General features: G+C 42.7%; 1 protein-coding gene across 1 annotated transcript; it reads right to left on the bottom strand.

The window, feature by feature from the left end:
- Positions 1-2,548: 2,548 nt before the first annotated feature.
- On the bottom strand, positions 2,549-52,404 carry NUBP1 (NUBP iron-sulfur cluster assembly factor 1, cytosolic). The gene is made up of 11 exons (XM_063430280.1): positions 52,306-52,404; positions 52,118-52,222; positions 50,136-50,269; positions 47,214-47,282; positions 41,178-41,210; positions 21,915-22,005; positions 14,498-14,652; positions 7,389-7,499; positions 6,937-7,039; positions 3,470-3,553; positions 2,549-2,756 (listed from the first exon to the last, which is right to left on the bottom strand). Exons 1-11 carry the CDS (start codon positions 52,334-52,336, stop codon positions 2,722-2,724), a joined length of 951 nt encoding a protein of 316 aa, XP_063286350.1. The 5' UTR covers positions 52,337-52,404; the 3' UTR covers positions 2,549-2,721.
- Between the last annotated feature and the right edge of the window lie 69,492 nt (positions 52,405-121,896).

Here is a 121,896-nt window from a genome sequence, read left to right as displayed (position 1 = left end):
TAATTTTTTTAGGATCTAATTTTATTTAGAAATTTACCAGTAGCTGCTGCATTTCCCACCCTAGTCTTATACTCGAGTCAATAAGTTTTCCCAGTTTTTGGGGGTAAAATTAGGGGCCTCGGCTTATATTCGGGTCGGCTTATACTCGAGTATATACGGTATATTAAGAAATAATAAACATTTGTTTGTGTTATTAAACTGCACATTTTATACACATAACATATATAGAATTGTCCTTGAAAATTTCAAATAAAAATAGACATATACTTATATTTCAAAGCTATATATCGACATTTTGTATATTCATATATATTTTTGTAAGAAACAATAATTAAATAGAAGGAAAAAGGTCTGAAAAAAAAGGGGGGAGAGACCATTAATAAGATACAATCATCTCCACAAAAAGCTTCATAATAAATATAATTTAATAAAAGAATTTTTAAAACCAACCAAATAAAACCAATCCTTAAATTAGCACATTCATCTCAAACTCCATATTAAGACCCTTGGGGGATAGTGTGTCCAAATTGAAACTCCACCCCATTTCACATCTGCTTAGAGTTGAATTAAGATCACCTCTTTAATTTATTTTGTATATTATTAAATTTTCCCAAATATCCCCACTCTCCTGGAGTTATTTGTATCTGCTGTTTTTCCTGGTACCAGTGGAGTGATGTGGAGGAGTGTAGACAATAAGAAAGGGATTTTCTCTGAGAACCAAAATAGTCAGAGCCTACTATACGTGGCTCTGCAAAGTGTGAGTGGAAAATTATACCTCTTCATTTTATATAGTTTGGTCAAACAGTATTATGCTATGTTTTTACTTTCTTATGTAGGTGAATTCAAAGGATGACCGAATGTGAATAAGTATATTAGTCTTTTATATTTGCACTCCTCTATCTCTGTTCAAACTCATAAGTGTGGTGGTGATGGCAGTATGGGGGTTGAGGGGAGGGGGGGGGGCAGTTTGTATGTGGGTGACTGTGTATGGATGGGGGTGCCACTGTGTGAAGAGTGTGAGTGAAATAGTGAGAGAGTAGGTGACAGTGTGTGAGAGGGGTGACATTAAAGTAAGAGGGCGGGTGACAGCTTGAGAGGGGGTTGTAATGTGCTTTTTTTTTCCCCTAAGACTATTCTTTGGTGCACCGGCTATCTGGTCTGCAGTTCTGCCCGGTGCAGAGCTGTAGACCACGTGGTGTCTCACGATCTCCAGATCGTTGCTGTGGTAACCCGTTGCAACGCTCTGGTTGGCTGGAGATCGCGATACACTTCAGTCTGCAGCTTTGCACCCTATGGAGCTGCAGACTGACTGTAATGCTGGTTCTCTATCAGGGCAGACCAAGTGGAGGGCCTCACACCTGGCGGCATTCAGGGCAAGCCGCCGGGCCCCCTCCTGTATCGCGTCCCCGGTCATAGACCAAGGAGCCAACAAGTCAGTCTGCCCTATGGGGATTTAGGCGGCCGCCTATATTACCCAATTAGAGAGACGCCACATAATGGTGAAAGCAGGTGTGCATTGGTTATAGTGCTAGAGAGAGAAGCGTACTGGAAATTTAAATTAGTAGTTAGTACTTACAACTACCTTAGTCACCATCAGTGAGCTGTAGATCAGCAAACAATTTAAGCACACTGTCACCTCCATATTAAAAATTAGTATTTCATAAACATATAACCTTTATGAAAAACGAAATTCACTGAAATTCCAACTCAGTCTAAAGAAATAAAGACGAAGTAGGGAGGGAGTATTACAGAGGAGATTTCTATACCTGCCTTAAAGTCTGAGTCCACTGTGAAGTGACTCAATCGTATGTGAGTGTAAATACTTACCTTTTATGTGTTTGTTGTACTCTGGCATACTACGCTCCAATTTGCTATTTTATGCAACTATTTCATGTTCCAAAGTGGCTAATATTGTTTTTACCCTTTGAGTGTTCACATACACCTGCACTGGTTTTCTGTTTGCTTGATTGTGTGTTGTGGGGAGTGACACAGCAGGTGTTAATATTACACTCTTTTGCTTTTTATTGTACTTTGTCTCTATATTTCTCCTTAACCTGACATTTCCTAACAGATGGCTGAGCCTGTGTGTCAAAACCTGCAGCTGTCATCATTGGCTGTGTCTATGGAGGATCCCCGCGAGCTTGCAGGATTCCCCATATGCCTCAAGCAGGGAGGTCGGCACCTGGCACTTCTGAAGAGGAGCAGCGTGACAAAGATGGCGGTGCCTGCGAGGGATAGATTCCACTAAGTAATTTCACCCTAACCTGCCCTCCATGGCCACTGGACCAATCATTGGCGATGTTATTGTCTGGGAACTTTGTGAATTCTGAAAAATCCCCCAATAGCGACAGTGCCGCTTTAAAGAAACTGTACACTACCAACTGAAGTTGAGTTTTAGGAATTGTGCTTCAACCCCTGTTTTAGCATCTGTTGACCACCCTAATAATACAAGACACTCAATACACAGTTAAAATAATTTACAAGACAAGGTATTGTTCTGCTTTTACTTACAAATGTTTTATTTTTCTATTTAAAATAGAAAGTTTATTTTATTCTTTGTATTCCATGAAAAACTAAGTTCAAGGACAATTTATTAATTAAAAATTGAATTGCATGTTTTAAATATCAATTCTTGCTTCATATGCCTACAGGTTATGGCCATATAAAATATATGACCAGTGATCAATTCATTTGGTTGCAGATTACACAAAGTTCATTTTCTCATCTGTTCTTCTGGTCACAAAATTCTTGTATTCCTACATAAAAAAAAAAAAAAAAAGAAAAGCTGGTGGATCTAATTTGTTTGAGAATTTGTTCTACAAACCATTTAGAAGAAAAAAAGAAAAAGAAAAAAAGGTTTACGAAAACATTTTTTTTTTTATCTTTGGGAAACAATAATGAAATGGTATAAACAAGGGTATCTACTGTAACAAGTAGTTATTAACCACATATGCTAAATTGTATTTCTCATGAAAGTCTGGTCGTTTGCTCTTAAAGGCACACTCTAATGCCCACCACCAAAATTAATTTAAATTTTATTCCCTAATAAATGTTTTGCTTAGGGTTAGATCTAAAAACAGCTTGAAAAATCTGCTTATTTTGTATCTGAAGTCATTGCAATCCCCCCTTCTAAGCCAGCATTTGAAGTCAACAGATGTAATATTAACAGGACTTTGTTCATTTATGGAAAACAAAAACAGAACACTGTAATAGACCTCCAGAAAGATGGCACACATTTCCCTGCCATGCATGTAAGCATCGCCTACACTGATTTAGATATGGTCACCACAGTACAATTCTTACCATGGCCAAATTAGGTTAAAAACCCATTTTAGGAAAAAACTTATATGAATACAAAGTATTTAAAAATAATTTAACTACCTTGGCTTATAAAAGGGACATAGGCTATTATTATTAATTTATATTTTTTTAAGTTTAGCAGTTCTTCCACAAATACTACAATACATACGTTGTATAATTTTTCTGTATGAAATGACTGCTGGTGAATCCGAAACATTGGTCAAAAAAGACTTTCCCGAATCACAGGTCCTTCCTTCAAATAAAAAAAAAAAAAAAAAAAAAAAAACACAAACGCTATAGATATATTGATAAATCTTAAAATCAACAAGCACAAATTGTTTTTCAGTAGCCATTATAGCCCATTGTCTACACCTTTTTATGGCAGATCCATTGTTAATACTTCTATTTGTGGTCCAAAAAGCTAACCAGGTTCCAGATGTCCATTTATTTCAACTGCATGTTTATGCACCAATATATTTAAGGCAACAGTTGGAGCGGTAAGACATGCTCTGATAAAGTCAGAAGAATTTTCCAAAATGTCAGAGGTGTTTTTGCCGTGACTTCATCCTTCTAGTGTTAATTTATTTTACAGTTAATTTTTTTCATTCACATTATTTTAAGTTTATTTTTGTTTACCAGTAATTTTGTGGGCATCACTAAAGATTTATCACCCACTTTTAGGGGTTAATCTATAATACTTTAAAACTTCTGATGGCTGGCATTTGTCCCTCAAGCAGCACTAAAATATAATCCAGAGGGTTGGAATCATTCCACTAGATTTTAGCGGTGGCCACATAGTTTTTAATGTCACCAGAAGTCACTATAGATTCCTGCGGGGCAGTGAGATCTCCCCTAGCTTATGTTAAATGCATTAGGTCACCGCTTCTGAGATTTTACATCATATCCTGAAGCATTATTTAATTTAGTAGACAGTGTTTACAACAAAAAGCCTGCTAAGACTGATTCTACTCCCCAAAACAACTACAATTATTACGATTATGTTATTCTTTATATAGCGCCAACAAATTCCATAGCGCTTTACAGTGGGTGGACAAACAGACAAGTTGGACACACAAGAACAGAGGGGTTCAGGGGCCTGCTCAATGAGCTTACATGCTAGAGGGAGTGGGGTAAAGTGACACAAAAGGTAAGGGTAGTATTAGACTAATGACAGTTGTAGGAGAAGAATTAGTCAGGAGCTATTAACAATTTAATTAATATGCTTTTATGAAGAAGTGGGTTTTTAATGATTTTTTTTTGAAGGGGTGGAGACTGGGTGAGCATCTAACGGAGGAGGGAAGTGAGTTCCACAGGAACGGTGCAGCCCTACAATGAGCTGTAGTTGCTCTAGTCACTATAGCGTTCCTTTAATGAAGCAGTTTTGATGTGTAGATCATGCCTCTGCGGACCTACTGTTCAAAACATTGCTATTTAAGAGCTAAAATCACTTATGCAGCTCTAGCCCCATTGTGAAGGCTATGTGAGTCCAGGGCCGGCGCTACCATAAGGCGGCCCAGGTGGCCGCCTTAGGTCGCACCGGCCGTGGGGGCGCAATGTCAGGCTGTCCAGCTGGAGGGGAGCGCTCCCCTCCAGCCGGTTACTTTATAAAGCCGAGCGCAAGCGCCTCCCCTCAGCGCAGCCGCTTACCACCCGCCCAGCTTACTCCCGCCCGAGGAGCCTCCAGAACTGGTGTCTGCTCTGCCGTAAGCTGTGTGTAGGGGGCGGGGATATGAATGACATCATATCCCTGCTCCCTGTGAACCATACAGCGCGGCTGGCGCCCAGTGATGGAGCAGGGCTGCAGACAGGACTCCGCGATGCCGGTCACCTGTCAGCATGCACCTCAATGACCTGTATGTATAGTAGGTATGTCATTGTGACTGTCTGTGTGTGTCTCTGTGCATGTATTTATGTATGCCTCTCTGTGCATGTATTGTGTGCATGCCTCTGTACGCCTGTGTGCATGCCTCTGTACGCAAGTATGCGTGCATGTCTCTGTACGCAAGTATGCGTGCATGCCTCTGTACGCATGTATGCGTGCATGCCTCTGTACGCATGTATGCGTGCATGCCTCTGTACGCATGTATGCGTGCATGCCTCTGTACGCATGTATGCGTGCATGCCTCTGTACGCATGTATGCGTGCATGCCTCTGTACGCATGTATGCGTGCATGCCTCTGTACGCATGTATGCGTGCATGCCTCTGTACGCATGTATGCGTGCATGCCTCTGTACGCATGTATGCGTGCATGCCTCTGTACGCATGTATGCGTGCATGCCTCTGTACGCATGTATGCGTGCATGCCTCTGTACGCATGTATGCGTGCATGCCTCTGTACGCATGTATGCGTGCATGCCTCTGTACGCATGTATGCGTGCATGCCTCTGTACGCATGTATGCGTGCATGCCTCTGTACGCATGTATGCGTGCATGCCTCTGTACGCATGTATGCGTGCATGCCTCTGTACGCATGTATGCGTGCATGCCTCTGTACGCATGTATGCGTGCATGCCTCTGTACGCATGTATGCGTGCATGCCTCTGTACGCATGTATGCGTGCATGCCTCTGTACGCATGCCTCTGTACGCATGTATGCATGCCTCTGTACGCATGTATGCATGCCTCTGTACGCATGTCTCTGTACGCATGTATGTATGCCTCTGTACGCATGTCTCTGTACGCATGTATGTATGCCTCTGTACGCATGTATGCCTCTGCATGACTTTACGTCTTTGTATGCATGTCTCTGTACCTCTGTATGTGTGTATGTCTCTGCCTGTATGTCTCCGTGTGACTGTATCTCTCTGTCTGTATGTCTCTGTATGATTATGTCTGTGTTTGTATGACATTGTTTGATTGAGTGCCTGAAAAACAATGTCTGTGTGCCTCTATGATCATGTAAGTATGTATGTATGTATTTTTGCCTGCATATCTGTCTACATGGCTTGGAAGATAAGACACACAAAGGGATCTGGAGGGGAGGGACACACAAAACGGACTCAAGGGAGAAATAGCCACATAGAGGGACTGTGGTGGAGAAAAAAAAACTAAGAAAGGGGCTGGGGGTAAGAGACACAAAAAGGGGATGGGTGTAAGTAAGAGACAAACAGATGAGGCACTAAAGAGGGGATATGAAACAGTAAAGAGGGTAAGAAAGTAAGAAATTCAAAAGGGGGGGCGATTACAAGACACACAGGTGAAGACGCACTTTTTTCGGGAGGGGGGGAGGGGGGTGGCAAAATGCATCTTTGCCTGTGTAGCTAAAAATCCTTGCACCGGCTCTGTGTGAGTCTCATCCAATGGGCTAGGGCCTTGGAGTTATTTAAGTTCTAAATGGCAAACAATTGAGTTGCACTCCAGGGGCATGGTCTATAAACCAAAACCATTTTCCTAAGTTACAGTTGTTTTAGAGTGTCACTAAGTAAGGGCTTTACTTAATGAGAATGTTGTCTGACTTCAGTGTTTGGTCTTGGCTTCTATTTTTTAAGTGATATCTGCCATGTCAAAGTTTATCTTCATAAGTTGTGTAAAAACAGTGGAGAGAAATGTAATAATAAATGTATGGGATTCATTATAATTTGAGAATCAGAAGTATTTCAGATATTTACTATGCAACATTTTGCAAAAAAGCATACCTATTGCTTCATCCAAAGGAATACTACCTAGCAGAGGAATACCAAGATCATTACACATCTTCTCTGATCCTCCAGTTGTTGGTGGGAAAATCAGTGATTTGTTCTAAGACATAGAAAACAAAAATATATTTTTGTACAACAAAGTAAAAACACAAACATGAACTTTTCAGTTAAATCACTAATAAAAAGCAGTTTATCACATCTATAATAAGCTAACAATTCTATTGCACAACATAAGCAATGCAAAATTCACAGTATTGTCTAATGCAAAAAAAAAAAAAAACGAAAAATAAAAAAAACATATGGAGTTGCCAAATCTAATTTAATTGATAAATTAAAGTTATAATCCTGTGTTAACGCTTGCACCAGCACATAAGACTTCAAAAGAATACTTTGCAAATACCTCACACTTAAAACGGTAGCTTCAGAGTTCTTTAATACAAAAAGCTCACCTTGCATTTTGGGCAAATGAATCCACTCATGTTTTCCACAATGCCAATAATTGGCACATTCACTTTACGGCAGAAATTGATTTCTTTGCGAACATCCTGAAGGGACACTTCCTTGTAAACCAAACAAAAAAGACAGTAGTTGCATAACTAGTTCTTATAGAGCATACAATGTGTGTACTAATATGGAAGCACACTTTACATCAATATTCTTATAAAGTGAAGTATATTCAGGAACATATGCAAAGAACAGCAAAATCACAATAACACCCTCAAAAAGTCAAAAGTCACGAGAGTCGTGATCGCACTCCACTCCCCTTCAAATTTCAAGATATGTACCCATTTTTTGTGTGTGTGTGTATTTATATATATTTTACATCACTGGCTGACACACAGGATCAGTGATCACAGTGACTGCCTGTCACTGTGATCACCTCCTGCAGATTGGGTAATTGACCACAGGGGGAGTGCCTGGGTGGTACAAGCACTCCCCCTACCGATCTGCAGGGGGATCATGGCCCCTGTTACATGTATCAGCCATTAGGCTGACACATGTAACACTGATCGCAGTGACAGGCTGCACTGCGATCAGAGCGCTCTGAGATCGCAGTGACAGCCTGTCACTGCAATCTCAGACAGTGCAGATCGCGGTCACTGACCCCAGGGGGACTGCCTGGGGGGCCAGGTATGTCCCCCGACCGCGATTTGCACAGGGGAAAGCCGCCGGCCACGTGTCAGCCGATTTGAAATCGTCTTGACACACGGTATATACTGATCGCAATGACAGCCTGTCACTGCGATCAGAAACTGCAGATCGCGGTCACCAGCCACAACGGGGGATGCCCCGGGGGCCCGGCATCCCCCCCCCCCCCCCCCTGCGATCTGCAGCGGGCGATTAGCGAGGGCATACTATTACGCCCGCTGGCGTTTAGAGCCGGCTCCTGCTTGGCGTAATAGTACGCCCTCCGTCTTTAAGGGGTTAAATGAGCTTTCAATGGAGTGTGGGGGAAATCAAAACTAACTAGGGAAGAGGGATATACAGTTGCAAGAAAAAGTATGTGAACCCTTTGGACTGATATGGATTTCTGCACAAATTGGTCATAAAATGTGATCTGATCATCTAAGTCACAACAATAGACAATCACAGTCTGATTAAACTAATAACACACAAAGAATGAAATGTTGCCATGTTTTTATTGAACACACCATGTAAACATTCACAGTGCTGGTGGAAAAAGTATGTGAACCCTTGGATTTAATAACTGGTTGAACCTCCTTTGGCAGCAATAACTTCAACCAAACATTTCCTTTAGTTGCAGATCAGACGTGCACAACGGTCAGGAGTAATTCTTCTTTACAGAACTGTTTCAGTTCAGCAATATTCTTGAGATGTCTGGTGTGAAATCGCTTTCTTGAGGTCATGCCACAGCATCTCAATCGGGTTGAGGTCAGGACTCTGACTGGGCCACTTCAGAAGGCGTATTTTCTTCTGTTTAAGCCATTCTGTTGTTGATTTACTTCTATGCTTTGGGTCATTGTCATGTTGCAACACCCATCTTCTGTTGAGCTTCAGCTGGTAGACAGATGGCCTTAAGTTCTCCTGCAAAATGTCTTGATAAACTTAGAAATTATTTTTTCCTTCAATGATAGCAATCCGTCCAGGCCCTGACGCAGCCCCAAACCATGATGCCCCCACCACCATACTTCACAGTTGGGATGAGGTTTTGATGTTGGTGTGCTGTGCCTCTTTTTCACCACACATGGTGTGGTGTGTTTCTTCCAAACAACTCAACTTTGGTTTCATCTGTCCACAGAATATTTTGCCAGTACTGCTGTGGAACATCCAGGTGCTCTTGTGCAAACTGTAAACGTGCAGCAATGTTTTGTTTGGACAGCAGTGGCTTCCTCTGTGGTATCCTCCCATGAAATCCATTCTTGTTTAGTGTTTTACGTATTGTAGATTCGCTAACAGGGATGTTAGCATTTGCCAGTGACTTTTGTAAGTCTTTAGCTGACACGCTATGATTCTTCTTCACCTCACTGAGCAGTCTGCGCTGTGCTCTTGCAGTCATCTTTACAGGACGGCCACTCCTAGGGAGAGTAGCAGCAGTGCTGAACTTTCTCCATTTATAGACAATTTGTCTTACCGTGGACTGATGAACAGCAAGGCTTTTGGAGATACTTTTATAACCCTTTCCAGCTTTATGCAAGTCAACAATTCTTAATCGTAGGTCTAATGAGAGCTCTTTTGTGCGAGGCATCATTCACATCAGGCAATGCTTCTTGTGAAAAGCAAACCCAGAACTGGTGTGTGTTTTTTATAGGTTCAGGGCAGCCGTAACCAACACCTCCAATCTCATCTCATTGATTGGACTCCAGTTGGCTGACATCTCACTCCAATTAGCTCTTGGAGAGGTCATTAGTCTAGGGGTTCACATACTTTTTCCACCTGCACTGTGAATGTTTACATGGTGTGTTCAATAAAAACATGGCAACATTTCATTCTTTGTGTGTTATTAGTTTAACCCCTTCAGGACGGAGTCAATAGTGCATGTTCTGATCAAAACAAAACGTAAACAAAAACTGGAATTTGCGCTATATGTCTGTTCAACCGTAATTCACAGCTGTCACATTAAGTGCACCCACACTTATTATATATCATTTTGTTCAGGAGAAACAGGGCTTTAATTTATCATTAACTATTCATATATGGAACACAATTTATTATGAATAAAATAAAAATAAAAAAATGTGAGAAAATAAGATTTTTTTTTTTTTTTTTTTTTTTTAAATTCTTTATTTTATTTGTGCATAATAAGAGTAACATATGTTTGCACCGCCACGACAGCTGATGCATACAGGTTCGTAAACATTTATAACATTGGTATGGCATCAATATCATAGCACTTTTTATATTTTTAAAAGTCAAGTTATGTAATAAGTTGAATGGTAATCATGCATATACAATTCGAGCTACTGCACGTGTTTAAATCAAGAGATAATCTAGTAATGATTTTTAGTAGTATGTGAAATGTAGCTTAACAAAACATTGTGGAAACATGCGTATAAATCAAGCATTAAAACCTGTATAAAATATTCGGTATGACTGGTTGCTGATATTCAGTTATGTAAAGGTTTGACACTCTGATTAAACAATTTAGTTAGTTAAGTGGGCACCGACAGTGCAAGAACATTATAAAAGTTAGTAACATTAGTTTAGCAACCGGGGGTAAAATATACAGTTTAAATGATCTCAAAAACAATTGAAGATTAAGCGCCCACGTGATGAGTGAACCCTCTAGGGCTGAGTAGGTGTATGAGGATTTTGAATGTGCTTTTAGAGCGTAATAAGTGTAATTAAATGCAGTTTTGCAAAGGGCAGATAATGTGGTGTGGTGGAGTGTAACTGTGGTATTCGTTTTTAAGAAAAGGGTAGGTCAATTACCCCATCCTCCTCGCTGCCATAAACGACATTGGGCAGGAGGATAGGATCAAAGTACACCTCGCTGTATGTTGCAACACCGATTATTGTAACAATTAAGAGCATTGCGGGGCGGCAGAGGAGAGCGGGGAGAATCAGGCCCCACTAAAGATGCTGCAGAGAGTTCCACATTTCTTAAACTAAAAAGAAAGAAAATAATAAAGGAAAAGGAAAAAAAAAAAACAAAAAAAAAAACAAAAAAAAAAAATGAAAGTATAATGTAAGTACGTATATATCGCCAGAGAGCAGCTGTCTAAACAGGATTCAGCATCATAGAGTAGTGTCCCGGTAAGTCCAGTTATATACCTGATATTTTCAGGTGGTTGCTGCAGCTTTAGGTGCACTGGTGTATTTTCTGGGGATGAATTCTGCGGCGCTGGCCATGTTCCAATTCGGTGGGTTCGCTTGCTTGGCGGTTGGTGTCGGTAGGGCCAGTGAGTCTGTTGGGAGGTTCAGCTGTCCCAGTGTCGCCGGTGCCTCCTGCATGCTACGCACTGTGAGTGTGTCGTCGCCCCTGGTGACCAGTAGAGTGTGAGCTGGCCCCCAGCGGTACCTGATGTGTTGTGCTCGCAGGAGGGTTGTTAGTTGTTGCAGAGACTTCCTCCAGGTCAATGTTGCTCCCGAGAGATCAGGGAAGAACGTGAGAGACATGTCCTCGAAAAGGTAAGGTGATTGATCTCTGGTAGCTGACAGGACTGCAGTTCTATCTTGGTAAGTCTGGAACTGCAGGATAACATCTCTTGTAGCTGTGGCTGGGGCCCTGGCAGGCTTTGGGACTCGAAATATTCCGTCCATTGTCACCGCTTTGGCAACCCTCGGGGTCAGTAGAGCTGTGAGGAGCCGCCTAGTAAAATGGGGTAGTTCAGCATCCGGAACGTCATCGCTAATGCCCCTGACCTTAAGGTGCTTTAGGCGGCGTTTGTCCTCAAGTGCGGCAAATCGTAGAGCATTCTGCCCAGCTAACTGTTTAAGCTCTTGGACCTCTTGTTGTAGTGTTTGTATTTGGCTGCTTTGGGTGTTCGTGGTAATTTCCACTGTCCCGATTCGACCAGTTAGGCCCTGCAGTGTGTCCCTGATGGAGGCGACATCCGCCGATATTTTTTTATGATGTTCCGCCATTAGCTCCCTGATGGCTTCCATGCTCACAGGCGTGGGGGCCAAGGCGGGTGGCGGGGGTTGTGTTCGGGCAGGTGATGACTGAGGCCGGCCTGGGGTAAATTCCTCCTCGCCTTCCTCCGACGACTCCTCATAGAAGTCGGAGCACCCGCCATGCATAGACGCCATATTGGGGCCTGGGGCGCCGCGGGTCTGCCGCCACATCTCACCGATATCCATGCCCTTCGTGTGCTTTTCAGGTTTAAGTTTTTTATTTTTGCGCCCCATTAAGCTTGTTCGTGCGCTGGGGTCACCCTGGAGTGGGTTTCGCCCGTATAAGGGTGTGAAAAGCGGTGGTTTCCCCGTGTCTTGGCCTGGAGCTCGGCAAGCATGCGACCTTTCTCTTCAAGCGTTAAGCACCGCCCCCGAAAATAAGATTTTTTTAAAAAAATTTGTATTTCCGGCTGACATTTTAGCTGTGAATGTCATGATACTGTTAACAAAAAAATGCACATATTTCTAATCAGCGATGTCTCACGAGTACAACAGTGCCCCCCATTAACAGGTTTTATGGTGTTTTGCAAAGTTACAGGGTTAAATATAGAATGTTCCATTTTCAAATTGAAATTTGCCAGATTAGTAATGTTACCTTTGAGACGGTGTGGTAGCCCAGGAATGAGAATTACTCCCATAATGGCATACCATTTGAAAAAGTAGACAAGCTAAGGTATTGCAAGTGGGGTATGTTTAGTCTTTTTTAGTAGCCACTTAGTCACAAACACTGGCCAAAGTTAGCGTTCATATTTGTTTTTGTGTGTAAAAAGCAAAAAACTAATATTTGGCCAGTGTTTGTGACTAAGTGGCTACTAAGAAAGACTGGACATACCCCACTTGCAATACCTCGGGTTGTCTACTTTTGCAAATGGTATGCCATCATGGGGATAATTCTCATTCCTGGGCTACCATACGCTCTCAAAGGCAACATAACCAATCTGGCAAATTTCAATGTGAAAAAAATGAAATGCAAGCCTTATGTGACTCTCTAACTTTCCAAAACGCCATAAAACCTGTACATGGGGGGTACTGTTATTCTCGGGAGACTTCACTAAACACAAATATTAGTGTTTTAAAACAGTAAAACATATTACAACAATAATAGTCACTTTTCAACTTCACTTTTACTTAAAATATCATCGTTGTAATACAATTTACCAGTTTGAAACATTAATATTTGAGTTCAGCGAAGTCTCCCGAGTGAAACAGTACCCCCTATGTACAGGTTTTGTGGTGTCTTGGAGAGTTATAGGGTCAAATATAGTGCTTGCGAATTAAATTCTCTGCACTTTCTTCCTGTGTTGTAAGGCATGTCAATCAAATTTTAATTAATCAAATCACATAATTATGTTAAAAGATTACTTAAATATACATGTAGAATTGTAATATATACATATATATGTATTTAAATTCTACGTGTATACTAATGTAATCTTTTATGTAATTATATGTATTTATCTATATATATATATATATATATAGATATATATATATGCGGTTATTTGTATTTTATATATAGATAGATATATATAGAATGTCATTATAAGTGTATTTTGTTACCTATATATATATATATTAATAACAAAATACAGTTAGAATGAAATTACATATGAATATATAATTTATATTAAATTTTGTTTCAATATTTTATTTATTATTTTAATTATACGTGTATATACATATATATATGTAACGTCATTCTAAGTATTTTAATACTAATATATGTACTTATATTAATATTAAAATACACTTTGTATGACGTTACATATATATATATACATACATACATACATACATACATACATACATACATATATATATATATATATATATACATACATACACACACACATACATACTTTTAATTTAATTTTAAACTTGTCTAATATTTTTTTTTTATACTTCCCACCAGCAGGGGGACTGCCTGATATTTCAGACAGTCCCCCTGCTGGCAGATCCACAGCCAGCTATAGTGGGCCATGTGATCGCTCTTTGAGAGCGATCACATGGCCCCCGGGGGCCTCATTTGCCGGGGGAGGGCTGCCTGGGCTGTCAGGCAGCCCCCCAGAAGAGGATCGCGGCGGAGGTGAGTAAATTTCTCCTCCTGGGGGCTGAAGCCGTTACGGCGTTCCATGCCGCTGCAACAGCTTTAAAGCCCATTTAAAGCGTGACGGCATGGAACGCCATAACGGTGTTAAGGGGTTAAGCAGACTGTGATTGTCTATTGTTGTGACTTAGATGATGATCAGATCACATTTTATGACCAATTTGTGCAGAAATCCATATCATTCCAAATGGTTTACATACTTTTTCTTGCAACTGTATAGGAATGGTCGAGTCCTAGTTTTACATCAATAAATCAGAGAGAAAAACTGTATAAAAATCCTATTATTTTTTTATTTTTTTTGAGTAAGCGATGCCTTATGTGAAGCAGTGTCAAACTATATATCAGAATGTTGTTAACATGCAAGTCTTAGTGTACCTGAGGAGTTGTAATAATAACAGCCCCATCTATGCATGCTGTGCTCAGATACTGCACCACAGAGAGATGTTCGTCAGATGTACCAGGTGGTGTATCCACTATCAAATAATCCACTTCACCCCAGTCCACATCTCGTAAGAACTGCTTGATCATTCCTGAAAAAGAAACTCCAATGTAATGTAATGATCTCGAAAATCCTAAAGTATTTAATCCATAGAGTCCACAAAAGCAAGAAACATACTGTACATGTTAAAGAGAATTCAGTACTTTGTACTGGAAAATATTATGTAATTATTAGGGATGGTTCTCATGTCCCCACGCTAGACATATATCTGAAGTAGACTTGTCCACCTGCCATTCACATGTTTGGCCACACTGAACACGACGAAGGTATAAAGAAAAAAACAATGGCATAAACCAGCAAGCAATATGTCCAAAAAATTTATTTTCATCATTTATTTAGAAAAGTGCCAAGTGTGTCAAATAACACAGAGGTAGAGCAGTAAAAATTGAATGCTGCTAATGACATTACATGTTTGCGGCCATGCCCCTCCTGTTATTTGATACATCAATGGCTACCCGGTCTGTGTTGAGATAGAGAGATATATATACATACACACACACAAATTCAAACAGGAGCACTCACTTGGATTTTCCAATAGTGTATTAAAAAATATTATCAATCTACATCAACATTTCGACCCTTCAAGGTCTTTATCAAGATAATGACAGTGCACAATATATATATATATATATATATATATATATATATCAAATATTAACTATCAAACTTACCCTCATCTGTGTAAAGTGATTCCAATTCATCATCAAGTGAGAACCGCTGAAATGCGTGTGTGGTGACGTGGGCGCATGCTTGATGACGTACATACGTGTGCGCGTAATGACATGCGCAGGAACTTGGTGACGTGACGTGACCACGTGTAAACAACCAGTGACCATAGTAACCCAACGTGTCCCAGTGCTCATCGTGCTTAATGGAGGGGAAAAAATAAAATACAATGTAGCATAACAAAAGGAGCAATAATTCAGTGGAGAGTTATCATCCCAAGGCTACAGGGTCACATACAGTTGCAAGAAAAAGTATGTGAACCCTTTGGAATGATATGGATTTCTGCACAAATTGGTCATAAAATGTGATCTGATCATCATCTAAGTCACAACAATAGACAATCACAGTCTGCTTAAACTAATAACACACAAAGAATGAAATGTTGCCGTGTTTTTATTGAACACACCATGTAAACATTCACAGTGCTGGTGGAAAAAGTATGTGAACCCTTGGATTTAATAACTGGTTGAACCTCCTTTGGCAGCAATAACTTCAACCAAACGTTTCCTGTAGTTGCAGATCAGACGTGCACAATGGTCAGAAGTAATTCTTGACCATTCCTCTTTACAGAACTGTTTCAGTTCAGCAATATTCTTGGGATGTCTGGTGTGAATCCCTTTCTGGAGGTCATGCCACAGCATCTCAATCGGGTTGAGGTCAGGACTCTGACTGGGCCACTTCAGAAGGCGTATTTTCTTCTGTTTAAGCCATTCTGTTGTTGATTTACTTCTATGCTTTGGGTCATTGTCCTGTTGCAACACCCATCTTCTGTTGAGCTTCAGCTGGTAGACAGATGGCCTTAAGTTCTCCTGCAAAATGTCTTGATAAACTTGGGAATTCATTTTTCCTTCGATGATAGCAATCCGTCCAGGCCCTGACACAGCAAAGCAGCCCCAGACCATGATGCCCCCACCACTATACTTCACAGTTGGGATGAGGTTTTGATGTTGTGTGCTGTGCCTCTTTTTCGCCACACATAGTGTTGTGTGTTTCTTCCAAACAACTCAACTTTGGTTTCATCTGTCCACAGAATATTTTGCCAGTACTGCTGTGGAACATCCAGGTGCTCTTGTGCAAACTGTAAACGTGCAGCAGTGTTTTGTTTGGACAGCAGTGGCTTCCTCTGTGGTATCCTCCCATGAAATCCATTCTTGTTTAGTGTTTTATGTATTGTAGATTTGCTAACAGGGATGTTAGCATTTGCCAGTGACTTTTGTAAGTCTTTAGCTGACACTCTAGGATTCTTCTTCACCTCATTGGGCAGTCAGCGCTGTGCTCTTGCAGTCATCTTTACAGGACGGCCACTCCTAGGGAGAGTAGCAGCAGTGCTGAACTTTCTCCATTTATAGACAATTTGTCTTACCGTGGACTGATGAACAGCAGGGCTTTTGGAGGTACTTTTATGACCCTTTCCAGCTTTATGCAAGTCAATAATTCTTAATCGTAGGTCTTCTGAGAGCTCTTTTGTGTGAGCCATCATTCACATCAGGCAATGCTTCTTGTGAAAAGCAAACCCAGAACTGGTGTGTTTTTATTTATAGGGCAGGGCAGCTGTAACCAACACCTCCAATCTCATCTCATTGATTGGACTCCAATTAGCTCTTGGAGATGTCATGAGTCTAGGGGTTCACATACTTTTTCCACCTGCACTGTGAATGTTTACATGGTGTGTTCAATAAAAACATGGCAACATTTCATTCTTTGTGTGTTATTAGTTAAAAGGGACACTCCAGGCACCCAGACCACTTCTGCCCATTGGAGTGGTCTGGGTGCCAACTCCCACTACCCTTAACCCTGCAAGTGTAATCATTGCAGTTTTTTATAAACTGCAATAATTACCTTGCAGGGTTAAGTCCTCCCCTAGTGGCTGTCCACTAGACAGCCACTAGAGGGAACTTCCTGGTCCCTAGCACAGATTATCTATGCTAGAGCGTCGCTGGACGTCCTCACGCTGTGTGAGGACCTCCAGCGTCGCTCTATTCCCTATAGGGAAGCATTGAAATGAATTTTCAATGCTTTCCTATGGGGTGCGCTAATGCGCATGCGCGGCATTGCCGCGCATTAGGTCTCCTCGGCCGGTGGGCGGGATCAGTCTCGCCCACCAGCCGACGGAGGAAGAAGGTGGAGCGGCGGGGGAGGAGCAGGCAGCAACGTGGGACATGTCGCTGCCTGAGGTAAGTGACTGAAGGGGTTTTTACCCCTTCAGCAACTGGGGAGTGGGAGGTGGTGGGAGAGGGAACCTCCAGTGCCAGGAAAACGGATTGTTTTCCTGGCACTGGAGATTCCCTTTAACCCCTTAAGGACACATGACGTGTGTGACATGTCATGGTTCCATTTTATTCCAGAAGTTTGGTCCTTAAGGGGTTAAGCAGACTGTAATTGTCTATTGTTGTGACTTAGATGATGATCAGATCACATTTTATGACCAATTTGTGCAGAAATCCATATCATTCTAAAGGGTTCACATACTTTTTCTTGCAACTGTAATTCACAGTAGAGGTGTACTAGTGTATGAACTATGTGAAAAAAGTGTAAGTGGACAGTGTGAATATGAGATATGTGAAATAAAATAAACAATAGATGTAATGGAAAAAATAAACATAAATGTGAATGAATTTATTCACATGTATATTTTTTCCATTACATCTATTGTTTATTTTATTTCACATCTCATATTCACACTGTCCACTTACACTTTTTTCACATAGTTCATACACTAGTACACCTCTACTGTGAATTATGTGACCCTGTAGCCTTGGGATGATAACTCTCCACTGAATTATTGCTCCTTTGTTATGCTACATTGTATTTTATTTTTTCTCCTCCATGAAGCACGATGAGCACTGGGACACGTTGGGTTACTATGGTCACTGGTTGTTTACACGCGGTCACGTCACCACGTTCCCGCGCACGTCATTACGCACACACGTATGTACGTCATCACGCATGCGCCCACGTCACCACACACGCATTTCGGCGGTTCTCACTTGATGGTGAATTGGAATCACTTTACACAGATGGGGGTAAGTTTGATAGTTAATATTTGATATATATGTATATTTTGTGCACTGTCATTATCTTGATAAAGACCCTGAAGGGTCGAAACTTTGATGTAGATTGATAATATTTTTTAATACAGCATTGGAAAATCCAAGTGAGTGCTCCTGTTTGAATTTGTGTACCTATTGGCCTGGAGGCACCCGGGTAATATTTTTTCTATTTTTTCATTTTTGGGGTTGAGTGTTAGAGTCTGGACTATATATATATATATATATATATATATATATATATATATATATATATATATATATATAATACATTGCTAAACACAAATACACACACCAGTCAAGCAAGTCTTATGGCTTTTCTCACAGAAATCCCACTTTAACAGTGCTCTCACTACTGCAAGGGATTCTGGGTAGGCGTATGTGTGGCAGAACCCGCCTCACCACTGGGCATTGGAGGGGCCTGGCTGCCTGCCTCCTACCTGCTGACTATGGCCCCTGGAAAATTGGTACGTTTAAAGAACTATATTTGAGCATGTTGTTTTTTATATTGCTGCTGCTGGCCCTTTTAAAAAACAGTGTACGGACACATGGAAACTTTTTGGACACTTTTTCTTCCCCTTTGAATCCCTGGGAAGGTGAGGCTCTTCCCCTCCCCCAGCTCCATTGTTCTCCAGCAGGGCGTTGTCCCAGGGACACTGCCAGACCAGGTAAAGCCATGCTGGCATGGGATAATAAAGGGACCTCACCTAACTTTTTAACCCCTGGACGGATTCATGTGATTTTTACACATGTTGCTCCCCAAGTTATGCTGATCACAGAAATATAAGTTTTATCCATATGTGATGTAAGATCAGGGAGTTATTAAAATGTATAAAAACGTGTAACTTTTCAGCTTGGAGATAATTGAGTAGATACAGTAATTGACTCAATTATCTCCTAAGCAGAGGGGAGGAACATGCTGGGTGTGTTTCTATTGTCCCATTATGTCTGATTGGCCGCTGTACTTGCATTGTATGAGTTGTAATGTGTTTATTGGTTGTTCTGCAAAACCCTGCGGGCTGTAATGTGATTGGGGATTGGGAATAAAAGAGGCTGTATGGGCCAGTACAGGGAGTTCCTGCTTAACCCTCAAAGTGAAGTGTCGTCTCATTATTGCGGGAGGATTTATTGTATGCTGTTCCAGTTTAAATGCTAGGAGTGTAAACCTATTCGTATGGTTTCCTATTCAACTGTCTACAGCATTCATATGCTTGAGAGGATTTATACGCTTCTCTGCTTCGGTGGTTGTGGTGTCTGCTGCAGTGCTTGGAGTCCTCAGGAAACGCTAGGAGCATCCATTAACGGAGGTACCCAGTCGGGGTGCCAGGCGATCCGTTACAGTATGCAAATGAGACCAACAAAGAACCTGATTTTTGCCTCATAATTCCACTTTATACATGGATTCCTTAGAGTATGTGTCTGCTGGATAGGACAGCTTTGAAACAACTCAGGAAGAGGAGCAAAGCCAGTGAACCACTCATGGACAGCTGTTTCTTTGTTAATGCAACTTATAAGCATGAGGTTTGTTACTGGCTTGCTATGGAGGCTTTGCGTTACATTACATATATACACACACACACACACACACACATAACTATAGGGGAGAGGCAGAATCTAGGGCAAGGGAGCACCTGTGTGAAGACAAGAAGACATCAGGTGTTCATTCTAAGCAGTTCCATAAAATCTTTGATGCCGATCACTTATTTTGTTTAATATATTATATTTTTTTTCTACATTAAACAGTAACATATATATTTATCTGGATAAAGTTAGAAAGCAATAAATTACATCCACATAAAAAAAAGTTTGAATAAGGCATGCTTAAATTCAGTTCCACACAATAGATTAGTGTTCAAACTTAACCCCTTAAGGACCAAACTTCTGGAATAAAGGGGAATCATGACATGTCACACATGTCATGTGTCCTTAAAGGGAAACTCCAGTGCCAGGAAAACGATCCGTTTTCCTGGCACTGGAGGGTCCCTCTCCCTCCCACCCCCCAATCCCCAGTTGCTGAAGGGGTGAAAACCCCTTCAGTGACTTACCAGAGGCAGCGACATGTCCCACGTCGCTGCCTGCTGCTCCTCCTTCTGCTTACGTCGGCCGGTGGGCGAGACTGATCCCGCCCACCGGCCGAGGAGACCTAATGCGCATGCGCGGCAATGCCGCGCATGCGCATTTACGCACCCCATAGGAAAGCATTGAAAATGAATTTCAATGCTTCCCTATGGGGAATAGAGCGACGCTGGAGGTCCTCACACAGCGTGAGGACGTCCAGCGACGCTCTAGCACAGAAAACCTGTGCTATAGAGCAGGAAGTTCTCTCTAGTGGCTGTCTAATAGACAGCCACTAGGGGAGGACTTAACCCTGCAAGGTAATTATTGCAGTTTATAAAAAACTGCAATAATTACACTTGCAGGGTTAAGGGTAGTGGGAGTTGGCACCCAGACCACTCCAATGGGCAGAAGTGGTCTGGGTGCCTGGAGTGTCCCTTTAAGGGGTTAAAGAAATTGGTCTAGATGAAAATCCTTGTCCTTGGGTAGAACATTGGCTTAAAAATAGAGAACAGAGTTGTCATTAATGGAAAATGTTCAAGCTGGACAGAGGTGGCAAGTAGTGCGTCCCTCAGGGTTCTGTTTTGGGACCCCTTTTATTTAACATGTTTATAAATGATCTTGAAAAAAGCATTGAAAGTCATATTTCAGTGTTTGCAGATGACACAAAAACTCTGTAAAGTAATACAATGTGAGCAAGATATTACTTTGCTGCAGAGGGATTTAGATAGACTGGGGGACTGGGCAATCAAATGGCAGATGAGATTTAAAGTAGAAAAATATAAGCAAGGCTGAACTTGATGGACATGTCTCTTTTCAGCCTATGTAACTAATTGAACTCTGTTTTAAATTCGTGCTTCTTGCTAATCAGATTATACAGTCTACTATAATTTTGAAAGCGAATACTTCATTATTTTAATACAAAGTCACATTCAACCAGTATAAATGTTGGCGGCAAATTTAGTTTTATTTTTGCTTTAGTTGACTAAATCTCGAGTAGATTTTAGTCAACACGACTAAATCTATTGGGTTTAGTTAAAACCTCGATCTGTCTCTTCCGCTCCTTCCCCAGCCCCTCTGTGTCTCTTTGTGTCCACCCAGCCCCTTCTAGGCATCTCTCTACCAAGTCCTGGACTGTCTCTTTTGCCCCTTCCACAGCCCCTCTGTGCAGAGTTAATTTTGGCGGCAAATTTTAATTTAATTTAGTTTTAGTCATAGTCTTTTGACTAAAAAGCCATTTTGGTTTTAGTCGTATTTCAGTCATCTGAATTGTTTTAGTTTTATAATCTAGTTTTAAAAATGTTTGTTTTGTTTTAGTTTAAAATAGTCGACAAAATTACCACTGCATTCAAAAAATGTGTGTATATATATATATATATATATATATATATATATATATATATATATATATTTTTTTTTTTTACATATTATGAATCATTTAAACAGGTAACATACAAATACAAACCATTCTTTTTGGGGCCTCGCCATATGATTGCATCATCGGGGCTGTTAATCAAAAAGCCAATTGACATCACAGCCAGATTATCTTCTACATACTGAAAGACAAAACACATTTGAAATCAATTTAAGACCGAGGAATATTATATATTTTCTCTACTAATAGTAAAAAATAAATATCCAGTGCAACTAATTAATTTGTATTATTATAGACTAAGTTGGCAAAAAAACATTAACACCTAAAAGTATTATTTTTGGAATGATGTTAAACAAGCCCTTAGCTATAGCTGCATATAGCTAAACTACTGTAATCAATGAAGCATGTGAAAATCTTCTAAAACAAATTCAGTGATGTTTAAGTCTAATTATTAGGAAAGCCATTGAAAGTACCCAACTATTTATTAGCTAAATCCACGTTTGAATTTATTTACCTGTGGACATTAGCACACAAGGATATGGGAAATGTCCTGTAAGACACATGACCACACCACAGGTACACCAGGTCCTGTAAATGCCTTCATTCATATTCTCTGTAACGGATCGCCTGGCACCCCGACTGGGTACCTCCGTTGACGGATGCTCCTAGTGCTTCCCCCCGAGGGCTCCAAGCACTCCACTAGACACCATAACCACAGCAGACCCCACAAACCACCACAGCTTGGTTGGGGTCTGGCCGTCTTCCACCCACTCTGGACCCAAGACCAGGATCCAGCTTCCAGTAGCTAGACCTCTCTTAGTACAGAGAACAGGAACAGCTCTTACAACAGTTAGTGATTATACTCTGGGGAGTAAAGTGATTATAGCAATCCCCAGAGTGTAGGTAGTTATCCAATCCCCCAAACATGAGCCAAGACTTCATGAAGAGTAGAAGTCTGAGGCTTTATTGGTACAGGTTTGCTTATATACAATTCCTCAGGCCAGAGACACACCCCCTGGACCTGAGGGAACACAGGCACACAAAGGACACAAACCAATCAGAACAATACAACAATGTCCGACACTCCCACTTACAGCACACAATCCCTCCCCTCTCCATGTGATACAATTATCAAAGACAATGGGCTAACTCAATTAACTAAAAAAAAAAAAAAAAAAAACCATTTTTACAAACCCCAAAAAGTACCCCAAAATACAACATATCCCCACAAAGCCCCGATCTGGGTGAACAACATATCCAAAAATCACCCAGATCGGTTCAGGAATTTCCTGGTCTTATTTTTTCCCCACCGGGCACATGGTCCCATGCCCATAACAGTTCCATACACTCGACGACAAAACACTGCTGGACAATTTAAGATGGCTGCCGCCACATGTTTTAATCTGGTCCAGTTAAAAGTCCAAGGGGCAGAAACAGTACTGTTGAACATGGGTTATCACAGGGACCATAGTCCCAGGGTAGGAGGCTGGCACACAGGCCCTTCCAAAAACAAGTGGCGAAGTGGATTTCGTCACATTCTCCAACTCATTTTTTGGACTGTCCATCATGCTTCATTATTGACAATGGACAATTAACTTTCTCTATAAGTACATTCATCTAGATATAGAAAATATAATGAAAGATGACACCAATACTTTTTTTTTTCTCCTTTCTAATGCTCAGTGGTTTAGGTTTCTTTTTTGCTACTGGCAATACATCATGTATATTTTTTCTAATGAATATCACTCAAATTGCCTTCATAACCTTTTGTGGATACTAGGTAAAGGACATTTTGCTTCAATTCTGTGTTGTTTTGGGGCTGTATTTCAGTGTTGTCACGTATTCATCCGCGTTTAAAAATGTGATTAATGGAATTTACTGTTCTGACAGGAAAAGTTGTGCCGAGCAGCAATCAAATCCACAGGAGGGTTTGTGCTGAGCAGCAATTATGGAAATGGGAACCTGGTAACTGCCTTTGGGGTCAAAGGCCGATTACAGACGATCAGATCCAGAGGAGGGGTATTTCGGCCCAGTTCTAATCCTGCTCATTGCCCTGTCGTGGTTTCCCTTGTAGCTGTCCGAGAGCGTGTTATTGATTCTGGTTATTTGACTCTGGCATTGTTTTTGACTTCCCTGTTTTCTGGAATCCCTGACCTTTGGCTTTTCCTTATCGTTGTGTCTCTTTCTGTTTCCCTTGATCTCGACTATTCCCGACTATTCTTTGGTACGTTAGTCCGGCCATTCTAAGGTCCATTATACGTTACCTATCAGTCCTCTGTGTTACGCAATTCTACATGCTGGATCATACTGGAATCCTGACAGGTGTATTTTAGTTTTTAAAACTACCCTGTCAAGTGTACATTCGTCATGGTATGTGAGTTGACATACTGCGATCATTCCACTGTTCCGCTTTGATGAAGCTGCTTTTAAGGCATTTGTTACATAATTACATTGTAGTCTATGTTGAAAAAAAAAAGACTCAAGCCATCAAGTTCAACCTTTAAAATCCATTCCTTTATGTTGTTGATCCAGAAGAGTAACCCCCCACCCTTAAAAAAAACAAAAAAACACCATAACCACGACAACATGTTAAATGCAAATAAAGTTCAATGAAGCAAACTGGTGGCCAACTTCTAAAAAGTGATGCATCAGCAGTTTGTAAGACTTTCCATAATTTAAGGCAAATGTATTAAAGATCAATGGCCTCAAATCCTTTCGCTAAATTCATTCATACTGTTTCCAATATAAATCGTACAAAGTCTTACAAAATAAGTCTCACTGGCAGAATATTTTGTAAATCACATGTATAGTTGTATATGTAATTGATTGCAAAAATCGTGCACAACCGGTCAGTTTTACTTGGGTGCTCACAAGCGACACACCTTAGGCAACTCCCGGAGCTTACATTCACCGTCTGTACAGAATGGATATAGCAATGTGTGGGTTGTTTGTAAGTAAGGATACTTCTTAAATTAGCATTTTTCCTGTAGGCAAAAATATGTTATTTATGCACAACATCCGGGAGCGAAGGATCCTTTAAAGACCAATTTTCACGTAAAGCAGATTTAATCTTAAATCAGGCTTGAAGCAAAATATTCTTTTAATTCACCTGAATGACAAGAAGAGATGGGAACCTTTCCTTGCATGTGTAAATAATAAACTTCTGACAAGTAGTGCACTTCTGTTTGTGTGCATTCCACCCCCAAGAACCAGAAACCCAGAGCTACTCTGCCCTGCAAGAAGTGCTCAATGGTACAATCCTACCACAGAGTGAAATATTAACACCCCAACAAACAGGACAGAGGGCAAAAGTATCTTCTACTATAAAAAACAGATTCCTGGGTCGGTGTGTGATGACGTAGGACGCGTACGGGCGTGTCCACGTGAGCGCAGGTGTGGCGATAAATGAGAACGGAGCTAGCAGGTGAAGCGACCATGAAGCGAAGTATGGTAGTATGATCGAGAGAGCTAAGCTTGAAAATGCGAGCAGATTACTTGCCTTTGTCGGAATATAACCTGAGGGTTCTGAGACCCTATATAAGTATATTGCCGAGTCAATTCCATGCTCAAGCAAACAGAATATATTGCTCATGATCAAGCAGATCAACCAAATGAAATGTCCATCCTTTCATTGAATGAAGCAGAGCAACAAAACTGAGAAGTAATCCTCAAGAGAAATACTAAGGACTGCTCCAAAATATTGTTCCAGCTCCTTATCCACTGAGGCAGATAAGTAAATGGACATCAATCAACTAGTATAAAGAGACTGTGGAATGTTAAACTGTTACATTGCTACTTACATATATTACAATGTTGCAAAAAGCAAACTCTAGCTGAGTATCTAGCTTAAAATAACACATAGTGAGTGATTTGGTTACTAAATAACGGTTAGCAGATGAATCATAGCAGTTTAGGGTTTGTTGGCAAAGGATCAAATGCTTCTTTGAACTGATCTCTGATTATAATTTACGATCTATGTTGATCTATGGGAGGAAAGTTGCTTAGGAAGGAATATTGATTTAGACTGATTACAATTGCTAATCCAATTTTGTAGTTAGTCTAACAACTGATTTGCTTTTCATAGCAAGTTCTTGTGCGTTACCCAGTGGGAAGAAGCTAAAAAAAAACAAAAAAAAACTGAATTTCACGGTACACTGTTAGGATAGTAATCAGGGAAAAACAAACCAATCAATGTTTTTCATTCACCTAAGATGGATAATAAGAAATCAGGGCCTCCAAGAAGATCTTTCACCTATGCCAAAGGAGACCTCTAATCTGGGAGACACTGATGTAAGCCCAACAATACCAGAAAGCGAAGCAATTACTAAACAAATGCCAACAGAGGTAATGGACGAATTATATGAAAAAACTAGAAAAGCTACAATTTCTGGGGAAATTGTGTGAAGTGTTCTTGCCTCCACCAGTAGTCTAGAACTGGAGTGGGCGGAGTAACTGGGTGGAGTGGCTGGAGTAACTGTGGAAAGGTTGGAGTGTGGTTCACTCACTCTACAGCAAGGGCAGAGAAGAACTTCCAAATCTCTCGAACATTCCACCAACTGCCAACAGGAACCAATAGATTTCAAATAGGGCAGAGAAGAGCGGTTAAAAACAAACTGCTCCGAATTGCTCAATTAGAATAGTTTCAATGAATGTCAGTGGACGGCGTGAGTTGCAAACAAATGGTCATATTGTGAAAATATCAGGACTATGGCTTAGCCGTGGACATGTTTAGTGGCAGCAGGGATAGCTGAACGTTTTGATATAAGATTTGTGTAGGTGGGCTTCAAAATGAGGGAGTGATGGCAGTTTAGAAATATATTGATATATTTATTGGTAAAAAAAAAAAAGGCACTGAACCAGTGCCTTTTTTACCAATAAATATATAAAATTTTCACCATACTGATTGTTCCTGCTCTCCTTTTGGTTTCCAGATCTTTGAATTTTATGCACCCAGTGGTTCCAGCTTTAACCCCCCCTACAGGAGTAGGCGGTGGTATTTTGAATGCGCATTCTTTATCTACATCTTGTGAGTATCTGATAGCGTGTCTTATAGTACATGTCTGTTATGGTCTTCACTATGTATTGCTAATCTTTTATAGGTATAGACAGCGTTTTCCCCTTATCTTTGTACCCACTTTTTAAAATAAACCTACTTTTCTATGAAAATTAAAGGTATTTCTTTTTTGCAGCCCACATAAACGTAAACCTTGTTTATGTGGCCTGTGCCAGACTGAGTTTGACATGCTTGATGTAGGGGTTTCCTACCCATTCCCTTTGGTTTTGTTTGATTTTAAAATTTACCAAAGTTCGCCAAAACTTATCGGGGATTTGTTGCTGGATGAACATGTTGGGCACACATATTCTAAAGTTTTTATGTCTTATGTAAGGAACGGAAATCATTATTGTTGCATTCTCCGTGCCCTTACACAGGTATGTATATTGAGATAAGCAGAATATCTGTTCAATATAAGCGTATCTGCTAGATGCTAAATTTGTGGTTTTATTTTAGCTGCCACAGTTTGACCTGTAAACAATTTTTTGCAACAAACTTTCTCTAATTGAGTTAGATAGAAATATGCGTATTTAAATAGTTTATATGACTTCTGCCATTACAAACATAACTAAGCTTATACCTCACATTGAAACCCCATGAATGTGTATTTCTATATTAAAGCAGAATTCTGTATGAAATTTGTAAAATTAGTTTTAATTAGTGTGGAGCATTAGTTTCCCCCCCCCCCCCCTGGCCCCCCCTTTTTCCATTAATAGAAAATATTCTATCCATCCATCCATAGGTCTTCCGTGCAATATTATTTTGCTATAATAAAAACATTGATGATTTGTCCCTGCTGGTTATTTTTTCAACTTGAAAAAGATCTGGTGTGGTTGAAACATTTTTTTTTTGTTTGTTTTCTTGTCACATATTTTACTATAATAAATACAACTTTAATGTTCTACATGTGCAAAATAAATATTTTCGTACTAATTTACTTACACCCTTTTGTGACATTTCATGCATTATAAAATCAAAGATCCTGTCATTTTAGGCCCTTTGGGTTTAGATCTAGTAGACAGAAGTATGCGGTTACATTGGCTCTGTTTTGACAACCTGCTATGGCCTAAATTACTTTTCTAAAAATAGCTGTAATTTTTTTTTTTTTTTTTTTTAAACTGCAGACTTGAAAATCAGTTTTAAATTCAAACCATAGATTACCTGGGGAAAAAGATTAATAGGAATGCAGTAACAGTTGAATAAATAGCATGGTACAAGAGCTAATGAATTGTTAAAAGAAATAGCCTGATAAGCGATTTATTAAAAAAAAAAAATTAAGGTTTTAAAACTTGACTTAGAATTGCAATGGAATATGAATATGAATCTGTTTTATTAGTTTGGGTTATAATTATCACAAAGCTTGAAAGAGGTCTGTCTGTCTGTCTGTCTGTCTGTCTGTCTGTCTGTCTGTCTGTCTGTCTGTCTGTCTGTCTGTCTGTCTGTCTGTCTGTCTGTCTGTCTGTCTGTCTGTCTGTCTGTCTGTCTGTCTGTCTGTCTGTCTGTCTGTCTGTCTGTCTGTCTGTCTGTCTGTCTGTCTGTCTGTCTGTCTGTCTGTCTGTCTGTCTGTCTGTCTGTCTGTCTGTCTGTCTGTCTGTCTGTCTGTCTGTCTGTCTGTCTGTCTGTCTGTCTGTCTGTCTGTCTGTCTGTCTGTCTGTCTGTCTGTCTGTCTGTCTGTCTGTCTGTCTGTCTGTCTGTCTGTCTGTCTGTCTGTCTGTCTGTCTGTCTGTCTGTCTGTCTGTCTGTAATACATGTGTATAACGCACTTTTACCCAAGGAAGAAGCCTTCTGGAGTTTCACCTTGGGGACTCACAGAAAATCCTTAAATTGCTTTATTTCTAAGCAACACATTTTGAGCCTTTCCTTTAACCTTGAATGATATAGAATATGGCACATAACATTTATGCATCATGTGCTTAAGACCAGGGCCGCCATCAGAAATTGTGGGGCCCCTAACAAAGCTCAAGGTCTGGGCCCCGGTGCCTGCCTCCAAGCCCCGCCTCCAAATCCCGCCCACAGGAATACACACAGACACAAAAGGACACAGACACACACACAGAAAGATACACAAATACTGAAACAGACATACACACGTTTAGACACATACACAGATACACACACATACTGACATAGACATACATACATACATACTGAAAAACAGATATACATACAAACTGACATACAAACATACATATATACATACAAAAACTTACATATATATTGACATACATACATATTGACATACATACATACTGATATACATACTGATATACATACATACACACACAGATAGATATATACATATACAGACATACTGACATACACACACACAGACATGCATGCGTACTGACATTCATGCTGATAGATATATACATAGATACTGACATACACACACACATACATACATACATACAGACATATATACATAGATACTGACATACACACACACATACATACAGACATATATACATACTGACATACACACACACATACAGACATACTGACATACACACACACACACACACACAGACATACTGACATACACACACACACACACACAGACATATATACATACTTACATACACGCACACATACAGACATACACACAGACATACATACACATACATCACACAGACATACATACAGACATGCATCACACAGACACACATACAGACATACATCACACACATATATACATACTGACATACACACACAGACATACATGCATACTGACATACACACACAGACATACATGCATACTGACATACACACACAGACAAACATACATACTGACAAACAGACATACATTTAGACATATATATATACATACTGGATATATAATCCTGATATTTACAGAGTGAGTGTAGCAGGAAGTGGAAAAGAGGGAATAAGACAGAGGGACAGTATTTAAGCTCTAAAACTGGAAGAATAAGAGTTCACCAAATCCTATAAAAACTTGCAAACAGTACACAGTAAATGTGGGTATCCGGGAGCTTAAAAAGTTAAATAACAATGAATAAAAATAAATATAAATATAAAGTGCCGATATGAATTATACTTTTCCTATACCCAAGTATGCAAATCGTTAAAGACATATAGGGAACAGCAGATACATTGCTTCTCAGTCTCTCAAACCATATAAATATAAAAGTCCATAAGATAATCACTTGAGTAAATATTTCAGTCCCAACAGTGTTAAGAGTCTCTTATTATGTATCATGAACAACCTATGTCCTGCTTGCATAAACAATACAGGATTAGTTAGGTCCTTATATACAGACTGACATATACACACACAGACATACATACTGGCATACATACATACATACATACATGCAGACACATACATATACATATACACACACAGACATACATACATACTGACATACATACATACATGCAGACACATACATATACATACACACATACATACATGCAGACACATACATATACATACATACATACATGCAGACACATAAATATACATACACACAGACATACATACATGCAGACATACATATACATATACACACACACATACATACATACTGACATACATACATATACATACACACATACATACATGCAGACACATACATATACATACACACTGACATACATACATACATACATGCAGACACATACATATACATACACACAGACATGCATACATGCAGACACATACATATACATATACACACACAGACATACATACTGACATACATACATACATGCAGACACATACATATACACACACACAGACATACATACTGACATACATACATGCAGACACATACACATACACACAGACATACATACTGACATACATACATACATGCAGACACATACATATACACAGACATACATACATATACATACACACAGACATACATACATGCAGACACATACATGCAGACACATACATATACATATACACACACCTCATTTACCAGCCACCCTCATCTTACCTTTAAGTTGCAGGAGGGTGGCTGGGGATGATGGGAGTGGATGCCTCTGGTGTCCTCTCATCTCAACTCATCTCAACTCCTCTCCTCTCCTCTCCTCTCCTCTCCTCTCCTCTCCTCTCCTCTCCTCTCCTCTCCTCTCCTCTCCTCTCCTCTCCTCTCCTCTCCTCTCCTCTCCTCTCCCCCCGCGCGGAGTTAGCTGGGAGGAAGTGACCGGCCGTCACTTCCTCCCAGCAGCACTTGCGGTGTAGCCGCAATTTTTTTTAAAGGGGCCCGGTCGCGCAATTACCCGGCCGCAGCGCTGACCGGGCCCCTGAAGATATAGGGCCCAACGGGTGGCCCTAAATGCTTGGGCCACCTGATGGGCCCCAGTGCAAATGCACCTGCGGCAGTTTCGCCGCTCCACGTGGGGCCCGGGCGACCGGGCCCCCCAGGGCCGCCGGGCCCGTGACAACTGTCACGGTTGTCACCCCCTGATGGCGGCCCTGCTTAAGACATACCGTACTTTGTTTATAGTTGTTACCATGACACTTCCTCTAATCTCATTTACACAATCTTGCTTTAGGTACCTGCTAATAGTGGATGCGTTTTACTTTGTATTTCCTCACTGTATTGAACATATGTGAAAATTACAGAAATCCCAATATGTCCTTGCTGGTAAAATGAAATACAATCGATGTATATGCAAGTAATGCAAAACACTCATCATCCCCACAGGTAAATAGGGGTACTTCATGGTCCCTTGTTGCCTTTTATTTTAATGTTTATAATTTTTTTTATGTATTTTTAATTTGCTGCACAATAGCCAGCAGAAAAAAAAAAAACAGTAATTTTACTTACCGTAAATTCCTTTTTTCTTAGTATAGTGGCAGTACTTACAAGTGGGATGTTCCTTAGGATTCTGGACAAGAAGCTCCCCCTTCTTTAGAATTTAAATGCTGTGCTCCGCCTGCTGCCTCCATATAAGCTGTAACTCAGAGACACTCACCAGTAATACAAAAGAACCAAAACGGAGACCGAATGATGCATAGAATTTAATCTATTTGAAAGCGGAGGGAAAGCCAGTACTGCCACTATACTAAGAAAAAAGGAATTTACGGTAAGTAAAATTACTGTTTTTCCCTTCGTATAGTGGCAGTACTTACAAGTGGGATATAGCAAGACCCCTGCAAACAACAAAGGGTGGGAACTCAGCAGGCCACAGCTTGTAGCACCTTACGCCCAAAGCAGCTTCAGATGATGAGAATACGTCCAGCCTACAATGCTTGATAAAAGTATGTAAGGAAGACCAAGCAGCAGCTTTGCAGAAGTCTTCAGGTGAGGCGGCTGCTCTTTCAGCCCAGGAGGTGTCATAGCTCTAGAGGCACGAGCCTTTAAAGGGAAACTAAGGGGAATCCCTTTGGATTGATAAGCCAACCTGATTGTACACGTTAGCCATCAGGCCAAAGAGGGCCCTGAGACAGCACAACCCCTGTTAGCGCCATGAAAGAATACACATAGATCTAAGGATCTAATCCCTGAGTCATCTGAAGACAGATTTTCAGGGATATTCTAACATCTAGGAGATGTCACATTCTTTCCAGATCCGACGTAGGAAAATGATAAAACCCCGGTAGGACAATAGGTTGGTAATTGCAGCACCAGAAAAAACCTTAGGCAAAAAAGAAGGCTTGGTGTGCAGGACCACCCAGTCGCGATGAAAAAGGTGAATTCCGGAGAGAAAAAGAGAGCTCGGATCACACCTACTCAACTAGCAGAGGCGATAGGCACCCGGAAAACCATCTTGAAAGTAAGAAACTTGATAGGAACCTCCAGTAAATGTTCAAATGGTGGTTCACAAAGGGCTCGAAGCACCAGACAGATCCCAAGTAGGGAAAGGTACTACTTAGGAGGCCTCTTAAGCCTTATGGACTTAAGAAATCTTAGAAAAAGCAGGTTTGAGGCAAAGCCACGAACCAGGAAGTGATTTAGAGCTGAAATCTGGCCTCTGAGCGTAAAACTCCCAGGCCGGCTGCAAACCCATCTTGCAAAAAAGAAAGACTTTCCGGGATAGAGGCTTTGGCCGGATCCAACCTCGAAGTGAACACCAGGTTCTGAACTTCATCCAAACTCTGAAATAGATTTACGAAGTGGACCAGCGGACAGAAGACAGCAACCCATCACATAAAGGTCAGAGAGACCATGGCCTTGAAGGATCACCCTTGCAGCAACCATGCAGTCAGGTGAAAAATATCCAGAGTTTCCACGGGGAGAGTCACATTCTCCAATATTTGAGAAGAGACTGGAGATGCCAACGTGAGATTGTCAAGTTTTCCACTTCCGAAAACCAACTCCTGTTCGGCCAGAAGGGCAGGACTGCCAATTACTTGCCTTCTCCATCTTACTTATGAACAATCCGTGGTATAAGAGCGACAGGAGGGAAAACATAAGCCATGTCGAAGGTCCAAGGTATCGATAGACCGTCTAGGACAACTGGGTACTCTCCTGAATGGAGAGAAGCAAAACATTGAACTTTCCTGTATCTCCTTGTGGCAAACAGGTCTATCTCCGGCCTGCCGAAGCGTGAACCCAGCGCCAAAAAATTTAGCTTGACAGTGCCCAGTCTGCCTGAGACCAAAGGCTACGGCTGAGGTCATCTGAACTAATTTTAGAGACCCTCTGACCTGGGTAGCTGATATAGCGAGAAGATTCGCTTGAGCCCAAGACATATGAGGTAGCAGAGCTCTTGAAGAGCTTTTACCTTCGTGCCACCCTGGCGAAAAAAACCACTGTAGTGGCGTCGTCCGACTGAATCCTCATTGCCTGATTTGTGAAGGCTGAACGGAAGGAAACCAGTGCCTTCCAAACCGCATTAATCCCTGAAACTTCAGGAAGCGCCTGACTCCACTCTGTTCCAAGACCCTGACGGAACTGAGAAGCTAGATGGGCGCCCCAACCCATCTGGGAGGCATATGTGGATATCATAAACCATTGTTTCTGAGCAAACGATAGGCCCTTTGGGATTTTGCTTCTGTTTTTCCACCAGTTCAGGAGTCCTTTCACCCTTTTGGATAGGTGGAAGGGAGAGTCTAGATCTCCCTGTTTTCGTGTCCATTGGGAAAGGATGTCCCATTGCAATGGTATTGCTTCTGCCTTTGCCCAAGCCACTGCTGGGATTGCAGAAGCGAGGAGGCCTAGAACCTCATAGCATCTCTGATTGAACTTAGGTTTTTATGCAGCTTTGATACGGCTTTTAAAATCCTCAATTGTTTCACTAATGGTAGAAAAAGAGAGAGGGCCTGTGAATTTCCTCTAAGACCCAAGAACTCTAGACTTCGTGACGCCGTCAGCTTGGATTTTTCCAGGTTCAGGATCCAACCCTGATCTCTTAAAACCTTCATTGTAATCGTGAGATGAAGATTTAGCAGTTGTCTTTATTGGGCCTTCAGGAACCAAACGTCCAGGTATGGAACAATCTAGATACCTTTCAGACGTAAAACCACTGCTATGGATGCCAGGATTTCCGTAAAAGCTCGAAGAGCTGAGGACAGGCCAAAGGGAAGAGTTTAAATGTAAATGGAGAATCCTTCGCTTTCTTGAAACAAGAATGCTTGGGCACTTCCGGATTTGAACCCGGGACCTCTCGCACCAGAAGCGAGAATCATACCACTAGACCAACAAGCCAGTGTTGCTAGAACCGCAAACCTGAGAAACTTCCGGGAAGATTCTGAAACCGGTACATGGAGATAAGCAAATTTAAACCAACTCTGCCATGTAATCTCCCTTTGTAAAATGTGTGTCAAAAGCCAAAATACGTTCCATACGGAACTTCTGTCATGGTAAGCAGGTGTTTACCAGTGTCCATCTGGTTTTTGAACCAGAAAAAAAGGCGTGAGTAAACTCCCTGAAATACCCAACGTTTGGGTACCTCTCTTCCACATTTCTTAAAGAAAAAGAGAATTTGTTTACTCTTGATGGATAGCTTGACAGTAGGAAGGATGGACGTGGTTTCGATGAAACTTTATTCTGTAACCTTCTGAAATGGTTCTTGTAATCCACCTATGAAGCACTCTTTCCTAGTCTTGGGTGAAGAACCGAAGGCGTCCTCCCATTCTTATGGCGTCAAAACTTCCTCTTTTGTCATGCCTGTTGGATTCCTGTCAAGACCACTGGCTGTTTATTTGAGGTACATAGTTGGTCTCCCATACAAGTACTAACCAGGCCCGAGTCTGGATGGCTTCTGAGATCTGACGAGATCAGGGATTTTCAGGCTGGTATGGCCATAGGCCATCATGCTTTAGAAACCTGCAAAACCACCCTGGTAACGAAAGGACCTCTGACCCTTGTACTGAAAACTTTAATATCCCTGGGTTCTTGAATCCAGAGGCAGGGCTTTCTTCGCATCAGACATCTGTCTAACAATGTCTTCCAAAGGAGTGCCAAAAAAAAAAAAAAAAAAAAATTTTTGTTCCTTTCAAAGGGTAATTTCACATAAGGATGCCTTAGACGCAGAGTCAGCTGTCCATGTTCGTAGCCAAAGAGCTCTTCTGGCTACCGACGGCAAACCCATAATCCTCGCTGATAAACAAAGAAAACTCATCTTTCAGTAGGAACAAGAGATGGGAAGGATCTGTATCAGATTTCCCATAATGGAATCTTCCAGGGCTAGTAGCCAAACGCTCTGAGCTCTGAGAACCGCTGAACCTGCAAATTCAGCTCTGCACTGATATCCTGCGGCCTGGAATATTCTACTACACGAAGATTCGGCCTGTTCGTCCATTGGGTCTTTAAGCCCTGAGACTTCGCCAATGGGTATAGTGGTTTTCTTTGATAGCTGGTCAATCTGAACATCCACTTAGGAAGATCTTCCCATTTTTCTCCAGACTGTAGCTTGACTTGAACGTACGTCTTTCAATGATGGAGATCCAAGATTTAAGGAGACATTGGGAAACCTTTAACCTTACCCTTGGTAGGTTCAGTTTCTTGTACCGCCGTCGTCACTTCTTTAATACATTTCTTCAGCTCTTCTGGTGGAAAACCCCTCCTCCACACTTGAAGCCAGGCTGGAAATATCCGAAGGCGAAGAGACGTCAGACACAGAAGGAGATCTATTCCTCCTACGCTGTGTGGGCAGTTTCTCCCGAATAGCTTCAAATGTCTGGGACAAATTTTCCTGAAACCCGCCCAGGAAGGATGCCATATCAGTCTGCTCGGCTTTTACTAGCCGATCCGTTGCGCACTGATTGCATGTATTTTTGCGACATCCGTCAGGTAGAGGTAACGCACATTCCAGACAACATAAGTGCTTAGATTTACTTGTGGTGTTTGGAACAGAAGTTGACATCTTGTCTATATCTGTCTTATCTGGAGACATAGGACTTATTCTAGAAGCATGCATAAAAACAAAAGATGAAAAAAAGGAGAGTTCAATAGTTAAACCTCACCTTAAATCACCTAAGATCCGTGTAGGAGGGCAGGTGACACGGAGAACCAGAACTGTACACCCACCCTTGGGGTCAGGAAGGTCCTGCACAGCCATGTATCCAAATTTTAAATTTGGCGCCAAACACCGTTTCGCGCATGCTCAGTAGCGTGATTCTGTGTTTGGTGGAACGCAAAGCCTCCTGGGCGTGCGTTCCACCGCTGTGCGCATGCGTAATGAGCAATGAAGGAGAACCGCCTGGGAACTCCGTCAGAAAAAACCACAAAAGACAGTACCCGGTCACGTTCCGTAACGCGAACCCGGAAGTACTGTTGCCGCTCAGTTCCCGCCCGGGAAACTATCGGGCACTCACCTCCCGGTCAGCAACCTGTGCTGAACGCACCAAATCTCCACCTGCACTGTGGGGGAACCTGTCCGTCCCGTTGCCGGGACAAGAAGAACTGGTGAGTGTCTCTGAGTTACAGCTTATATGGAGGCAGCAGGCGGAGCACAGCATTTAAATTCTAAAGAAGGGGGAGCTTCTTGTCCAGAATCCTAAGGAACATCCCACTTGTAAGTACTGCCACTATACGAAGGGAAAAAAGTTTTTGGGCATTTGCAAGTAATACAGCATGCACATTCACATGTCTGAACTAATATTTTAGCCCTTAGTAACTGGCTAAATCCCTATTCTTCACTAAAACATAGATACAAAATATCCATATTCTACGTAGACACTGAATTACTGTAAAGTTTTTATGGCACCGTTGCAACTAATCCCTGAATGTGAACACTTTGCCATCTTACATGCTTGAATGTTTGTGCGGTTTCTGCAAACCTTTGCAAATGGTAGCATATATGGACCTTCGCACAGGGTTGCATAAAAAGGTCCTGATGTTTTAGAACCAAAACTTCAATTTTAAAGGCTAGCAAAGTATCATTAATTATGGTTTTTAATCATCCGGGGATTTACATATGTGGGACCCCTTTTTTTTGTGAAAACTTGACTATTGTATATAGGCTATATGCTTTTTATAGACTGCATTAAAATAAGTAATCGTGTAGGTTTGATAACAAATCCACATCATGTTCAAACTCGGCATATCTTACTCTCTTATATCAGAAAAGAGAATACAATCTGGAAAGACTTAATCAACTTCATAAAAAAAATAAAAAATTAAATGAAGATTATAATAGTCTGCAATTTGTGTACAATAAATTAACTCCAGTTGAACTCCATTTTTTTTTTTTAAAAAGTGTGGCTTGAGTTACTGTTGTGTGGTTGGAGTGGCTGGAGTAACTGTGGAAATTTTGGAGTGTGGTTCACTCACTCTACAGCAAGGGCAGAGAAGAACTTCCAAATCTCTCGAACATTCCACCAACTGCCAACAGGAACGAATAGATTTCAAATAGGGCAGAGAAGAGCAATTAAAAACAAACTGCTCCGAATTGCTCAATAAGAATAATAATAATATATATGTGAGATTATAGTAAGTGGTCTTGCCATGTAGGGATATAAATGTACCAATTTATATCAAAACGCTCAGCTATCCCTGCTGCCACTGTGATGTTTTGTACAAAATCAGCCAATAATTCCTGTATAACGAAGTACTCACGTTATTAATACATATATAACAGCATCTTCATATTGCAGCCTTGTTACACAGGGTTTCTGCAGCCGCCATTTCAAATCCCTCGAACATTCCACCAACTGCCAACAGGAACTGTGTGCCTGCCTGCATGCATGCATTCCAGCCCGCATGCATGCATGCCCGTCTGTTATAGTGGGCTATAGTAAGTAATAGTAAGTGGGATACCTAGCTCAGCCCTTTCTACTGGGCATTGCTATAAGGAAGGTTTAAAAAAATAAAGAAAAAAAAAGTGGGGAGAGGAGGGGAGCTGACGCACAGATGAGAAATCATATTATGCGCAAACAGAGAAGTCGTCTGAATATCACCGAAAGAGGAGACCTTCGTTTGTTCCTTACGAAAATCGATCCAGATATCAAATATTTAGTCTTGCAGCATCAACCTCAAGGATCTAATTAATAACTAGTAAAGGTAATTTCAATTTACTTTGTTTTCTCATTAAACTTTATAAAGTTAAAAACATTATAAACATGAATTAAGTAGAAATAAAAAGATAAATGTACGTACATTTTTTTTAATTTAAAACACCCTCCTTTCTAAAAAATATTCTGCACTTGCGCGAAAACTGGTGAGCGGTAGGTAGAAAAGGGTTGACTACCACTGCTCTAGACCAAGAGATGTAATATTAGGTACACCAATGGAAAAATTATAGATCTCTTAAAAAAACAAATGTGAGTAAAATTAGACTTTAAAAATTCTAAATATGAAGGCATTATGGTCTTTCCAGATCTCTCTTTGGCTACAAGATAAAAACTAGAAAGCTTCTAAGAGATCACCAAACAATTAAGATTAAAAAATATTAATTATAGATGGGGTTTTCCAACTAAGCTGATTGTGTCTTTTGAAGATATATTATATTATCATAAACGAAGCTATTAAAGATCCAGCTAAAATTAAAGGGACACTATAGTCACCTGAACAACTTTAGCTTAACAAAGCAGTTTTGGTGTATAGAACATGCCCCTGCCATTTAGGAGTTAAATCCTTTTGTTTATGAACCCTAGTCACACCTCCCTGCATGTGACTTGCACAGCCTTCCATAAACACTTCCTGTAAAGAGAGCCCTATTTAGCTTTCTTTATTGCAAGTTCTGTTTAATTAAGATTTTCTTATCCCCTGCTATGTTAATAGCTTGCTAGACCCTGCAAAAGCCTCCTGTATGTGATTAAATTTCAATTTAGAGATTGAGATACAATTATTTAAGGTAAATTACATCTGTTTGAAAGTGAAACCAGTTTTTTTGGACACATTATTTAACAAGGCATGACCATTTTTGACCAGCCACGAAAAGTTTTCTTTGCTAGTATTATGGATACATGCAAAAAAAGTGTGTTTTGATCCTATTAACCTACATGTCTGTAGTACACAGCAAATTTATAGGAAGTGCCTTGGTAAACAATAGAGGCATAGGGGTACTGCAGGATTTGAACAAGCTTGCTGAGATTACAAGTCGGTTTTAATGTAAATGTGGTATTACAGATAATCCAATGTTATGAGGTTTGATGCAAATGTTGATATTATGCTTCCACCATAACTGTGAAAAGTGCATTTACGCAATACCTGCCCTGAGTACGCTACAGTATAAAGTTGTATGTTACAGGATATATGTGCGGGCTTGGTTGGAATGTGATATTGCAATGCACAACTAAAAATAAAGAATTTAAAAAAAAAAAATTAAAAACGTGAAAAAAAAATAAAAAGAGCCAAAGTAAAAAACTGTTTGGCTGACATGGATTTAGATTTAAAACTTTAATGTAAATTATATTTACTTACTGAAACCTCTTGTGCTCACTGAAAACTCTTATGGAAGTCACTCAATAATTTTTCACAACCTGCACTCTCATAAATCTGGGTGCAGCCATTGATGGCTCTCTTTTTCTGCCACATCCAGGTTGTGTAACCACTTTGCTTCAAATGGTGTCTCTAGGAACATTCAGTGCCTTTGCAATCCGGTTTCTTGTTTGTGAGGGGCAACGATCTCTTCTCTTAACTTTATGGACCATTCTTTTTACTTAGCCATATTTCTAACATGCAGTCAAATGTGTCCCTCAACAAACCCCTAGCCAGTTCAGGTATTTCAAGTGTTCCTCAATGGATTCTCTTCATTAATTTGGGGACACCACTTAAAGCATTCCTTGTGTTGAGCTATTTTAATTGCTTTTGTTTGAACTGTTCATTGCAAACAGCTGAAAGTCTGTAAACTGACAAACCTAATTTTCAATGGGGGTTGAATAATATTGATAACAACTGTATATTTATTTTTGAAGGTTGTCCTTGCTTGCACCAATTTTAGTAGGTACTAACCACTGTGTACCAGGAACACCGCACAAGTCTTGCCGTTTTGGAGATGCTCTGACACAGACATCTAGTCAGCACTACTTGGCCCTTGTCAAAGTCACTCAGATATTTTTGCCTGCCCATTCTTCCTGCTTCCAACACATGAAATTCAAGATCTGACTGGTTACTTACTGCCTAACATATCCAACTAAACAGGTGCCATTGTAACAATAAAATAAATGTTATTCACTTCACCTGTCAGTGGTTTTAATGTTGTGACTGATCAGTGCATTTGGGCCCAATACAAACCACTGTGTGAAAATCTATTCATGAACATGACCATACAAGAGACAGGAGGTCACCCATTTAGACTGGAAGAAAGGAGATTTAGACTAAGGCAAAGTTAAGGATTATTTACAGTAAGAACAAATACTGATGCGAGAAAGGCTGAACTTGTTGAACACAAGTCTTACATGACAGTGTTATATAACTATAACAAGTTGTGCAATAGTTCAACAACAAAACAAATGCACATTTATGCTATTGGAGAAAATCTTAAAATGTCATTGGCTCACGGAAGCCATCTTGATTTCTTACAGTATTGCTTTGAACAGTCGTGGTACAGGACCATGCCAGAGATATATGTGTGCCACATTTTGCATTATTCTACCGCTTAGTTTCACATACAAGGTTATTTAAAGAATGTTGCTCAATCCAATCTGGAAGCTGTACCATGTGAGCAATTAGACTCATGGAGTTATCTAGGTCACAACATGACCATGCACATAATTCTGTACATCTATAGCATAAATTAATCTAGAGAATGTTTGAATATTTTGTTAAGTTAGTTGCCAAAATCAACATGGCTGCTCTGCTAGGCCATGGACTTTTTTTTTTTATCCTCAGCAACAAAAAAGACTTTCCAATTATATTGCTTTGCTCGCTTAACACATGTCTGTACAAGTCTAGAATACAAGTTTACCTAAGCGAAATTTGTATTTTAATACTTACAACAGGAGACCAACCAGAGCCACTATGATGTACCTATGTAAAAGGAATAAAGCAAATAAATAAATTAGAGACATAAAAGCACAGGTATACTACTTTTTAAAAAATATCACTCCGTTCTAAAATACTTCAAATTTGTTAACACGCTACAAATGATAGTGAAAGCTTACAGAGTACAATTACAATATTTAAAGCAGTAGCACAAATGTTTTTTTTATGGATTATAGCTGCACAGTAGAGCAGCTCTAGTTTAAGTTCATCAGGGTTTCTATTAGAATATCGATTTTTCAGTTGGCCAAAACTTTGGTGTGGAATTACTATCTTGCCTAGAGGTGTCGATTGTATTAAGATTGACAACCAGTAAAAAAAATTAAAAAAGAAAATATTAAAAAAATTGTAAAATTGATTTGATTACCGTATATACTCGAGTATAAGTTGAGGCCCCTAATTTTACCAAAAAAAACTGGGAAAACATATTGACTCGAGTATAAGACTAGGGTGGGAAATGCAGCAGCTACTGGTAAATTTCTAAATAAAATTAGATCCCAATAAAATTATATTAATTGAATATTTATTCACAGTGTGTGTATATAATGAATGCAGAGTGTTTGTGTAATGTGTGTGTATATAATGCAGTGTGTATGTGTGTGTATGTGATGCAGTGTGTTTGTGTATGTGATGCAAAGTGTGTAACCTTGGTGGGGGTGGGCATTTTTATTTTTTTATTATTTTAATATTATTTTTTTTAATATTAACATTTTTATATTATAATTTTTTTTTATATTAATATTATTAAATTATATTATTTACATTTGTATTTATTTATTTTCGCCCCCCTCCCTGCTTGTTAGCTGGCCAGGGAGGGGGGCTCTCATTCCCTGGTGGTCCAGTGGCATGGGCTGTGTAGGAGGGGGCTGGCAGAGAGCTGTAACTTACCTTTCCTGCAGCTCGTCAGCTCCCTTCTCTCTCCTCCGGTCAGCACCACTGCAAGTCTTGCGGTGTAAGTGCCGCGCGAATCTCTCAGAAGATGTATAATTAGTATGTACATAAAATAACTAACAAAATGTATACTAACTAATTAATAAGTGGGGACATTGGACTTTATATTACCATGTTTACCATAACAGCTGGCTAGCACCCCAATACTGGAACTGTTGTTGCAGAATACTAAATGTGCCAAGTGTTGAGCCTACTTTAAAAAGGCACCATTATATGCAAGTGATCCAAATGGGAAACTGTATTGAAGGTTATTTCATATACATACCACACGACCTTACCTTCTGCAATTAAATACTGTGGATTGTATTTATACATTTCTGTGTACGCTTTCACTTTCTTGCTACTTTTCTTCCATTCAGGCATTTTTATTGATAGTTTTCAATAACAGGAGATGATATAATGCAGTACTTATTACATGACATAAACCGTGTCATAAGTAGTGATGTACCGAACGGTTCGCCGGCGAATAGTTCCTGGCGAACATAGCGTGTTCGCCACGGCGGGCGAACATATGCGCGGTTCGATCCGCCCCCTATTCGTCATCATTGAGTAAACTTTGACCCTGTGCCTCACAGTCAGCAGACACATTCCAGCCAATCAGCAGCAGACCCTCCCTTCCAGACCCTCCCACCTCCTGGACAGCATACATTTTAGATTCATTCTGAAGCTGCATTCTTAGTGAGAGGAGGGAAAGTGTAGCTGCTGCTAATTTGATAGGGAAATGAATAGCTAGGCTAGTGTATTCAGTGTCCACTACAGTCCTGAAGGACTCATCTGATCTCTGCTGTAAGGACAGCACCCCAAAAAGCCCTTTTTAGGGCTAGAACATCAGTCTGCTCTACTCTGCCAACTTCTGCCAGTGCACAGTGCCACTCATATCTGGTGTCACAATAGTGTGCATTTAAAAACAAAAAAGGTTTTGACTGTAATCCAATAGCAGTCAGTGTCCTTCAAGCGGGTGTCAGGCCTACAGCGTCTACTCTGCCAACCTCTGCCAGTGCACATTGCCACTCATATCTGGTGTCACAGTAGCTTGCATGCATAGTACCATTAATCCCCCAAAAAATGACAGGCAGAGGCAGGCCATCCCGCAGTGGCCGTCGTGGTCGTGGTGCTATGATTCCCTTTTGCCCTAGAATAATGCCCAGTTTTCAGAGGCCACGTACCCTGAACTTGAAAAGGTCTGAGGACATAGTTGACTGGTTAACACAGGACACCCAATCTTCTACAGCTTCCGCTCGGAATCTTGACGCACCATCCTCCTCCAGCTTAGCTTCAGGCACCTCTCAAGATTCCACTCACCCGCCACCACCAAAACTAGCACCACAGACGCTTTACTTGGTATGTCAGAGGAGTTATTCACACACCAGTTTGAAGAAATGAGTGATGCGCAACCATTATTGCCAGAGGATGTAGATAACAGGGATATGTCTCAGTCAGGCAGCATTACACACATGGACGTACAGTGTGATGGTGATGTTGTACCCGCTGCTGCTTCCTTTGCTGAGTTGTCAGATACAAGTGAAGCGGTTGATGATGACGATGCATCCCTGGATGTCACGTGGGTGCCCGCTCGGCAAGAAGAAGAACAGGGCGAAAGTTCAGATGGGGAGACAGAGAGGAGGAGGAGGCGGCGAGTTGGAAGCAGGGGGAGGTCGTCTCAAGGAGCTAGTGGCACAGTCAGACAGCATGCGTTGATTGGCTAGTCAGTCGCACCGAAGGCGCTATAGGAGAATGAGTATAGTATCCCTTTATTGTATCATTTCTAAATAACAAAGACTTTTTTGTCCATTACTCAATTTACTTTAACAAAGGGTACTAACCACGGTATTAGGAAGCATTACTCTGCTTTCCCTTTCTCCCTCTATTATACACCTATGCTCACTAGGATTTGTAGGTATCACTTTATTATAGTTGTCTAACCTTTTCCTATGCCAGTTTTAGATCTCCTTCTTGGGAGATTTTTTCTTTTTTTCAGTTTATTAGCATACCTGGGTACAAGCCCTCGGTGGGGCTGGCACCACCACCTGACCACATTTCCTCGTTTCTTCCACTCATACCACTTTTTCCATCTTTGAAGGGGTTTGGCGAAACAAGGAAATAGTCCTCTACTCGTAACAGGGATTAAACTGATAAGAATAGTACTACTTAACACACCTTATAATAACGCAGAGAGAGGCAACGCAGAGAGAGGAGTCTGAAGAAGAGGAGTCAGAGGAGGAAGGTGGAAGATCAAACACAGTAGGCGTCCCAGGGGGCTTGTTGTCACCTTTCAGGGACCCTTGGTGTTGTACGTGGCTGGGTGGAGGAAGAGACCTTCAATGACATCAGTGAGGACAAGGAACGGGACATGGCTAGCTTGGTATCCAACCTTGTGCAAATGGGGAGTTTGCGGTTGTGGAAATGGACGGTTTGCGGTTGTTTGCAGTGCGTTAAACGGGGAGTTTGGTCTGTCACTGTGAAGCGGGCGTAACCCTTACACTACCTGATCGATACAACATCATACAGTAGGTCCCCCCCCCTCATTGTTTTTAAGGCCCCCACCCACCTCTCTCGGGTGGGGGCTGGGGGGGGAGGACAGTAGGTCCCCCCCCCATTGTGATTTATGGCCCCCACCCACCGTGCAGGGGTGGGGGTGAGGACAGTAGGTCCCCCCCCTTATCCTTATTTACTGAATATTCCCCTGTATAACAATGTTTGGCATTTAGTGAATATTCCCTATTCTGCTCTGTGTCAGTGTGTATCAGGGTCCCTGAGGACAGGTGTCATTCCATATCTGCCAAGTGACCCTATGTAGGGGGAACCGTCCCTATTCTGCTCTGTGTCAGTGTGTATCAGGGTCTCTGAGGACAAGTGTCAATCCATATCCATTGTGATTTAGGAATGTTAGGTGATTTATGCCCTTTATGGATTAAAACCAGACTCTGCATCAACTGTGTAATTTTCCATGGGAGTTTTGCCATGGATCCCCCTCCGGCATGCCACAGTCCAGGTTTTAGTCCCCTTGAAACAACTTTTCCATCACTATTGTGGCCAGAAAGAGTCCCTGTGGGTTTTAAAATTCGCCTGCCCATTGAAGTCTATGCCGGTTCGCCCACGTTTGCGGAAGTTTGCGTTCGCCGTTCGCGAACCGAAAATGTTATGTTCGCGACATCACTAGTCATAAGGCACAACGGGAATGGTGGTGTCGGCTTGCAGTACATTGTGAGATTTTCGTTGATACAGACATTTGTTATGATGTGAGGTTGGAGTATTTTGTGCGGTACTCCTTTGTAAAGTATGGATTGGTTGACAGAGGTAAGGGTATAACAATACGTCTAGGTCAGTTTTCGTGTAGCAATATCCGTAGTAATAAACACTGTCGTAGTAGCAGTAGCATCATTTTACATATCCTAAGCTGGAGTTATAGTGGGGTCAGGTGGTTCACCTACGCACTGTTGTGCAGGTGTAGGAACAGTAGGTATATTCGTATAGTGGTTCTGACAGCGCTTGTGGTTGGCAGTTTGGGGATTAACAACATATGGTCACCATGGGTTAGCGGTCGCGTAGAGCACATCGCCTTGGGTAATGGCAGCATCCTTTTATCTGGTGTAGTGCTCTGATCTTTATGTCTGGACTTGTTCTCCCTGTTTCCAGGGCCCTCCCTCCTCGTATCCTCTGTCAGGGTACAACAGTGTCTCAGGGCGGACTCGAGTCTCGTTTCAGATATCAGTGTGTGCGCAGGGGTATTGGGGTATTCGTGTAGGAAAGGTAGGAGTGTCAGGGTGTCTTCCCCCTTCAGCGTGGTGTTGTCGTTAGTGTCCTGTGGAGGTGGGTTCGGTGGAGGTAAAGCAAATGGCCTGTCCGGGTACTGTTGGGCCCAGTATAGGCTTGGTCAGGTCTTTACAGTTGTTTCGTGCCTGGATCAGGGTAGGGGGTGCGTCAGTGAGGTAGCATGGTGATGGGTCCATGTGAAATTGTGTGTGGTGGGATACGGCTTTTGGAAATGGTGTGCGGTCTTAGCATTAGGTAAGTGTGGTTGGTCAGGTATGTGGTGGGATGGCTGTCTTGCGTTGTGTGATGGCCGGGTCTGGTCACCAGGCTTGGTCGTGTTGGGAAGTCTGTGTCCCACATTGGTGTCTGCATGTCTTGGTTGTCTACGTGTAGGTGGTCAGTTCTTGCTACTGTTTTATATATTGACAGACTTGCTTTTTTGTGCAACCAAGTGATTAACATAGAAGATTAATACTTTGTAAGTACATACATGTACTGGTTGCTGCCACAAAGGGATCAATTATAATAAAACTATATTCACAAAGCTGCATGTTCCTTGTTTGCAAATAGAAATCACCTTTGTTACCCTATGTTTAAGATACTTCAACTATGATTTATCTCAATAGGGCATATGGAATGATGGCCACAAAATATTCCTTTACCATGCGTGAATTTATGGAATTTTGAAACGAACTGGGAATGTAAAGAGACAATATAGCTAAACAGTAAATATATATCTAACCAGTGGGAAATCGCCACCCACGAAGTTCTGTAGATGGCAGTGCTGTAACAGAGGTGAGTATATCACAATATTTTACAATGAAAACATCATGTTTCTTTGTGATATATTCAAAGTATTTGGGGGCGATTTAAGGCAAGTTTATTGTTCCATATCAGGTTCACTTGAAATATCATGTAATTATATCTTAAACCAAGTTGTACAGTTATGATTTTTTTTGATATTTTTTAAACTTGGGACTCCATTTTGATGTCTCTTCCCCCCCCCCCCCTACCCATTTATATTGATGTTAGCTATATACATATGAGTATATTGTAACTGATCCTATACAGTATACGAAATGCACTACAAAAGACTTGTCAATGTGTAGAAAAAAAAAACAAAACAACTTTTTTGGAGAATATTAAAAAAAATTTAAAAAAAAGGTAAACTGGTATGTTTCTAGAGTATGTTGAGTAACATTATTGCCATGTGTTGCAACTTCAATCCCATTTTTTCTTAAATTAATACTGCATTCAAAAATCCAATGATAATGGTCTTAATTATACCTGTTCATTTTCTAGGCCCATCATTTTTGGAATGGAAGGTCCGCATAAATCCACATCAAGTAAAGCAATCTAAAATAATAAATAAAGCTGTTAAGTGATAATATTCAAGAATTCATTTTGATCAAAAATATAATTACCAGGAATCAACACGGTTTTATGAAAAGATGGGCCAAACAAACTTTACTGCATTTTATGAAGAAATTAGTAAAATATAGATCAGGGTGTTCCAGTAGATGTTGTCTACTTTGATTTTTCTAAAGCACTTGATACAGTTCAACACAACAAGCAATTAATAAAACTTAAGTTAGTTGGTTTAGATGAAAAATGGTGTTCTTGGATGGACCACTGGCTTAAAGATAGAGCGAGGATAGTGGGTGTAAATGAAAATTTCAAAATTGGACAAAAGTGGAGTGCCGCATGGTTCTGCCCTGGGTCCACTAAGAACAATAGACATGTGGAATTCTCTGCCTAAAGAGGTTGTGTTATCAGATTCTATAAATACAATTTATAAAAGACTTGGATGCTTTTTTGCATAAAACAGAATACTACATTTATTTAAATCTGAGCAAATTCACAGTCGAGGTGTGGACACTTCCCCCACAGCCTCCAATCTCACTTGGGCATGTAGCTTGACATTCCAATATCCACCTTCCACAAACATTCACACCTGTACCTACACCTGTGGATCCAGAGAATGCCCCTTTCTCTGCTAGATTTGAACTTGTAACTTAAATCTAGTCAAAAAAAAATGTCTGTGTCACAGAAAGGAAACTAAATGGAAAAAAAAAAAAAGAAACAAGAAAAAAATACAAATGGAGAAAATGTATGGTTTTAAGTGAAAGGTTTTTCAAAATACCATTGTAACTTTGTTCTTATTTTATTTAATTGTATTATTCGAACACATCAACCTGCAACCAAATCCCATGCCTTAAACACACATGATGAACACCCAGAAGATCCTTCAAATGCCTGCATACACTTAAAATTACAGTAAAATTACCCCCATTTATCAAGTCAGGTATATTTTAAATGTCAAAAGCCACATCTGAGCAACTACTTAGGTGGGCCCAATCCATCAAGGGCATTGTCTTCTGGACAGAGTGTTATGTCAAACATTGCAGGGTTAAATTGATAGAAACACTGCACCAGACCACTTCAATGAGATGAAGTGGTCTGGGTGCATATAGAATCCCTTCTAGGTTACTAGCAATACTTTGGACCCTCAAATCAATTTACTTCATTTTCTCAAAGTATGGTTTTTAAAACTAATTATGCAGTTTTTTCCCCTAGGAGGAAAAAAAAAAGTTCTGTTTGTTTAACCCCTTAAGGACCAAACTTCTGGAATAAAAGGGAATCATGACATGTCACACATGTCATGTGTCCTTAAGGGGTTAAGTGTAGCAACAAAAAGGACTGCTTTAGTCATTGTTAGACTGGTTGTGCATGCTGAATTAGTAGATAAGGTTCAGTAATGTGGTGCTTTGTATGTCACAAGAGTAAAATGGCTTTATTTAATTGAAGGCAGCCAATTGTAATTAAAGTTCTCTCTTTTCTTGCATTAACCCCTTCTCTACTAAGCTTTGTTTAATGGAATGCTTTTCAGACAAATTTAAAAACCAGCTGTAGTGGGTACATGATACCAGGAGTAATTTTACGCAATTTCTATTTTTCCATTTATTTCTTCATACACAGGTTCATTCTGAAATGGTAGTATAAAAGCAAACACACACACACACACACACACACACTTTCCTCACATACAGCAGCAATGACAAAAAAGGCATGAATAAAATCAAACAATTTAAACTTGCCTGTTTGAGGTATTGGGAAGAACCTTGATGGCACTACAAGTAGTAATGACAACAGAATGTAAAAAAAAAAAAAAAAAAAAATTGCCTGCAATTTTTCTCATCAATTTGGGTCATACAAATAGATTAGTCTGGGGAGGGCCTGGATTCCTATAGTTCTTGAATAGAGGTTTATTTTTTTTTTTTTTTTCACTAGGTAGGATACAACCCCACTAGGATTACCTAAAGTATAAATTATTCAAGGCAACGGCTAACAAAAACTAACTAAATTACCAATTAGCTCACTATATAGGACTCAGTATTTTTATACCAGGATTCTAGTGTGCCTATCCCTCCCTTTATTTCCCCACACGTTCTATTGTTTCTATTATATAGGGATTTGTAAGTTTCCATGTATACTTGTAAATAAAGTTATTTTTTGTTAGCCATTACATTGAATGATTTATACCTGAGGTAATCTTATCGGGGTTGTATCCTACCTATTCTAGTTAGGTTACTTCCCCTTCCAGACTATTTATTTATCTCACCTTGGTTAAGCCCATTATTACCTCAGGGACCCACTCAGTTTTTCGTTTCAAAATCTCTCTTTTTACTACTCCCCCCTTGATCTGTTAAAGCAACCACATTCAGTTTGAGTCTCCTAACCATCAATTGTCTTTTTTCCCCCACATTAGCATTTTTTTGGCACAACAGAAGGAACACACATGAAAAACTAAATGGTTAATCGATTATCTATTTAATTTGTTTTGTAATTCATTCATATAGGATTATGGAGTTTAAGATTTCAGACAGATTGCTGATCGTCCAAAATTTGTACAAATTTGTTGACGCAAGTCAACTGTGCACTTATGTTGGGTCAGAATCTACAGTTATTTGACCAACTGCTGCTGCAATTACTCTGTGTACTCTGCGTGAACAAGATTAAGCAACCAGTTGCAGTGTAAAGAGGTGTGTGTTTTTAATGTTAATTTTCTGTTACAACTTGGAAAAAAATATTTGCCAAATACAGATGATAAAAATTAAAAAAATATGAAGTGTAGGTTCGCCTTTAATATCCAATTTTAAATATTTGTAGCTTTAATGTAAACAATATACAACTATTGTACACACTCACCTGTTTGTCTTCGTCCTCAGCCAAACCATATGCCAGTTGAGCACTAAAAGTGCTTTTTCCAACACCACCTTTTCCGGATAGAACCAATAACTTATGTTTCACAGTAGATAATTTTTCTTTCACTTCTTCTATCGCTGTAACCATTAAAAAACAGAACGGTTAGGCAAGGCAAACAGATATGGGATTCACTTAGGTGAAGGGAGGAAAGATACGGATGGGAGTCAAAACCATTATCTACAGACAGCATTACTATGGAATTTGAAAATAAAGGCAGTGTATGATTTAGTATTAAAGCCCTTATGTATTATGTCAGTGAGATTGTGAGACAAATTAACGTGCATACTGCATATTGCATGTCATCTGGTGATCCTACTGGGGAATCTTAGAAGTTGATTAAGTGTATATTAGATTTCCTATTCCTACTATTTGCCCACATTGCAATTATCTACCATCCCCATAGCTCTAATACTCCCTTGATATTATTTTTCTGCTTGGCTTCCTTACTTTCTCTCCTCTAACCTTCCAATGTCTCAAAAGCTACCATAATATTAATGTAGTTGTAAAGCTGACCAATAACCACCATAACATTTTTTTTACAAATTGTACACTACTCGGACACAACTCGTGTCACATGATGGCCTGCTGCTGCACAGGGGAAATTTGCCAGTCACCAATGAGCCATCAGAGACAAGAAAACAAGCTACGGACTAGGGCAGTGTTCCCCAACCCAGTCCTCATGGACCACCAACAGTCCAGGATTTATGCATTTCCCTCTTTATTCCAATGGAGATACTGACAAAAACTGGACTGTTGGTGGTCCATGAGGACTGGGTTGGGGAACACTGGGCTAGGCGCATTCCATATCTCAATGGCGACATGCACACTGTCTTAAACAGCAACTCCCTTAAAAGTGATACACACAGACAATAGAGAGGATATTGCGGTCCTACTAAATATTGTTCAGGGAGGCAGGTGGCTATTGAGAGCTTGAGACTGTATCAGTTGTTCCAATGGCTCGCCTTCTCCTATGGCAAAATAAGCTGGCCTACTAATCTTGTGCACTTACATGTACAGCACCAAACCCTTCAAGGGTCGGCTGATGGCATTATCTTTTTTTCCTCCTCACCCTTGTCACAAGCAAAGGATGCTGCTGAACCTTCCCTCTCCTTCCGCAATAGAACAGCCTTGTGATGTGTGCAGAGAGGATTGGTCATCCCTGAGTTATCAAATGTCCTCAGTATTCGCCTGCTAACCTTTTCGGCAAAATGACAGCTGTGTGACAAACAACCATCTCCCACATAAGGTTCCCATAAAATTCCTGATCTGCTTGTAATGACATGGGCGATCTAATGCTGTTCTGCTGCACTGAAGTGCCACTTCTTATTTTATTGTTTATTATCCAAGTCAATCACCTGCCCGTCGCCATTCTGGGACTTCCTGTAACTGATTTTCTAAAAGTGGATGTGGACAGGCACAGCAAGGAACAGCACCATAGAGCCAACTTAACTTGTGGTTAAAGCATTCGTGAACTATTTAACTTATAAAAAGGTAAGCAAACACCAGGGACCTCCTGGCACCATAACAACTTAATTTCAATCAATCATTTCATCATGTTTTGAAATGAAACTGCTTTGTTTTTCTTAATAATGATACAAATATATTGACGATTATAGAAAATTTATATTCTTTCAAAATGTAACGAAAGTATTTTTAATGTAACAATTAACTTTGAGGTGACAGTTGCCATTGATATCACAATTGTCATTATTATTGCTAAACACCTGAAAATATGTAAACAAAGCAATTGTGGCTAAAATTGGACTCAAAACTTTACTTGTAATCAAGAAAGAAACCCTCTTATCCTCCACTGTTTAACCCATTCATGATCAATGGTTAGAATAATCCCATTCAAATAAACATGGCATTCTCTTGGTCATTAATTAGGGGAACGTGTATGACTATTTTTCCAGTACAGAATATACCTGGATCCGGTGCAGAATTTGCCCCCGATGCACATAGTGACTGATTGGGACACCCCTGGCATGCCGTGCCTTTCCCAGCTTCGCTGCTACTAGTCCCCGGGCAGTCTGCAATAAAATATACAGAATCAATAAACATGCCAGCCTTGATAAAGATTTTATAGCGTGTGCACCCGGTTAATTTATCTTACTTTGGGGCACGTCTGCTAGAACATCAGCCATGACACCACGTGGAACGCAAACACGTTTCCTTATCTTGGATTTCCGGGTTTAAACTCGCAGGGCCGTTCCAAGCCTCGTTTTGATGTGTACGCGCGAATTATCTGTATATTGGGCAATAGCCGCGATAACCGACGTAATGAGTGCGGAAGGTTTCCTGAGCTGTGTGAACCACACGATTTCAGACAAATTCTGTTTCCTCCGCCTGTGATGTTGTCCTGCCACCTTGTGTCCCGGTGTGCCCATGCAGTTCCCCTATTAATTATGCTGATACAGGGACATGCATCACTTTGAGATGCATGTTCCACACCTTTACAGATCTAGTTAGAAGGACACTATAGTCACCGGAACCACTACTGCTTAACCCCTTAAATCCGGAGGGCGTACTATTACGCCTTGCAGGAGCTGGCTCTAAACGCCGGCGGGCGTAATAGTAAGCCCTCGCTATAATGGCTGCCCACGTGGCCGGCGCTAATCGCCCGCTGCAGATCGCGGTCAGGGGGTTTACTTGGCCCCCCCTCTGGCCGGTGACCGCAAACTGCAGTCTCTGATCGCAGTGACAGGCTGTCACTGCGATCAGTATTTACCGTGTGGCTGACACACGTGGCCGGCGGTTTTCCCCTGTGCAGATCGCGGTCGGGGGGACATACCTGGTCCCCCTGGGGACCGTGACCGCGATCTGCACTGTCTGATCGCAGTGACAGGCTGTCACTGCGATCTCAGAGCGCTCTGATTGCAGTGACAGCCTGTCACTGCGATCAGTGTTACATGTGTCTGCCTAATGGCTGATACATGTAACAGGCAGTGGTGTATCCTGGTTTTGTGCTGCCCTAGGCAGGACAAAACTCAGGCGCCACCCCCACCCAACCTTTCCCCCCACCCCGCATTCTAAATACACACACACACATTCACTGACAGATACGCATACACTAGCTAACAGAAACACACACTCGCTAACAGAAACACACACACACTAACAGACACACTCAGTAACAGACAAACACACTAACAGACACACACTAACAGACACACACTCACTCACTAGCAGACACAAACTAGCAGACACACACACTCACTAACATACACACACACTCACAGGCAGACACGCACACTCACTAACAGACACACACACTCACAGGCAAACACACTAACAGACACACACTAACACACATGATGTAGAATTATTAAAAAACCTTATTGTACTTGTATTCAATTATTGCACTAACTCCATTTTAACCTTATACTGTGACAATCCTCCATTTTGTCCTCCTAACCTGACTTGTTCATTTTAAAACTACATTACATGACAGTATTTCTCAGCACATCTAATACAATAGACAAAGACTGTATTCTCCATAAGGATATGACTAACCCAGGAACAGTTGAATTTCCCCTAACTCGCAACATAATATAATTTAAAGGCCATGAGAACACAGTAGTAATGAAATGTTCTATTCATAAGAGACCTTGCACCTAACCACGAGATTTGACATCACCGACCGAGTAAAATGACGCTCAAGACCCCTTGTCCCCCACCCGTGTCCGAAAAAGTACCACCTCTTGGTGGGTGGACACGGAACTAACCACTTAGCTTTTGATCCAATTAATTATATTGATAGGTGGACACTAACACAGACACTTAACAATTAATCCAATTAATGATGTTTATTCACTGATATCTTGATAATCAATGATGACGAAAATGTCTCTTAAAAGGGCCTGCGCGCCCTCTGATTCTGCACTTGCCAATAAATTTCCTCGAAGTTATTTTAACCTGAACTCCGTGTGTCAGACTGAATTACTTCAGCGTATATACGCAATTCAATTCTCTTTAATTTGGACAGGAACAGATAGACACTTAAACATTTTGGTTTACTGAAAAAGTACCATAACAACTTTGGCGCCCGAACAGGGACTCCGGGCTATGTCTGGCCGGTGAGCCGTCCTAAGGAAGACAAGGGTGGACGGAGGAATCCAGGGGGAAGGAAGGGAGATTGATCACCTCCAAGTACACGGTAGAGACTTCTGCAGAGCCACCGGTATGTTCCGGCCCCTTTGATTGACCCGTCCACGTGTCTGTGACTGCTTCCCGGGAGGACATCAAAGACAGGTAATATCTTGCCCGGAGTCTTATTACCCATTTGTTACCTGCATTTAGTCTATCTGTTGCCTGGGTGTGTCTAGTTTGGTTGCCCGGGCTGAATGTTTATTTGTTTCCCCTTTTTGGGATAAAGGGGGGGTGGACCCGTGGTAGTTTGCTTGAGGGTCCTGTGTTTGTCTGTTTTCCCCTTTTTGGGATAAAGGGGGGGTGGACCCGGGGGATTTGCCTGGGGTCCTGTTGCCTGTTTTACTCCTTTTAGGAGCCACGTGTTTGTGGCTGTAGGGAAAAAGGGGGGTTGACCTGTGGATGTGTTCCTGGGGGTCTTCTTTGCCTGTTTACTTCTTTTAGGAGCCTCGTGGCTGTGGCTGTAAGGAAAAAGAAGTTTGTGGAATTGTGGGATCTGTGTAGAATCATAGTTTCCTGTGATCCAATTTTGTGTCACTTTGATAGCCTAGCTAGCTTCACTGTGCGCTTTCGGACCATCCAGCTCTAGTTGAGTTGGGGACGTCCTGACCCGGACCATCCAGCTCTAGTTGAGTTGGGGACGTCCTGACCCGGACCCTTCGGCTCTAGTTGAGTTGAAGGTCCACTGATTATTTTAACTGTGGTAGGAGACTTAGCCTTGTGGCAGGGGACTCAGTTTCCTGGGGGGATTCAGGCAGGCATTGCTTGTTTTCCGCATCACGTGGTAGTGAGACTTATAGAGTGGGTTTTATAAGGGCACTACGGGAGTGAGGGTGGCGTGGCCACTTTAAGTGGACTGCTGTAACGAGGGAGGCTAGAAAGGATTTCGGACCGGTGTTAGCTGTTATCCTTGGCCGCTGGTAGTGAGACTTGAGGAAGTCATTCTCCGAGCGGGGACACTACGAGGTTGAGAAAGGTGACTTTGGAGTAAGCACATGTAGAAGGAAAGGGATTACTGTTGATTTCATTTGAACTGTGATGCATCCACTGTATTTCAACTGTACTGTTGTCTTGTTTGTTTAATGTGGAGTCATTTAAACTCCTGTATCTGTCTCTAAGGATTTTCCTTCCCTTACTCTTTACCTTTTCTACACTTCCTGTACTATTGTACTATCCACTCCCATTCCTCTTAATAGAGAAGTGATTGGTCACACACTTCTCACCTCGCTCCAATCCGTGTCTACCACCCCGGGTAGGCGGATTCAGTGACTAGTCTACGTTTTGGGAAGACGCACTTGAGAAAGACCCACGATTCTCAGGTGGCAGTCGAGCATTGTAGACGTTCTGGTTCAATTTTCCTTATCTTTCCCTATATCTGGGACGCTGGTGTAGGGGAAAAGGGATCATGGGGCAGGATTTAGGTAAGCCCAGTAAGGGCTGGTTAGCATGTGATTTAGTTGATGACAGAGAGGGTGAGGAGATGGTTAAAGGTGTTGAAAAAATTGCAAAAGTTTGTAAAATTGCTGTGCCGACATGTGGTAGATTACAACCAGAAAGTTGGCGTAGATTGTTGATGGAAAAGAAAGGCAAGCTTGCAAATTATAATTTATTAAAAACAGCTGAAGCATGGTACAGAGTAGCAAAGGCTATTCAGCAAGAAGGTTGGGTTGAAGAAGAAATAATTCACAAGGGTGTGAAAATGTTTGTGTATCATAATAATTGTGTTGCTGGGGCTCTTCCTCAGCCAGCGCCCCAAAATGGCGCCCGGGGGATGTCTATCCCAAAGATTCAGTCAGTAATGGGAGATTGCCAGCTGATTAATCCTCCCAATCCCCATCCCGTCACCTCTCCCGTTTGCCCGGTCCTAAATTCTGATGGATCCTACTTTTCCCCTTCTCCCTCCCTAACATTCCCATCATCCTCATCCATCCCCAAGCCACCTTCTGAGTCTAATGCTAACATCTCATCTGCCATTCCTTCCTCACACTTTGTCTCCGTAGATAATCCTACCCTCCCATCTGCATCTGCCCAGTTCACTAACCCCTCCTCTCCTGCCACTGTCAATCTTGCTGATCCCACTCCGGCTCCTCCTTCTTCACCCGCCTCTACTGACTCTTCTCCACCCTCTCCCTCGCCCGCCCCGACCACAGCCCAGGTTCCCACCCCCTCTGCTAATCCCTCCCCAACCTCACTGCCCACTCCAGGTTCCGCCCCAACTCCCACCCAAATGGCCTGGCCATACCCCTTCCCATACCCCTATCCTCACTGGCCATACCCCTTTCCCCAAGTCACTCCCCAGGTTCCGGTCATGCCCAGTCCGGTTCAGTCTGCCCCGGATGTGCCCACATCCAACATGGCCGCCACGTCTTCCCTTAACCCCAATGCAACTTCCTTCCCCGCCTCCAATATGGCGGCCCCCAGCCATTCAGCACCCCTGATGCCGGTGCTTCCCGGTGATTACCGGTCCCAAGATTATGACCCAATGGCAACTCCCGCCTCCGGAGCTCCCTCCTATCCCCCGGCCCTGTCTCCTCAGGTGATCCCCTCACGCAGAAGGTCCCAGATAATAGAGCTAGATGAGGGAGAGGATGACAGGCTGTCCCAGGTTTCAATGGAGGCTGCGAGAGCCCACCGTTCTATTGAAGATCCCTTCGGCCATCAGGGTCGGGGAGAACAGGCCCCTCCTAAATATGTCGCTTTTAACCCCACACAAGCTAGTGCTTTAATGAAATCTCTCCCTGACCCAGAGAAACAGCCTATGCCTTTTTACCGAGGGATAGTTCAGATACAAAAGACTTATTCCGCCGCCTGGCGTGACCTACTGAGCATTTGTGCTATTAAAGCAGGGGATGCATATTGGCCCAGCATGGCCCGCCACCTCAGTACAGACCTGCTTACAAGTGATGTTGATTATCCCTCCGGAGTAACCTTTTGCAATCAATTGAGAGATTGGGCTAAGGATAAACTTGCAGATCAAGCTGCTGGCCTTACTGATGTTGTGCAAGACAAAGGAGAATCAGTGGAAAGGTTTCATGCAAGATTATATCAAATGTTTACAGATTTGGGATTTGATCTCACTGACAAAATTCATTCACAAATGCTATCAGGTGCGTTTGTCCAAGGTGTTAAAGATTCCATACGCAAGGGAATCATTGCTGCACGCCCTGAATACAAGGTTGTTCCCCTAGATACGTTACTCCTAGTTGCTAGAGGTTTGGAATCTGCCCAAACCCCCAGAAGACCCAATTCAGCTCCTCTCATGGTGGCCCGTGCCACCCCCATCACCCCTGGCACCAAGGGAGTCAAGTTAGAGGACGTATCATGTTTTAATTGTGGGGCTAAGGGACACTACAGAAGTGACTGTCCAGAACCCAAAAGGGAACCGGGGGAGCCCAAAAAGTTTCCTACAGGGGAGCCCAAAAAGTTTCCCAAGCCTGCCCCGGCCCCTAAGACCATGAAAACGGTTCCAATTGTTGAGGAACCAGATGATGATTAGGAAATTGGCAAACCTGTGTCATTAACCCCTGTCATGGCAGTGTTTACAGGGGATAAGGGAGGGGGGCCACTTGCCACAGTAACTTTACCCATTGAAGGCCAACCTACCACATTTCTTATTGACACAGGCGCAGCCCGAAGTGTTCTCAGAGAACAAGACCTGCCAGACCCATCTTTCTTGTCAAGTATTGATGTCTCCTGTGTTGGAGTGGATGGCCAACCGAGACACAGTCCTCTAACAACCCCTCTGCGGGTTGGCACAAGCTTACTTGCTCGTTTTGTAGTTTCCTCCACATGCCCAATTAACCTGTTAGGCGCTGATGTCCTTTCACGCCTACAGGCGTCTATAACCTTCACTCCAGATGGACAGGTAGAAATGTCTACACCTCTATCTGTTTCTGACACTTCAGCCCTGTGCTCCATACCTTTGATGCTGCAATTAGATATATCCAATGAGCAAGCAGCAGAACCTAGGTCCAATTTCCCAGATGAGTTAAAAACTCAGGTGCCTGCTAAGTTATGGTCCTCAGGCCCAGAGGATATAGGTCATCTAAATGTCCCACCTGTGGTGGTTAAGCTTATCCCAGGAGCTAAGTTACCAAGGAAACCACAATATCCTCTAAAACCAGCACAGGCTGCAGCCATTTCTATTCACATCAAAGCGCTCCTGGAAAAGGGTGCTTTAGTGGAGTGTAAATCAGAATGTAATACTCCATTATTTCCTGTGAAGAAAAAGACTCTAAAAGGTGAGCCAGTAAAGTACAGGATGGTTCAGGATCTCCGTGCAGTCAATGAAGCCACTGTCCTGGACACTCCTCTTGTACCAAACCCCCATACCCTGCTCTCTGGCGTCCCACCTTCTGCAAAATACTTCACAGTCATTGATCTAGCTAATGCCTTTTTCAGTGTTCCTCTAGATCCATCCTGTCAATACCTGTTCGCTTTCACCCATGAAATGCAACAATATACATGGACTGTCATGCCCCAAGGGGCACAAAATTCTCCAAGTCAATTTGCCAAAGCCATGTGTACTATTCTTGACCCATGGCAAGCTGAACATCCAGAAGTTGTTTTACTCCAGTATGTGGATGATTTGTTGCTCTGTGGAGATGATATACCCACTACTGAAAAATGTTCAATCAGTCTGCTTTGCTATTTGGCAGAACAAGGATGCAAAGCTTCACTTCTCAAGCTGCAATTCTGTCAACCTTCTGTGATTTTCCTTGGACATTGCCTATCTCAAGGTACCAGACATCTCACTCGGGACCGAGTCAGAACAATTCTGGACATTCAACCCCCAAGGACTCCAAAATCTCTTCATGCCTTCTTAGGCCTCATTTCCTACTGCAGAGCATGGATCCCAGAGGCCTCTCTGCTTATGCAACCTCTCTACGATGCACTCAAGTCAGATCCATTCAGCCTGACCAACGAAGCTCTGGACAATTTCAAATCTCTTAAACGTGCCATTGTCTCTGCTCCTGCCTTGGGCCTACCTGATTACTCCAAACCTTTCAAATTATTTGTCTCTGAAAGACAAGGCCACGCAACAGGAGTTCTCACCCAAACCAATGACTTAAGAGGCCGCCAGAGGCCTATTGGATATTTCTCATGTCAACTGGACATTGTGGCCAGAGGGACCCCTTCCTGTCTCAGGGCTGTTTTTGCTGCAAGAGAGCTCATAGAAAGAACCTCAGACCTGGTCCTTGGCCACCCCCTGGTTGTTTTGGCCCCTCATGACATTTCTGCCATCATCAACCAAGTCCAGCTCAAGCACGTGTCTCCAGCCAGACACCTACGCCTGCAGTGCCATCTTCTTCTACCTGACAACATTTCCATCCAAAGATGTCAAGTTCTTAACCCATCCACTCTTCTTCCACTCCCTGAGGGGGGTATCTATTATGGATTTATCACAGATGAAACCTACATTTACCTGCTTTGTGGATGTATCAAGAAAGTCATGCATCCACATTTGACATTTTATGAAGATGAAAAGCCTCTCTGTGAAGGCCCAGATTACGCCTTCTGTACCATGTGGTACAAACCAGACATTACTCCCGAGCCTTGCTATGAAGATGAGCTCTACCATTGGACTGATGTTAAGCTCACTGCTCAAGATTTCTATTGTGACTCTGAAGGCAATAGCATGGTCTTGGTCCAATTACCTCAACAACTTAACTACCTTTACCGCCATTGGGATACTGCTATCCCACATATTCCTGTTACCAAATTGAAGACAAAGTCATGGAATGATCTTGGGCCCATGGCAAAGTTATGGGCCACCATGGATGAAGAACAGCTACAGGAAAATGGTATTGTCAAATACCCAACAACTGACCTTCTGGAAGCAGGGCCACGCCACTTCCTAGAAAAAGAATTTAAAGACCTAGTTATAACAAATGACTATGACCCAGAAACTCCTCATGACTGTTTCGAACAGATGAGAATGGAAACAGTACACTTACCAACTGTGCATGAGAATCCATTACCGGATCCGGATTTTACTCTGTTTGTGGACGGTTCAAGGTATGCTGATGAAGAAGGAAAATACCATACAGGATATGCCGTAACCACAACAGAGGAAGTTCTCAAGTCATCACCTCTACCGCCAGCAATGTCTGCGCAAGAAGCTGAATTGCAAGCCCTGACTTCAGCATGCAAGATTTCCAAGGGAAAGCGTGCCAACATCTATACAGATTCAAGATATGCTCTGGGTGTGGCACATGACTTCGGCCTCATTTGGAAGACAAGAGGATTTCATACCACTGCCGGTACACCAGTCAAACACAGCTCTGCAATCAAGGAACTAATGGATGCCCTCCTACTCCCTGAAGAAGTGGCCGTTTTGAAAGTAAAGGCACATGGGAAATTGGATTCAGATGAAGCAAAGGGCAACCATTTAGCTGACCAGGCTGCTAAGCAAGCGGCCAGAGATTTGCAGGAAGTGGATGAAGAAGTGTCCGGTCAAGAAGAAGAAGTTCCTATCTTTACCTTGCAAACTCTTCCTACTGACCTAAGAATTTTGCGAGAACAACAAGCTGCAATTACCCCTGAAGAAATCCAGAAATGGAAGAAGAAAGGAGCTGTCCTAAAGGACGGAATTTACTACAACAATTCTAAATTTTGCCTTCCAAGAAACTTATACCCAGCAGTTGTCCAATGGGCCCATGGGCCTGCACATCTGTCAAAAGACCTAATGGCCGCCCTCATTCAAAAATATTATGAAGCACCTGGAATCACAACCCTGATCAACAGCTTCTGCAGGGCCTGTGTCATTTGTGCAAAATGTAATCCAGGAAGACCAATCAAGGTGCCTGCAAAGCACCTAGCAAAACCCATGTACCCATTCCAGAGAATTCAAATTGATCATATCCAAATGCCCAAGAGTGGGTCTCATGAATATGCACTAGTAATGGTGGATATGTTCTCAGGCTGGCCAGAAGCCTACCCTGTAGCCAATATCACTGCAAAAACAACCGCAAGACGCCTACTTACAGACATTGTATGTAGATTTGGACTTCCAGAAGTCATTGAAAGTGATCAAGGCCCAGCCTTTACAGCAACAGTGACTAAAGAAATTTGGACTGCTCTGGGAGTGACCCTAGCCTTCCACACCCCTTACCACCCACAAAGTAGTGGTAAAGTAGAGCGCATGAATGGCACTCTAAAAGCCAGAATGTTAAAAATGTCACAAGAAACAAAAATGCCCTGGCCAGAAAGTCTGTCAATAGCTTTGTTCAGCGTTAGGCACACACCTAGAGGGAAACACTCGTTATCCCCATATGAAATTCTATTTGGGACAGCACCCAGGCTAGGTTGTTATTATCCACAGCAGTTACAGCTTCAATCAGATATTTTAGTAGACTATGTAACTGAACTTGCAAGTGCCTTGAACAAAATACATGCCCAAGTTTTCTCTTCAATTCCAGATCCTGATCTGAACACAGGTACCCATAACCTGCTTCCCGGAGATTGGGTTCTGGTTAAGAAGTTCGTGCGGAAAAGCACCCTGGAACCAAGATTTGACGGGCCATTCCAAGTTCTCCTGATCACCGCAACTTCCGTCAAATTGACCGGCAGGCCACATTGGATCCACGCTTCCCACTGCAAGAAGTCTCCTGCCCCAGAGGAAGCAGATACCGCACAACCATGTACCTCTGGTACATTGTCTCCTTAATTAGCTTAATTAAGGCCCAACAAGTAGCCATCACTAAAGATGCTAGTGGGTACACCTTCTGGTATAATTCATCATGTACCCGTGTGGCTACCTATACCTTTGATTATTGTGACATCGTAGAATGCCCATTCACTACAACACAAATCCAGAATATCTATAGAGATATCCCTCATGTAAAAGATCCATATGTTTGTGTAGTTGACAAACAATGGGGGCATAATTGTGGCCATTGGGGGGCGGCGGGATGGAATGCCGGGCCTTCCTGGGGCTACAAGCCAAAAAGTGCCTTATCTAAAGTAGATGATCATGGTAGGTCCCTCCTTCAAAGAATGACTCTGAGAAAGCCTGGAGGAGGCACACCAATGAAATTAATTCTTAATGTTGAGCATCCAAGCCCAACAGATGCAGACCAGTATGTATTGGGAATGTACTGGAAAAAGGGTTCCTATACTAAATTAGGGCATTTCTACCTTAAAGATATGTGTAATTCCCCTGAGTGGCGAGGAGCTACTCATATGGTCACAAACCCATTAAAACCACACATCCAGTCCTTTAACCTCCCTGGCGGTATTCCCGAGCGTGACTCGGGGTTAATTTTCACTGCCAGAAGCGGTAACCCCGAGTCACGCTCGGGGTAGATAAGATTTACTTACCTCCGCCGCGATCCGCTTCGGGAGGACTGCCTCACAGCCCAGGCAGCCCTCCCACGGCAAATCAGGCCCCCGGGGGCCATGTGATCGCTCTCAAAGAGCGATCACATGGCCCTCTATAGCTGGCTGTGGATCTGCCAGCAGGGGGACTGTTTGAAATATCAGACAGTCCCCCTGCTGGTGGGAAGTATAAAAAAAATAAAAAAAGACAAGTGTAAAAATAAATTCAATATATTTTTATATATATATATATATATACATATATATATAATATGTATATATATTATATATATAATAGATGTACATATATATATATTATATATAAATACGTATAATTAAAATAATAAATAAATAAAATAAATAAATAAAATATTGAAACAAAATTTAATATAAATTATATATGCATATGTAATTTCATTCTAACTGTATTTTGTTATTAATATATATATATCGGTAACAAAATACACTTAGAATGACATTCTATATATATCTATATATATATAAAATACAAATAAGCGCAAATATATATATATAGATAAATACATATAATTACATAAAAGATTACATTAGTATACACGTAGAATTTAAATACTTATAAATGCATATATATTAAAATTCTACATGTATATTTAAATAATCTTTTAACGTAATTATGTGATTTGATTAATTAAAATTTGATTGACATGCCTGACATGGGGGCGGAACTGGGCGGGTAATTCAAATGCAAAAAAATGGTACCGCTTTTGGTACAAAATTCCTGACATAATCATACCGCCAGGGAGGTTAAGGACATGATGGCCATTGCTAACCCCACCTTTGAAGATACTATGGCCGCTGAAACAGGTTTTAATGATGTTAACCTATGGTTAGAATGGATGAAATATAATGCCAACAAACATAACCGAACCGCATGCTATGTGTGTGGTGGTGCCCGGCCTCATCTGGGCACTGTACCTTTAATCCTGCCAGTAAATGAAGAAAATTGCATTTTAAGTCTTTTTGCCTACCAATATAATTTCAACAGGTCTCAATGTCAAGCATGGACAACGGAGTATCCTCTTATAGCCAAAAATGTAAGACCTCCTCATGGTGTTACTATATATAAAGGTAATTACACTTGCTATGCCAAACATGATGGGATTGGTAAATTTGTGGGTAACTTTCCTGCAGGTTATTGTAGTACATATAGAACTGTTCCTGTACGTTTGCTGCAGCAGCACACTAGGTCACTGGGAGATATTTACTGGTTGTGTGGGGATTTACAGTTAAGATCCAGAATGGACACAGAGTGGTGGGGGGAGTGTACATTGGCCAAGGCCATTATGCCTATACACATTATTTCTGACACACACACCAACACCCATGAGTCCAGCCACACTAAGACCAAGACCAAGCGTGAAGCCCCAGTAAAAGGAAGTTTTGACCCTCACATTTACATTGATGCCATTGGGGTGCCTAGGGGGGTACCCAATGAATTTAAAGCAAGAGATGAAGTTGCTGCAGGATTTGAATCAATTTTTACCATAGTTACTGCAAACAAGAACTTAAATTGGATAAACTACATTTATTACAATCAACAGCGTTTTGTTAATTACACCAGAGATGCCCTCCAGGGATTAGCCGAACAATTGCAGGCAACATCCCAAATGGCCTTCCAAAATAGAATAGCCCTGGATATGATCCTAGCCGAAAAAGGAGGGGTATGTAAAATTTTGCCCGACACCATGACATGTTGTACCTACATCCCAGAAAACACAGGTCCTAATGGTAAAGTTACATTAGCCATAGCAAAATTAAATGACCTCTCAGAAGAATTAAAAAGGAATTCCGGGATAAAAGATCCCTGGGACAGATGGTTTAGTTGGATGACGGGTTGGAAAAAGGCTTTAATGTATATTGGTATGGCAATACTAATTTCTTTTTTTATCTTTGCTCTTCTCTTTTGTTGTGTCTTCCCCTGCCTAAGGAAAGCTCTCACGAAGACTATTGACCAAGCGGCACCCACTTTCACACTACTTGATGTTTATGACCAAGATTTCCAGGATCTCAACTCACCCTGTTTGCCGCTGCAATCCATCCCTTTTGATGATAAAGTGCAGGAATTCTAGGAAGGGACTAACTTAGGGACAGCATCTGTCAGTGAATGGTAAAGACCCCGTGTTGGAGAAGTGGTGGATTAGCTGCCATGGGATACCCATGGGTGTGAAGTGTTCGAGAGCCATACTGACGGATGAGTTAGCCTATCAGGGTCAGAACTAGGGACAGCCTTGCACTTTGCATTAACACCTAGCTAGCGGCCACAGGGTTTCTGTGCCTTTGGGTTAACACGTCTTCCTGGTACTAACTTAATAAAGTTTTATCTCTTAGAATCTAACATTTCATAGGGGGGACTGATGTAGAATTATTAAAAAACCTTATTGTACTTGTATTCAATTATTGCACTAACTCCATTTTAACCTTATACTGTGACAATCCTCCATTTTGTCCTCCTAACCTGACTTGTTCATTTTAAAACTACATTACATGACAGTATTTCTCAGCACATCTAATACAATAGACAAAGACTGTATTCTCCATAAGGATATGACTAACCCAGGAACAGTTGAATTTCCCCTAACTCGCAACATAATATAATTTAAAGGCCATGAGAACACAGTAGTAATGAAATGTTCTATTCATAAGAGACCTTGCACCTAACCACGAGATTTGACATCACCGACCGAGTAAAATGACGCTCAAGACCCCTTGTCCCCCACCCGTGTCCGAAAAAGTACCACCTCTTGGTGGGTGGACACGGAACTAACCACTTAGCTTTTGATCCAATTAATTATATTGATAGGTGGACACTAACACAGACACTTAACAATTAATCCAATTAATGATGTTTATTCACTGATATCTTGATAATCAATGATGACGAAAATGTCTCTTAAAAGGGCCTGCGCGCCCTCTGATTCTGCACTTGCCAATAAATTTCCTCGAAGTTATTTTAACCTGAACTCCGTGTGTCAGACTGAATTACTTCAGCGTATATACGCAATTCAATTCTCTTTAATTTGGACAGGAACAGATAGACACTTAAACATTTTGGTTTACTGAAAAAGTACCATAACACACACACACACACACACCCACATTAACACATTTTTAAAAATGTATTTCCCCCCCCCCCCCCCGCCTCCTTACCTTTGGGAATGCTGGGGGGGTCTCTTCCTCCCTGGTGGTCCAGTGGCTGCTGGACGAGCGGCACTGGCTGCCTTGGGCGGCATTTTCCAGGGGGCGGCAAAAAAAGCCGCCCCAAATGCCCAAGGCAAATGTCTTGTTAGCCTTGCGGCTAACAGACATGCTGGGCTGCTGGGCGGTCGGGCGGCGCTGGTGAGCGGCTGGCGAGGGAGCACTTCCTCTGAGCTGTCTGCTCAGCTCCCTCGCGCGCCTCAGAGTGAAGTTGGGAACCGGAATATGACGTCATTGGGCATTTGGGGTGGCTTTTTTTGCCGCCCCCTGGAAAATGCCGCCCAAGGCAAATGCCTTGTTTGCCTCGCGGCTAATACGCCCCTGGTAACAGGCGCCATGATCCCCCTACAGATTGGTAGGGGGAGTGCTTGTACCACCCAGGCACTCCCCCCTGTGGTCAATTACCCAATCTGCAGCAACTATGTGTCAACCAATGACCTCAGATCACTGGCTGACACATTGTCTCTGCCCCTCACCTCACTTCAATCTGAGAGAGAGAGGCAGAGACATTGTTGGTTTTACAGCTCCTGTGAAAAGAAAAAGTTTTATTACTTTATAAAAGTTTAAAAAATATATTTTATTTAACCCTTTCAGTGCTGATCACAGCTTATTACTGTCATCAGCCTGACTACGGCATCTAGTACTTTTGTACTTTATTGAAATTTTTGGGGGGGTCAAAAAAATAATTTCTCATTTTTTTTGACCCTTTGTGTCAGTTGCAGCAACCCAAATCTCCATTACCCTTTCCCCACTGCCGTGATCACTGTACTGTACAGTATATCTGCTGTACGGTACTATATCAGTGATCACTGTGATCAGAGGGCTCTCTGATCAGGCTGACCTTTTTTTTTTAGGGTTATTTTTTTCATAACTTAAAAATAACCCTTTCAGTACTGATCGCAGCTGCCTATACTGTGATCAGTATATTTAATTTATTTTTGAGGGTGGGTAGTGCGCGTTAAGCAGGTAGTTAATTAATTAGCCCCTTAGTTAGCCCCTTTCACTTAATTAATTTTTCCCCCTAGAATGGCACGTCGCTACTCAGCAGAGGAGACGTATGCCATTCTGGCAGGCAGTGATAGTGACACTCTGCAAGACAGTGACACTATGACTGCCTCTGACATTGAGCCTCTGAGTGAGACCTTAAGTGATGGTGCCCCACCACCACTCACAAGAGGACGCTCAGAATGCCCAATGCCAGAGGGAGACTGGGTGCCTTCAAACATGATGGCACCAGAAATACCGCCGTTCACTGTTACACCTGGCATCACTGTAACATTATACGACTGCGAGCCAATTCATTTTTTTTTTAGCTCTTTATGTCTGATGATGTATTTGAGCTCATAGCTCACCAAATGGATGTCGCAGAGATGAAGCGGTTTTGGGCTTTAACCCTATTAATGGGTATAGTTAAAAAACCCAGTATCAAGTCTTACTGGAGCAAGCAATGCATCCTGGCTACCCCTCTTTTCCCTGAGGTTATGTAGAGGGATCGCAATCTGTGACTGCTGCAACAAATAGAAATGCTGGGGGAGAAGTTCACAAGACGGACCGCTGCTGTTACAGAGATAAAACAATGAATGGCCACTTGCACATGAACGCGTTTCTCCCGTCTTCGCTGGCTTTCTAAAGATAGTGCGGCGGCCATTCACGACACTCTTTTATGTTGTTCCATTAGTCATCCATAAAAAAGCCAAATCAACAAGTAGTGATACTAAGATATTGTCAAAATATAAATCTGCAACAATACTGCTATTGGAGAAAGAGGGGATCATTTTTCATGTTCAAAGAAAAGAATGACTACTGGGTCAGAGTACACTGACCCGAGAGTCAGAAAAAGGACTAGATGGGCAACAATTAAAGGGCATAACCCAAAAGCGATAATAGATAGAGAAATCCCAAAGGTCAGAGTTTCTGAAAGTGGACCAGAAAAGTCCCACTTACAAAACACGCTGCCAAAAGGGTGTGCCCATATACACGGGTATATAGTATGAATCCCTTGGTATATAAATTGTAAAAAAATAAATCTTTAATAGATGAACATATTAATACATATAAAACTGAATAACTACACCCTAAATAGAAACACAATAATAAGTAAAGAAAAAGAACCGTGAAAAAGAAAGTGCTTATATACACTGGGTCTAAGTCTAGAATAAGGTCTAGCTAATGAGATGAAATCATCTTACTGATAAATGTCATAAAGTAGGTAAATATCCAGCAAGGAAATTGTAGGATAAAGTTAGACCGGAGGACAGGGGTATCTGCATATATGATTGACAGATACTAGTATTGGAAGAATTGTCAAAAGTAGAAAAGATAAACTTCCTATTTACTAAATCCGGATAGTATATATCCCCACTGATCTAAGGCACAAAAGTTATCCTGTATACTTGTAAAGTTATATAGGAGGGTAGGTTTTCTCTATAATCTCGGTCAGAGCACTGTCCTGTATGCTTGTATAATACAGGGTTCTGAAGTACTATAGCAAATGGCTAAATGGGCACACACAGTTGGAGATGTAGTGGATGGAAAGAAAAACAATCCCTTAGAGTGGGTTTACTATTAGTGTTCTCCCACATCTAAAAAATTCCCCAATGCCTCAGTCTTCAAAAGCAGATTAGTTTAGCTGCTTCAAAAGCAGATTAAAATCCCATAGACTACCTAGTGTAAAGTACAAGGTATCATTCCCCTTGTACACATTGATGTAAAGTATCCTCAAGTCTAATTGCCTGGGTCCGGATACAGTGTTGCCAGAGTGCTAAGAGAGATACATACAGCCGGTAGTTGCTACAAATGCCTGCATCTACTGAATAGATCCGTGAAATCTAAAGAGAATCCTTATCCTGAATGTCCATCTCATAGAAATTAAATAGTAAACCTAGACTAGAAAACCCATAGTGATTAAAAAAGAACCCTACACCTAGCGTCCTACTCGACGCGCGTTTTGGCGCTATGTGGCGCCTTTGTCAAGAGCGGTAAGATGCACGAGAAACCGCCACGGTTTAAAAGGGTACAAGACCCGCCCCCTTTCCTGACGTGTAGCCAATTGAGTAGCGCCGCGTCACGAGCCAATTGTGGCCAATTGTGTAGCGCCACGTCACGGGAGGGGGGGGGGAATGGAGGGAGAAGCCGAAAGTTACGTGATCGGGCTGAATTGCTAACGAGGAGAGACATATGCAAAATTATGAGTGTAAAGAGAAAAGCTCCCTGCGCTGCTTCCCAAACGTATATGGCTATTTAAACAGATAAATGTATCCCTGTGTTGAAGACGTAGTCATCAGGGTATTGCAAAATGTAAATGTATATAGAATCATTAGAATTTAGGAGATTACAATACAATGTTGCTACTAAGGGTGAATATATAAAATATAAAATATAAATGATATGTAGGTATACCCATAAGGGTTAAAGTAGAATAAGACTTTACCAGATGTTAACAAAGTGATATCAAAATCAGTTGGCTACATATATACACAGAACGTAAAGAGGAGGAGTATTTTGGTTTGTGATAGTGTCTGTGTGTATACATATATACAACACAAGGACCTATAGGAAGGGGAAGAAGGAAAAGCCTTCATTGAGACCTTTTGGACTCAAGGTTTTAAGTTGATAAATCCAAAAGCATTCTCTTTGTCTAAGAAATTTATCATAGTCCCCTCGGTCTAGGTTTCCTTTTGACCAATTCCAGACCACAAAACCGTAACCCCTTGGGGTCGCTACTGTGGCATTCTCAAAGGTGTCTTGAGATTGGGTTTTCGGTCGCGTATTTGCATGATCGGATATGTTCCTGTATCCGTTTCTTAAAGGGGCGAAACGTTTTGCCCACATATTTTTTTATTACATTCACAGGTCAGTAAATATACAACCCCCGATGTGTTACAATTAAAAAAGGAGGTTACAGCAAAAACCTCCTTTTCTAAACTGTCCTTAACAGTTTTCAAATCTCTTTTAATAAACTTGCATGAGATACATCTCCCGCAACCGTAAGACCCAACCAATGGGGTCTGAAGCCATGTTGGGGGGGGGAGTCCAGTCCTCAAATGGCTGGGAGCCAGAAGATCTTTTTCCTCTCTGAGCCGTGATAGAGACATTTGGGGCCAGTACTTCTTGAAGGTGTGGATCACCCGTTAGTAGTGGCCAAAAGCGTCTCAGGGAGCTTTTTATATTCTCCCAGCCTGTATCATAGGTGGCTATTAGACGTATGTTCCTCTTGGGGTCCTCAGCTTATTTTTTGGTATCCCCGCTTATCAACATACTACGGTCAGAGTCGAGTGCTCTTTTATAAGCCTGCTTAAGGCACCTGTTGGGGTACCCTTTGGCCTTGAATTGATTCTTAAGTTCCCTGGCCTTGATCTTAAATTCATCAATAGTACTGCAGTTACGTCTAATTCTGAGGTATTGCCCTGTAGGAATACCTCGTTTAAGAGGTACAGGGTGAAAGCTGTCCCATCTCAGAAGACTATTAGTCGCTGATGGTTTACGATACAGAGTAGTATGTATTTTATTCTCAGCTGTGATAGAGATTGTTAGATCCAGGAAGTTGAGGCTTGAACCCCCAAATTCATTGGTGAATCTCAGATTCTCCTCATTAATGTTTAGAATTCGGACAAACTCATTGAAGTCCTCAAGGCTACCCAGCCAAACTATAAGGACGTCATCAATGTAACGCCGCCACAGATATATAAAGGAGAGGTATTGTGAGATCCCTGTATATTGGGAAAGACTCTCCTCCCACCATCCTAGATGGAGATTAGCATACGATGGGGCACAAGCTGTCCCCATCGCTGTCCCCCTGATCTGGTGGTAATATCTGTTTTTTAATGTAAAATAGTTGTGGGTAAGTATGTATTCGAGGAGTTCCAAACAGAAAGTAGTATGTGTCCTAGCAGATTCCCCTCGTTGTTCCAAAAAATGGCGTGTATGACTTATGCCATTTGAATGGGGAATTGATGAGTATAAGGCTTCGATGTCTAGGTGTCAGGCCTTAGGCCTCCCGATGTCTCCTCATGCTTCCGGGTTTGACGGAGCTTAGCCACACCCCCATTGACGCGGTCGGCTATTTAATGCGACCGCACCAGCTGATAGACGCTGGATTAATGAAGCGCGTACCGCACCTAACTCACCGGCTCACAGACCTCGCGGAGACGACCACATGCTACTGGACCGGACTGGAGGATTATTCAAGTCCCCAACATCTCTCCTCATCACAGACAAGTGCCTGCACTCTCTGCAACCATACACTGAAGCAACCGCCTCAGAGGAGAGCTGGGACACAATCCCTCTACTTCTGGAAGCTAAGTATCTTACAGTCTCTGAGATAAGAGCTAACAATGCTAAAGCTTTAATTCAACTTACTAAAGTCTGCTATCAAATTGTCCAGCAAGCCTGATACAGCTTTCCACAAATCAAGTATTATTCAAGATCAGCTGTACCTGTCTTGCTACTGGGAATACCAAACTATACGATCTCTATAATTTGAACTGTTAACAAGAATAACGGACTCTAATTAATTCTGAACCTTGTCATTGCAAACTGAAGCAAACCGTTTATTATTTAAAGAAACAGTACCTGTAATTCTGGAACTGAAGTCTCAGTTCCATCTAAGTGTCTTAATAAAATATCAAAGTCCTCAGAAATCTGCAGTTGTGTTCCACATCATTTACTGTGAACATGACAGATTAATCCAGCCTTTGTAATGGAACCAGCAGATTTCGATTCTAAAGTATTATTGCTGAATCAACGAGTCGATTCACTTAACCAAGGTGTGCAAGACCTGCAGGTTACAAATGAAAGAATTCTCACTTATGTCAGAGACTTACAAACACATAACTCGCTGAGACGTCCTCATACTGTTCTGCACTCAACTAGCGATCCTGCTGTATGTAATCCTTAAAAGTTCTATGGTGATTGTTCCAAATATAGGGAGTTTTTTAATTCCTGTAAATTATTGATTGCTTTAAAACCTAGATCATATCCCACAGAACGATCTAAAGTTTTTTCAGTTATTTCCTTTCTGAGAGGTGAACCTATGTCCTGTGCCCATTCATTTTTGGACAATGATGACCCCATCTTAGATTCACTAGAGGAATTCTTTAAAGCCATGTCTCTTCTCTATGAAGATCCATAAAAACAAAATACTGCTGAATTAACAATTACAACTTTGCTGCAAAAACATAGACCCGTAGAAGATTATATCGCTGAATTTAAAAGATGGGCAGTAGAAACGCAATGGAATGACATCGCATTGCGCAACCAGTTTCGAATCGGCTTATCTGAAGCTGTAAAGGATGAACTATCCAGAATAGAACTCCCTCCTACTTTGAACGATCTGATTCATCTATCGATCAGCATTGACAGAAGGCTTAGAGAAAGAAAGGCCGAAAAGGCTCTCTCAACTTCAATTGGGAAAAAATCATTTTATCCTCCAAAGCCTTCTGACAACTCATCCTTACCAACCGAACCTATGAAAATAGGGGTAATAAGAAGTCCCCTCACTCCTGAAGAGAAAAATCGACGACGTATATTAAACCTTTGTATGTATTGTGCCTCTCAAGTTAATTTTGTCTCTGATTGCCCCTTGTTGAAACGGATAAAGGGCAATAGGCATACTCATGCCTCATCCATCCTCAATGCACTCCCCTCTATAACAACTACTCAGTTCTCCCCTATAATTCTCATACTACAGTGGGACAAAGAAAGAATTGTGACTGAGGCCATCATTGATTCTGGAGCTAATGGGGTGTTCATCGATTCAACCTTTGTAACAAAGAATAAAATTCCATGTGTTCGTAAAAGCACTTCTGTTCCTGTTAGAGTGATCGACGGCTCCCTCATCTCCTCGGGGCCGATACTTCATGAAACCATCCATCTAAAAGTAACCACCAATCATATTCATACTGAAAATCTTATATTTGATGTTATCCCATCACCTTTTTTTCCTATTATACGAGGGATCAACTGGTTAAGGAACCACAACCCTCAAATCTCTTGGTCCCCCTTTTCTCTTACTTTTAACTCCGATTATTGTAAGGAAACATGCTTGCAACATATTCCAATCCTTCAGACTACTAAAGAACCAGCTATACCCTCTTGTTATTCGGATTTCTCGGATGTCTTCAGTAAAAAGGAAGCTGAAACGCTCCCCCCTCATCGTTCCTACGACTGTCCTATAGACCTCATACCTGGTGCGCCCATACCGTTTGGGCACATCTACCCTCTCTCTGATTCTGAATTACAAATTCTCAAAGAATACCTGAATGAAAACCTCCGGAAGGGGTTCATTAGACCCTCCAGCTCACCTGCTGCCTCAAGTATATTTTTTGTGAGAAATAAGGACCAGACTATACGTCCCATCATAGATTACAGAGCTTTAAACAAAATTACAGTTAAAAATCGTTACCCTCTTCCCCTGATCAATGAACTGATTGAACAATTAAAAACTGCTACCATTTACACTAAGCTTGACCTTCGCGGGGCATATAACCTCATCAGAATAAAAGCTAACGATGAATGGAAAACTGCTTTCCGAACAAGATACGGCCTCTACGAGTATCTAGTGATGCCTTTTGGCCTCTGCAATGCCCCTGCAACCTTTCAACATTTTATAAATGATATCTTTAGAGATCTTTTGGACATTTGTGTTATCATTTATTTAGATGACATTCTCATATACTCCAACAATCAAGAGGAACACAGAAAACATGTAAGATGGGTATTATCCAGACTCAGAACTCACAAATTATTCGCTAAACCAGAAAAATGTCTCTTTAACGTCAATGAAATAACCTTTCTAGGTTATGTTATTTCCCCTCATTCAATAAGCATGGATAATTCAAAAATCGATTGTATTCTCAATTGGCCCGTTCCCTCTACAGTAAAAGAACTACAACGGTTTCTGGGATTCGCCAACTTCTATAGAAAATTTATTAAAAACTACTCAGAGGTAGCTCATCCACTCAATCAACTTAACAGAAAAAAACATCCTTTTAATTGGAACAAGAAAGCTCAAGATGCCTTCGAAGAATTAAAAAGAAGGTTTACAACAGCTCCTGTTCTTCAACTTCCAAACTCTACATATCTGTATGTCCTTGAAACGGATGCTTCGGAAACTGCAATTGGAGCTGTCCTCTCTCAACATAAAACTCCTCAAGAACCTCTTCATCCAGTCGCTTTCTTCTCACGTTCATTATCTCCTGCCGAAAAAAATTATCCTATAGGAGAAAAAGAATTACTAAGTATCAAAGCAGCCCTAGAAACTTGGAGACACCTTCTTAAGGGTGCACAGAACTCTCTAATCGTTTACACTGACCATAAAAATCTTGAATATCTTCACTCTAACAAGACTCTTTCTTCCAGACAAGTACGATGGAATCTTTTTTTTTCCCGTTTTAATTATCAAATTGTTTTCAGACCTGGGTCTAGGAATAAAAAGGCAGATGCCCTTTCCAGAATCCATACAGACACTGAATTGGAACCTCCTCCTCTTACAGTCGTTGGGATCTTATCTTCCCTTCTAGACGACATAAAAGACCTCAGTGAAGATGCACTTGAACTTCCTACATCAGTTGAACTATTAAAGAAAGACGGTCTCTACTATTTCAAGGACCGAATTTACGTACCTCCCGCTTTCAGAAATAAAATACTCAAATTTATTCATGATTCCCCTCTGGCAGGTCATCCAGGTATAAAAAAGACCCTTGAATTATCCAAGAGGTATTATTGGTGGCCTCGCCAAGACAAAACCATTGAATCATATGTTAAAACTTGTTCAACCTGCCAAAGATCCAAATATGAACATCATCAACCATTTGGTCAGTTATTGAACCTACCGATTCCTGAAAGGCCTTGGCAATCCATTTCTATGGATTTTTTGGTGGAACTTCCCCCTTCTCAACATCATACCACCATTTTGGTGGTAGTGGACCGTTTCACGAAAATGTCCCATTATATCCCTTTAAAGAAATTACCCTCATCCTCTGAACTTTCAAAATTATTTCTTAACAATATTGTAAAACTTCATGGACTGCCTGACGAAATCATTTCGGACCGAGGGACTCAGTTTACCTCCAAATTCTGGAACGCATTATGCGCTTCTCTTCATATCCAACGTAAACTGTCATCCGCATATCATCCCCAAACTGATGGACAGACTGAAAGAGTCAATCAATGCATAGAGCAATATCTACGATGTTATTGTTCTCATTTACAAGATGATTGGATAACATGGTTACCCATGGCAGAATTTGCATATAACAACTCCTATCATACTAGTAGCAAAATGACTCAATTTTCTCCAACTATGGATTTCATCCCTCCTCGTTTCCTGCTCAGACGATTCCTTCGTCTAACCCCTCCGTTTCGAATCAAATCTCTCACATGTCCTCTTTATTTAAAAAATTACATGAAAATCTAGAATTGGCCTCATCTAATCAAAATAAGTTTTTTGATGCTAAAAGACAACCTCCTCCCACCTATAAGATTGGTGATCTTGTCTGGCTTTCCTCAAAAAACATTTCTACAAACCGACCATCTAAGAAGTTGAGTTCCCTTTTTCTTGGTCCTTTTCCAATATTATCAGTTATCAACCGTAATGTTGTTAAATTGAAGCTTCCACCTACTTTGAAACTCCATCCTGTTTTTCATGTATCCTTGCTTAAACCTCATCATCCTGACCCTTTCCGTAGAGATGTAACTACTTCTCCTGATCCTGTTTTAGTCCAGGGTGAAGAAGAATACGAGATTCAGAAAATTCTAGATTCAAGGATTCATCGTGGCTCTTTACAATACCTCATTAGATGGAAGGGATATGGAATTGATGAAGATACTTGGGAAAACTCCTCTGGGATCCATGCCGACAAATTGATTTCCGCTTTTCACAGATGCTACCCTTCTAAACCATGTTAAGATAGCACCCTGAGGTTGCTCATTAAGGTGGGGGTACTGTCAGGCCTTAGGCCTCCGATGTCTCCTCATGCTTCCGGGTTTGACGGAGCTTAGCCACACCCCCATTGACGCGGTCGGCTATTTAATGCGACCGCACCAGCTGATAGACGCTGGATTAATGAAACGCGTACCGCACCTAACTCACCGGCTCACAGACCTCGCGGAGACGACCACATGCTACTGGACCGGACTGGAGGATTATTCAAGTCCCCAACATCTCTCCTCATCACAGACAAGTGCCTGCACTCTCTGCAACCATACACTGAAGCAACCGCCTCAGAGGAGAGCTGGGACACAATCCCTCTACTTCTGGAAGCTAAGTATCTTACAGTCTCTGAGATAAGAGCTAACAATGCTAAAGCTTTAATTCAACTTACTAAAGTCTGCTATCAAATTGTCCAGCAAGCCTGATACAGCTTTCCTCAAATCAAGTATTATTCAAGTTCAGCTGTACCTGTCTTGCTACAGATAGTCTTATTCCTTCATACTAAAGTCTGCTATCAAGTTGTCCAGCAAGCCTGTTACAGCTTTCCACAAATCAAGTATTATTCAAGATCAGCTGTACCTGTCTTGCTACTGGGAATACCAAAGTATACGATCTCTATAATTTGAACTGTTAACAAGAATAACGGACTCTAATTAATTCTGAACCTTGTCATTGCAAACTGAAGCAAACCGTTTATTATTTAAAGAAACAGTACCTGTAATTCTGGAACTGAAGTCTCAGTTCCATCTAAGTGTCTTAATAAAATATCAAAGTCCTCAGAAATCTGCAGTTGTGTTCCACATCATTTACTGTGAACGTGACACTAGGCTACATAGTTTAGCTTGAGGTGGTACCTCAAGATTAGTTAGGAGGGCAAGGGTCTGCTTCGTATCCTGGAGGTAGGAGGGGAGTCTTTCGACAAATGGTCTTAAAATTTTGTCTATATAGATGCTTCCGTTTTGTGTCAGGTTCTCAATACCCGAGACGATAGGACGACCAGGCAGAGAGGACATATTTTTGTGTACTTTAGGTAAGCAGTAGAAGGTTGCTATCCTAGGGTGACGATTGAGGATGAATTCATATTCATCCCCAGATAGCAACCCTCTACTGCGTCCCTTGTCCAGGATCTCCTTGTATTTTATAAGGAAATCATTGGTTGGATCTGATCCCAAGATTTTATATGTATTTGCGTCTTCCTGGACATTAAGCACCATTTAGCATAGTCTGTGAGATTCATCATAACAATATTGCCGCCTTTATTGTTTTTTAGGGATCTAAGAGCTTGTTGTTCTCGTCTAGACAGGTTCATATTAGGATAGATATCCAGAGACCTAGTGTCCAAATTCTCGATTTCATTTTTCATGGTTTCTAAAAATAAGTCGATGTTCCTATAGTTTCCCAGAAAAGGAGTGAATTTACTTTTTTGTTTAAGGTCTGTATATCTGGGATGGCTGGTTTCATTATTTTCTTCCCACAAGTCCATAAGAGTCATAAGACATTCATATTCTCTATTGGACATACCATGAGACTTGGCCTTCTTATCTTTATTGATTTTATGGAACTTGTGTAGAGCAAGTTCCTGTGCGAACAGATGAAGGTCCTTAACCCACATGAATTTGTTGAGGGGTGGTACTGGTACAAAGGATAGCCCTTTCTCTAAAAGTGAGAGATGGTCATTATTAAGGGCCTGTTTGGAGAGATTGATGACTCTTAAGTCCAGATTAGGGCTATCTTTCTGGGTCAAAATCTTCTCCTGCCATAACCTCTTCCTCTGTTTCCCTCTCTGTTCCGTGTGGGATATCTGTTCTTTCGGGTTTGCATACCGTCCAGACTGCTCATCTCTAAAAAATTCACCCCCTTTTTAAGTAATCCTTTAGGGTTGGTATATGTGGGACCTGTTGAGGTCTGTTGCTGGTTTTCAGTTTGTGATCCACCAGCTATATCCGTATCAGTATCAGAGGACTCATAGTCTAATGTTAGATAGTTGTCAGAATTTGTCCTTATCCTACGGTTAAAATGTTGATAGACCCTGTTTGTTTGGTAGTCCCTTGTATATAAGCACTTTCTTTTTCACGGTTCTTTTTCTTTACTTATTATTGTGTTTCTATTTAGGGTGTAGTTATTCAGTTTTATATGTATTAATATGTTCATCTATTAAAGATTTATTTTTTTACAATTTATATACCAAGGTATTCATACTATATACCCGTGTATATGGGCACACCCTTTTGGCAGCGTGTTTTGTAAGTGGGACTTTTCTGGTCCACTTTCAGAAACTCTGACCTTTGGGATTTCTCTATCATTTTTCATGTTACATAAATGTACATACAAAGTATCCAAATACATTATATATAAAAAAATATATATATGAGAAATACAACAATAAAAATACAAATACGCACATAAATTCATAATGTATACCTTAAAAGAGGGTTCAGCTCAATATCATAATAACAATGTGTTTGTATTCCCATCTATAAACCATAGTTCCTGTCACGAGCCTGGGTTATAGGCCCAGCCGAGACAGTGTGGAGAGTGTGGAAGTGACAGGGTTAATGACATCAGACCCCTGGTTACCCGTTGCTAGTCCCAGCAACCACTCAATTAACCCCTGCAATCCCTTCTACACTAACCCCCTAGTACACACTTCACTGCCACCACCAAGACTTTAAACCCTGGCGTCTTAGGTTACCCCACACATAGTAGAATTATAGAATCACAGTTCTACTTTTACTGATCAAACACATATTACATATTAACCCTTTTTGGTAACGTGTTTACCTGAGCTCTCCTCTAGGGAGTGAAGCTCATGGAGAACAGAGACACAAGCTGATTAAGTAAACATTTAATCTGACAAAAAAGATTCACAGTGCTGAGTACAAAATACAGAAATAAATGACATACAGATAACTAATTGCAAAACAGTACATAAAATAAAATAGGAGAAAACACAATTCCTTACATGTATTTACCCCATATGAAATTCTTGTGGGAGTCTTAGATGGTATAGGTCTCCTAGAAGTTGCTGACCAAAGAAAAAATGAATAACTGAGCTTGGTCTTTGGAAATTACACAGAAACAAGTATGCAATTTCTCTTAGTGCTAAGACCCCCTTTACAGGTAAAATTTAGCAAGCACTAAAAATCTCTAAATATATCCCACCAGCTGCCGCCAGCTTGTCATCGCAGGGTTTACAAAAAAGCAACTGAACATATCTCAACACACATCCAACACCAACTCATGCTTTTGGCATGACAGTTCCCAATACTATAATCAACTTAAGTTCGTACAAACTAACACCATAACAAAAAATTGTATATATATATATTTAAATTCAGCGCAAAACTTATCAGCTCTTATTAGCTAAAGATGAAGCTAGTGTCAATAAATAGTGGCACCAATTATTGGACTACTGTGGTGGAATCTCGGTAAAAATAAATTTAGTGGGCCGAGATTGCCACGTGGTATGTGTACGTGCATATACTGATGTATCGGTCGGTTGGTTGCACGTGGCAAAGATACAATCAGTAGTGTATGGAGCATGTGCAAGAATACAGGATATAGTATTCCCCTCCTCCATTGTGCTGGGCAAGCCATGTGGTCAAACAGGAAGTTAGTCTTTGTTCGGTTGATTGGGTAAGAGTATGTGTGGGTGGAGCTGATCATGGGTGGAGTTATATGCCTATATAAGGGACCTACACTGTTGTTCGGGGCTCAGATCTTGTTGTATTTTGGTGACATTAGTCCCTCTGAGTCCCGGTCGGTGAATCGAATAAAGATCTCTTCCTTCCTGAAGAAACCTGTGTCCATCTCTCTGTGCTCGGCTTCCGTCAGTTTCTCCGGTATCATTTGGTGCATTGGCCGGGAAGCTCATCGTTCAACGCTAGCTGAGCAGCAGAGGTGTGAGACGGTCTATCTTTGCCCACGTTCTCTACGGCTGCACCCCTGAACTTCTGCGTGGACCTCCTTTCGTCTCGGCGCCACTGGTCTGTTGTCCAGGAGATCATCGGCCTCCTGGACAAAGTGCTGGGGTGTCCCCGTCGATGAGTGTGAACTCAGGTCCAGGAACGAGGAGGTAAGACGACTACTGTTTTAGACGGTGGACCCACTAGGGGTATTTGATACCGATTGTGCAGTAAGCCCATAAGGGGTTATATGTGTATGGAATTGGCCCCCTCCAGTGGAGGGAAGGAGCGAAGGCGCACCGCTCGTAATTAAACGCCCTGTAGTCAGCCCGTTTAATTTTGGTATTGGAGTCAGGCTGGGTCCTGTGTAAATAGCCCAAGCCGGACACCGGTGTCTTGTCTAGACTAGCGTTCTAGGGTGTATATTTTGTTCGCTAGGTTGGAGGGACCGGGAGACTAAGCGGCGCCTGTGTAAATTCGGTTCGCTAGATCTCAACCTATCTTGGCTAAGTGGGAAGGCGTGTACATTTGGAACCCACTAGACTATTGATAGAGTAGATAGACTAAGAGGGTACTGTTGTAATTTCCGCCCTCTAGTTCGCTATATGTGGTGCTTGGGCAGCGTGGCTAACCAAAACGGATGTAAATAGTTTTAGGTAGTCCATCGAGGTACTGGCCAATAGATTAGTTGGGATTTGTAAATGTGTTAAAGATTGTTGTAGTAGAGTGTATATCTTGCTAGATAGCGTGAGCTCTGCCGTCTAGCGAGAGTGTGAATAGTGTGTAACTGTATTATAGCGCACGGTACCATAACCATGTATAATAACTACTGATATTGTAAATAACTACTAATAACTGTCGTCTATGTTGTATGTTTAACACCATAACCACTATTAATTGAACTGTGACTTTAAATTGTAATCTAACCAATGCTAACCGTACTATAACTACTGTTTGTAAAGACGATGTTACTGGGGTGTGTTATAGACGGGTAATTCAGATACTGAGAATTATAAAGCGGGTAATTGTATAGTTTCGCCAAAAGACATAGTAATAGTTATTTAGTGACTGGTGTAACAGCTGTGTGTACGGGAATTCCCTGAGTGTTTTGTTGTGTGCGTTTCGCCTAGTAACTGTACCACGTGGTGCTGTTGCCAAGGGGAACAGGTGTGACCGTTGGAAGTGTGTTTGTTTGGTTTCTGTTGGAGACTACGCTTCATTGTTAAGTATGGGTGCGTCAGATTCAACGGTTATGGATCCCTTAGGATGTATGTTAAAAAACTTTAAAAAGGGATATAATGTATGTGATTTTGGGGTAAAGATGTCTCCAACACGCCTGACTACTTTATGTAGTAGGGAATGGCCTACTTTGGTGGCTGCATGGCCTCCACGTGGCAGTTTGGATCCTAATCTGGTGCAGCGTGTATCAGGTAGGCCTGAACTTTACGGCCAGTTTCCGTATATTGACTGTTGGAAGCAGGCCGTAAATGACTTGCCAAAATGGATCCGGGTATGCCACGAGGAACAATGTCAATGGCGCAGATATGGCCCATTTAAAAGCATACAGGGATGCTATTATTGCTGGCATGAAAGCCGGAGGGAAGAAGGCGATTAACATGTCTAAGACGGCTGAGGTATTACAGAAATGTGATGAATCGCCCAGTGCCTTTTATGATCAAATACTGGAGGCATACCGGTTGTATACCCCCTTTAATCCAGAGGCTCCTGAGAATTCCCGGATGGTTAATTCTGCCTTTGGCAGCCAGGCCTACGGAGATATAAAGCGCAAGCTACAGAAGTTAGAAGGGTTTGTAGGGATGTCTATAACCCAACTAATGGAGATAGCAAATAAGGTCTATATGAATAGGGAGACAGAGATGAAAAAGGAAGAAGAGCGAAAGATGCGAAGGAAAGCAGATATGCTAGCAGTAGCTATCGCAGGCGTAGATAGAAGGGAAAAGGAAGTGTATAGGGGAACGGAGAAAGGCGAGAATAAGTGGAATAGGGAGCCATTAAGTAGGAACCAATGCGCGTATTGTAGGGAAGAAGGGCATTGGAGAAGTGACTGTCCACAGAGGGAACAACACGAGAGAGACAGACCGGGCAGGGTATAGCAATAATTATAAAGGCAGAGCGAGAGGAAGAGGAGGCCCTGGAGGAAATAGTGGGAATAATAGAGGAAGCGTTAGTGGAGATAGGTATTACCCAGCAGCGCAGAGACCCAGAGAGAGAGAGTTGTTATGGTACTTTTTAGCAGTAAACCAAAATGTTTAAATGTCTATCTGTTCCTGTCCAAATCAATAAAATTAAATTGCGTATATACGCTGAAGTAATTAAGTCTGACACACAAGGTTCAGGTTAAAATAACTTCGAGAAAATTTATTGGCAAGTGATTAAAAAGCGGACGCGCTCCCATTCTCTAAGGCCCCGACCTCTCGGGCTCTACCTTTCATCTTTCTCTTTTCTCCTGTCTCTTAATCTTCTTACGGCTGAGCCGCACGTAGCGGAACTATTTTTGAGTGACACTAATGCTACAGGAAAGGTAGTACGCTGGGGTGCTAAACTCTATCGAGATGCTTCTTTCCTCAAATTTGCGATGGAGGTGCGGCCGACCTTATTCATCGGTTAACCGATTACTGTTTTATATAATAACAAAAAAGCCAGGCGGAACATCCAAGCTCCTGTGGGGTTTTTGATTTCTGTGGTGAACGGGAGTTGGGCATGCTTATGGGGATACGAGACAGGGTGACCTGGAAATTCATGCTAGTTCACTCCTCTTGTTGGTATTTCATGTAACGGTATCAATATACTTGCTTTATGTTTGGAATTTCTGTATTACTGTGCATGTATTGCTTGTGATGTTTTGCACTGGAATAAATAAAGAATTAAAAAAAAAAAAAAAAGCGGACGCGCAGGTCCTTTTAAGAGACATTTTACGTCATCATTGATTATTAGAATATCAGCAAATAAACATCATTAATTGGATTAATTGTTAAGTGTCGGGATTAGTGTCCTCCTGTCAATATTATTAATTGGCTCAAAAACTAAGTGGTTAGTCCCGTGCCCACCCACCAAGAGGTGGGATTGTTCTGGACACGGGTGGGGGACAAGGGGTCTTGAGCGTCATTTTACACGGTCGGTGATCTCAGGCCTCGTGGCCAGGTGCAAGGTCTCTTATGAATAGAACATTTCATTACTACTGTGTTCTCATGGCCTTCAAATTATACTATGTTGCAAATCTAAGGAAAAGTCAGCAATTCCTGTGTTAATCATGTCTTTATAGAAAATACAGTCTTTGTCTATTGTATTAGATGTGCTGGGAAATTCTGTCTTGTAAGGTAGTTTTAAAATGAACGAGTTAGGTTATGAGGACAAAATGGAGGATTGAAGAAGTCAGGTTAGGAGGACAAAATGGAGGATTGTCACAGCATAAAGTTAAAATGGAGTTAGTGCAATAATTGAATACACATACAATAAGGATTTTTAAATAATCCCACATCAGTCCCCCCTATGAAATGTTAGATTCTAAGAGATAAAACTTAATTAAGTTAGTACCAGGAAGACGTGTTAACCCAAAGGCACAGAAACCCCGTGGCCGCTAGCTAGGTGTTAATGCAAAGTGCAAGACTGTCCCTAGATCTGACCCTGATAGGCTGGCTCATCCGTCAGTATGGCTCTCGAACACTTCACACCCATGGGTGTCCCATGGCGGCTAACCCACCACTTCTCCACACGGGGCCTTTACCATTCACTGACAGATGCTGTCCCTAAGCTAGTCCCTTCCTAGAATTCCTGCACTTTATCAACAAAAGGGATTGTTTGCAGCGGCAGACAGGGTGAGTTGATGTCTTGGAAATCTTGGTCATCAACTTCGAGATGGGTGAAAGTGGGTGCCGCTTGGTCAACAGTCTTCATGAGGGATTTTCTCAGACATGGGAGGATACAACAAAAGAGAAGAGCAAAGATAAAAAGAAAAATTAGTATAGCCATACCAATATGCATTAAAGCCTTTTGCCATCCTGTCATCCAACCAAACCATCTTTCCCAGGGATCTTGTATCCCAGAATTCCTTTTCAACTCTATAGACAGGTCATTTAATTTCTCTATGGCTAATGTAACTTTACCATTAGGGCCTGTGTTTTCTGGGATATAGGTACAACATGTCAAGGTGTCGGGCAAAATTTTACAAACCCCTCCTTTTTCGGCTAAGATCATATCTAGGGCCATTCTATTCTGAAAAGCCATTTGGGATGTGGCCTGCAATTGTTCGGCCAATCCCTGGAGGGCGTCTCTGGTATAATTAACAAAACGCTGTTGATTATAATAAATGTAATTAATCCAATTTAAATTCTTGTTTGTGGTAACTATGGCAAAAAGTGATTCAAATCCTGCAGCAACTTCATCTCTTGCTTTAAATTCATTGGGCACCCCCCTAGGCACCCCAATGGCATCAATATAAACATGAGGATCAAAACTTCCTTTTACTGGGGCTTCACGCTTAACCTTAGTGTGTCTGGACTCATGGGTGACGAGGTGTGTATCAGAGATGATATGTATAGGCATAATGGCTTTAGCCAAAGTACACTCCCCCCACCACTCCTTGTCCATTCTGGATCTTAGCTGTAAATCCCCACACAACCAGTAGATGTCCCCTAATGACCTGGTGTGAAACTGCAACAAGTTCATAGAGACACTCCTGTAGGTAGCACAATACCCCTTAGAGAAGTTACCCAAGAATCTACCAATTCCATCATAATTAGCATAACAAGTGTAATTACCTTTATACACGGTAATACCATCTGGGGGTTTGACATCCTTGGTTAGGAGAGGATACTCCTTTGTCCATGCAATACATATGGACCTGTTAAAATCATAGTGATAGGCAAAAAGGCTTAAAACACATTCCTCTATATCTACTGGCAGGATTAGAGGTACAGTACCCAGGTGAGGCCGGGCACCACCACACACATAGCATGCAGTCTTATTATGCTTATTAGCATTATATTTCATCCATTCTAACCATAAATTTACATCATTAAAACCTGTTTCAGCGGCCATGGTATCTTCAAAGGTGGGGTTAGCAATGGCCATCATGTCTTGAAAGGTCTGGATATGAGGTTTTAATGGGTTAGGGACCATATGGGTGGCCCCTTGCCACTCAGAAGAGTTGCACATATCTTTTAGGAAGAAATGCCCTAATTTACGGTAGGAACCCTTTTTCCAATACATTCCCATCACATACTGGTCTGCATCCGTTGGGCTTGGATGCTCAATGTTAAGGATTAATTTCATTGGTGTACCTCCCCCAGGCTTTCTCAAAGTCATTCTCTGGAGAAGGGATCTACCTTGATCATCTACTTTAGATAAGGCACTTTTTGGTTTGTAACCCCAGGCAGGCCCGGCATTCCATCCCGCCGCCCCCCAATGGTTACAATTGTGCCCCCATTGCTTGTCAACTACACAAACATATGGGTCTTTTGAATGAGGGATATCTCTGTAAATACTCTGGATTTGTGATGTGGGGAACGGGCATTCTACAATATCACAATAGTCAAAGGTGTAAGTAGCCACATGGGTGCATGATGAATTATACCAGAAGGTATACCCACTAATATCTTTGGTGATGGCTACTTGTTGGGCCTTTATGAGGCTAATTAGGGAGAAGGTGTACCAGAGGTACATGCTTGTGCGGTATCTGCTTCCTCGGGGGCTGGAGATTTCTTGCAGTGGGAAGCGTGGATCCAATTTGGCCTACCGGCCAGTTTGACGGAGGTTGCGGTAATCAGGAGAACTTGGAATGGACCGTCAAATCTTGGTTCCAGGGTATTTTTCCGCACAAACTTCTTGACCAGAACCCAATCTCCGGGAAGCAGGTTATGGGTACCTGTATCCAATTCGGGATCTGGAATTGAAGAGAAAACTTGGGCATGTATTTTGTTTAAGGCACTTGCAAGTTCAGTTACATAATCTACTAAAACATCTGATTGGAGCTGTAACTGCTGCGGATAATAACAACCTAGTCTGGGTGCTGTCCCAAATAGAATCTCATATGGGGACAGTGAATGCTTCCCTCTAGGTGTGTGCCTAACACTAAATAAAGCTATTGACAGGCTTTCTGGCCAGGGCATTTTCGTTTCTTGTGACATTTTTAACATTCTGGCTTTTAGAGTGCCATTCATGCGCTCTACTTTACCACTACTTTGTGGGTGGTAAGGGGTGTGGAAGGCTAGGGTCACCCCTAGAGCAGTCCAAATTTGTTTAGTCACTGTTGCTGTAAAGGCTGGGCCTTGATCACTTTCAATGACTTCTGGGAGTCCGAACCTACATACTATCTCTGTAAGTAGGCGTCTTGCGGTTGTTTTTGCAGTGATATTGGCCACTGGGTAGGCCTCTGGCCATCCTGAGAACATGTCCACTATGACTAGTGCATATTCATGGGGCCCACTCTTGGGCATTTGGATGTGGTCAATTTGAATTCGCTGGAAGGGGTACATGGGCTTTGCCAGGTGTTTTGCAGGCACCTTGATTGGTCTTCCTGGATTGCATTTTGCACAAATGACACAGGCCTTACAGAAGCTGCTGATCAATGTTGTGATTCCGGGTGCTTCATAATACTTCTGTATGAGGGCGGCCATCAATTCTTTTGACAGGTGTGCAGGCCCATGTGCCCATTGGACAACTGCTGGATATAAATTTTTTGGAAGACAAAATTTGAAGTTGTTGTAATATACTCCGTCCTTTTGGACGGCTCCTTTCTTTTTCCATTTTTGGATTTCTTCAGGAGTGACTGCAGCTTGCTGTTCTCGCAAAATTCGCAAATCAGTAGGAAGAGTTTGCAGAGCAAAAATAGGGACTTCTTCTTCTTCTTCTTCTTGTCCGGACACTTCTTCATCCACTTCCTGCAGATCCCTGGCTGCTAGCTTAGCAGCCTGATCAGCCAAATGGTTGCCCTTTGCTTCATCTGTATCCAATTTCCCATGGGCCTTTACCTTCAAAACGGCCACTTCTTCAGGGAGTAGGAGGGCATCCATTAGCTCCTTGATTGCAGTACTATGTTTGACTGGTGTACCGGCGGTGGTAAGAAATCCTCTTGTCTTCCAAATTAGGCCGAAGTCATGTGCCACACCCAGAGCATATCTTGAATCTGTATAGATGTTGGCACGTTTTCCTTCGGAAATTTTGCATGCTGAAGTCAGAGCCTGTAATTCAGCTTCTTGCGCAGACATTGCTGGCGGTAAGGATGATGATTTGATAACTTCGTCTGTTGTGGTTACGGCATATCCTGTATGATATCTTCCTTCTTCATCAGCATATCTTGAGCCGTCCACAAACAGGGTAAAATCTGGATCTCGTAATGGATTCTCATGCACAGTTGGTAGGTGCACTGTCTCCATTTTCATCTGTTCAAAACAGTCATGAGGTGTTTCGGGGTCATAATCATTCACTATGACCAGATCTTGAAATTCCTTTTCTAGGAAGTGGCGTGGCCATGCTTCCAGAAGGTCAGTTGTTGGGTATTTGACAATACCATTTTCCTGTAGCTGTTCTTCATCCATGGTGGCCCATAGCTTTGCCATGGGCCCAAGATCATTCCATGACCTTGTCTTCAATTTGGTAACAGGAATATGTGGGATAGCAGTATCCCAATGGCGGTAGAGGTAGTTAAGTTGTTGAGGTAGTTGGATCAAGACCATGCTATTGCCTTCAGAGTCACAATAGAAATCTTGAGCAGTGAGCTTCACATCAGTCCAGTGGTAAAGCTCATCTTCATAGCAAGGTTCGGGAGTAATGTCTGGTTTGTACCACATGGTACAGAAGGCGTAATCTGGGCCTTCACAGAGAGGCTTCTCATCTTCATAAAATGTCAAATGTGGATGCATGACTTTCTTGATACATCCACAAAGCAGGTAAATGTAGGTTTCATCTGTGATAAGTCCATAATAGATACCCCCCTCAGGGAGTGGAAGAAGAGTGGATGGGTTAAGAACTTGACATCTTTGGATGGAAATGTTGTCAGGTAGAAGAAGATGGCACTGGAGGCGTAGGTGTCTGGCTGGAGACACGTGCTTGAGCTGGACTTGGTTGATGATGGCAGAAATGTCATGAGGGGCCAAAACAACCAGAGGGTGGCCAAGGACCAGGTCTGAGGTTCTTTCTATGAGCTCTCTTGCAGCAAAAACAGCCCTGAGACAGGAAGGAGTCCCTCTGGCCACAATGTCCAGTTGACATGAGAAATATCCAATAGGCCTCTGGCGGCCTCTTAAGTCATTAGTTTGGGTGAGAACTCCTGTTGCGTGGCCTTGTCTTTCAGAGACAAATAATTTGAAAGGTTTTGAGTAGTCAGGTAGGCCCAAGGCAGGAGCAGAAGCAATGGCACGTTTGAGAGCATTGAAATTGTCCAGAGCTTCATTAGGCAAACAGAAAGGGTCAGACTTAAGTGCGTCATAGAGAGGTTGCATGAGCAGGGAGGCTTCTGGGATCCATGCTCTGCAGTAGGAAATGAGGCCTATGAAGGCATGGAGAGATTTTGAAGTCCTTGGAGTTGGAATATCCAGTACAGCTCTCACCCGGTCCCGGGTAAGATGTCTGGTACCTTGAGATAGGCAATGTCCAAGGAAAATTACTGAGGGTTGGCAGAACTGTAGCTTGATGAGCGAAGCTTTGCATCCTTGTTCTGCCAAATAACAAAGCAGACTAATTGAGCACTTTTCAGTAGTGGGTATATCATCTCCACAGAGCAGCAAATCATCCACATACTGGAGCAGAACAACTTCTGGGTGCTCAGCTTGCCATGGGTCAAGGATGGTGGCCATGGCCTTTGCAAATTGACTTGGTGAATTTTGTGCCCCTTGGGGCATGACAGTCCAGGTATACTGTTGCATCTCATGAGTGAAAGCAAACAGGTATTGGCAGGATGGGTCCAGTGGGACACTGAAAAAGGCATTTGCTAGGTCAATGACTGTGAAAAATTTTGCAGATGGTGGGACTCCAGAGAGCAGAGTATGGGGATTTGGTACCAGAGGGGTGTCCAGGACGGTAGCTTCATTGACAGCACGGAGATCCTGAACCATCCTGTACTTCTCTGGCTCACCTTTTGGAGTTTTCTTTTTCACAGGGAATAATGGGGTGTTGCATTCAGATTTACATTTCACTAGGGCACCCTTCTCCAAGAGTGCCTTGATGTGGGTAGAAATGGCAGCAGCCTGTGCTGGTTTTAATGGATATTGTGGTTTTCTTGGTAACTTAGCTCCTGGAATTAGCTTTACCACCACAGGGGGAACATTTAGGTGACCTATGTCCTCTGGGCCTGAGGACCATAACTTGGCGGGCACCTGTGTTTTTAATGCCTCTGGGAAATTGGACCTTAATTCTGCTGCTTTCTCACGGGGCTTTTCTAAATGCAGCATTAGAGGCAAGGAGCACAAGGCTGAGGTGTCTGATTCAGATAGAGGTGTGGACATTTCTACCTGCCCATCCGGGGTGAAGGTGATGGATGCTTGCAGGCGTGAGAGAACATCAGCACCTAACAGGTTAATTGGGCATGTGGAGGATACCACAAAGCGAGCAAGCAGGCTAGAGCCAACTCGTAATGGAGTTGTTAAAGGGCTATGTCTTGGCTGGCCATCTACTCCAACACAAGAGACATCAATATTTGACAGAAAGGATGGGTCTGGCAGGTCTTGTTCTCGCAGAACACTACGGGCTGCACCTGTGTCAACTAGAAATGTGGTAGGGTGGCCTTCGATGGGCAAAGTCACTGTGGCAAGTGGCCCCCCCTTATCCCCTGTAGACACTGCCATTACAGGGGTTACAGACACAGGCTTGCCAATTTCCTAATCATCGGGTTCCTCAATTATCGGAACCTCTTTCTCGGCCTTGGGGGCCGGGGCAGGCCTGGATGGCTTTCTTGGCTCTCTCTTGGGTTCTGGGCAATCACTTTTAAAATGCCCCTTGGCCTTACAATTAAAGCAATGGCCATCCTCCGGTCGGACGTCCTTGGGAACAGGGGCAGAGCGGGAGACCATGAGAGGAGCTGAGGCGGGTCTTCTTGGGGTCTGAGCAGATTCTAACCCTCTGGCAACTAAGAGCAGGGTATCCAGAGGAACAACCTTATATTCTGGGCGGGCAGCAATAATTCCCTTGCATATAGAGTCTTTAACACCTTGGACAAACGCACCAGACAACATTTGTGAATGAATCTTGTCAGTAAGATCAAACCCCAAATCTGTAAACATTTGATACAGTCTTGCATGGAACCTTTCCACTGATTCTCCTTTATCTTGAATAACATCAGTAAGGCCAGCAGCCTGATCTGCAAGTTTGTCCTTAGCCCATTCTCTTAATTGGGTGCAAAAAGTTACTCCAGAGGGGTAATCAACGTCACTGCTGAGCAGATCTGTACTGAGGTGTCGGGCCATGCTCGGCCAATATGCATCCCCTGCCTTAATAGCACAAATGCTCAGTAGATCACGCCATGCGGCGGAATAAGTCTTTTGAATTTGAACTATCCCTCGGTAGAAGGGCATAGGCTGCTTTTCTGGGTCAGGGAGTGATTTCATTAAAGCACTAGCTTGAGTGGGGTTGAAAGCAACATATTTAGGAGGGGCCCGTTCTCCCCGACCCTTGTGGCCAAAGGGGTCATCGATAGAACGATGAGCTGAGGCTCCCGCAGCAACCTCCGATGAGACATGGGACACCCTGTCCTCCTCCTCATCATCGAACTCTATGATATTGGCTCTTTTACGCGGTGCAGGGCCCGCGTGAGGTGAAAGGATCGGGGGTTGGGAATGAGCCCCCGATGCAGGGGTGGCCAACGAGTCATAACCTGGGGACAGGTAGTCACCGGTGATTACCGGCATCAGGGCTGAACTGGGGGCCGCCATATTTGAGGCGGGGAAAGGAGTTGCATTAGGATTAAGGGAAGAAGTGGCGGCCATGTTTGATATGGGCACTTCCGGGGCAGACTGAGCCGGACTGGGCATGACCGGAACCTGGGGAGTGGCTTGGGGAAAGGGAGGGTAACCGGGGTAGGGCAGGGCCATGGGATATGGGAAGGGGTAGGGCCAGGCAGGGGAGGGCAGGAGAGTAGGGTGGGTGGGTACATTTAAGGAGGTAGGATATTGGACTGGGGCGGAGCTGGTTATGGGAGGAGACAGGACGGGATTGGTAGGGATGGATGCAGAAAGAGGAGGGGTAGTTAGTTGGGCGGGTGCTGACGGGAGGGGATTAGCCATGGAGAGGGATTGCAGGGAGGAAATGGCAGATGAGATGTTAGGATTAGGCATGGAAGGGAGCGTGGGGATGGCTGAGGATGATGGGACTGTTAGGGAAGGGGAAGGGGTAAAGAAAGATCCGTCAGAATTCAGGACCGGGCAGACAGGGGAGGTGATGGGATGGGATTCGGGAGGATCGGGAGTGGGGAACATAGTCAGCTGGCTATCACCTATTGCTGACTGAACCTTGGGGATAGACATCCCCTGGGCGCCATTTTGGGGCGCCGGCTGAGGGTAAACCCCAGCAACACAATTCTTATGATACACAAACAATTTTACACCTTTGTGATTTATCTCTTCCACCTCTTCCACCTCTTCTACCTCAACCCAACCTTCTAACTGAATAGCCTTCGCTACTCTGTACCATGCTTCAGCAGTCTTTAATAAACCATTATCTGTAAGCTTGCCTTTCATTTCTGCCAGTAACTTTCGCCAGCTTTCTAGTTGCAATCTTCCACATGAAGGCACAGCAATTTTACATACTTTTGCAATCTTCTCAACACCTTTAACCATTTCTTCACCCTCTCTGTTCTCTACTAAATCACATGCTAACCAGCCCTTGCTGGGCTTATCTAAATCCTGTCCCATAGTCCCTTTACCCCTATACCAGCGTCCTAGATATAGAGAGAGAGAAGGAAAATTGAACAGGAACGTCTACAATGCTCGACTGCCACCTGAGAATCGTGGGACTTTCTCAGGTGCGTCTTCCCAAAACGTAGACCAGTCACTGAATCCGCCTACCCGGGGCGGTAGACACGGATTGGAGCGAGGCGAGAAGTGTGTGACCAATCACTTCTCTTTTAAGAGGAATGGGAGTGGATAGTATAATAATATAGAAAGTGTAGAAAAGATGAAAGGCAAGGAAAAATCCTTAGAGACAGACACAGGAGTACATGAGACTCCTCATTAAACAAACAAGACAACAATACAGTTGAAATACAGTGCATGCATCACAGTTCAAATGAAATCAACAGTAATTCCTTTCCTTTACTCGTGTGCTTACTCCAAAGTCACCTCCCTCAACCCCGTAGTGTCTCCACTACCTGCAGCCGCGGAAAACAACTGACACCGGTCCGAGTTCCGCCAGCCTCCCTCAACACAGCAGCCCACTGATAGTGTCTGCGCTACCCTCACCCTTGTAGTGCCCCTATAAAAACCCACTTTATAAATCTCACTACTCCGTGGCGATGAAAACAGCAATGCCTGCCCGAATTCATCCACCACAAATAAAAAATTGGAATGGCTCCAGCTCAGCGCTCAAAGCTGGAGGGTACCACCACTCTGCAAGCAGAGTAACGTGCACAGAGAAGCTAGCTAGGCTATCAAAGTGGCACAAGAAGGACCCCCAGGAAACTATGAGTCTACACAATCTCCACAGATCCAACACACCTCTTTTTCCCTACAGCCCCAGCCACGAGGCTCCTAAAAGAGTTAAACAGGAAAAGATGACCCCCAGGAACACATCCACAGGTCAACCCCCCTTTTTCCCTACAACCACAGCACCGTGGTTCCTAAAAGGAGTAAAACAGGCAACAGAGGACCCAGGCAAATCCCCTCAGGTCCACCCCCCCCTTTATCCCAAAAGGGGCAAAATACAAACAGATAGACAGATATACTGAAGACCCAGGCAAGTCCCCTCAGGTCCACCCCCCTTTATCCCAAAAAGGGGAAAACAAGCAAGACAGAACCCCAGGCAAATCCCCTGCAGGTCCACCCCCCCTTTATCTCAAAATGGGGAAACAGGCAAACAATTCAAACACACCCAGGCAACAGATAGACTAAAATGCAGGTAAACAAGTGAGTAACGAGGCACCGGGCAAGATATTACCTGTCTTTGATGTCCTCCCGGGAAGCAGTCACAGACACGTGGACGGGTCAATCAAAGGGGCCGGAACATACCGGTGGCTCTGCAGAAGTCTCTACCGTGTACCTGGAGGTGATCAATCTCCTTTCCTTCCCCCTGGATTCCTCCGTCCACCCTTGTCTTCCTTAGGACGGCTCACCGGCCGGACATAGCCCGGTGCCCCACGTTGGGCGCCAAGTTGTTATGGTACTTTTTAGCAGTAAACCAAAATGTTTAAATGTCTATCTGTTCCTGTCCAAATCAATAAAATTAAATTGCGTATATACGCTGAAGTAATTAAGTCTGACACACAAGGTTCAGGTTAAAATAACTTCGAGAAAATTTATTGGCAAGTGATTAAAAAGCGGACGCGCAGGTCCTTTTAAGAGACATTTTACGTCATCATTGATTATTAGAATATCAGCAAATAAACATCATTAATTGGATTAATTGTTAAGTGTCGGGATTAGTGTCCTCCTGTCAATATTATTAATTGGCTCAAAAACTAAGTGATTAGTCCCGTGCCCACCCACCAAGAGGTGGGATTGTTCTGGACACGGGTGGGGGACAAGGGGTCTTGAGCGTCATTTTACACGGTCGGTGATCTCAGGCCTCGTGGCCAGGTGCAAGGTCTCTTATGAATAGAACATTTCATTACTACTGTGTTCTCATGGCCTTCAAATTATACTATGTTGCAAATCTAAGGAAAAGTCAGCAATTCCTGTGTTAATCATGTCTTTATAGAAAATACAGTCTTTGTCTATTGTATTAGATGTGCTGGGAAATTCTGTCTTGTAAGGTAGTTTTAAAATGAACGAGTTAGGTTATGAGGACAAAATGGAGGATTGAAGAAGTCAGGTTAGGAGGACAAAATGGAGGATTGTCACAGCATAAAGTTAAAATGGAGTTAGTGCAATAATTGAATACACATACAATAAGGATTTTTAAATAATCCCACATCAAGAGGATAGGGACTTTGTGGGTTTGGCTGACACTGTCATGGAAGACTATTGATACCGACCGGGCTCCATCCCCCTCGGCCGAGCGGAGCCTATGGTCGATGTAGCAATAGGGGGAAAAAGGAGTTCTTTCATGATTGACACTGGTGCTGAACATTCGGTGGTTACTGACCTAGTCGCTCCTCCTTCAGGAAGAACTATCACCGTAATAGGAGCAACTGGAAGGAGTGCCGCTAAACCGGTTCTTAAAAGTCGACTCTGTACACTGGGAGGCCACGTAGTGAAACACCAGTTCCTTTATATGCCTGAATGTGCAGTCCAACTGCTAGGACGTGATTTGTTGTCGAAATTACAAGCACAGATAACATTTCTGCCTAACGGAACAACATCTCTGAAGTTCAATGGACTTTCAGGTATAATGACAATATCAGTACCAAAGGAAGAAGAGTGGCGACTTTATACAGTGTTGACCAGCCAAAACCCTAAGAGTGATGAATCCTTGTTTAATGTACCAGGAGTGTGGGCAGAGAATAACCCACCAGGACTTGCTTGCAATATTCCACCTATTCGTATTGAACTAAAGCTTGGGGTTTATCCAGTGAGCTTGAGACAATATCATATTCCACAAAAGGCCAAGAAGAACATACAATCTCATTTGGATAAGTTCATAAGGTATGGTATCCTAAAATTCTGTACTTCCGCCTGGAACACCCCATTGTTGCCTGTTCAAAAGCCCGGGACAGATGAGTATCGCCCTGTGCAGGACTTGAGAGCAGTCAATGATGCGGTAGTAAGTATACATCCAGTTGTGCCCAATCCATATAGCCTGCTTGCTTTAATTCCGGGTGGGGCTACCTACTTCACAGTTTTGGATCTCAAAGATGCCTTCTTTTGCCTACGAATTGCTGCGGAAAGCCAGTGTATCTTTGCATTCCAATGGGAAAATGCTGTAACGGGCTCGAAACGCCAGATGACTTGGACAAGACTGCCCCAAGGGTTTAAAAATTCACCTACCCTATTTGGATCAGCTTTAAGTCAAGACTTTGGATTTCAAGTCCATCCCAGGAGAGTGTGTACTATTACAATACGTAGATGATTTGTTGATAGCGGCAGTTACAAGAGAAATATGTCAGCAAGCAACACATGATTTACTGCACATTCTTTGGAAGGCAGGATACAAGGTGTCCAGGAAGAAAGCCCAGTTGTGTCAACCAACTGTCAAGTATCTGTGATTCCATATCTCTGAAGGTCAAAGGATAATGGGGCCAGAGAGAAAAGAAGCTGTATGCCAAATACCAACACCCAAGAATAGAAGACAAGTGCGGGAATTCTTGGGGGCAGCAGGCTTCTGTAGGATATGGATTCCCAGTTATGCGATATTGGCGAAACCTCTTTATGCGGCTATCAAAGGTACAGAACACGATCCCTTCCTGTGGACCTTCGAACAGCAGAAGGCATTTGAAGATGTTAAGAAGGCATTGATGAGCGCCCCAGCATTAGGTCTACCTGATCATACACGTCCATTCTACTTATATGTACACGAGCAAAGAAGAATGGCTGTGGGAGTATTGATACAGTACTTGGATCATGGCAACGACCTGTTGCATATATGTCCAAACAACTGGATGCAGTGGCCAGTGGTCTTCCACCTTGTCTAAGAGCCGTAGCTGCCGCCGCCCTGCTGGTAGCCGAAGCTGATAAGCTCACTCTGGGTCAGGAACTCTACGTGCGAGTCCCGCACGCAGTACAGACGTTGCTAGACTATAAAGGCAATCATTGGTTTAGCAATAGTTGCATGACTAAGTATCAAGCTATTATGTGAGAACCCGAGAGTGCATCTTGAGACTGTTAATACCTTGAATCCAGCTACCCTTTTGCCACAGCCTACTGAGAGTCAACATGATTGCCTGGAGGTGATGGATGAAGTGTTCTCAAGTAGACCGGACCTTCGTGATTTTCCCATCCAGAACCCTGATGTCCAGTACTATACGGACGGCAGTAGTTATGTGAAAGAAGGGATTCGCTATGCAGGATATGCAGTGACAACCATAGACAAGGTGATAGAAGCTCGGCCATTGTCAAAAGGAACATCGGCACAGAAGGCAGAACTAATCGCACTCACACGAGCGTTACAATTGGCTGAAGGATTGAGGGTGAACATCTATACGGACTCAAAGTATGCGTTTTTAACCACTCATGCCCATGGAGCTTTGTATAAAGAAAGAGGACTACTGAACTCAGAGGGTAAAGAAATCAAGTACGCAGCTGAGATATTACAACTATTGGAAGCCGTGTGGGAACCGAAAGAAGTTGGTATCATACATTGTCGAGCGCATCTGAAAGGTGATGGTGATGTAGTAAAAGGAAATCGGATGGCAGATAATGCAGCCAAGCGTGCCGCTGAATCAGGACAACAGGCGTATGTGGAACATATAGCTGCTCTTATACCGACCCCTCTGTCTCAATGGACTCCAGTTTATACAGCTCAAGAAGAAGAGTGGTTAAAGACTGAAGCTGGGAAGTATTTGGAGAACAATTGGTATCAGTTAGAAGATGGAAGAATAGTTATTCCAGCATCGCTAGCTGTAGAAATTGTCCAGAATTATCATAATGGGACACATTCCAGGAGAGATAGTATGGAAGAATCTCTTAGGAAGCATTTCTACATACCAAGATTGTCCAACTTGACTCAGGCCATTGTACGAAGATGTGTGATATGTGCCAAGAACAATGCAAGGCAAGGTCCAGTGAACCCACCGGGACTCCAGTATATGGGAGGACTCCCTATGTCCGATCTCCAAATAGACTATACGGTAATGCCTAAATCCGGCGGACATCGTTACCTACTAGTAGTTGTGTGTACCTACTCAGGTTGGGTAGAAGCATGTCCCACTCGTACAGAGAAAGCAGGAGAAGTTGTGCGATTTCTGTTGCGGGAAATAATACCCCGATATGAACTACCATGCTCTATAGGAACGGATAATGGTCCAGCCTTTGTTCATCAGTGCCTACAACAACTGACTCATATGCTAGGTATTAAGTGGAAACTTCATACGGCATATAGGCCTCAGAGCTCTGGGAAAGGGGAAAGGATGAACAGCACTATTAAGAACCAATTGGCAAAGATGTGTCAAGAAACTCAACTTAAGTGGAATGTTCTTTTGCCAATAGCTCTGTTGTGCATTCGTAGTACACCTACCAGAAGGATGGGTCTCTCACCTTTTGAAATTATGTATGGCCGTCCACCTCCTGTACTTGGTAACTTAAGGGGGGATTTGAGTCAGTTGGGAGAAGGAATTACCCGGCAGCAGGTTGTAGAGTTGGGTAAAACTAGGAGGTACAGAAATGGGTACAAGATAGATTACCTGTGAATATTTATCCACCTGTCCATTGTTATCATCCAGGAGATCAAGTTTGGATAAAGGAGTGGAACAGTGTACCGTTGGGGCCAAAGTGGAGGGGTCCTTATGTTGTTCTTTTGTCTACCCCAACAGCTATAAAGGTGGCCGAAGTGACTCCGTGGATTCATCACTCCAGGGTTAAACCAGCAGCAGTAGATTCTTGGCAAGCTACACCAGATCCAGAGAATCCCTGCAAAATCCGGTTGAAGCGTGCAACTCAGTCGGAGTGACAAGGAGATATTGGGACTTCTAGAGTAATCAAAGAGATCAGCAAGTAGGTGTTTTGACGGCCATAATAAAGCCTGAAGGGACCTCTGTGAAGGGAAGAGAGGACTTGAAGGACTCCATTCCCTGCAGCCCTTACATCCTGGAAGCTGAGGTGCCATCGCACGGACGAAGAATTAGGACAAAGATGTCAGGAGAAATGTATTTGATAATGTGTATATTTGTGTTTCTAATTATTCAGGAAGGTAGAGGTACCGACACACCAGGCTGTGAGGTTTGCATTAAGTCTACAAAAACAGGTAATCATATTTCCCAGACCCTTAATTGGCATTCACAATATGAGTGTAAAGGATATGTATCTAAGTGTAGATACTTAGGTATAGACTATAGTGTATGCCATTTAGGAGTAGGAGAACCTAAGTGTTTTAGCCCAGAGTATCAACCCCGTACAATTTGGTTGACCCTTTGGAATGGAGACACACAAGGGACCCTGATAATTAAGACAATACTAGAAACCGTACATTCTTTGGGTGTTCTGCTATTTGATGCATGTAAGGCGATATCAAGTGGTAGAAAACCGTGGAATGTATGTGGGGATCTTAAATGGGAAAGAACGTATGGGTCTAATGATAAGTATATTTGCCCCAGTAGTAAGAACAAGTATATAGATCCAAAATGCCCAAATAAAGAGTATAATTATTGTCCATATTGGTCCTTGGGGACAGACAGTAGATAAGGATATGATTGTTACTAAGTTGCCCACCAAACCATATTGTAAGTCTATGGAGTGTAACCCAGTCCATATACTTATTAATGACCCAGAACAGTTTATAGACAGGTTCGGAAACTTATTTGGGTTCCAGATATATGGAACAGGTTTGGATCCTGGGACAATATTATTTATAGGGATAGAGACCGATACTGTAGCAGCCCAAATTCATCAGGTTTTCCATTCCTTCTACGAGGAGATGAGTGTAGAAAGTAAGATCCCCCATAATGCTAAGAACTTGTTTATTGAGCCGAGAGTATTGCTGGTAGTCTTAATGTAACCAACTGCTATGTGTGTGGAGGTACTAATATGGGAGACCAATGGCCATGGGAAGCAAAGGAGGTAATGTATTCCGGTTCTGAGACAATTGAACAGATAACATCTTCTCAAGCTGATTATCAAATGAGTGTTAGAGGTAAATCTGAGTGGCGATTAAAGACCTCCATCATAGGTTATGTTTGCATAGCAAGGAAAGGAATAATGTTTAATACATCTGTAGGAGAATTGACTTGTCTAGGGCAAAAAGCTTATGATGATGATACAAAGGATACGACTTGGTGGTCAGCTTCAAATGTCTCAGAACCACCTAATCCGTTTGCAAGTTACACCAATTTAAAGGATGTGTGGTTTGACCTATCTGCTACATCTATTTGGAAAGCCCTAGCAAATTTGTACTGGATCTGTGGTAAGAAAGCCTATTCGGAGTTACCACAGGACTGGGAAGGGGCATGTGTATTAGGTATGCTCAAACCATCCTTCTTCTTGTTGCAAATTGAAACAGGAGAGACTTTGGGAGTTAAAGTATATGATGTGAATCATAGAAGGAAAAGGGGACCCCTAGAGATAGGTACCTGGGAAGATAATGAGTGGCCTCCCCAGCGTATTATAGATTATTATGGGCCAGCTACGTGGGCAGAGGATGGTACTTTTGGATATAGAACCCCCATATATATGCTCAAGCGTATTATAAGGTTACAGGCAGTGGTTGAGATAATTACCAATGAGACATCGCAAGCGCTCAATCTCCTAGCGAAACATAATACTAGGATGAGGACAGCCGTTTACCAAAATAGATTAGCCTTGGATTACCTATTGGCAGTAGAGGGAGGTGTATGTGGGAAGTTTAACCTAAGCAATTGTTGTCTTCAAATAGATGATGAAGGGCAAGCAATAGCTGAGCTTACTAGCCATATGGTTAAATTAGCGCATGTGCCTACTCAGGTATGGAAAGGGTATAATCTGAGTAGTTGGTTTGGTAACTGGTATGAGCAGTTCGGAGGACTCAAGGCATTGGTAGGTGGAGTCATGCTAATCTTGATGCTGTGCCTCCTCCTGCCGTGTCTGATTCCTTTGGTAGTTAGGTCTGTGCAGCATTATAGAGTATATAGCAGAAAGAAAGGCCGCTGCACAGATAATGGCTATTTATAGGTATGAGGCTCTAAATCAAGGAGAACTAGTACAGGAAGAGGAATGTTGAGGGATTCATATCTTTAGGGAGTCGCAAGGTCTGGTTTGGTTTATGGCAACTTGAGGTGTAAGCAAACTATGGTTTAGTGATGCATCTGGAATTGTGAAATATCAGAAGCATCAAAGGGGGGAATATGGTGGAATCTCTGTAAAAATAAATTTAGTAGGCCGAGATTGCCACGTGGTATGTGTACGTGCATATACTGATGTATCGGTCGGTTGGTTGCACGTGGCAAAGATACAATCAGTAGTGTACGGAGCATGTGCAAGAATACAGGATATAGTATTCCCCTCCTCCATTGTGCTGGGCAAGCCATGTGGTCAAACAGGAAGTTAGTCTTTGTTCGGTTGATTGGGTAAGAGTATGTGTGGGTGGAGCTGATTATGGGTGGAGTTATATGCCTATTTAAGGGACCTACACTGTTGTTCGGGGCTCAGATCTTGTTGTGTTTTGGTGACATTAGTCCATCTGAGTCCTTCCTGAAGAAACCTGTGTTTATCTCTCTGTGCTCGGCTTCCGTCAGTTTCTCCGGTATCACTACCCCTAATTATCACACTATCAGTTGATATATGAGTTCCTATAATAGTATTGCTGAGAACCTCTGTTTGCTAACCTCTTGCTGAAAAAACAAAACAAGCAAGCTTCTTCCTATCTGTATCAATTTTGGACAGACGAATCTGGTCTCTAATTCTATTCTAAATATGTTAAAAAATCGTTTCACACTAGAAACTTCGATAATAGAGGACAAATGTTAAGTATAACTAAATAAATAATAATTGAAATATAAAATCCCCATTATCGCCACTCTTGTTTGCCATCTCGCTGGAACCGTTCTTGGATAGGGTGAGGCATACCCCAGAGATCAGAGGGTTTCGGCATGGGACCCAGGAACATAAGGTAGCTGCATACGCAGACGACATGCTCTTCTTCGTGAACGACCCAGCTGATTCCCTGCCGGCCTTGATGCGAGAATTCGATGCGTATGGTCGGTTATCGGGACTGAAGCTCAATCTAACTAAATGCGAAATATTGGATGTCTCGACCCCGACGAACGTAGGAGAGCAAATTCAACGTGAGTACCCCTTTCATTGGTGCCAGGACCAGATGCGATACCTGGGAATCTGGATACCCAGGAACCCGAAAGAAATGTATGCCAAGAATTACATCCCCCTTTTGCGCACAATACTAAACGACCTCAAAAGCTGGAACTACGACCACATCTCCTGGCAGGGACGTATATCGGTAATAAAGATGAACATTCTCCCGCGGCTACTTTACTATTTTCACACCATCCCCTGGCACATCCCGACAGGATTTTTTACATCTCTTAAGTCAGCGGTGATACAATACGTCTGGAAGGGAGAAAGGGCTCGACTCAGCTTTGACAAGTTATGCCTACCCAAGAATTGGGGAGGCCTGGCTTTGCCAGATATTCGCAAATACTTTCATGCCATGGTACTGCAGCGGATCAGGGACTGGCATGTGGCACCTGACACCAAATTATGGGTGGCGTTGAATAGAGAAGGCATAAACAAAGCCCTCCACAGACTCACGTGGCATACCTCGGCGGACGTAACGTCAATGCTGGGCGCTGAATCACCCGTCGCTCAAACGTTGAAGACATGGTCTCACCTGAGACGAAACCAACGTATCTCCCCACAGCCGAGCCCCCTGATACCGATCACCTACAATTCGGAAATCGGCGGAGGACTTCCCCGTTCTTCCTGGCCAATAGAAGGAAATGGAGACTTTGTCCCGATATCCGAGGTCCTCAGTAATGCGGGAATACGGAACCTTCGGGAATGGAGTGGAATACCACATCCGACACTAATGCATAGATTTCATTATGCGCAACTACGACATTTTTACTACAACCTCCCCAACAGGGTAGCGGTACATAGGGAACAAACGTGGTTTGAACGCTCCTGCATGACCGGCTCAGCTGCCGATGGCAGTGTCTCAGTCATCTATCAACAGCTAATAACGGGAGAACGCTCAAGGAACACGGCGTTCAAGAGAAGATGGGAAGAGCTGACGGATAGGACGTTTACTGACACACAATGGGAACAGATATTGATTTTGCAGCACAAGAGCTCCATCAGTACCAACTACCAGGAGGTCAACTTCAAGCGGCTTTCCCACTGGTACAGGACTCCATCCCTACTACATAGAATATTCCCGGGATCTTCAGACACATGTTGGAGATGCGAAACCCACACAGGCACAATAAGACACATCTGGTGGGAATGCGCGCGGATTAAGCCATTTTGGGAGGATATACAACGGGAGATGAGGATCATCCTAGGAGATCTACCTGACTTCACCATAGAAATGGCCCTACTCCATCACACCGAAAACTCAATAGCCCAATACAAGAAATCGATAGTTCGACACCTACTAAATGCGGCCAAAGCATCCATACCCGCTAAATGGAAGCAAACACAACCACCGACTGTGACGGACTGGCTTCAGAGGGTAGAGGACATACACACGGCCGAGGCGCGATATGCAGAACTGCTAGGAAGGAGCACCAAACATGTCGATACCTGGACCCCGTGGTATGTATACCTCTCACGACCGGGAGCAGGGAGATCATGAAACACACCATTTTACACGGTCCTGGAGTGCCCGGGCGTGCGCTGACGTATGGTGCCACATCTAAACCCAACCCCCCCCCTCCCCCCCCCCCTCCCTCACATCTACCTCCCCACCCCCCCCCCCCTCTTTCTCCTTTCAACAACATACAAGGTTTTTACTCATCCCCACGCGACCTATTTCTGAGACACAGTGGCGGCGGCTCGGACTGGCCCGGGGAGGCCGGATCGGGGGTACCCGACTGTGAGGATGCGTGAGCTATAGGCGAACTATGCAGTAGATCCCAGGGAGGCGCTCCAGTGCCATCACCATAAACTGACTACAGGGACGACTAGGGAACTGACCGAACTGAGCAATGACTCCACAGTATGACACACTAGACCGACGAGAGGAAGGGAACATAACATACGCCCTCGACACTCCAAGGCACCTCATCAGGCGTCTGACTGACGGACTACTGAAGTAGACAGACGCACCCAAACCACTCCTGTAACACGGGTGACTACTGGAGGTTTCACCTCCAGGGGACCCCAGATTAGGACGCGGATTTGGGGGTGACACCCTTAGTGGTGCATTGTATGTGCTTGGAACTCACAATCTCACCTGCTACACAATGTACTTAGCTCATCAATAAATACCTATATGTCTTCGACACCGCTCCCACTTGGGATTGCGCAGGGTCCCTCAGCCATATATGTCGCATCTAACCATGACTGTGACTATAGCTACTACCTACTCTCTCGGCTATTAGATTTATATACCGGGTCACCTGGAGGGGCCACGGAACGGGGGCCCTGAGATATCCCATTGTTTAGCTTTAATTGAGTGGTTCTTGATGTTACTGGAACTGTTTTAGCTTTTAAAGATGCATCTATCTATCTTCGTTCGATTGTTTACTTTGCTCATATTGCCTACGCTTTATTGGTTGTTTAACAGCCATATGACGCTTGCTGCATACCAGATGATCAGAAGATAATAATGCTTACTTTTGATGTTAATTTACGAACTGACTTACCGTATATACACTGTTGTGGTGTATGACTATGTTATGGTACTTTTTGAAAGTAAACCAAAATGTTCAAATGTCTATCTGTTCCTGTCCAAATCAATAAAATTAAATTGCGTATATACGCTGAAGTAATTAAGTCTGACACACGAGGTTCAGGTTAAAATAACTTCGAGAAAGTTTATTGGCAAGTGAGGTAAAAGCGGGCGCGCAGGCCCTTTTAAGAGGCATTTTGCGTCATCATTGATTATTAGAATATCAGCAAATAAACACCATCAATTGGATTAATTGTTAAGTGTCGGTGTTAGTGTCTTACCTATTGGTTCAAAAATAAAAAAGGTTAGTCCCGTGCCCACCCATCAGAGGTGGGCTTATTCTGGACACGGGTGGGGATAAGGGGGTCCTAAACGTCATTTTACACGGTCAATGATATCAGGCTTCATGTCCAGGTGCAAGGTCTCTTATGAATAGAACATTTCATTACTACTGTGTTCTGTGGCCTTCAAACTATACTATCTTATAAATTCTAAGGAGTAGCCGGCAAGTCTTAAGGAGTAACCAGCACCTCCTGGTATTTGTCCTTGTAGGAAAACACAGTCTTTGTCTACCGTACTAATTGGGTTGAGAAGTTCAGTCACGTAATGTAGTTTTAAAATGAACAAGTTAAGTCATGAGGACAAAATGGAGGATTGAAGAAGTCAGGTTAGGGGGACAAAATGGAGGATGGAGTCACAATATAAGGTTAAAATGGAGTTAGTACAATAATTCAATACAAGTACAATAGTAATTTTAATAATTCCACATCAGTCCCCCCTATGAAATGTTAGATTCTAAGAGATAAAAAAACTTTATTATGTTAGTATCAGAAGACGTGTTAACCCAAAGGCACAGAAACCCCGTGGCCGCTAGCTAGATGTTAATGCAAAGTGCAAGTCTGTCCCTAGATCTGACCCTGATAGGCTAACTCATCCGTCAGTATGGCTCTCGAACACTTCACACCCATGGGTATCCCATGGCAGCTAATCCACCACTTCTCCAACACGGGGCCTTTACCATTCACTGACAGATGCTGTCCCTAGGCTAGTCCCTTCCTAGAATTCCTGCACTTTATCAACAAAGGGGAATGTTTGCAGCGGCAGACAGGGTGAATTGATGTCTTGGGATTCTTGGTCATCAACTTCGAGATGGGTGAAAGTGGGTGCCGCTTGGTCAACAGTCTTCATGAGGGATTTTCTCAGACATGGGAGGATACAACAAAAGAGAAGAGCAAAGATAAAAAGAAAAATTAGTATAGCCATACCAATCTGCATTAAAGCCTTTTGCCATCCTGTCATCCAACCAAACCATCTTTCCCAGGGATCTTTTATCCCAGAATTCCTTTTTAACTCTTCAGACAGGTCATTTAATTTTTCTATGGCTAATGTAACTTTACCATTAGGGCCTGTGTTTTCTGGGATATATGTACAACATGTCATGGTGTCGGGCAAAATTTTACAAACCCCTCCTTTCTCTGCTAAGATCATATCTAGGGCCATTCTATTCTGAAAAGTCATTTGTGATGTGGCCTGCAGCTGTTCGGCCAACCCCTGGAGGGCGTCTCTGGTGTAATTAACGAAACGCTGTTGATTATAATAAATGTAATTTATCCAATTTAAATTCTTGTTTGCGGTAACTATGGTAAAAATTGATTCAAATCCTGCGGCAACTTCATCCCTTGCTTTAAACTCATTGGGCACCCCCCTAGGCACTCCAATGGCATCAATGTAAATGTGAGGGTCAAAACTTCCTTTTACTGGGGCTTCACGTTTAATCTTAGTGTGGCTGGGCCCATGGGTGTTGAGGTGTGTGTCAGAGATAATGTGTATAGGCATAATGGCCTTAGTCAACGTACACTCCCCCCACCACGCTGTGTCCATTCTGGATCTTAGCTGTAAATCCCCACACAACCAGTAAATATCTCCTAATGACCTAGTGTGATGCTGCAGTAAACGTACAGGGACAGTTCTGTATGTAGCACAATAACCTTTGGAAAAGTTACCTACAAATTTACCAATACCATCGTACATGGCATAGCAAGTGTAATTACCTTTATATACGGTAATACCATCAGGGGGTTTGACATCCTGGGTTAGGAGAGGATACTCCTTTGTCCATGCAATACATATGGACCTGTTAAAATTATAGTGATAAGCAAAAAGGCTTAAAACACATTCTTCTATATCTACTGGTAGGATTAAAGGCACGGTGCCTAGGTGAGGCCGGGCACCGCCACACACATAACATGCGGTTCTATTATGCTTATTAGCATTATATTTCATCCATTCTAACCATAAATTTACATCATTAAAACCTGTTTCAGCGGCCATGGTATCTTCAAAAGTGGGGTTAGCAATGGCCATCATATCTTGAAAGGTCTGGATATGAGGTTTTAATGGGTTAGGGACCATATGGGTGGCCCCTTGCCACTCAGAAGAGTTGCACATATCTTTAAGGTAGAAATGCCCTAACTTTTTATAGGAACCCTTTTTCCAATACATCCCCATCACATACTGGTCTGCATCCGTTGGGCTTGGATGCTCAATATTAAGAATTAATTTCATTGGTGTACTCCCCCCAGGCTTTCTCAAAGTCATCCTCTGGAGGAGGGATCTACCATGATCATCTACTTTAGATACGGCACTTTTTGGTTTGTAACCCCAGGCAGGCCCGGCATTCCATCCCGCCGCCCCCCAGTGATCACAATTGTGCCCCCATTGTTTGTCAACTACACAAACATATGGGTCTTTCGAATGAGGGATATCTCTATAGATGCTCTGGATTTGTGGTGTGGGAAATGGGCATTCTACAATATCACAGTAGTCAAAGGTATAAGTAGCCACCTGGGTACATGATGAATTATACCAGAAGGTGTACCCACTAATGTCTTTGGTAATGGCTACTTGTTGGGCCTTCATAAGGCTAATTAAGGAGAAGATGTACCAGAGATACATGTTTGTGCGATATTCGCTTCCTCTGGGGCAGGAGATTTCTTGCAGTGGGAAGCGTGGATCCAATTTGGCCTACCGGCCAATTTGACGGAGGTTGTGGTAATCAGGAGAACTTGGAATGGACCGTCAAATCTTGGTTCCAGGGTATTTTTCCGCACAAACTTCTTGACCAGGACCCAATCTCCGGGAAGTAGGTTATGGGAACCTGTATCCAATTCGGGATCTGGAATTGAAGAGAAAACTTGGGCATGTATTTTGTTTAGGACATTTGCAAGTTCAGTTACATAGTCTACTAAAACATCTGATTGGAGTTGCAACTGCTGCGGATAATAACAACCTAGTCTGGGTGCTGTCCCAAATAGAACCTCATATGGGGACAGTGAATGCTTCCCTCTAGGTGTGTGCCTAACACTAAATAGAGCTATTGGTAGGCTTTCTGGCCAGGGCATCTTTGTTTCTTGTGACATTTTTAACATTCTAGTTTTTAGGGTGCCATTCATGCGCTCCACTTTACCACTACTTTGTGGGTGGTAAGGGGTATGGAAGGCTAGAGTCACCCCTAGAGCAGTCCAAATTTCTTTAGTCACAGTTGCTGTAAAGGCTGGGCCTTGATCACTCTCAATAACTTCTGGGAGTCCGAATCTACATACAATATCTGTAAGTAGGCGCTTTGCGGTTGTTTTTGCAGTGATATTGGCCACTGGGTAGGCTTCTGGCCAGCCTGAGAACATGTCCACTATTACTAGTGCATATTCATGGGGCCCACTCTTGGGCATTTGGATGTGGTCAATTTGAATCCGCTGGAAGGGGTACATGGGCTTTGCCAGGTGTTTCGCAGGTACTTTAACTGGTCTTCCTGGATTGCATTTTGCACAAATGACACAGGCCTTGCAGAAGCTATTGATCAATGTTGTGATTCCAGGTGCTTCATAATACTTCTGTATGAGGGCGGCCATCAATTCTTTTGACAGGTGTGCAGGCCCATGTGCCCATTGGACAACTGCTGGATACAAATTTCTGGGAAGACAAAATTTGAAGTTGTTGTAATATATTCCGTCCTTTTGGACAGCTCCTTTCTTTTTCCATTTCTGGATTTCTTCAGGAGTGACTGCAGCTTGCTGTTCTTGTAAAATTCGCAAATCAGTAGGAAGAGTTTGCAGAGCAAAAATAGGGACTTCTTCTTCTTCTTGTCCGGACACTTCTTCATCCACTTCCTGCAGATCCCTGGCCGCTAACTTAGCAGCCTGATCAGCCAAATGGTTGCCCTTTGCTTCATCTGTATCCAATTTCCCATGGGCCTTGACTTTCAGAACGGCCACCTCTTCGGGAAGTAGGAGGGCATCCATTAGCTCCTTGATTGCAGTGCTGTGTTTGACTGGTGTACCGGCGGTGGTAAGAAATCCTCTTGTCTTCCAAATTAGGCCGAAGTCATGTGCCACACCCAGAGCATATCTTGAATCTGTATAGATGTTGGCACGTTTTCCTTCGGAAATTTTGCATGCTGAAGTCAGAGCCTGTAATTCAGCTTCTTGTGCAGACATTGCTGGCGGTAAGGATGATGATTTGATGACTTCGTCTGTTGTGGTTACGGCATATCCTGTGTGATATGTTCCTCCTTCATCGGCATATCTTGATCCATCCACAAACAGGGTAAAATCCGGATCTGGTAATGGATTCTCATGCACAGTTGGTAAGTGCACTGTTTCCATTTTCATCTGTTCAAAACAGTCATGAGGTGTTTCTGGGTCATAATCATTCTTTATGACCAGGTCTTGAAATTCCTTTTCCAGGAAATGGCGTGGCCATGCTTCCAGAAGGTCAGTTGTTGGGTATTTGGCAATACCATTTTCCTGTAGCTGTTCTTCATTCATGGTGGCCCATAGTTTTGCCATGGGCCCAAGATCATTCCATGACCTTGTCTTCAACTTGGTAACAGGAATATGTGGGATAGCGGTATCCCAATGGCGGTAGAGGTAGTTAAGTTGTTGAGGTAGCTGGACCAAGACCATGCTATTACCTTCAGAGTCACAATAAAAGTCTTGTGCAGTGAGCTTTACATCGGTCCAGTGGTAAAGCTCATCTTCATAGCAAGGTTCGGGAGTAATATTTGGCTTGTACCACATGGTACAGAAGGCGTAATCCGGGCCTTCACAAAGAGGTGTCTCATCTTCATGAAATGACAAATGTGGATGCATGACTTTCTTGATACATCCACAGAGCAGGTAGATGTAGGTTTCATCTGTGATAAATCCATAATAGATACCCCCCTCAGGGAGTGGAAGAAGAGTGGACGGATTAAGCACTTGACATCTTTGGATGGAAATGTTGTCAGGCAAAAGAAGATGACACTGTAGGCGCAGGTGTCTGGCTGGAGACACGTGCTTGAGCTGGACTTGGTTGATAATAGCAGAAATGTCATGAGGGGCCAAAACAACCAGAGGGTGGCCAAGGACCAGGTCCGAGGTTCTTTCAATGAGCTCTCTTGCGGCAAAAACAGCCCTGAGACAGGAAGGAGTCCCTCTGGCCACAATGTCTAGTTGACATGAGAAATATCCAATAGGCCTCTGGCGGCCTCTTAAGTCATTTGTTTGGGTGAGAACTCCTGTTGCGTGGCCTTGTCTTTCAGAGACAAATAATTTGAAGGGTTTGGAGTAGTCAGGTAGGCCCAAGGCAGGAGCAGAAGCAATGGCCCGTTTTAAAGCATCGAAATTGGCCAGGGCTTCATTGGTCAGACAGAACGGGTCAGACTTAAGAGCATCATAGAGAGGTTGCATAAGCAGAGAGGCTTCTGGGATCCATGCTCTGCAGTAGGAAATGAGGCCTAGGAAGGCATGAAGAGACTTTGAAGTCCTTGGAGGTGGAATGTCCAAAACAGCTCTTACCCGGTCCCGAGTAAGATGTCTGGTACCTTGAGATAGGCAATGTCCAAGGAAGATCACTGAAGATTGACAGAATTGTAGCTTGATGAGTGAAGCTTTGCATCCTTGTTCTGCCAAATAGCAAAGGAGACTAATCGAGCAATTTTCAGTAGTGGGTATATCATCTCCACAGAGCAGTAAATCATCCACATACTGGAGCAAGACAACTTCTGGGTGCTCAGCTTGCCATGGGTCAAGGATGGTGCCCATGGCCTTTGCAAATTGACTTGGAGAATTTTGTGCCCCTTGGGGCATGACAGTCCAAGTATACTGTTGCATCTCATGAGTGAAAGCAAACAGGTATTGACAGGATGGGTCCAGTGGGACACTGAAAAAGGCATTGGCCAGGTCAATAACTGTGAAGAATTTTGCAGATGGTGGGACTCCAGAGAGCAGAGTATGGGGATTTGGTACAAGAGGGGTGTCCAGGACGGTAGCTTCATTAACAGCACGGAGGTCCTGGACCATCCTGTACTTCTCTGGTTCACCCTTTGGAGTTTTCTTTTTCACAGGAAATAACGGGGTATTGCATTCAGATTTACATTTTACCAGGGCACCCTTCTCCAAGAGTGCCTTGATGTGGACAGAAATTGCAGCGGACTGTGCTGGTTTTAATGGATATTGTGGTTTTCTTGGTAACTTAGCCCCTGGAATAAGCTTTACCACCACAGGGGGAACATTTAGGTGACCTATGTCCTCTGGGCCTGAGGACCATAACTTAGCGGGCACCTGTGTTTTTAATTCCTCTGGGAAATTGGACCTTAATTCTGCTGCTTCCTCACGGGGCTTTTCTAAATGCAGCATCAGAGGCAAGGAGCACAGGGCTGAAGTGTCTGATACAGATAGAGGTGTAAACATTTCTACCTGCCCATCTGGGGTAAAAGTGATGGATGCTTGCAGGCGTGAGAGAACATCAGCACCTAACAGGTTAATTGGGCATGTGGAGGATACTACAAAGCGAGCGAGCAGGCTAGAACCAACTCGTAGTGGAGTTGTTAGAGGGCTATGTCTCGGTTGGCCATCCACTCCAACACAAGAGACATCAATATTTGACAGAAAAGATGGGTCTGGCAAGTCTTGTTCTCGCAGAACACTACGGGCTGCACCTGTGTCAACTAGAAATGTGGTGGGGTGGCCTTCAATGGGCAAAGTCACTGTGGCAAGTGGCCCCCCCTTATCCCCTGTAGACACTGCCATTACAGGGGTTACAGACACAGGCTTGCCAGTTTCCTATTCATCGGGTTCCTCAACTATTGGGACCCCTTTTTCGGCCTTAGTGACCGGGGCAGGTCTGGATGGCTTTCTTATCTCTCTTTTGGGTTCCGGGCAATCACTTTTAAAATGACCTTTAGCTTTGCAATTAAAGCAGAAGCTATCCTCTGGTCTGGTGCCCCTGGGAACAGGGATACTGCGTGATACCATAAGAGGAGCAGAGCTTGGCCTTCTGGGGGTCTGGGCAGATTCTAGGCCCCTAGCGACTAAAAGCAGGGTATCCAGGGGAACAACCTTATATTCAGGGCGTGCAGCAATAATTCCCTTGCGTATAGAGTCTTTAACGCCTTGGACAAACGCACCTGACAGCATTTGTGAATGAATTTTGTCAGTAAGATCAAACCCCAAATCTGTGAACATTTGATACAGTCTTGCATGAAACTTTTCCACTGATTCTCCTTTTTCTTGAATAACATCAGTAAGGCCAGCAGCCTGATCTGCAAGTTTGTCCTTAGCCCATTCTCTTAATTGGGTGCAAAAGGTTACCCCGGAGGGGTAATCAACATCACTGGAAAGCAGATCTGTACTGAGGTGACGGGCCATACTTGGCCAATAGGCATCCCCTGCTTTAATAGCACAAATGCTGAGTAGATCACGCCATGCGGCGGAATAAGTCTTTTGAATTTGAACTATCCCTCGGTAAAAAGGCATAGGCTGTTTTTCTGGGTCGGGGAGCGATTTCATTAATGCGCTAGCTTGAGTGGGGTTAAAGGCAACATATTTAGAAGGGGCCTGTTCTCCCCGACCCTTGTGGCCAAAAGGGTCATCGATAGAACGGTGAGTTGGGGCTCCCGCGGCAAGCTCCGATGAGACATGGGACACCCTGTCCATCTCGTCATCATCGAATTCTATGATATTGGCTCTTTTGCGTGGTGCAGGGCCCGAATGAGGTGAAAGGATCGGTGGTTGGGAACGAGCCCCAGATGCAGGGGTGGCTAGTGAGTCATAACCTGGGGATAGGTAGTCACCGGGGATTACCGGCATCAGGGCCGAACTGGGGGCCGCCATATTGGTGGCAGGAGAAGGTACTACATTAGGGTTAAGGGAAGAAGCGGCGGCCATGTTGGAAGAGGGCACATCCGGGGCAGACTGTGTCGGACTGGGCATGACCGGGACCTGGGGAGTGGCTTGGGGAAGGGGTAGTGGATATCCGGGATAGGGCAGAGTCATGGGATACGGGAAGGGGTAGGGCCAGGCTGGGGAGGGGAAGGAGGTGGGGTATTGGACTGGGGTGGAGATGGGAGGGGGAGGAGTCGGGGCGAGGGTGGAAGAGGTGGTTAGTTGGGCGGATGAGGAGGGGAGGGGGTCATGAACGGAGAGGGAGCGTAGGGAAGGAATGGCAGATGAAATGTTAGGGGGAGGTACAGCAGGTAGCGTAGGGATGGATGAGGATGATGGGAATGTTAGGGACGGGGAGGGGGAAAAGAAAGATCCATCAGAATTCAGGACCGGGCAAACAGGGGAGGTGGCGGGATGAGTGTTAGGAGGATTGGGAGCGGGGAACATAGTCAGCTGGCTATCACCTACTGCTGACTGAACCTTGGGGATAGACGTCCCCTGGGCGCCACTTTGGGGCGCTGGCTGAGGGTAGACCCCAGCAACACAATTCTGATGATACACAAACAATTTCACACCTTTGTGATTTATTTCTTCCTCAACCCAACCTTCTAGCTGAATAGCCTTCGCTACTCTGTACCATGCTTCAGCAGTCTTTAATAAACCATTATCTGTAAGCTTGCCTTTCATTTCTGCCAGTAACTTACGCCAACTTTCTGGTTGCAATCTTCCACCCGTTGGTACAGTAATTTTACATACTTTTGCAATCTTTACAACACCTTTAACCATCTCCTCACCCTCTCTGTTTTCTACCAAATCACATGCTAACCAGCCCTTATTGGGCTTGCTTAAATCCTGCCCCATAATCCCTTTACCCCTATACCAGCGTCCTAGATATAGAGAGAGAGAAGGAAAACGGAACAAGAACGTCTACAATGCTCGACTGCCACCCGAGAACCGTAAAACTTTCTCAGGTGCGTCTTCCCAAAACGTAGACTAGTCACTGAATCCGCCTACCCGGGGTGGTAGACACGGATTGGAGCGAGGTGAGAAGTGTGTGACCAATCACTTCTCCTTCAAGAGGAATGGGAGTGGATAGTATAATAATATAGGAAGTACAGAAAAGATGAAAGGCAAGGAAAATCCTTAGAGACAGACACAGGAGTTCATGAGACTCCTATTAAACAAACAAGACAACAATACAGTTGAAATACAGTGCATGCATCACAATTCAAATGAAATCAACAGTAATTCCTTTCCTTTACTCGTGTGCTTACTCCAAAGTCACCTCCCTCAATCCCGTAGTATCTTACTACCAACGGCCAAGGATAACAGCTAACACCGGTCCGAAATCCATATGCCTCCCTCGTCACAGCAGCCCACTCGTAGTGTCTGCGCTACCCTCACCCTTGTAGTGCCCCTATAAAGACCCACTTTATAAGTCCCACTACTCCGTGGTGATGAAGACAGCAATGCCTGCCCGAATTCACACACCACAAAATAAAAATTGGAATGGCTCCAGCTCAGCGCTCAAAGCTGGAGGGTACCACCACTCTGCAAGCAGAGTAACGTGCACAGAGAAGCTAGCTAGGCTATCAAAGTGACACAAGAAGGATCCCCAGGAAACTATGAGTCTACACAATCTCCACAGATCCAACACACCTCTTTTTCCCTACAGCCCCAGCCACGAGGCTCCTAAAAGAGTTAAACAGGAAAGGATGACCCCCAGGAACACATCCACAGGTCAACCCCCCTTTTTCCCTACAACCACAGCACAGTGGTTCCTAAAAGGAGTAAAACAGGCAACAGAAGACCTAGGCAAATCCCCTCAGGTCCACCCCCCTTTATCCCAAAAGAGGTAAAATACAAACAGATAAACAGACAAACCGAAGACCCAGGCAAATCCCCTCAGGTCCACCCCCCTTTATCCCAAAAAGGGGAAAACAAGCAAGACAGAACCCCAGGCAAAACCCCTGCAGGTCCACCCCCCCTTTATCTCAAAATGGGGAAACAAGCAAACAATTCAAACACACCCAGGCAACAGATAGACTAAAAATGTGGGTAACGAGGCACCGGGCAAGATATTACCTGTCTTTGATGTCCTCCCGGGAAGCAGTCACAGACACGTGGACGGGTCAATCAAAGGGGCCGGAACATACCGGTGGCTCTGCAGAAGTCTCTACCGTGTATCTGGAGGTGATCAATCTCCCTTCCTTCCCCCCGGATTCCTCCGTCCACCCTTGTCTTCCTTAGGACGGCTCACCGGCCGGACATAGCCCGATGCCCCACGTTGGGCGCCAAGTTGTTATGGTACTTTTTGAAAGTAAACCAAAATGTTCAAATGTCTATCTGTTCCTGTCCAAATCAATAAAATTAAATTGCGTATATACGCTGAAGTAATTAAGTCTGACACACGAGGTTCAGGTTAAAATAACTTCGAGAAAGTTTATTGGCAAGTGAGGTAAAAGCGGGCGCGCAGGCCCTTTTAAGAGGCATTTTGCGTCATCATTGATTATTAGAATATCAGCAAATAAACACCATCAATTGGATTAATTGTTAAGTGTCGGTGTTAGTGTCTTACCTATTGGTTCAAAAATAAAAAAGGTTAGTCCCGTGCCCACCCATCAGAGGTGGGCTTATTCTGGACACGGGTGGGGATAAGGGGGTCCTAAACGTCATTTTACACGGTCAATGATATCAGGCTTCATGTCCAGGTGCAAGGTCTCTTATGAATAGAACATTTCATTACTACTGTGTTCTGTGGCCTTCAAACTATACTATCTTATAAATTCTAAGGAGTAGCCGGCAAGTCTTAAGGAGTAACCAGCACCTCCTGGTATTTGTCCTTGTAGGAAAACACAGTCTTTGTCTACCGTACTAATTGGGTTGAGAAGTTCAGTCACGTAATGTAGTTTTAAAATGAACAAGTTAAGTCATGAGGACAAAATGGAGGATTGAAGAAGTCAGGTTAGGGGGACAAAATGGAGGATGGAGTCACAATATAAGGTTAAAATGGAGTTAGTACAATAATTCAATACAAGTACAATAGTAATTTTAATAATTCCACATCAACTATATGTGTTTCTGTACTCACCTGTTTGTCATAATAAAGAATTTACAAAAAAAAGAAATATAAAATCCATAAAAAATAATGATGCTAAATATATATCAAATAATCTTATCATTTTATAAAAAAGAATGCTCGCATTACAAGTATTCAACAAATGTCCTATATTCTCTTATATTCTCTTAGCGCTTCCATATTTAACTATACAATACCCAAAAGTTCGAACTCCACATTTAAGACTCGAGTTTAATTTAAAAATCCAAGACATCTCATGGTATGTTAATCTCTTGGCAAGTTCTCCCCCTCTCCAGGGAATTTTTTTTTTTTTTTAATTCTTTATTTTGGTGTGCATAGAAATTACAAACTTGCCGTTACTGCCACAACAGCAGGTGTCGGCGGTTCTGGTATATCAAACATAAGTTACAACTGCACAATTTTTATCTTTAACCCCTTAAGGACACATGACATGTCTGACACGTCATAATTCCCTTTTATTCCAGAAGTTTGGTCCTTAAGGGGTTAACATACAAGCTTGGTTTCAGGCGAAGTAGTAGTTATGTCAGTGAACATGCAACATGCAGCGTAGAAAAGTAGACAAGAACGGGTATGCAAACTGACATTAAAATGAAATAATTACAGACATGTACAAGCTCAGGTGTCTGGCGTAATGATATTTGCTCTAATTCTTGCCTGCGTCATGTCCTAGGCCCTGAGTCTTGCTATAAAGTTATGTCAAGTAAAAGCATGAATAAAACAAAGAGTAATGCAAAGTAAACTTTGGTACAGTCGATTAAATGTAAACAAGCTGAATTCTAGTAGCTAGCCTCTGCTTTGTAGATTCCATTGGGACTTCCCTGCCCCTTACTGCTATCAGCTATACATATGCGGGCAGGTATGTAGGTTAGATGATGCCCAGGCCCGTACTAGGAATAGTTACTTAAGCATAATAAAATTAAAAAAAGAAAATAAAAAGGTAACAATAATGATTTTAAATACATAGAACAGGCTCATGTGGTCTTAGGTCACGTAACTTAAAAGAAAAGACATATTATTAGGGACAGGTTTGTCTCACAATTGAAGATGCCAGTATTAGTTACTGTCCAATATGTGTGTTGCGAGCTGTAGAGGGAAATGCCTCACTGAGAAAGTCAAAAATATAAGCTTGGAGGGTATGTAAGTCACTGAGTCCCCGTATGTCCGTGCTTGTCGCTTAAAGTAGGTCTTGCACCATTTATACCCGTGGGTTAGTGGCACAGTAGCGCAGGCAGTTTACGGTGGCCACATGGATAACAGCTTAGTGTGGCTGGGGACCAGTCTTGTGGCGTGTCAGCCGATGCCGGCGCTCGGAGGGCTGTTGGAGCTGTTTAGGTGCTGTGGGATGCTATGATGTTGCCAGACACTCTGTGCGGCGCTGGAGGTGTTTGCAGCGGCCGTCTCTCCCCAATTTCACCACCAGTAGGCTGCGGCTGTCCATCTTGGGCTCCCGGTCACAAAAGCGTTCAGTTCAGATATCAGGATGATCACCAGGTCACTCCTGAAGCAGGTAGTGCTCCCCGGTTTGCTTAATCTGTCAAGTTTGGCGAATATCTGCTTGAGATTGGCTAGTAAGGCAGGAGCCCAGCTTACATGCGTCTGCTCGGTTTGCTAGCTTAGCCCCGCCCCCCTCTCCAGGGAATATTAACTCTTTCTATCCCACAAAACTGTAGGCTTGCCGGATTACTTGCATGGTACTCAAGATAATGTTTTGATAAGGAGTGTTTTTCATACTTTCTTTTACTATTATAGACATGTTCGTTCAGTCTTACTTTCAACATTCTCTTAGTTTGCCCGATATACTGTATGCTGCAAGGGCAACTAATTAAATATATAACTTGTTTAGTATGACAAGTTATGCATTCTTTAATATCAAACTTTTATTTCGTAGCAAATGATTGAAAGTTAGTTATTTTCCCATATGGAGGGCCGGTAATTTTGCAGTTACTACAGTTGCCACTTGCCACATTTAAAGAAACCTGTTTCAGTGTTTAAGAAATTGGTTTCTGGCTTTGGTTGTCTGAAACTGTGCACTAATTTATACTTAATAGTCGGTGCACCCCTAAAAATTACTCTCGGTTTAGTGGGTATCAATTGAGCCAAGACAGGATCTTCCCTTAGCAAATGCCAATGTTTGTGCACACTCTTCTTTAAAAATTGGGATTGGCTGCTATAATTAAAAATAATAGGACAATTAAGAGGATCTAGTGTCTTACGTTCTTTCTTGGAGGGATTGAGGAGTACACTTCTATCTAGGGAATTAACCCTTTTTTATGCATTTTCCAGAAGAAGTGGTTCATACTCCTTTTCTATAGACTGGGTCTTAATTCTCTCTAATTGTTGTTGGCATATTATTGGATCTGTGCAATTCTTTCTTATTCGTTGGAATTGGCCATATGGAACATTTTCAAGCCATGGAGCATAATGACAGCTTGAACTTAAAATAAAACTATTAACGTCCACTGTCTTGTGTTTTCGATTTTAACGACAGATGTTCCACATATAGGACTAAATTTTACGCTACTAGGGGTGATTTGGATTGTAACTCAACTGCAGCTTGTAATCTCCCTAATTACAATAGTGAAGAAATGGAGAATCCTTAAGTATCAATACTGTAGCTTTAAGAAAAGAGAGAATCACTGGTAACTTGATTCAACCGAAGTTTTAATAAGTGTTAAACTTAAATGAATTGCATTTAGGCAATAATCCAATAAGAAGAAGTGCAAGTAATCAACAACACAAAGTTCATTATTAAGTATTTCTTCAGAGATGCATTAAGTAACATTAGTTCATGAGAATAATCTTCAATAGGAACAATAATCAAGTGGCTAAGGATATTTGCAAAGCAAGAACAGTTCATAGTGAATAAGCATGATGGGAGTTGTCCTTCATGAGATTAGTAACTTGAAGCACTGAATGTAATTGCAAACCAAGAAACAGTTCATAGTGAATAAGCATGATGGGAGTTGTCCTTCATGAGATTAGTAACTTGAAGCACTGAATGTAATTGCAAAGCAAGAAACAGTTCATAGTGAATAAGCATGATGGGAGTTGTCCTTCATGAGATTAGTAACTTGTAGCAATGAAGATTTGAGTAAGCAAGCATTAGTTCATTAATAAATGATATTGCAGACAAATAGCTGAGAGATATACTTAAGGTTAATATGGGTAGTCCTCCAATAGTTCAGAGATATGGTCCACTTGTAAAGTTGCAAAGTATCCGTTCTCCAGTAATCCTTTATGGCATGCAGCAATCCTTGCATTTGCTCAAAGGCTGGAACGGCTTGTCTGAGCTTGTGGAGAGGTAAGTCTGGTGGAAGTAGCTCCCAGTAGCTGAGCCTGTGGAGCCCGCGGTCTCGCGGAGGCAGCTCACACGTTAGCTCACACAATCAATCACCTCCCTCTGGCCCAGTCTCCCTAAATACCGTCAGAGCTGTGTCAGAGGGTGGCGGGGTCCGGCTCCTCACCGCTGAGTGCAGAACCCGGAAGTGTAACTCCATGACACTAAATCCAAAAACTCAGTCAAGTTATACGAATTGGTGTTCATATACTCCAGAAACGAGAATAAATCCTTCTCCTCTCCATTCCAAATAAAAAAACAATCGTCGATATATCGTCTATAGAGGACTAGTTTCGCAACCCATGGGTGTCCTTGGAAAATTCCCAAATTTTGACCATGAGACAAAGTGTACTAAACTTATAAATCCCCTCTTACTCAGAGACTCTCTAGTCTCACACTGATACCGGGCGACAAAGTGTACCAAACGTATAAATTCCCAGGGGACAAAGTGTACCAAACTTATAAATTCCCAGGGGACAATGTGTACCAAACTTATAAATTCCTAGGGGACACTGGTACCGGGGGACAAAGTGTACCAAACTTATAAATCCCCTCATACTCAGAGACTGTCACGTATTAATCCGCTTATAAAAATGTGGTTAATGACATTTACTGTCCACACAGGAAAAGTTGTGCCGAGCAGCAACCAAATCCACAGAAGGGTTAATGCTGAGCAGCAATTATGCAAATGTGAACCTGGTAACTGCTTTTGGGGTCAAAGGCCGGTTACAGCCTATCAGATCTAGAGGAGGGGTATTTAGGCCCAGTTCTCATCCTGCTCAGTGCCCTGTCGTGGTTTCCCTTGTGGTTGTCCGAGAGCGCGTTATTGATTCTGGTAATTCTGGTTATTTGACTTTGGCATTGTTTTTGACTTCCCTGTTTTCTGTCATTCCTGACTCCTGGCTATTTCCTTATCGTTGTGTCTCTTTCTGTTTCCCTTGACCTCGGCTATTCCTGACTATTCTTTGGTACGTTAGTCCGGCCATTCTAAGGTCTGGTATACGTTACCTATCAGTCCTCTGTGTTATACAATTTTACGTGCTGGATCATTCTGTAATCCTGACATTACGACAGGGCCATAGATCCTGTAGAATTGTGTAAGCACATAGCTGTTTGCGAAAGGAAACTAGAGGAGAATGATCACCGCTTGGATCAATTTGCCCAGGCTTTCAATACGCTTCTTACTCGTACAGCGCATCTGCAACCTGCGGCTGCTCCTACTGTCTCACCTCCGCCTTGTGTACCTCCGCCTATAGTATACAAGGCACCAACTATCTCTCTATCTCCTCCTCTGCATTTTGATGGTAATTTCCAAGAATGCCGGGGATTCCTTAACCAAATAGAGTATCATTTTGAGGCCTCACCGGATTCTTTTCCCACAGACAGAGCTAAAATTGGTTACCTGATGAATCAATTAAAAGGTAAATCCATTATGGGAGAGTAATAGGAGTGTGGCACACAATTACCAGGAGTTTATTACAGAATTTAAACTTACGTTTGAACCATTAGGCAGGGAGGAAGACGCCTCTACTACCCTGATGCATATCAGACAAGGGAACCGGTCTATCTCGGAGTATGCCATAGAATTTCGTACCCTAGCTTCTGAGGTAGACTGGACTAATAGTGGGTTAATCTCTGCATTTAAAAAGGGACTATCTGAAACTATGCTAGATGAGATTGCCGCCAAAGACTTACCCAAAAAGCTTAATGAATGTATCACTTTTGTTATGCAAATTGATAATAGATTGAGAACCAGAGAAGCTACTAGAAACAAGACCAGACACATGAATATGCCTTTAGCACCCCACTTCTCCAAACCTATTGTCCCTGAATTTCCTGTACAGTCCGAACCCGAACCCATGCAGTTGGGGGTCACTAGACTGTCGGAAGCAGAAAGACAATATAGGAGAAAAGAAGGCCTATGTCTATACTGCGGTAGAAAAGGACATATGAGAAACAATTGTCCCATACGTCCGGAAAACTACCACACCTTAAGAGGACAGGTCTCAGGTGTAATGGAAATGTCCTCTGGAATGGATAAAAATAGGTTTCTCCCTGATATTTCTATTGCCTTTAAAAAGAAGAACTTTTCATGCAAAGCCCTGATGGATTCAGATGCCGCTGGAAACTTCATCGACATTCAATTTGTTAAAGGTAATACTATACCTATCAAGGAGAGACTATCACCCCTAGCTGTTGAAGCTATTGATGGGAGATCACTCTCACAACCATTGATTACACACGAAACCTTACCCATTAATTTGTCCATTGGTGCCTTACATAAGGAAGAGATTACATTTCAGGCTTTTGCATCCCCTTCATGTCCGATCATATTAGGCTTTCCATGACTTAACAAGCATAACCCTCATATTGACTGGGCTACTGGGGAAATATTAGAATGGGGTAAGGATTGTTATGAAAGGTGTATATTAAATGTTGCCAAAAGAGTGGGCACTATTGGATTACCCACTAGTACACCTCAAAACCCGGAAATCCCTATACATTACCAAGACATTAAAGAAGTATTCAGCAAAACTCAGTTGAATACTCTACCTCCTCACAGACTTTATGACTGTTCCATAAATTTACTACCCGGCGCTATGCAGTCTATGCTCTGTCACCTCAGGAGAGTAGAGTAATGGAGGAATATATTAAGGACTCATTGAATAAATGCCACATACGAAAATCATCCTCGCCTGCAGGGGCAGGATTCTTTTTTGTATCTAAAAAGGACGGTGAGTTGCAACCATGTATCGATTACAGGGCATTGAACAAAATCACCATTAAGAACGCCTACTCCATTCCTCTTATTGCTGAATTATTTGATAGACTCCAAGGCGCTAAAGTATTTACTAAGCTTGATCTTAGTGCTTACAATTTAGTGAGAGTTAAGAAAAACCACAAGTGGAAGACTGCATTTAATACCAGAAGTGGACACTATGAATATCTAGGGATGCCATTCGGGTTGTGCAATGCTCCAGCGGTTTTCCAAGATTTTCATAAATGATGGATTATATCCTTATTTATTCTCCTGACATTCAGACTCACCACGATCACGTTAGACAAGTTCTGCAGACCTTGTTAAAGAATCAACTTTATTGTAAATTAGAAAAATGCATCTGTGACCAATCTGAAGTACAGTTTTTGGGATATAATATCTCTGCCTCGGGGTTTCAGATGGATCCTAAAAAGCTGGAATCGGTTCTACAATGGCCTTTAACCACTGGGTTGAAAGCCATTCAAAGGTTCATTGGTTTTGCCAATTATTACAGATGGTTTATAAAGGGATTTTCTTCAGTAATAGCCCCCATCACCAATATGACACGCAAAGGGGTTAGCATTACCAGGGGCGGACTGACCGGTCGGGCACTTCGGACATGGTCCGAGGGCCCGGCCGGGAGGAGGGCCCGCTGCCAGGGCCGCCATCAGGGGGCTCGGCGGCAGGGCCGGATTGCCCCACCGCGGCCGCGGCATCCGTGCACATAGGTGCCACCGGGTGGCCGGTCTGGTGGCTCACTGAAGGGGCCGGCCGCGGTACATGCTGGAGCCGCCGGGCCGGGTAGCAGCCTCGCCGGTCTGGCGGCACTCCTGTCCTGTCAGTAATGCTGAGGACGGAAGGAGGGAGGAGCATGTCTCTCTCTCATGCTCCTTTGCGGTTCCCACAATTAGGGGTAGAGAGAGACACAGGGAAAGGGGGGAGAAAGAGACAGAGAGGACGAGAGATGTGTGGTAGAGAGAGACACAGGGAAAGTGGGGAGAAAGAGACAGAGGGGACGAGAGATGTGGGGTAGAGAGAGACACAGGGAAAGGGGGGAGAAAGAGACAGAGGGGACGAGAGATGTGGGGTAGAGAGAGACACAGGGAAAGGGGGGAGAAAGAGACAGAGGGGACGAGAGATGTGTGGTAGAGAGAGACACAGGGAAAGGGGGGAGAAAGAGACAGAGTGGACGAGAGATG

Source organism: Pelobates fuscus, chromosome 8, assembly GCF_036172605.1.
Source record: "Pelobates fuscus isolate aPelFus1 chromosome 8, aPelFus1.pri, whole genome shotgun sequence".
NCBI classification, from domain to species: Eukaryota; Metazoa; Chordata; class Amphibia; order Anura; family Pelobatidae; genus Pelobates; species Pelobates fuscus.
Note: the sequence above shows the minus strand (reverse complement) of the source record. Positions and strands in the feature narration are given on the sequence as shown.

Bases quoted from the DNA above. Each gene is read 5' to 3' on its own strand.
- NUBP1 (XM_063430280.1), bottom strand. From the start codon at position 52,336: ATGGCTGATGTTCTAGCAGACGTGCCCCAAA. The intron at 7,500-14,497 runs GTACACTAAGAC...TTGGTTTACAAG, and splicing joins TTATTATTACAACTCCTCAG to GAAGTGTCCCTTCAGGATGT. The intron at 7,040-7,388 runs GTGAGCTTTTTG...TCTATGTCTTAG, and splicing joins TCATTTGCCCAAAATGCAAG to AACAAATCACTGATTTTCCC.